Raw genomic sequence first — 139,669 nt, 5'->3', positions numbered from 1 at the left:
AATACAAAACTGAGTGTGGCTTGTATTGAGGTTTCGGCGTGCGGTTGTTTTTTGTGGTTGAAGGGTGCACAGTGCCCTGGCTATTTCAAAACAATGTCAGGAGAGGGTTGGTTTTGTTTTCCAGCACCCCAGTGGGTGCCCGGGACACAGGCAGCCTTGAGAACAAATGTGTCCTTTTCAGAAATAGGAAGTCCACTATTTACTTATGCAAGTAATGCTATAAAAGGACTTTATACGTGGGGTTGCATCTCCTGAGCTTTGGACCGGCCCCTGGATTTGCCTGAAAACCTCCTTCCGGAGGAAGGAAAGTCCTGAAGCTCTCAGGTCGAGCACTGGCTCAAACAACAATTTAGATCAAGTAGCACCTCCTCTATCTAAAGGCTGCACGAGCCCAGGCAAAACACCCTTAGGGCAGCTACTGAACAAAGATGAACGGGCATCACAGCCAGGTTTCAAAATTCATTTTGCAAAGTTAAAGAAAAGTTTTGAAAATAAAATTCACTTAAAATTTTTTTTAATGTTTATTTATTGTGAGAGAGAGAGAGAGAGAGACAGAGACAGAGAGAGAGTGTGAGCGGAGGAGGGGCAGGGAGAGAGGGAGACACCGAATGGGAAGCAGGCTCCAGGCTCTGAGCTGTCCGCACAGAGCCTGATTCAGAGCTCGAACCCACCAACCATGAGATCATGACCTAAGCTGAAGTCAGACACTTAACCAACTGAGCCACCCAGGCACCTCTAAAATTCACTTTTAAATCCTCTGATTACTTGTTAATCCCTTCCTCGAGTGCCCTCAGCTCTCTCTCTCTGAGCCCTTCACCTCATCACCCTCCTTTGGCAAAGCCATAACCTTGGTTAGATCTGACTCAGCTCACTTAGTGCCTGACTGCATGTAGTCCAACAAGGTTCGAGAAAAATACGCAATCATGCTGGTGGCTCACAGTTTAAATTCACAACCTCAAGTCTCATGTGGCTCCTTAGCACTGCCAGGCAGTGATTCTATGGATCCCTGGTCAATATATATTGGCATATCCTATTCAATCAGTATTTGTTGAATGAATATATTGAATAAATGAATTTTACCTAGAGTTCTACTGGCACTATATAGTTCTGCTTGTCCGAGTTTACAAGTGAATTTTATTTTCAAAACTGTTTTTTTTTTTAATGAGTACTGGTCTTGGACCCAGAAGGGTCATATCCTAGTCTTACCACTGCTGCTCACTAGCTGGGTGATCTAAAGCGAGATACGATTCCTTCCTGGGACTCAGCCTTTGCTACAAAATTAGGTGGTTGGAACAGGAAATGGAGCGTCTCTTTAGATGTAGGTCACACAAGTGATATAAGGTCCCTATCTTCTGCTGAAGCTCACAGATCTGTGACTCTTGAGCCAAGCAAACCCATGGCTGGGAGTCATTCCAGAGAGAGAGGAGTGAGCTCACTGGCATTTAAGGGACCCAAAGAGAAATGCTTGCAGGAAGACTTCTTCTCTTCTTTATTGGTCTCTGATTTTAACTTCTGATCCTGAAGGTAGAGATTCCAGAGCAGACTAAACCTCTCGCACTAAACACCAACAGCGACTTTGGCTCTGAGCCAACTTCACATGGAGTATGGTGGAAAGGTAGTATTGGGCTGGGATGTGGGAGCCTGGATTCTATCCCAACTCTGTCGCTGATCTTCAGTCCCTTCCTCCTGTCGGGCCTCTGTTTCCTGGTCTGTATAATGAGCGAATTTACGTTCACTAAGCTTTTATCTGGCCTCCACCACTTTCTGGTACTGGTGGCATCTTTTTACCCTTTTTAACTTGCCTGGCCTGTTTCAGATTGGAACCGGCACTACATCAGCAAGTTTATGGCCTTACAAACCTTGGAACATGCTTTGCAAATAAATGATGAAGGCATTAGGAATATTGCTTGGAAACACCAAGGTCTTGAACAAGAGCAGGACTTTGGAATGTCGGGAGCAAAGGAGAGGCATTGATGGTAGAAACACCTGCTCTTGAGTGGAAAACCAGCTGGGCGCGTGCCCACAGACGGCGGGAGACCCTCTGGTACTTGGAATATGTACAGCACGTGCCCCCAGTTTGTGGCATACAAGGCAGTTTGGACGCTACACAGGCAAATCATCAAGCACAAATCAAACCCTCTAGTCCTAAAATCATGTTCAGTTATCTTTCAATCTTTCTGACGTCTTTAAGGGGTCTGTTGTTGGGCTAGGGGGTTTTTGTAACATTCAAACATTTGCTAATCTGTCCCTTCCTCCTTGGTGACATTCTCCTTCTGGCCCCCACTTTTTATTCAACAGAGAGAAAACAGGGCTCTGGCTCAGAAGCCTTGCCAGTGTAGAATTTGGTAATATTGTGTTGCTGCATTGCATTTATTTTTGTGGATAATTAATGGAAGGTGATACTATGTTCCCATTTAGAGTAGTGAAAAATTCATCTTAAAAAATACATACAGGGGCGCCTGGGTGGCTCAGTCGGTTGGGTGTCCGACTTCGGCTCAGGTCATGATTTCGCAGTTTGTGAGTTTGAACCCCGCGTCGGGCTCTGTGCTGACAGCTCAGAGCCTGGAGCCTGCCTCGGATTCTGTGTCTCGCTCTCTCTCTGCCCCTCCCCTGCTCACGCTCTGTCTCTCTCTATCTCAAAAATAAATAAAACATTAAAAAAATGAAAAAAAAACATGCACTTAAACTTTAAAAAATTGAGTTGATTTCTATAAAAATATTAAGTAATAATATATAAAGTAATCCCCTATGTGACAACATAGAGCAGATGCTTCCTGGGGTTTGAAAAACACTGGCAGGTGGCATTCCCCCAACACAAATAGGGGAGGTTTCTCTGGACACCACAATGGTGCTTCATTTAGATCTAGTAGGTAACTCAGCTTCAGGTCTCTATTTTCTTTAAAACAATTTTTTAAATGTGTCTTTATTTTTGAGAGATACACACAGATTGTGAGCAGGGAGGGGCAGAGAGAGAGGGAGACACAGAATCCGAAGCAGGTTCCAGACTCTGAGCTGCCAACACAGATAGAGCCTGACGCTGGGCTCGAGCTCACAGACCGTGAGATCATGACCTGAGCTGAAGTCCAGCACTTAACAGAGTCAACCACCAAGTCGCCCTTCTTTTTTTCTTTCTAAATAAATGTTTACCTTTTCCTGTTCACTGTTGTATAAAACTTGGAAATACAGAAAAACACACGGACTGAAAGGAGAAAATATAGAAAAATCCCTCTACAGAAGAGAGTGAAGAGGTACCTGGGTGGCTCAGTCGGTTAAGTGTCTGACTTTGGCTCAGATCATGATCTCGCGGTTCTTGGGTTTAAGCCCCACGTCAGGCCCTGTGCTGACAGCTCAGAGCCTGGAGCCTGCTTCGGATTCTGTGTCTCCCTGTCTCTTGCCCCTCCCATGCTTATGCTCTCTCTCAGTCTCTCAATAATAAATAAGTGTTAAAAAAAAATTAAAAAAAAAAAAAGAGAGTGACTCATGCATTGTCTCTCTACTCAGAAACAACCACTCCAAGTACGTTGGTAAATTTTTCTTCCTCAGTACACCAATACAGCTGTTATGATGATATATGTATTTTATTTTTGTAGCCAAATTTATTTCCCTAATATTATAGTATAAGCATGTCCCAATATCATTCAAAACTCTTCATACACATTATTTTAACATAGAAAAGCCCTGTAGTGGCCCCAACCATTCTCCAAGTAGTGGGCACTTGGGTTGTTTCCAGTTTTGTCCACTAAAATGCTGTGATGAGTGTCTTTTTATTTTTTTAAATTTTTTTAATGCTTACTTTTATTTTTGAGAGACAAAGAGAGACAGAGCATGAGTGGGGGAGGGGCAGAGAGAGAGGGAGACAGAATCTGAAGCAGGCTCCAGGCCCTGGGCTGTCAGCACAGAGACTGATACGGGGCTTGAACTCACAAACCCTGAGATCACGACCTGAGCTGAAGTTGGACGCTTAGCCTACTGAGCCACCCAGGCGCCTTCCCACCTTTTTTAAGTTTATTTATTTTGAGAGAGAGAGAGTGCACATGCAAGCAGGAGAGGGGCAGAGAGAGAATCCCAAGCAGACTTTGCCTGATGAGGGTCTCGAACTCACAAACTGAGATCATGACCAGACCAGGAGTCAGACGTTTAACCCACTAAGCCACTCAGGAGCCTCTGTGATGAGTATCTTTATGCATATCACCTTGTATGCATTTTGTTTTTGTCTGCATTTTGCATTTGTCTGCACCTTACAGTAATTCCAGAAGGGGCATTCCCAGGCAGGAAGATCTTTAAGGCTTTTGAGATACAGACTTTTTCCAAAAAGATGGGGCCTGAAGGCACTTAGATCTGGACCAGTGTGATGGGACGCACGCTGGTTTGTGTGTGCAAGGTTGTTACTGGAAAGAGCTCAGCCTCTGCCACTTTGGGCAAGTTACCCAACTTCACCACCTCCTGCTGGTGCAGGTGGGACCCATCACCCGCCTGGAATCCAAGAGCAGCGTTCTTCACATCTAGGCTTGTGAGTGCCCGTATTTCAGCTTCAAAAGTTACACACGTCATTAACTTATGTGATTCTCCCTTTGTGTAAAGGGATCAACAACAGTTTTCTGGAAAATTACTTATCGCAACAGCCTAAAAAATGCTCATTTGTGGCCAAGCTAGGAAAGGTTTGAATGAACACTGGTGACTTTAGGGGAAGAAGTGTAGAGGGCGCTCATACTCGCTCAGGGTCCTCTATGCATGGGCCGCAGCTTGCTGATAGCCATGTGTCTAGCATCTCACTGAATCGTCCACAACAGCTTTTCCCAAAGTGCATTACAGAGATCCTTAGCTCTGCAGATGCTAACATGTGTTCCTTGCAAAAATGATTCTGTTGCTTGGCAAAGGCCGTGTTGATCGAGGTTAAATGGATTATTTTACAGGTTTCTCAGAGCTTGCTTAATCAGGAATTATTATTAGTCAGGAATCCCCAAGATGGGGATGTGATATTCAACATTTGCCAGACTCACCTAACAGCAAAACCCTCTCTCACACACCTCATCTGATTGATATTCCAAAGCACACGTTTTGAGACTCACTGCTGACAACACTTTGCAAGATAATGTTGATCCTTGTCGTTTACAAATGAATAAACTGAGGCTCAGATAAGTTGACCAGGGCATCACAGCTGGTAATTTCTAGACTCGGTATTTGAACCTAAGGCCACCTGACCTTAAGCCCTCATTCTACTCCACTGTCCCCTGCGGAGCAAGGAATGGGGATCAGAGAGCAAGGTGCCTCTTACCCAAACGTTGGGTGCATGAAACTAGAGGGGTAACATGAAATCAAGATCAGAGCTTGGAAAGAGGATCCCATACTGAGGACATCGGTCATGGGGCCAGAGTCAATCAAAACTGATGCAGCTTAAGAAACCAAGGAAGTGAGATGCCCAGAAAGCCCAGATGGAGCAGTGGATGCCAGAGGCAATGGATTCTGGGGGCCCTCGTAGTAACACTTCATGGATCGCTTTCTTATGGACTCAGTTGGTTTTTAAGGGAGGAGGTTTCATCCTCTCTTGTGCCTGGGGTAAGCCAGAGATCGAGAAAGGAACATTATCTGTTGTGTGGTGGTGTGGGAGAGCCCAGAAGACTCTTGCCTTATTACCCAGCAGCTTTTTTTTTTTAATGTTTTTATTTTTGAAAGAGAGAGAGAGACAGAGAGAGAATGAGCAACTAGGGGAGGGGCAGAGAGAGAGGGAGACACAGAATCCCAAGCAGGCTCCAGGCTCTGAGCCGTCAACACAGAGCCCGATGTGGGGCTCAAACCCACGGATCGTGAGATCATGACCTGGGCCAAAGTCAGAAATAACCGACTGAACCATCCAGGCTGCCCTGACCCGGAAGTCTTGACTGCGTTTAATGGCTCCCTGCCTACCACTGTAGGCTCTTCCTTGTTCCCCATCTCCCCTGTGGTCTCTGCTCAAACTGCTTCCTGCTGGGGCTCTGCTGTCTAACAGCTGCATGCCTACTACAGGTGCGTTACACTGACTTCCGAGGTGTGGAAGAAATGAAACCTGATAACACAACAGCATAATAGCCGAAGAAACTTCCATGCATTCAACAAAAATTCGCATCCTGGTATTGTTCTAGGCTTCAGGCAGGTATTAGTAAACCATCCAGATACAAATACCCTACCTGGAGTCATAGTCGTTCTAGGGAGGGATGGAGACAATAAACCAGATAAGTAACATGTTAGATAGTGATAAACAATGAGGAAGAAAAGGGGACATGAACAAGGTTGGGGTGGACAGTGGGGGCTCACATTTGCATCAGGATGGCCAGGGAGGCCTTACCGAGAAGGGGCTTTTTTTTTTTTTTTAACGTTTTATTTATTTTTGTGAGAGTGCAAGCAGGGGAGGGACAGAGAGAGAGGGGAACAGAAGATCTGAAGCGGGCTCCGCACTGACCACAGCAAGCCCGATATGGGGCTGGAACTCACAAACTGCGAGATCATGACCGGAGCCAATGTTGGACGTTCAACCAACTGAGCCACCCAGGTGCCCCCCTGAGAAGGGGCTCTTTAATCCCCACACACCCTTTGAGCAGGGAAGGGATCCCACATTTGTTGCACCTCTAGTACGTGCCAGGCATTGCACATTTATATATTCCATATATATTTTTTTCCTTTTCAATTGACAGATGACTATGTGTGAAGCTCAGAGAATCCAAGTCATTTTTCCTAGGCCACACAGCCAGTGTATGGAAGAGCCCCATTAGAAAATGGTTCTGACACTGGAAAGCCCATGCTTTCTCTGCAAACTCACACTTCCTTCCTGAAAGAGTTAGCCAAGCCAGGCACCATTCACTCACTTTGTAGGGAAGGGCAACAGAGCCCAGAGAGGCATTGGCGGAGGTCAGAGATGCTGCTGCATGGTCAGGGGTCCCGCATGCTGAGAGTAGGCTCCAGAACAAGGGATTATCCTGCCCCAGGGGTCGATAGTGTTGAGGCGGAGAAACCAGAAGTAGAGGGAGTCTTACACAAGGTAAGTGAGCTCATGGCACTGCTCCGCTCATGACCTCCCAAGGCTGCTGTCTTCTCAGAGCAAGCCCAGTATCTGCAGGGGGAGGGGAGGGGGAGGGCAGGGCCCTCACGGTTCTGCCCCTGTTCTCTGCTCTTCCTCGGAGCCTCGCCCCTACATTCCTCAAATGTCTCCTTTGCTGGACGGCTTCTCCACTGCCTCATCTAAAGCTGCAGCCCTGGCCCAGTGTTCCCCGTCCTCCTGGGTTATAGGGCCACCTGCCTCACTGATGGCCTGACACACTAAGTTAGTTATTGTATTATTTTCTCTTCCCCCCCTAGAGGGTAAGATCCACAGGGAAGGCATATTTGATTTGTTCACTGCTGTACCCCACTGCCTGGTGCTCAGAATCCATTTGCTGAATGAGGGAATACATCAACATCATGTTGTCCCGGACTTGCTCCTCTTCCCACGTCTGCTGCCTGATTCATGAGGCCACCATCTAGCTGACATCGGCATCAGCAAACCGGGGGTCGTGCTTGAAACTTCTCTTTCTCCCTCTAACAGCGTAATTGAGGTACAACCCACATCCGCTTAAAGTGTGCAATTCAGTGGCTTTTACTAATCAGGTGGGTATCCATCACGTGATTTGAGACCATTTTCATTACCCCTCTGCCCCGAAAACCCCATAGCCCTTAGCCATCTGCTCCTAATCTGCCCAGCACCCCAGCCCTAGGCAGCCAATAATCTACCTTCTGTCTGATACATGGGCCTATTCTGGGCATTTCATATAAGTGGAATCATACAATATGTGGTCTCTTGTGACTTTTTCCAGTTAGTGTAACGATTTCGAGGTTCATTCATGTTGTAGCAGGTATCAGGACTGCATTCCTCTTTTTTATTGAATAACACTTCATTGCATGAATTTCCACCTCGATTCATCAGTTGATGGACATTTGGATCGAGTTTTTGTATGAATGTATATTTTTGTTGCTCTGGGGTATGTACCTAAGTTGCTGGAACACATGGTAACTCAATGTTTAACCTTTTGAAGAACTTCCAGACTGTTTTCTCTCCCTTTTCTCCAAGAAGCCACATCCAACCACCCACCGTGGGCTGTCGTTCTCTCTCCTGAACGTGTGCCCTCCTGCATCTCCAGAAACTGCCTGGTCACTTCTTACCTAGATGGCCACAGTGCCTCCTACTGGGATTTCTCTCCAGTGGGTCACCCTCTGCTGTACATTGGACTCGGCAGGGAGGAGGAGTTCAACATCCCAGTGTCCAGGCCACACCCCAGACCCACTACAGCAGCCTCTCTGGAGGGGGAACCCAGGTATCAGTCTTTCTACAGCTCCTAGGCAATTACAAGTACAGCCAAGTATGGGAGCCACAGCACCTCTAACCCAAGCTTCATGCTGCCATCTCAGTGCAAATCTGAGTGTGTCACCCGCATTCTTCTTAAAACCCCTTATGGCTCCCTGTGGCCCTCGAAAAATCTGAGCTCCCCAGGATGGACGCATGGTCTCTGTGACCTCCATGCACCTACCTCCCTATCCTGCCTCCTTCCTCTTCCTGACTCGTATGGCCCCTTGCCACCCTTCCATGCCTTTGGACAGACTGGTCCCTCTGCTGTCTGCTCTCACAGGGGGGCTGGCTCCACACTGACTGTCACGTTGTGTTTACTGGCCTCTCTGTGAGCTCCTTAAGGCCAGGGCGAGTGTATTATCCGTCTTTATATCCTCAACCTGCAGCTGCCTGACAGCAGGCAGATTTGTGTGGTGGGTGGGGGAGGGTGATGGGTGAAGGACAGGATGCCTACTGGTCTCTGGAAGGACTGGAGCCAGGTAGGTAATCCTACCAGTTGCCTGACCAGCCTCTTCCAAGTCCCAGCACTAATCCTGGGGCAATCAGCTGGCCCCGCCCACCACCACTACCCGGACTGTGGAGTTTCAGCCTCACTTCCACACCTGGGCCACCTCCAACCGCATTTCCCTACCTAGGCAAATGTGCTTCGTCTCTCTAGCTGCGGCCCTGGTGCCAGCAGGTGTTGGCAGAAAAGCGGGGACTGCAAGTGACAATCCTTCTGCAGCTAAAGGCAAAGTGCCCCAACCCAGAGATAATCCTATAAGTCCACTTTCAAAGGGCCTGAATGGAGTGGAGTGTCCCTTGTCCCTTCTTTAGCCATAAATCTTCAGGCTGGGGAAGGTAATCGTCTTCCTCTTGAGGAAGCTATGAAGAGCATGGCCCATCAACAGTTGGCAGAGTGTGGACTATACCCGTCCCTCTGGGTGGGGCCCAGACCATGCACTCTCTGCCTGCTGAACTGTCCTCTCCCTGCCCCCTGGCACGGCCTGTGCCATCTCTGGAGGGCCTGTTGGAGGATGCAGCGCTCTGCGGCTTGTGCTGGAGGCTTCCATGGAACATTTGCCCTGTAAATAACTGAACTCCCTTCAGCTGCTCAGCCATGCTGACACCACTTTACTTCTCACGGATAAGAGGAGCACTGTAAAGGGAGTTCAGCTCTGCTGTGTGGCTGTGGGTGACAGACTTCCCTCTCAGAGTCTTGATTTGCCTTGAGGTGAAGGGGTAAAGAGGGTGGACTGGATGACCCAGAAGGCTGCTGTCAGCTCTAATGTCACAGCTCGCCCTCCTGAGAGCAAGGCTGTATGAAGGTCTTCCCTTGAGCTCCTGAATTATCAGGAAAACCAAAGCTGGCAAGACCAGAGTAAAACACAGCAGAAAAATAATAGGCTTGAAAATCACTCCTTTTTGTATTTTCATTCCTTCTATATTTGGCCTCAAGGTAATAGCAGTATAGAGAGAACAGCATTGGACATAGGAGTCTCCAAGGCCTGAATTCATTTCCTGTTCTGTCCCTTACTGGCAGCATCATTAGGGGTGAGTCATTTTTCCCTCTGTGGGACTCAGTTTGCTCATCTGTGAAACAGGGATATTTCACATTGCATTCAGCAGGCACTTGCTGAGCACCTGCTCTGTGCTTGGCCCAGTGCTTGGTGGGGGAGATAAAAAGGTGAGAAGACACAATGTTAACTCTCAAGTTGCCCACAGTCTGGTAGGAAGACAGCCAGGTAAAAGGGTGATTGTAATACAGGGTGGTGAGCAATATGGTAAGGAGCATAATAGACACAGTGATAATAGCTAGCATTCACTTGCGTCTTATTAGTGCTTGGCTCTCTGCTAGGGGCTTGATCATTTCATTTAATCCTATAACAACCCTATGAGCTGAGCACCACAATACCCCATGTCAGGGGTGCTCACGGAAGGCGGCCCAGAGGACATGGTGCCCGAAGGGCTGGGAGCCTCTGGACTGACCAAAGGCCTGCACAGGCATGGAGCCCACCGGTGGCTGGGGTGGGGGAGGGGGCTGGTAGGCAGTGACGCCATGTGAAGGGCTCAGGGAGCAGTGAGAAAGGGGAGGAGACCTATGGACCTGTTAGTGGCAGATCACCCACTTGGAGGCTGTTGTCATAGTTTCAGGAAGAAGGAAGGGCCCGGGCTTAGGGACTGGTGGCCATGTGGGTACAAGGTGATGAAAGCTAATGAGATCGTGTATCCAGACAGCCTCCTGGGAAGGTAGAGCCTGCAGATTCTCCCCTGTCCTACCATCAGTCTCACTCCCAAGGTGACCACGGACTCACCCGCCATCTCAGTTGTCAATACACTGGGCACTAGCACCAGGATAGAGGGGCAGAGGGCTGAATACACTGGGAAGCCTACCACAGCCCTGTGGGAGTATAAGCAGGTAGCATCTGAGCAACAAAGCACGTCAAATCCAGGAAGGATGGTGTGATTATTAAATCAGTGGTACAGAGATGATCGGAGAGGCATATAGTTACATCTCTGCCTCATATCACACATCCAAATAAAACTCTAATGTCTGTGAAAGAGCTGCATGTAAGTCAACAAACAATTGGAAAACACCGTCCAGCAATGGAGAACTGGTTAAAATCACGACGTATTGACTGTTGACTACTCTCAAGTCATTAAAATCATGTTTTAGGAAAATATTTAAGGCTATCATAGGTTATTAAATAAAATAGCAGACTATCCAAAACTACATAGGTTATTATCACAATTTTGTAGACTAACTTCCCACCCTATATATCGAAGAGTGATCATATGAGTCCACATGGATGGCATACACTCATACTCACACATGCACGTATCATCAAAAGTCTACAATGAACTTAAAAAATTTTTTTAAACAAAAAAAGAAAAAAAGAAAGAAAAGGAAAAAGGGATGCCTGGGTGGCTCAGTTGGTTAAGCATCTGACTCTTGGTTTTGGCTCAAGTCATGATCTCACGGTTTGGTGAGTTCGACAGCACAGAGCCTGCTTGGGATTCTCTGTCTCCCTCTCTCTCTGCCCCACCCCCACTCGCCCTGTCTCTGTCTCTCTAAAAATAAATAAAAAAAAATTTTAAGTCTAAAATGAAACATACCAAAATGGTAATAGCAATCATCACAAGTCATTTTTACTTACACATACTTATTGGTTTTTTTTTTTTTTGAAAAAATTCTATAGTGAAGATAGATTCATTACTTTTATAATATGGAAAAGAGGGGCACTTGGGTGGCTCAGTCGATTGAGCATCCGACTTCGGCTCAGGTCATGATCTCACGGTTCAGTTCGTGGGTTCGAGCCCCGCGTCGGGCTCTGCACTGACAGTTCAGAGCCTAGAGCCTGCTTTGAGTTGTGTCTCCCTCTCTCTCTCTGCCCCTCCCCCCCTCGCACTCTGTCTCTTTCTCTCTCTTAAAAATAAATATTAAATTTTTTTTATAATATGGAAAAGACATAAATGTTATTTAGAAAATTAACTATATAGGCTCTAATATTAAATAATTTAAATACTTTGGTGAAAGAAAGTGAAAACAAATCTGGGGAACATACTTCATGAAGGCTGGTAATCCAGTTGCCTAAGGACCTCAACTTTTTCCTAATCCCCTGCTGCAAAGTGGCCAAATATTAACACTCTTGGAACCTGACAGCAGCTTGTGCTTCTCTGGAGAGGGAATTGGCTCCTGTGTTCTACAAGATAGCCCAGCTGACCCAAGGGAAAGTTCATGGTTAGCGTTGTTTTCAATTAAAATTTATCTGCTATAAGATTTTCTTAAACATTTGATGCCTGAAGTTACTGGTATATTAGAATCCAGTATAAGATGATATCAGATTTAGTCCCGTCTATATATTTAACTATAGCAATATATCACCCTTTCGGTATGCACTGGTTCTCAAAAGAATGAAGACTCCAACAGCCCGAGTTTCTGTTTTTCACAAGTTCTCCAGGTGATTCTGAAACTCGCCAGCTTGAGACCCACTGCTTTTGCTCCTTCTTAGGTAGTGGGTCTCAAACTTTGCTGTGATTAGAATCGCTGGTACAGATTTTAAACCTGCTAATGGCAAGACTGCACCCCAGGCTGATAAACTCAGAATCTGTAGTTTTTAAACTTCTCCAGGTTCGAGATTCAGCGCTCTACTTACTGAGAGCGACGCGAAATCTAGGTTCCCCGGGCTCCCGAGCCTGAGAAACAAGCCCCGGGTCGAAACGACTTTATGTTCTCTGTCTCCATCTGCTGGCCATTCTGCTGCATTGCCACAATTTACCTGAGCAAGAGGTGATGCTTTATAGTTTTAAGAACGTCTGCCTCAAGAAACAAAGAACAAAAAAAGAGTTGAAATTTTTAAGTAATAAAAATAGCTACAGAATATATTCTTGTATGTAATAGGATGGTTTAAGTTATACCTGCGGTAGGATAATACATCCAGGATCTTTTCTGTGCTTGGTAAATTAAAAGCAGCCAAAAGATGTTAGTTAGCTCTTATCATTATTATTAGGAATATTGGCCCCCATATTTTGAGTACAGTGAGTGATGTCTTTCTTTTGTAAGTTTATTTATTTTGAGAGAGAGAGAAAGAGAGCGTGAGCAGGGGAGGGGCAGAGAGATAGAGGGAGAGAGAGAATCCCAAGCAGCCTCCATGCTGCCAGTGCAGGGCCTCACACTGGGCTCGGGGCTCCGAACTGGATCTCATGAATTGTGACATCACTGCCTGAGCTGAAATCAAGAGTCAGAGGTTTAACCAACTGAGCCACCCAGGCGCCCTGAGTACAGTGAGTCATGTTGGAATGAATGCTTTTCATCCATTTAAAAGATACGTTTAGTGCTACCTGGCACACTGTCCACTATGGGTACCTAAAGGTGAACACTCTGTACACTGACTGAGACATTGAGAGAGAGAGAGAGAGAGAGAGAGAGAGAGAGAGATAAAGATGTTTTAAATTATCATTATTGGGGCACCTGGTGGCTCAGTCGGTTAAGCTTGATTTTCGGCTCAGGTCATGAATCACTCACAGTTGGTGAGATCGTGTGGAACCTGCTTCAGGTTCTCTCCCTCGCTCTCCTTCTGCCTCTCCCCCACTTATCATTGTTATAGACTTTTGAGGGAGTATATGTTCCGGAGTCTCTGAATAGATTTATGTAACTACCACCACCACAAGGATTCCATCAACCCCAAAACACTCCTTCAGGCTTCCCTGCAGTTGGATGCTTCCTCCCATCCTAATCCTTAGCAAACCACAGATTTGTTTTTCCTGCCTATGTTTTGCCTTTTCCATAATGCCATGTACATAGCGTCATCTGGTATGTAACATTTTGAGAGTGGCTTCCTTCACTCAGCATAATTTTCTTCCTTCTGCTTGCTTTAGGTTTCTCTTATTTTTCTACAGCTTGCATTTGAAATGGAGATTATTGATTTGAGACTGTTCTTCCTAATTTTTCTAATGCTACAGATTTCTATCAAAGCCCTGTTTTAGCTGCACCTATGCATTTTGATGTGTTGTATTTTTTGTTTTTGTCCAGTTTAAATGATTTTCTGACTTTCTAATGTCCTCGGAGACTTTCCCTTGGACCAGGGGTTACTTAGAAGTATGTCCATTTCCAAGGATTTAGAGATTTTTCCAGTTATTGATTTCTGGTTTAATTCCTTTGTGGTCAGAGCTCATATTGTGTGATTTTAACTCCTCGAAATTTGTTGAGGTTCATTTTATGATCCAGACTATGGTCTATTCATTCTATTATTGGTTACTGAAGAAGGAGTAAGTGTTGAAGTCTCCACCTCTAATAGTATGTGGATTCAACATCTCTCTTTTCGGTTCTAGCAGTGTTTGCTTCACAGTTTAAATATTTGTTGTTAGGTACATGGCCATTTAGGATTACTATGTCTTCGTCGCGTGTTGACCTTCTATAATGTCCTCCTTTATCGCTGGTAAATGTCCTTGCTCTGATGTTGATTTTGTCTGATGTTAATGTAGCTATTCCAGCTCTTTTGATCAGTATCTGCATGCTATAGTTTTCTTTTTTGTCCTTTTATTTTTAACCTACACTATTTACTTAAAATGGGTTTCTAATAAATAATAAATAGGTCTTGAGGTTTTTTTTTTTTTAACATCCTGACAATCTCTTTTAACTAGCATAACTTAGATCTTTTGAATTTAATTGTTGACATGTTTAGATTTAGGGCTACTCTTTTATTACTTGTTTTCTATTTGTTCCCTATGTTTTTCATTCCTGTTTTTCTTGTCTTCTTCCAGATTATCTGAAATGTTGTTTGCATCCCGTTTTTTAAAAATTGCATCCCATTTTTAAAAATGTGTCTATTGAGCTTTTTACTGTATCTTTATGTGTGATTTTTTTAATTTAGAGAGAGAGCACAGGAGCGCTTGAGAGAGCAGTGGGGGAGGGGCAGAGGGCATGAGGGGGTCTTAAGCAGGTTCTCAGCGTGGGATGTGGGGTGGTGCCCAGTGAGGGGCTCAATCTCACAACCAACCAGGAAGGAGATCATGAGCTGAGCCGAAATCAAGAGTCGGGTGCTCAACTGACTAAACCACCCAGGTGCCCCATTTTTGTGTAATTTTTAAATGTGGTTTCTCTAGGGATTTCAAAAAACACTTAACTTTTCATAGTCTATTTAGGATTAATATTTTGTCACTTCAAGTGAAGTGTAGGAATCTTACTACCATATAGATATACATTTACTAAAAGTCCCACCAGACCATGTTATGTAAATTTTGCTTTCGCTAATTATACACATTATGAAGGGCTCAAGATGAAAAAAATAGTTGGTTACATTTACCCAAATAATTCCTATTTCTGTTGCTCTTCTTCCATTCCCAAAGTTTCAAATTTCCCTTTGGTGTCAGAGTTCTATTAAGAAAATGCCATCGGAGCACCTGCGTGTCTCTGTCGGTTGAGTGTCTGACTTCAGCTTAGGTCATGATCCCACGTCTCTTGAGTTCTAGCCCTGCATCGGGCTCTGTGCTGACAGCTTGGAGCCTGGAGCCTGCTTCCAATTCTGTGTCTCTGTTTCTCTCTGCTCCTCTGCTGCTCGTGCTCTCCCTCTCTCTCTCTCTCTCGAAAATGAATAAGCAAGCAAGCAAGCAAGCAAGCAAGAAGAAAATGTCATCACAGTAAGAGGTCCAATAAGAAAACCCAGAGGGAGAGAGGGAGAGAGAAAGCAATGGTCATCACTCACAATGGTCATCACTCCCTTGCAGCAGGGGACTGCGGTTCCACTGGACAGAGAGGAGTTCCTTCCCTGCACTTTTAGGCACCTGCCGCGGTGGGCTGCGGTGGGCTTGCCAAGGGGCTGGTGTCAGGGAGAAGCAACAACAAACAAACAGGACTCCCCCCACCCCACCCCAGGGTCCTCCTTCCCTGTCCTAGAATAGGAGATAGCTTCTCTCCGTCTGCATCTCGTCTGCAGGGCCAGGTCTCTGTCTGCTTGCAGTCCAGGCCAGGGGAGGCCAGAGGGGGAAAACAGCAAACCTCATGCCGGTTTGGTGGGGCTCTGACTTTCTGGTCCCTCCCTGAGGTTCCTGTTTTTTCCTTCTGTTCATGATAGCTGCTCCATGCATTTAGTCCAGGCTCCATAGCCACATCTGGTGGGAGAAACAGCATGGAGTAGGACTGGAATGAAAGATGGATTTTTATGTAGCAGGGCGTGTAGATTTACAGAGCCTGGAAAGTGCTTCCATGGGGCACACTAATTGAGGGAGAAATTCTCTTTTCTCTCACGGGGTGGTAGCCAAAAGCCTGATTCCTTGGTTTGAATTTTTGCATTTACTTTTCTAGATGAAATTTAGAATCATTTTGCCATTTTAAAAAATCTTATTTTGACTTTGATGGGAATGCGGTTAAGTTTATAGATTTAAAGAGAAGTGGTCTTTATAATATTGAGTCCTTCTATCTAGAACATCGTATACCTTCTCTTTTTCAAATGTCTCTGGTGACCTTTGAAAAATTTTTATTTTCGCACAAATTCCTTGGACTGGCTTTATTTCTAGGTATTTTATTACTTTTGTGACTTTTGTGAACGGAATCTTTTTTGACAAAAAAATATCGCACCCATTATTGCTGACATACGGAAGAGCTAGCGATTTGGGCATATTTGTAAACAGCTACCTTACAGAACTTTCATTAGTTCTATTATTTGCCGAGTTGATTTATCTCGACTTTCTGCAAATAGTGCTTTGTGGATTCAGTCTCTCAGACTGGTGTTCTACAAATAATCATAATTTGGAAACTCTTTGAAAAAACTTTCTGGAAAATTAATTGCATTGTTGGTTTAATCACCTTGATCATTAAATCTTGTATGTTAGGTAATAGTTGTGATGACAGGGTTCCTTGTCTTGATTCTGACGTTTTAAGGAAAGTCACTGATAAGATAGGTATACTTTATGATGTTAACAATGTATTTTTAGTTTTTTTAAAATAACTTTCATCAAAAAGGACATTGAGCTTTGTCAAATGCTCTTTCAGCATTCATAAAAATGACCATTTGGGTTTTATTTGATATGTGATAAATTTTGTTAATAGAACTTCTCATTCAAGAAATGCCCCTATTCCTACAGTAAACACCAGCTGGTCATGGAATCAATGGCAGAGCAGTGATTTCCTTTCTTTCTTTAATTTTTAAAAATGTTTTATTTTTGAGAGAGAGAGCACAAGTGGGAGAGGGGCAGAGGGGGACAGCGGATCCAAAGCGGGCTCTGCACTGATGTGGGGCTCAAACTCAAACCACAAGAACGTGACCTGAGCAGAAGTCAGATGCTCAACCGACCGAGCCACCCAGGCGCCCCAACAGGGCAGTAATTTTCAAGGAAAGGTTTTTGCAAATGGCATATGCTGCCGCTGCTTTGAATTAAACCCGCAGGCCGCATTCCTGTGGGCTGCTGTTACTGGTGGCAGTGCTTTAGTCCTCTGACCCCAACCCTAATACAATATCCTTGTCCACTGGAGCTGAGGATCCCTTCAGTTGTGACCCGAGGCCTCCAGGTGTGTACCAAAAGCAGGTCCCACTCCAATGACCTTTCTCCAGTGAAGAGACAGACATTCAAACCCAGGAAGGACATCAGAGAGGTGTGACAAGGGCACCGTTTATTGCTGAGTGCTTGCTCTGTGCCAGCTCCGAGCCAGATATCATGCGACCTACTCCTGAAACCCTAGGAGGTACTATTATCCCCATTTTACAGATGAGAGGTCAAGTAACTTGCCCAGGGATGTGGTTATTAAGTTGCAGAGTTGACCTGCAAAACCCAGGTGTAATTTCAAAGCTTGTGGAAACTGGATGTTAATTCCTGACTGGCCCTCGGGGATGCGTCCTGAGGCAGAACTAGGAAAGGGGTCACTACTGCCCCGTTAAGTATGTGGCCTCCCACACATCCAGGCATTTCCCTTGTCCACGGGGTCCTGTAGGGGCAAGACGGAGGGCTGTATCTGGCAGGCTACCGAGGTCCTGGGGTGGTGCCTCTCCCATACTGCTGGATTCAGCTTCCCGAGGCATCCCAGGTAACACCTCACCTGAGGGTGCAGTCAGGAGACTCCAGCTATTTACCAACATGAAAGGTCATGGTATATCAATCGTATTTCTGTCTAGTGCTCTGAAAGTTCAAGGAAAATAAGTATCTGACATTTATTGGGTGCCAGAAGCTGTCTGAAGAACTCTCCGCATACTAACTCATTTACTCCTTATAATATCCTTATGAGGTAGGCACTATTATGCTTCTTTTGCAGATGGGAAAACTGAGGCACAAGATGTTCACAGATAGAAAGCAGCAGAGCCAGGGTTCAACCCTGGGCTCTGAAGCACTGCACTGTATTCACAAAGTGAAGGCCAAATGAAGCCGAGTAGCTAGAATTCACAGAACTCTTAGGCTGGAAAGACGGTGATGTTCAGCTCAGGGTCTGTGTTCACGCACAGATGTCAAAATCAAGGAAGCTCTTGCCCTGGTGTTCCACGGTGGGGGGGGGTTTCTGCTGCCCTGTAATCACCATAGGACCCCTGCTTTACCATGAACTACTACCATACAACAGGTTATAGCGTGTGCCTTCCTCAAGTTCCAAGTGGGTCGGAATTAGTGGCTTTTAGTGGTCACAGACAACTTCAAAAGTAAGCAAGGTGTCATCATGCTGTCAGTTTATTAAACAGAGGCTCTAGCCATCTGTACCTGGATGGCCCCTTCTCCTGTTTTTTTTCCTTCTAATTTTTTTAAATGTTTATTTTTGAGAGACCGAGAGAGAGAGAGAGAGAGAGAGAGAGAGAGAGAGAGAGTCACAGAGTGTGAAGTTGGGGGGCAGGGGCAGAGAAAGAGGGAGACACAGAATCCGAAGCAGGCCCCAGGCTCTGAGCTGTAAGCACAGAGCCCGATGCGGGGCTTGAACTCATGAACTCATGACCTAAGCTGAAGTTGGACGCTCAACCAACTGAGCCACCTAGACGCCCCTGGTTTTTTCTCTTTTAAACATCAACAGAAAGTTCAGAGTTTGGTGTTCTGAATTAGAATTCTGCATCAGAGCCAGACTTTCTACTGTTTCTGCATCAGAATCAGTTATAACCCTTTACTGTTTGTGAGGCTTCCTTTCACGATGGCAGCTTTCCTGAGGCACCAGTGCAGGGCGTGTGGGAACCCCTGCCCTTGGGGTACACCCACAGTGCTACGGCAAGGAGAGAGCCAGCATCCCATCCAGACAGAAGCTGTACCCCGGGCTCCTGGAGTTTCTAGAAGTGCTTACCCTTCGGCTTTCCCTGCATATGAGCACACTAACATCTGTTTTCAGAGACAAGGAAACCTGTACAGAAGTGAAAGTTTCTTCAAAAAATGAAGTTTTATTCAAGATAAACAAAGGATAAGAGCAAATCATCAAATCAGACCACTCAAAGTCATTTCACAAATATTTTTATCAAGAAGGTCACCAGTGAAAGCCCCCCAAACAGTGGGTATCCATCCATGCCACATTTTTACCTTTAGGACAGGGACAAGTAAACAAGCTGCTGCTAAGAACATATTCCTTAAAGAGAAGGAAGTTCCAAGATTCATCATTAGGATCAGTACAGGTTCAACTCAGTCCCTAGAGTCCCTAGGCCTCTGTAATAATTCGTGTCCAGAGTCATCTCCAAAGAAAAGCAACTTTAAAGAATGTTCTACATGGGTGTTTTTACTGTACCATAGTCTAATTGTTCGGAAACTGGTTGGCATTCTACCAATGGAAAAGTGGGCCTTCAGTTACCGGACTAATCCGTTCCCCTGTCTGCTTGGATAGTATTTCCTGAACAATCAACAACATAGTAGAGGGAAAAGAGCAACTCAGGGGCAAATGAGAAATGCTGAGGACATATGTATGCCCTAAAATATGAATTTTAAGCTAAATAACAACAGTTAAATAATGTATTGCCAAAATCCATTCTATGTATCTTGATTTTTATTTATCTGAGATCAAATATAAGTATGGAGTAATTTTAGTTGGTTCTTTTGTGGATTGAAGTTCCTACCTGAAATCAATTCTCATAAAGTGTTGGTGGTTAATAGAAGAATGCAAAATTTAAATGTAAATAATTCTTCAGGGAGAAATCACTTTTATAACGGCTTAGACATTATCAAAATATAGTTTAAAAAGCTTTATAACCATCTAAATTAAATTAGAGAACTCTTTTTCTAAGGCACAGATGCAAAGGTGGTGAAACAACCATACCTTTAGTGTACGGACCACGCTCTCCTCGGGGACTTTAGAAGCTGAGATGGAAGCGGGTGGTGCGGCTACGGTGAACTGGACGCGGGCCCAGGGTGGCAGCCAGGTGCCAGGAGGCAGCTCTTTAGCTAGCAGCTCGTGGGGAGGCACACGGAGGGCTTCCAGGGTGCGTACCTGGGAAGCTCAGTGCAATAGCTGTTTAGCAGCCTGTGAGGAACTTCTCAGTATTTTAGCAACTGAAGCAGCTACACCAGTGCAGACTGGCCGAACATCAGCTCTGCCTGAGGCTTTCTATAAACGCAACTTGATCTAAAAACAGAGAAGGTTATCGGCACGCTAGTTTTCATTAGTTTATTACAAAAAGAAAAACAATTCCCAGACACAATATATAACATAACGATTCCTAAATTCATTCGTTTTTTTGTCTTTATCTTGGTGTCTGAGACCAAACACCCTTCGCAACCGTCCAGTCTGCTCAGCCCACCCTACGACCGTATTTCCCGGCTCCCGGCTGCACAGGTCAGAGGTTCCAACAACCTGGACCGTGGCCAATGCAGCAGAACCACTCCTTAAAGTGGTTGAGCCCTTTGGGAAAAATTTAAATAGATGTGAGCCCATTCTGAATAAAATTGAATGGGTTGTTTCTGCCCCTAAAATTGAATCCTGCATATCTGATACTCAAGCTTGGGTCTTTCCATTACCACGACACCTGGAAGGTATGGCAGACCATTCACCGATCTGTCAGTCCCAGGAGTGCTACCTGTGATCCAGAGGAGTCAAAACAAATGGTGAGGGTATCTTCTAGAAAGTCCATGATGGCCCTTTTGGCTGAGTCGCCAGCCAGTGCCTGGATGCTGCCTATGTGCTCCAGGGCCGTTCTGACCATCTGGTCTCTTTCGTGCAAGCTGTGGGGTGCTCCAGTATCATCTCCCTCTGCTCCTGATTTTAAAAACTGTAGGATAAAGGACTGCACCATGTCCCCATTCGATTCAAGGGTTTCTCTGATGCAGGGCAGGTCTGAGGCACTGGCCAAACTCAAGAGGTGGATCAGTGCCTGGCAGATTTGGGTCCGTAGGCTGGCACAGTACTTGAACTCCAAAAAGTCTGTGGTGTCTTCGCTCTTTTGTAAGGCAGTGACCAATGCATTCCAGATCTGAACGTACTGCTCAGCTGACCCATACTGCTCTCTCTTGCTCGGGATGGAAAGGGCAGTGGCAGATCTGATGCGCACTTTGAAGTTCTTGCATGATGTCACAACCGACGTCAGGGCGTTGTAGGCCTGGGAGGTCCACGGGGCTGTTCCTAGAAAGAACCCACCGGCATTACAACAGATGAAGGCTTAGAAACAAGCAGGGGAGTGGAGAGGGTGGAGGAAATACACACTTATGCTCCAGCTGACACTAGGTTTTCATTCAATTCTCACGCTAACCCTATAGGATCCGGGTGACCGGTACTCACTGTGGGATTCTAGAGAAGGGGCTGAGGACGGATTCCCAAACTTCCCATTTCCTTAAACAGTCTGCCGCACACATGGGGGCCTCTGCTACTCTAAATGGGGACTTTGGCGACAGTGAAAGAGGCTTCTTCTCTGGGAAGAGGCTGTCCTACGGGGGTAAGGCTTGAGGAGCTCGGACTAAACTGTAGTGCCACTTGTGCTCAGTTGCCTGCTTCTGAGCAGTGCACACACTGCACAACCGTATGCCCAGCCTTGTTCATGATGACAAAAAAATATCTCATCACCCAGATTAGCATCCAGACACTGCTCTGGACATAGCAAGTCATGTGTTTTATTGCAAAGAAAAAGAAGGTACTATCTAGGCAGTGACTAAGGAACAGAGTACTCAGATTAACCAAAGGTGCAATTCTCTAATTTTGAGAAGATGATGTCCCAGTTTCTGTCTTCTTTCCCTTCCTGTTGGTCAGTCCCAGGAAATCAGCCTGCTTTCTTCCTCATCAGAACTACCACTCCTCACTCAATTTTGGGGTGGCTCTTATTCCTCAAGATGGACAGTAGAATAGAATTCAGCTTCCCTGGGGTGCCTGGGTGGCTCAATCTGTTTAAACATCTGACTTCAGCTCGCTCATGATCTCACAATTCATGAGTATGAACCCCGCTTCGGGCTCTGTGCTGACAATGCAGAGCCTGTGTGGAATTCTCTCTCTTTCTCTTTCTCTGCCCCTCACTCACTCATGCCCTCTCTCAAAAATAAATTAATTAAAAAAAAATTTTTTTAGGAGCACCTTGATGGCTCAGTTGGTTAGGTGTCTGACTTCAGCTCAGGTCTTACCATGGTTTGTGGGTTTGAGCCCCGCATCAGGCTCTGTGCTAACAACTCAGAGCCTGGAGCCTGCTTTAGATTGTGTCCTGCTCTCTCTCTGCCCCACCCCGACTCCTGCTCTGTCTCTCTTTTTCTCTCTCAAAAATGAATAAACATTAAAAAAAAATTTTTTTTTTTTTTTTTTACAAGAATTCAGCTTCCCTCTTTCAGCCCTTCCGAACTTCTTTGCTGTCTTTGAAGGCAGGCAGGCAGACATCCACCTTAATGAGCTCCAACTCCAAAGGTCACTTTGGGTTACTTCCTCTGTAGAAAACACCATGAAGCTACTTCTCCATTAGCCCTCGGTTGGGAGCATTTTTTTTTTAAATTGAATTTATTTATTTAAGCAATCTCTACCCCCAGTGTGGGACTCAAACTCATGACCCTGAGATTAAGAGTCACGTGCTCTTCCAACTGAGCCAGCAGGCACCCCCTGGCTGGAAGATCGTGGCAATAAAGGGGAGCAGAGCCAAATCTCCCTAACCTGATGCATGCTCTGCTGGCCCAGAATGGTTTTACCTCTCCAGGAACATAACTTGTTTCAAATCTTGTCACAGAGACAAATGTATAAGGCAAATGCTGGTAAGGAGAGGGAATGGGAATTGGGAGGCTTTGACCTATATGCCTAAGCAGCTATAAGCCACTGATGCTCTATCAAGGTGCAGAGCACGTCATTACTGAGATGCCCTCCTACACAGCAGCCCACTTCAGTACCAAGGGCTCATTTGGGATTTCCAATCTGTACCTCTTCTTCCATGCCAGCTTTTCTCCTTCATTGCCCTCCCCCCTCCCCCCGGTTGTTAGAACAACATTTTCTTATAGAAAACGAAAGCAGACAAAAGTCCTACTCATCATCCCCTCCAGAGGCAACCACCGTTAATGATTAGGCTAATTTCCTTTCACTCTTTTTCCACCCATTTATTGAGATCATGTCGTAGAAACAACTGCATATCCTGTTTTAATTTGCTTAACATCAGAAGTACTTTCCCAGATTATCAAAAACTTTTTGTACACATAATTCTAAAGGATCCCTTTGAATATATATACTATGATATATACTATGATTCCCCTAAAGTTGGGCATTCGAAACATTTCCATTTTTTCTAATATGTGATAAGTAAAACTACGAGGAACATCTTGAATACTACTGTAGGCTGGAGTGTGCTGTCCTGAGGCCCTGCACCAGAGAGACACCTTCTTACCTAATGGAAGAGCAGGATTTTTAAATACATTCCCCACTGCGTAGCAAGCATTCCATCGGACTTTCATGGCAGCCTCATTCAGCACAGTAGAGATGAGGGCCTGGATAGACTCCTCAATGATTTCAGCAAACCTGGGCTTTTCTATATGAGACGGTTGCAAAAAATGAAGCAAATTTCCAAGGGCCCGCACTGCGTTGCTTTTTACCTATAATAAAATGTAAAAAAAAAGCATTCGAAATCTGCTTTGCCAAAGACATGTTACAGAAAGTATCATTTCAGCTTTAAAAAACCCAGGAGGTCTTGGACAGCTTAAAGTCAGAAAGCCAATGAAAACAGCAGCCTGTAAAAGTGTGGCTTCTTGAAACTCTGCAAGGTCTTATGTGCTGAACAGCCTATGCCATCAGAGAGGTGAGGTCTTCCACAGCTCCTCACTGGTATTTTTGGATTAGACTCCAGAGAGGTCTGTCTTCCTCGTTTTACAGAGACCGTGTGGAAGACCCAGAGGCTAAAGGGCAAAGCTGGTTTGCAGCAAGGTGACGAGGAGAGGCGAGGTTTCAAAATTCTAGCCCAGTACTTTTCCATTAGAAAGTCTCTCTCAACCTTCGCAGCACACTAGAATCATCCGAGGAGCTTTCTTTCTCCAAAACCAATTCCCAGGCCCTAGTCCCAGAAATTCTGAACAGATTAGTCCACATAGGGCTTCCCAGGTTTTCAGAGTCACTGTACTAAATTAAGCACTCGGTATGGGTCAGGTATCATGCTAGGTACTTTAACACAAGGCATCTCCGAGGCCACTGAGGTAGATGTAATGACTTCCAGGTTCCAGATGAGGAAACAGACATTCAGAGAAGTTAATGATATACCAAACGTCACCCGGCTACTAAAGGGCAAGCCAGGATTTGAACCATGTCTACCTGACCCTAAAACCCATTTCTATGCTTTTAACTTATTAGTCTAATGGGAGCTATATAAAGCCAAGGGCTGTTCATTTTTCTGACTTGTCACTTCTACTGAAAGATTTTTTAGAAAAAAACAAAAACAAAAACCAAAAGCAGACTAATATTAAAACAAACACGGACAGATCATGGAGCAGTATTACAAAGAGCATTGATATTTTTCATGAGACAGGAGACAGGAAGGAAACTGTACAAGTGTGGAGTAGGCCACATTATACCTGAGTACTCTCTTGATCTCCTTTCAACAGGGATACATTTGGAGGATACAACTATAATACACTAAGTATCTAATGGAGAAATACCAGGCTTTGCTTGGGTCTACCTTGTCTTTATCCCTGGACGCTTCTATAGCTGATCGCAACATCTTCAAGAGCAGGAGACCAGAGAACTCTTCCTGGAAACTTGGGTCTGGGGTTTCCCTGTTCCATCCAAAGCAGACAAAACACGTTAAAAGTTAAAACTCAGTTAAATATATACATATACAGAAGCATTCACTTAGTAGAACTATAAAAATGTGGGAAAACAGCTCAACAAAACTGTTCCGATTATATCAAGAACTTAAAAGTTTATACCTTTTGACCCAGTAGGTCCACATCTAGGAATGGGACCAAAAGGTGTATCTTGAAATAAAGATTTTATGTACAAAAATGTTCATTGCTTAGAAAAGCCTAAGATAATGCACATGTTCAGTAACGGAGTGGTTAAATAATCACTTCACAGTGGTAATTATGTAATAGTAATGAACAATTTATAAAAAGCCAGCAGAAGTTGGGAGGATGCTTAGACATGCTGTATGGGAGAACTAAGCAATGGTAAGCAGGGCACTAGTACATGAGGGACAACAGCTGCCTTAGGGAGGAAGGCTTTATACTGATGACCCCTTTTGTATTGTTTCAATTTTTTTTTTATTACTCTGAAAACTTACAAATTTGATAAAGAGTAGTGCGACCTATATTATGGTTTTGAATTTCTACTTTAGTATTTTCCACATTTTCTATAATGTGGATACATTACTTACATCAGCATACAGTATTAAATACACACACACAAACACATACATGTATATATAAAGAACGACTTACTAATCTCATTACTTGAAGGAGAATAAAACACAACAAAGCAGGAAGACTGACTACACGATATGGGATAATTACTGTTCTTTTATAGTAGAGATCAAAGATACCCTCCTGGGACCTCAACCTCAGAAGTCACCCAGGGGAAATGAGCTGAGTCACCTACATGTTGACAATCAGAGTGTCTGTCAAGTTGCCCAGGGACCAGGCTGCTTTGGCCCGGACATTCAGAGATTTGTCTTGAAGTGACATCAATATTGCATTCGCTGTGTCTGCAACAAATATGACATCCTGTAAGAGAAAATAAAACACTGTAGTTACTTTGGGAGCTCACACAGCTGCCTTAGAAATTCTGAAATTTATTTTCAGACAATGATATAAGCCTTTACCACAATTTCTATTTGAAAATCAAAATTTATTTACTCAATTTACTATTCTACTTATTATAATGTGGACACTCATTAAAACCCCAGGGGAAGGTCTTCTGGGATTTTGGTATGTGCCATGCACACCCGAGGGGCCTATGGATTTTGCTCTTGTTGAACATCTTATAACCTGGTCTGTGACAGTGATCCATGAATTCTGTGCTTAGACTGATTTCCACCTTGGGAAATGACACTAACAATGAAATGCATTTCTAAAACACATCCTATTCATTACACACTTCACAGTGAGATGTCACAACTAAGAGTGAAAAAGAAATTTATTCGCTTCTTAGCCAAAACTCTACATCAGCTTTCTAAATTATTATTATCCCATGGCAATATCCCACTTCCTTTTTTTTTCAATTATTCATTAATGTAAATCTAGGGTCCTGGGCAGTGTGCTAAATAATTAGAAATAAATGAACTTACAGGCATTACCGTATTTTAGTAGCAATTAAAGAAACTAAGAGCAATTTGGTGTCCCTTACTGTCCAACTCAGAAGCTCTGTATGCACCCAAATCAACACTGCCCTGGCCTATCACAGAGGCAGAGAAGGGCTGTGCAGGCTTGCTCTGACCTGTCTGAGACAGGGGAAAAGCACATAGACTCCAAGGGCCCGCGAGGTCGCCGCTTTCACTAGACGGTTCTTGCTGTCGTTCAGCCCAAGCAGCATGGTGATGCACAGGATCTGCCTGTCGCTCTGTAGTGAGAAAGGTGGGTGGAGGGAAAGTGAGAAAGAAAGAACCACGAGCCACTGTCCTCAACACGCGACTGGGACGTGTCTGCATCTGAACACAAGGGAGACCTTGAGGCTACTTTAGCAGAGAGCAGAAGGGCAACGCGGATCCAGGTATTGGGTGAGTGCCTGCTTGGTGCTGGGCACACACAGCACCTGTGACCATTAACCTTTCCCACTGTGAGTTAGGTCACCGTGTTCTCCTACTTCCTGAAAGCAGCCTCTTTATAAAAGCTAATTCATGCAAATGCCACTGAGGACTAAAGAAGGGGAGCAGCCTGAATATACATGTGGTGGGCACTGGCCAAGTACTGCTCACACTTCGTGTTATTACTCACATTGTGCCCATTTTATAGATGAGAACACTCAGGGTTAGAGATGTTAAGAAAATCAGGGAGTGGAGTGGAAGAGATAAACCCAGGTCCTCCTAACTCTTGGTTTTGAAGTCTTTCTGAAACGTCTCTTCCAAGCCTCCTTCCTCACCTGCCCTCCGAGGACAGGGAAGAAAGGCTCCCCTGAGACATTAAGATTTGAAGTTTCCACCGCCCTCACCCCACACTCAAGCCAGGGATGATGCTGAATACCGGCTCAAGATGACAACGAATCTGAATCAAACTCAAGCTATGCTGCTCGGGGGCACCACGTAAGGTGAGAAAACACTCCTGGAGTTACCGGCAGGCTGCTGAAGGCTTCGGGCAGGATGGAAGACAGGGCGTCACAGGTGCTCGCCTGCAGGGTTGGGTGCTCTGAGTTCTGCAGGGCTCTGGGCAGAGGGCCGTTTAGCATCATCATCCAGAACATCACCACCTGGATCAGGGGCACAGTTACAGCTGTGGCCCCAGACACTATAGCAGAACCAACTTGCCGCTAAGACTACCTCAGGTGGCCCTAGTAATGCAACATTCTTTAAAGCGGTAGCCTTCGGGGTGCCTGGGTGGCTCAGTTGGTTAAGCGTCTGACTTCAACTCAGGTCACGATCTCGTGGTCTGTGAGTTCGAGCCCCGCGTCGGGCTCTGGGCTGATGGCTCAGAGCCTGGAGCCGGCTTTGGATTCTGTGTCTCCCTCTCTCTCTGCCCCTCCCCCGTTCATGCTCTGTCTCTGTCTCAAAAATAAATAAACATTAAAAAAAAAATTTAAAGCAGTAGCCTTTTGTCAATGCTTCCGCTAGTCCTTGCACAGCAGGGGAAGGAGCTTTAGAAAACAACTGCAGGGGCGCCTGGGTGGCTCAGTCGGTTAAGCCGCCAACTTTGCCTCAGGTCACGATCTTGTCTTTCCCGAGTTCAAGCCCCACATCGGGCTCTGTGCTGACAGCTCAGAGCCTGGAGGCTGCTTTGGATTTTGTGTCTCCCTCTCTCTCTGCCCCTCCCCTGCTTGTGCTCTGTCTCTCTCCTTCTCTCAAAAATAAGTAAACATTAAAAAAATTAAAAGAAAAAAAAAAGAAAACAATGACTGCATCCTTCCACTTTATGAACTAGGAAACAGCTGGCTACAGCTAGGTGGCCGGAGTGATGGGAGTGATGATCATGAGGAGGGGCAGGGGGTGATGGTGGTAACGGCGGCCATGGCTTGTGTTTTCCAGAAAGCCTCTCACACGCCAGGCACTGCTCTAAGCTTTACACATATCTACCCATTTCAATCCTCAGTACAACTAAATGAAGTATGTGTCATTATCTCCATTTTCACACAAGGAAACTGAGGCACAAACATATGGTGTAACTTGCTAGTGGGCATTAGGGCCCTGCACAGCCCAGAGGCCATGTGCCAGAGTCTAAAGAGCACCGGATCCAGAGGCAGAGCTGGGGCTGAGTCCTTCAGTGGCTGTTTCCCATCTCTGCAACCTTGGGCAAGTCCCTGAACCTAAGTGTTGATTCCTCTTCAATAACACAGGGTGAAGATGTCTACCTGGCAGAGTCTTGGTGACAGTAAAATGTAACACTGTGTGTCAAGTTCCTTGCACAGTGTCAGGTGCACAGTGGAGACTCTTAAATTGAGCACTGGGCTCTCTTGTGGGTACTATGAAGATTTACCTTTTTTTTTTTTTAATCTTTATTTATTTTTGAGAGAGAGACAGAGTGTGAGCAGGGAGGAGCAGAGAGAGAGGGAGACACAGAATCCGAGGCAGGCTCCAGGCTCTGAGCTGTCAGCACAGAACCTGATGTGGGGCTCGAACTCACAAACTGTGAGATCATGACCTGAGCTGAAGTCGGACGCTCAACCGACTGGCCAGCCAGGCGTCCATACCTCACTTTTATTAAAGCTCTCAAGGCAGGCATCTGAAGAGTACCTTGAACCGTTTCCTTCCCATGCTTTCTAAAAATCCTAGGATTTCAGGTGCATTTGCAACTGTCTGTGGTTTTGGAGTCTCTACTTTCTGCCCCACGAATTTAGTCCCAAGTTTTGCCATGTGTCCCACACATCAATTCTGTCCTCCCCTAAATCCTAGTTTCTAGAAACCCAATCTGGGCCTTCCCCACCCCAAACCAGAAGACTTTAGACAGGTATGCTTGCCAGCCTCCAAGATGGCCCATACAGATTCTTGCCTCCTAATGTTAAGGAGGTGGCCCCCCACCTAGCCCCTGTACAGGCCGACCTGTGTAACCAGTAGGGTGCTGTGGAAATGACAGTGTGAAACTTCCAAAGCGAGGGTGGGATGCCTGGGTGGCTCAGTTGGTCAAGTGTTCAATTCTTCATTTCAGTTCAGGTCATGATCTCACAGTTCATGAGTTCACACCCCAAGTCAGGCTCCGCATTGATAATGCGGAGCTTGCCTGAGATTCTCTCTCCCCCTCTCTCTGCCCCTCCCCTGCTTATGTGTTCTCTCTCTCAAAATAAATAAATAAACTTAAAAAAAAACAAACCCAAAACGAGGTTATAAGAATACAGGGGTGCCTGGGTGGCTCAGTCGGTTAAGCGTCTGATTTCAGCTCAGGTCATGATCTCCCGGTTTGTGGGTTTGAGCCCCATGTCAGGTTCTATGCTGACAGCTCAGAGCCAGGAGCCTGCTTCGGATTCTGTGTCTCCCTCTCTCTTGGCCCCTCCCCTCCCTCACACTGTGTCTCTCTCTCTCTCAAAAATAAATAAACATTAAAAAAAAAAAAAAAAAGAACACCACAGCTTCTGTCTTGCTCTGTCTTGATTCTCTTGCTATGGGGGAAGCCAGCTGCCATATCCACAGGACACTCAAGCAGCCCTCTGGAGAGTTCCTTGTGGGAAGGAAGTAAGAGAGGCCTGCTGCCAAAAGCCAGCACTAACTTGCTAGGTATGTGAGTGAGCCGTGTTGGAAGAAGATCCTCAAACCCCTGTCAAGTTCAGTTGACTGCAGCCCCTGCCAGCATCTTGACTGCAGCCTCAGAAGGACAAAGCTAAGCTACTCCCAATTCCTGAGCCACAGAAACTATGTGAGAGAATATATATTGTTGTAAGCTGCTAAGTGTTTTGGCTAATTTACTACTCAGCAACTGACAAGTAATATAGAAAGTATATCTCTTTTTTACAAATGAAAAAACCTGAACGTGATGCCTACAGTCATTTGACCAGCAGGGGGAGAAGTCCAGGTGCAAACCCAGGTCTGTCTGAGCAAAGCTCAACTCCTCTCCCTGTGAATGGTGACGTTTCAGCTTGAGTGGCAGTCTCAGGAAAGCACTAGGGCTAGATATTCTTAATTGCTTGCAGGGATGATGGAAATTGCAAAGGGAAAAGAATGGGCAGGATGAAGAGGGCAGAAGGTAAAAAACACCACTAATGTTGAGTTGACTTTGCTTTTGGCACCAAGTAGAAGCCCTTTTTGGTAGGGTCACGTGTTCCTCCTCCAAAAAACTGGCGCAGTATGGAGACAACAGAAACAACCTAAGGTCACAGGAATTTACTAGGAATCCTGGAGCGGGGTGGTGAGGGAGTTAAGGGAATCAACATCTATCAAGCACCTACTATTTGCCAGCAGCCTTACATTTTATTCAATCTAGTTACAGATTATTATTCCTCTTTATGAGGAAACTGTGCTCACACATCCATTAATGTGCTCCCTACATTTGCTCTCATGTCTTCGGATTCCAAATCCTTGGCTCTTCCCACCATTCTAGACTACCTCTTGGGCAGGATGAGGTTTTATGCGAAAGAAATACTGGTTTTTCAATTGCTGGCTGTACATTACACATAATCTGACCACATACTGAACTGCAAATAAACAGAAATGCAAATAAATCTTATTCATGCTAGTCTCCTGTCATCACATATCATTAGCTGTAGTTTTTGACACTGGAAGAAACTACACAGTTTACTTCACTTCATCACTGAGCCTCACAACTGACTGCAGCACTAGGAAAGCACTGAACAACGTGTACTTACCACGGTGACTGGCACTCTCTGGTCAGGAGCTATGGTAGAATCTGGTTTATACTGTTGTATTAAGCCTGTCCCCAGTTCTTCCAGAAGCTGCCAAGGCAAAAGAAATATAGATTATCAAAGCAGATTTGATAATCCGAATTACAGAGGCAGAAAACCTCACTTGTTTGGAGACGACCTCAAATCAAAGGGAAAAATAGTTTCCAACCGAATTTTCTTTCTTCTTTCAGTAACTCTGACATCAGAGGCATTCTTTCAGGAGCAAAACCACCAGAAACATATTGTTTATTTATTACCAAATGAATTCTTTGGGTTTCTCTGGTGAGCTGAAAATGAAGGAATGTATGACTTTCCCTACCTGATACCCCTTTAAGAAACCTCAGAACTGACATAGAACAGAGGGAAGAACATAAAGGAAGAGAAGAAAATAGCAGGTGGCTTTTCATCAAAGTTACCTTTGCTCCATGAAGCTGAATAGACGGATCTGCTTCCCCCATGCACTTGCAAATCACCTCTCCAAGCTCCATTAAGTACACTTGAGCCATTGAAAAGTAGCCCTTGGCCAGATGAGCTAACACCTGCAAAGAGAACAGAGGAATCACCTCAAGACCTAAATGCAGGGCTGCAATATCCAGAAAAGTGTTTTCATATTTCAGAAACCACTCACATTTAACAAGGGGTAGGCAGGAATCTGATGTTGAATGAAATGAACAACCATAATCTTTATTTTATGACTGAAATCAGTTAACTCTATCATGTAACTTCACGGTGCTTTATAATTTTTGAAATGTGTTTCATTAAGGTTGTCAATACTATTCAAGCCTGGGAACAATTTTCTGAGGCAGGTACTAACTGAATATTTCAGCTAAAGAAGCTAAGGCTAAAAAAGTTAAAGGTTAAAGGACATGTTTAATATCAACCACACAATCAGCAGCAGAGCCCAGGACCAAACCCATGTCTCAGATCACAGCTGAGTACCAAAGAAGTGAATAAATTAATCTGGGGTTGTTTTCTTCCTGTTGTCTCTAAGCAGACAGAAGATGGAAGAGAAGTTATGGAGAATTAAATATTGAAAGTCTCAGAAATCAAAGCTTAACTGTACAACGTCTTTCAGAATTACTGTATAATCCAGCATACCCAACTTGTCACATAAAAACTATGGTCACTAAAGTGACTTGCAACAAAAAGGAATAAATGTGACATTTACAACCAAGTCTTCTCCTAACTGCCGCCAAAACCAAAACAACAAAGCACTCACACCTAAAACACAGGTCTCTAACACCACTGACCTGCGGCTCAGTTATATGTTATTTTCATAGACTCACTCCTCACAATCAATGCTTTGAAAGAAGAGTGATTACTTCCATTCTAGAAATGAGGAAACGAAACCTCCTACCTGTAAGGCCTCCAGTCGCATGGGGGATGGTTCATAGATGCTCCCCGCTGCACAGCCAGCATCGCTACTGGAACAGGACTCCTCCTTGGGCAGTACAACAGTGGAAATGCAAAGTCGGATGAGCCAGCAAGGCTCTGAAGACCCCTTAGGGGAGCTAACTGAAGCCTCTTCCAAAAAGGGTCCCGAGGGGGTTTTCTTCCACCAATCAGGAGCGCTGAGGTGAGGAGTTGCTGAATTGCTATTGCTGAGTCCGGAAGAGCAGGGCTGTTGTAAAAGGAGCTGGACTTCAGGTAGAGGCGCGTGAGTGGACACTATGGCTCCCAAGAGAGTGAGGCTTGACACTCGAACATTCACATCTGTCAAAGTTGATGGGAATCACTATCACTGTGGGAACAGCTATCGCAAGGATCACAATTATTCCCGCAGACAATGAAGAATGATGGCGTCCTTGTGTAACCTGAATCCAATGAAACCTCCAGACCCAACTTCCAGTTTATAGAAATACATGGGACAGAAACAGAATTTAAACAACACTGTAGGGGCGCCTGGGTGGCTCAGTCGGTTAAGCGGCTGACTTCGGCTCAGGTCATGATCTCGCGGTCCGTGAGTTCGAGCCCCGCGTGGGGCTCTGTGCTGACAGCTCAGAGCCTGGAGCCTGTTTCAGATTCTGTGTCTCCCTCTCTCTGACCCTCCCCCGTTCATGCTTTGTCTCTCTCTGTCTCAAAAATAAACGTTAAAAAAAATTAAAAAAAAAATAAAATAAACAACACTGTAAAGAATGTATCTGGCAAACTGAGAAGGTAAAACAGGCTTTAAGACAACGGTCTTGGACTCTTCCCCAAATCAGCGTGGTGAAAGAACAAAAGGGTGATGGGACTACTCTAGATTAGAAGAGACTAAACTGACATAATAATGACACGAAATGCATGAACCAGGAATGAACCCAAGTCCTCACAAAAAGGGAGGGAAGACTTTTTGAGACATATGGTGAAATGTGAATGTGGAGTAGATACGAAACAATATTATGGAATTGATGTGGATTTCTTAGGTGTGAGAATGGGAATGTGTTTTTTAGGAAATTGTCTTTGTTCTTGTAAGATGCATGCTGAGGTATTCAGGATGAAATATCATGTCTGGAGTTTACTTTCTTTTTTTAAATTTTTTTATGAAAACAAAAAAAATTTCTTTAACATTTATTTATTTTTGAGAGACAGAGACAGAGCACAAGCAGGAGAGGGGCAGAGAGAGAGGGAGACAGAGAATCCGAAGCAGGCTCCAGGCTCTGAGCTGTCAGCCTGGAGCCCGACGTGGGGCTCAAATTCACAAACAGCGAGATTGTGACCTGAGCCGAAGTCTGACACTTAACCGACTGAGCCACCCAGGTGCCCCAGAAGTTTACTTTCAAATGGTTCAAAAATATACCTATTTATACACACATATGTATACACATGTACACAGATACATACATGCAGAGACAGAGCAAATATGACAAATGTTAATAACTGTTAAGTCTAGGTAGAGATATGCACATGTTCACTGTACTATGCTTTCAAGTTTCTGAGGGTTTGACCATTTTATTCATGAAAATGCTGAAAGACAAAGCCAGACACTTGGGAGGGACGTGAGACATGGTCCACTCCTCTCAGTTTACAGATGAAGAAAAGCTGGTGCAGCGGAATGAGCAGGGGACTGAGCCCAAAGACTTAAGTTGTTTCAATCTTACTTCTGCCACTGACATGAGAGACGTCAAAGGCAAGATTTCTCTTTCCCATTTTACACATTGGTGAAACAAGTGAACTGGACCGTGATGTCCAGTGATACATGTGTATACATCATCATCTCCTTTAAGCCTTATAAAAATCTTCCGAGGTAGGTCAACGTCTTCCTGTTAGGAGGAAACGACGGTTCTGACAGAGCCACAGTTATGAGATGGAGGAAATGGGAATGGGCTGCAGACCCTCAGCCTGACTCCAGGTCTAGTACCCCTCCCATGACATCACAGAAACATCACTGCCTCCTTCAAGAACTCTGACTGAAAAACTTATCAGAATGTGGTCTGGATAACAGACCACATAGTACTTTCATTGCCTGCTTGCTAGCAAAAGAAAAACAAATGTTCTCTAGGCAAATGTTTATAGCACAGATATATCACGTGTGGGAGTAAGTCAGGAAATAACAAGAAATAAGACTCTGCAGTAAGTGGGGGAGTTGAGGTTCTGGAATTTTATCTAAACTGCAGAGGAGATAATCTTACAGCAGTTATGTTTTATATTCCAGTTTTTCTTTCCAAAGAGAGGATGATGTCTATGTGATTGTCCACACATCCTTACTTCTGCCTTAAGGATAGAAACTACGTATTGTGTACCAGAGCACTGCCCCCCCACCCCCTCCGCCCCCCCAGCGCCGGCCCCCTGCACTTGGCTCAACCAGAATTCTAAAGTCACTACACTGCAGCAGCAAAGAACCACTAATCTTTACAATTAATTCTCCAGCTCACTTCTTCCAGGTGTCCACTGGGGCTTCTGGGGTCAAAAGCAGGCTTCTAGCAATAGCTGCTTTCCCCGAAAACTTGAGAATGAGTAGAGATATCTTAGAGCTGTAAAAATGCTCTCAATATTTTTAAAACTAATAATCTAGATTTGACTGATACAAAAGAGCAATCGATTTTAAACTACCACCAACCTTTGTGGCGGATATAAGGCTTTATCTGGTTCCAGACTTTGGTCAACAGGCTGAGTTTCAGACGGTTGTAAGGTGAATTTGATACTAAATTTGCAAGGCACTGCAAAAGACAAGAATAGCCCATCAATAGGCCTGATTAAGCCACAGCACAGACACAAAACGTTATAGCATTTAATTAAAAAAGAAAAGTCTATGAAGACTCATTTGAAAATCAGTTTTTTTCTTTTTTGTCCTTTTTTTAGGGGACTTGCACTTGTGTTCTCACTGGTACAACTTAATACTAAAAATATGGGAGTATTTTTAGTAAATCATTTATTTGGATATACAAAGAGTGTAGGTAAGATCAAGCGAGAAGGCACAATAGGATAGCTTTTTTTTTTTTTTTAATAGAATAGCTTTAAATAAAACAAATAGGATAACTTTAAATAAAACTGTTACTTCTATTCTTAAGTCAAATTACTTTTGGACAATGTAAAACATTATACAATCGAAACAGAGAAAACCCATCCAGAACCCGTTGATAACTTGGCATGCTTACCTTAATTATCTGAGTGAGGGTCTGTGAGGATGACTCCGCCACCAAAGCTAACAAAAGACATCTGTGTAACTCTCTAATGCTGGATGCGATCATCACGGAGAAGGGAGTAAAAGCCCTTCTGTGGTCACTGGTGTCTTCAGCAACAGAAAGAAACTGCTTTGAGCCTTCCAAGATGGCGGATAAAACTTGCAGAGCACATGCACGTGTCTGAAATTTCAGAATGATTCACCTTGATTAGTTAATAATCAGGAGTCAAATCCCCTTCTTCCTATTTTTGTTTTTAATTTTTGAAGTGTTTAGGATCATTTTAATTAGAAAATTAGAGGCAATAAGATTATCTATCAGGTCATAAAAGTAGCCATGAACTAGGCCATTTACACCCTCACTTTAAAAAAACTTGTATCACATTGCTGTTAGGTTTTCTTACAGGAAGGAGTAAGTCTAAGCTACATGATAATATAAAACCCTGAAATCATGAACATGAGGATAACTTAAAAGATTAGAAGTCTAGTTTATTCAAGCATAAGACCAATTAAAAAGAGAGAACTAAATAGCTCGTGGGGTAGGAAAAAAAATACCCAAGTCTAGAGTCTGTTTCACACTAAACATGCGACACTGAAGCATCCATGAGTGCTCGAAGTTAATTAAACAGTATATCAGGAACTTTGTGCACATTCAAGTTGGCAGGCATCATTAGTGATCCAACTTTTCAGAAACAGTCTTAGGTACAGAAAATAATACTGCCTGTAGTGAGAGTCTTTGATAATCAAAGAAAGGAAAACTATTAACTATAACCTATGGAAGGAAAGGAAAATATGTGCACCTTTGTCAATGGTCTGCTGTACTTGTCAGGAAAAGTGTCAACGAAGCAAAATTTTGTTTATAAGATTAAAGCATTACTTTCAATTGGTACTCTGATGATTCTGTGGTATTAAAAATCAGGAAAGAGGGGAGCCTGGGTGGCTCAGTCAGTTAAGCATCCGAATCTTGGTTTCGGCTCAGGTCATGATTTCGCCGTTGTGGGACTGAGTCCCACATCTCTCTCCCTTTCTCTCTGCCCCTGTCCTGCTTGCACACACACACTCTCTCAAAATGATTAAATAAACATTAAAAGCAAGCAAACAAAAAATCAGGTAAGAAAAAAATAAAAAGAAAGCCAATTTAACCATAATGGAATGCAGGTGATAAATGTAGGACCAGTTATATAATACTGTACCCTCTTTGGCCAGCCCCCCAAAATACCAACTAAATACTTCCAGATATTTTAAAAGTGGGGAATCAACATTATAATTCTAATCTAAATATTTGCTCACCATGAAGCATATCTGAGTTTGGTGTGAAAAAGGTTCTCCAGAAAATCTTCAACTATATCATTTCCAAGTAACTAAGGAATAAATCATTTCTGCGCACCTTTTGTAGAGTGGGCTCACAAACAAAAAACTAAAGATTTACCGCTCTGAGAATAAATTTGTAGTATGACAATATAAGTCTTCAGAATCAAGCATAATCATTTAAGTTAGGAAGCTGACAATGTATTAGGAAATTGTGTGTGTGTGTGTGTGTGTGTGTGTGTGTGTGTGTATGTATGGGTGAGAGGGTGAGAGAGAGAGAGAGTGAGAGAGACAGCAAGTGAGAAAGAACTCAAGTCACAAGTCAGCTGACCCAACAAAAACTTAGATAAGGGGCTGCCAAACTTTTTCTGCAAAGGACCAGTAGCACCTACTTTATATTTTAGACTTTGTAGGCCACAGCCTCTGTTGCAACCACTCAGCCATGACAAGACAGATGCTAAATAAAGAATAAATATGATTATATTCCAATAAAATTTTACTTATGGACAATGAAATCTGAATTTCATATAATTTTCACATGGCATGAAATACCATTTTAAAAAGTTTTTTTTTTAACAACAATTTAAAAGTATAAAAGTATTCTTAGCTCATGGGTCATACAGAAACATAGTTTGCCAACCCCTGATTAGATGGCGGGTCTGAATAAAGGTATGCTATGCTGAACCTCCATTTCTTTATAAGGCAGTTAAAAAAATCATGATTCCCACAGGTGACAAAGCAATTACAATTTAAAACCAACTTGTGGAAAGAAATGAACTGATACTCAAAAGCCAAAAGTTTTTAGCCTCATTAACTTTGGTACGCTAAGAGGTAAAAGTATCCATGACCATCACAAATGAAAACAAAAGGAAAGTCACTGAAATATATCACCGAAGTAGGAAATCTATGAAAAATATAATACTATATCACATGATATTTCTCATAGGTCTGATTTAATTTCCTTTAAACCTTGTTTAATAGATCTCTGTTGCTAAAAAAAAAAAAAGCTACTTATGACACTGAATCATTCAAGTTCTGCTTCACTGATTCTTACATCAATATTTAATATACTGTTTACCAGTTCTGATCAGCACTTTCAGCAGAAATTACTGATGTGCAAGCAAATCTTAAGAGGGGCAGCTCTCCAGAGAACTCATTTTGTTAAGTTTTTATTGTCTGAATATTTACAATGATGGATGAAGACTTTTCAATCTGATAAACATCAGTGTGCTCTGTTTCACCAGGGGGTAGTTTCACTTCCTTGGACATGAAGACTTGTTCAAAGGTAATGAAACAGGAAAACACTTTCCCCTTTTTGCTACTTATGGATGTGGCAGAAATGTTTGCAGAGGTAGCTCAGTTAGTCCTTAGTTTTTCCTTTTTTTATGTTTGGTCTCAATCTTCCTGGGAGGATGATAAAGAAGTCATGGCTGGGAGTGGGTAGCAGTGAGGTTTCAATGTACTTGGTTGTTCCCTTCTTTAGCTTTGTCCCAGGACTGATTATTCTGCACACATGTTCAAGGTTAACTTGATTTGATCACACTCCTAAAGTTGGTTGCCTTTAGGGTGGGGGCATTTGAACACTGTGTCGGGGTCTCTAGATTTGGAGATATCCAAGCCAAGGCCATCTGTTCTTGGTCGGCCATATAAGGGAAAACCCGACTACCTACCAGTCCATGATAGTTACAAACCTGCTTTATTCTCTTTCCTTATAGGGCTATTACTCTAGATTTTGATTTGTTTCCACATTTCATAGCTCTCCAAAAGAGAAATAAAAAATCATGAAATTTGAAAATTGGGATAGTTCTCAAGGTACCAAGAAAGTTTGTCCCATAGTTTGTTCCCTAGATCAAGTCTTGCTATAGCCACATAATCTACCCTTTTAACACCCAAAGAAATCCTATAGAAGAAATTCATAAATTAGTCATGGTATTTTTATTGATAATTTCCTCTGTGCCATCTGGAAACATACAGGATGTGCTTTCTGAAGCACATTTCCAACATGTAAAAATATGACCATTTCCCAAGTACTGCCCACTGCCAAATCCTAAAGGAAATTTCTAAGTTTTCTCCTTTGGAATTAATCACTCTAACATTTCATACTGCAACTTCCTGAAAGTAATCTATTGCCAGTGTTCTGAATGAAGAGTCCAGTCCCCTTCCTTCTGTCCGTTTTTCTTTGGAAAGTTTCTCAGCATATCAGTAAAAACTGTGCTTCCAGTTGAATCTACCCTAGGTCATACCAGAGCTGCCATGAACTTGAAACTGTCATCACTGTGCACTTCAGCAAGATGCACTACTGTCATGTTTCATCCTAAGAGAAACTTCAGGCATCCAACTCTATACTTACAACGAGCCTTTGAGCAGATGACCACTCAGCTTTTACACATGACTATACCTTTTAATCTAGCTCTGATCAACGAATGCTGCTCCATTGCATTTATGTGAACTTTTAAGTTTTGCACACAACTTTCTAGGAGTCTTTGTAAAAAGTCTCTCTCACTGACATCACCGACCACAACACTTGCTTCTAGCACGTGTCTTGGTGCACAGGGACAGTTTGCAGAGGTGTGTACTAAGGCTCACTGTGGACCATGATCACACTTCTTTACACCTTTCTAACCTAAAATCTGTGACAAAGCTTCGGCTACAATCATTTCACTTGCCATTACATGGAACTGACAAGTTCTACTCATTACTTTGATCTTTCTAAATCCTACAAATGATGACTGCTTTTCCATTTCTCCAGGACCTTCATGTCCTGGAGCTAGGACATCTCCAGAAGGAAGTTCTATACGTTTCCTTTTCATCACATTTCTTGCATTGCATTCATCAAAGTTAAAGAGCAAGACCATATCTAAAAGGTACCCAAGGCTCCATAGCTCAGGGGTTAGAGCACTGGTCTCGTAAAAGGTACCCAAATCAAGGAGGACCACTTTGCAGCATGTAAAATTTCTCATGGCACTCTAAGGCAAATGTAAACATTAAAAACTATAAAGACATAAACACCATGACACAGATTTCAATCCACTTTCATGAAATCCGACTCCATAACCTCTCTGTACTCATATCCCAAACCCATACGTTCGCTGTCCCCTTGGCTGGGCAGCTGCAGTGCGGGTGGTTTACCTAGCCTGCCACTTGCTCCACAGGACGATCTCCTCAGCTCCTGCCGGCAGCTTCCTGCAGCCGGAGGCTTTTCTTTTCTTTTTTTATTTTTTATTTATTTATTTATTTTTGGGGGAGGCTTTTCAAATATATGTATTTTTTAACCTTTATAGTATTTTTCCTTTCACTTACAAGAATGGCTTCAGTACTGACTTATTTGTCACCCCTTATTTTCCATTTTTCTTGCAGGTTCTCATTTGCTACTGATTCAGTTAATCTGAAAATTTCCTGCTGGTATAACTACTCAGGATATTGGATGTTTGAAATTTTTGTGCTTAACTGAGGCCTGTTTATTTTTTTTACCCTGTAAGAGCTTTTGAAGGGTCACCCACAAGTTTTCTTATGTGTTCTTATCATAGACATTTTTCTAAGCTTTACGTATTCTTCGTAACCATTATGGACCAAGATATTCCACTGAGTGTTTAAACTGCTTTTGATTTTTTCCTATTATAAATCCCATGGCAATCAACATTCCCATAAAAGGGAAAGAACCACGGCTGTCTCAGTGCAGCTCCAAAGGGATACAGAGGCTACAAGTCAGTGAGCTCAGGCTCCAAGCAAGCCCTAGGCAGCAGGGCCCCTAGTGTGAGCGTTCTAGCCTGCTACTCACATACGCCTGTGTTCTGTCCTCCTGCCTGTCCTGTGATTCTCGAGTCAGGAGTTGGATTGTTAGTAATGAGAGCTGTGTTCAGATGAGACCAGATAAGGCAGGGAAAACAACAAAGACTTTCCTGGTATTATGCTCAGAATTTAAGTGCTTTTACCTTTGCAGAAGGATCTTTTAACGTAAGAGTCATCAGGGACACTGACTGAGGGCTTCCAAGCTCGGGTGTATCAGGAACAAAGGCTGACCAGTAGCCATAAAGAACTTTTTTTTCTATTGATTTTATAGTAGAAAGAAAACAAGCTAATGCTCCTTGGCGAACTTTGGCTTGGTAAGACCTATCCAAGAGAAGGAAGAAAAAAAGTCTTTAAAAAATATAAACATGAAATTCTATTTATTCCAGCCAATTCACATGATGCACTAAGAAACTCAACTTTCTGAATAAACCCAAAAGTAAATATGCCAACGTGATAGCTGAAAAAATAGTTTTCAAAATGCAATCAAAACATGCTAAAGCAATTTGTTTACATAACAAGTTAATACAGTAAACAATATAAAACACAACTAGACAGAAAATAAGAGGGCAACAGCTTGGCATCAGGAGTAGTGAGTATGTGCCAGGCACTGTGCTGAGGCTGGCAGACATAAAACCCGCCCTGCCCCCAAGGAGCCTGCGAGGGGCAGAGACAGAAGGACAGTTAAAGAGATAACTGCAGGGCATTTTGATCGATGCTAAGGTGGAGATACATCAAAGGGTCACAAAGAAGGCACCAAAGCCAGAATTGGGGAGCAGGGGTGCTAGTAAGAAAAGGCTTCTCAGAGGACATGATTGCTGAGCTCGTACCAAAGTGGAGTAGTGGTTAATAAGAAGGCACACAAAGTGGAAGAAAATTCCAGGCAGAGGAACAACATGTACAAAGGCAGATGAAGGGGACAAGGCAGATGTAGAGTGACACAAAGCCCAGCATAAATGAATCTTCAAATTAAATCTTGTGTAGCAGTCAGGTTTTTAAGCAAAGCTATTAACTTGTGTGCACCTGAGATTAGAAGGCGTAACAATATAACAAAATACTACTACCTCATTTTACTCTGCATGCCTCCTTCAGCATCCGAATAGTCAGACTCACTACTGCTGACCTTTTTCCAACTGGCAGAACGGAAGGGGGTGGAGACTCGGTCTCTTCCTGCCATGCTGCTTCCCTCTACAGGCAAACTTGGGACTCCCAGGGAGGAGGAGCAGGGAGTGCTCCCCTCACGCAGGTTCTCTTTGCCTGAGCCAGTGATGGGGGCTGCTTCTCTTTCACCACTGGATTCTTCCTCTTCCTCTTCTTGCTGGATTTTCCTTGATTTTACTTTTGATTTCTTCTTTTTATTCTGATTTTAGGAGCAAATGAAAACATACATATGAGAGCTATTGGTACTTTCTCATTTGATAATTACTAAATATGTCCCCAACACGTAGTCTGAAGAAAGAAGAAAAGAGGAGAGGAGAAAAAAATGGCACTTACTTAATACTCTGTGTGTCAGGTGCTGTGCTAAGTGCTTACACACACCCTACTGGACTACAGGAAACAAGGCATGACGTATGTACAACAGAGCCATACTGGTAGCCTGGGTTTAAATTCTACCTCTGTGACTGTGGGCAAATCATTTCACCTTCCACTTAGCTTGAAGTTCCTGATCTGTGAGTATAAGGCTAATGCCACTTTCCTTGCACAGTTGTGAAAGCATTCAGCAGCAACAGATTTCAAGTCTATAGAAAATGACTAGAGTGACAATTTTCTCAGTTCTTCCAGATAAGACCCATAGCTAGCACCACTCTAGATGTAGAAGAGAGACGTTAATCCACTATATACAATGCACGGTTTAGGTCACTGAGGCTTTGTAGATAGTAAGTAAGAGCCAGTTTCTTTCTTTTCTCCTGCTTCCTTTCTGACATCCAAATATCTTTGGAATCTAGGCCTCCCTCTGCATTCTCAAGGTCCCCTGAATTTAAGAAAGGAAGGTCCTCATCACTTCTATTTTGTATTATTAACATGGCCCCAGACTCACACCTTTTACTTGCTACCACAGTGATGTTTCCCAGATGTGTATCTGATCATATCACTCCCCTATATAAGAGTCTTCATCTCTGCCACCTGTAAGATAAAAACTAACTCCTTAGCATACTATAAAAGACCCTTATGATTTGGCCTCTGCTACCTACTTGTCCCAGCCTTCTCCTGCACGCACCTGACACTCTAGACTACTGGTTAACAAATAGGCTGCACACATGCTCATCCTCTATGCCTAGGCCCCTTCTGTTTCCTCTGGCGGAAAAAAATAACCAACACTTTCCTTCCTTTTTGTACTCTACTCATTCTTTAAAAAAAAGAAAAAAAGTTTATTTATTTATTTTGAGAGCGAGAGAGAGACAGCAAGCAGGGGAGGGACAGAGACAGAGGGAGAGAGAAAATCCCAAGTAGGCTCTGAGTTTCTCCCCTAAACTCCTAAAAACAGAATCTATATCCTTAATGTTTAGCACAATGTCTGGGATGTAGCAAGTATTCAGTAAATGTTGAGTAACTCAATGAGTAGAAGAATTTCAAATTATAAACATTTTATAAGTAATACCGGATACACGTCCAGATATAATACAGTGGCCCATATATCTGTATGCTCTAGGTTCTCCAATGGAAACATGAGGGAGATGGCAACTATATGAACAGGCTGGGAAACCTGGCAGTTGTAACAGAGACCTACAATATTTACCAATTAGCCTTTTGTAGAAAAAGTGGGTTGACCTGTGGTCTCGAGCATTTGGGGAACGAGGACGTGCAGCTTCAGGCGTAAAGTGAATGTCCGCTGCTATAGCTCTTACACTGCCTAGACCTCTTAGAAATAAAAGATGCTCTAACCAGTGTTTTCAGCAGTCTGATGAATTTACATTTACTATGCTAAAAACCCAAAACTGAAATCAAATTTAAGGTCAGCCTTTGGCGCAAGTAGGGATGCAAATCACAGAAAATATATATTAAAAACAATCCACAACTTCGTGCTAAGTAAACACAAGCATACCACAGTTGGTCGAGAAGTGTTGGATTCGGATTGCTGCGGTTTGACAGGTGGCCGCCCGTCATACTGAGGAAGCGGAGTGGGGTATAACACCGTGGGCAGCTCTATGTTTAGTCCCGGGAGTCCGTGAAACATAGATTTCTGATGATGATGATGAAGGAAGCGCACATACAAAAACAAATCATAAAACAGAATGATTTGCCATGTTCCGAATCACATCGATGAACCGATTAATGTCTAGAATCTTATTGAAGAAATTCAAAGGGACAGAAAATTGGTATCTTGAAGGTTTAGGGCTTACAGAAGAGTTTAATCCCATCTGGGTGGATCTGGTCTGGTCAGATGAGTTTAAGTTTGATTTTACTTTATTTACTTACCATTTTTATTAAGTTTAAAAATTTATCCAACCTGTTTTATCCGATTATTTTATCTATGATTTTTTAAACAATCTATCATTTTTATTTCACTTATCCATGTCCACATCTAGCTGTCTATATGGGAGATGGGACAGGGAAAGATTTAAAGTTTTAGTCACGATCAAGGTAAGTTAAAAATGGCTTTGACCCGAGGCCGCTTCCTGGCTGACCTGAAAGGTGGGTCCCCAGAGAGGTACCTTCCCACCGACCAGCAGGCTCAGAAACGAAAGGAGGCAGTCTACTAATTGCCATCTGACTGGCCTGTCTACTTATGTGGGCCAAGAGCCAAAGAGAAGCCCTGGTTCCTCTTTCAAGTACAAACAGGTTTAAGAGGATCTACAATTAAATTGTCTACAGATCATAAGCTATTCCCTTCCTAAGTGAAGATTCATACGTAAAGTTTTAGAATTTTGATGAATTTACTTAAAGCACAGCTTACTGTTTTCAGGTCTTAATTTGACATATGCCTACATATGAACATTTGAACGATCTCCTAATATATACTGCCCAAAAGCTAGCTTTAGAGAAATGACATAAAGTGGTCCCTATGCCTGGGGTCTGAGCAGGAAAGACACTCATCGCGATGAGCACTTACCTTTAGCACAGCCAGAAGAGCTCCAAGTTCCTCGGTCTGTGTCAGTTTCATCTTACCCCCATTGAGAAGAGACTGTATACCTTTCAATGCATTTTGTAACAACTGGGGGAGAAAAGAGGCCAAGTTAAAAGGTACAGAAAATTTGGTTATCCAGGGGTCAGCTTCCTAGCACCACCTAGGATGAAGAAGTCTTTCAATGATGAAAAAAATCATGCAACAGGGGAAAAGAAAGAAGATCTAGAGGAGAGATGTGATGAACTACTAATTATTTTCCAGAAGAACAGAGTGTTCTCACTGAAAAGAGTGGTCTTACTGTACATGTTTATAAGCTAGCACGTACAAATGGTGAGCAAGGAGGAAAAAAAAAACCAGGAGGTGTGTAGTGGGAAGGAGGTGACAGGGATGGAAAAGTGGCAGCAGAGATTGGAAGCGGGGAATCTCTATGATACAACAGTCTCACTAGTTCTTAAAGTCAAAGGGATGTATGTGGGAACAGGTTTCTAGAGGGCAATTCTGATCGAGATTGATCTTTTGACTCAGCATTCTCATTAAGAAATAGTCCTTGGGTGCCTAGCTGGCTTAGTCGGTAGAGCATCCAACCCTTGATCTCAGGATTGTGAGTTCAGGCCTCATGTTGTGTGTAGAGATCACGTAAATAAATAAAACTTAAAAAAAAAAAGATACTGTCCTTAAAAAACACTCCCCACACAGAGAGGATGTGGAACATAGCCTTTTTCTGAAATAGTGGAAACACTGAAGAAACTTCAATGTCCATCTGTTATGACAATCATTATGTAAGAAGCTAGCCCTCTACTACATGGGAAACTCAATCATGATAACAGGAAGCGTCTGCCAAGCACTTTAAATGATGTATTTCATATACCGCTCATGTAACTGTATCATTCGTCTCATTTGAGAGAAAAAGTATATGGAGACTCAAGAAGTTAAGTAACTTGCCCAACGTCTCCCAGCTACAGCAGTTAGAAATGCATGAGGTACATTAATAGGTACTGAAAAGATGCCCAAGAAATATTAACTTTAAAAAAGAGATACAGTGGTAAAAAACAGCATATTTAATATGATCCCACTGAAAAAGTATAAAATATAGTCATTTATATACAGAAAAAAATGTCTAGGGGCATGTAGAACAAATTGTTCCAGGTGGTTATATCTGAGCAGGGAACTATAGGGAACTTTCACTACCTCAGATCTGTAAGTTTTGAAATGTGTCACTCTGAATTTAAAGCATGTTAACAAATTGCCATATCTGCATCAGAGTTTTTAAAAAGAAGTAATACTGCAGATATTGTTGAAATCTCCTTTCCCTTCCATCTAAAAGACTGTTACTAGTCTGAAACTGTATTGCTTTTATAGTCAGGAGGCGAAAAAATACTTTTCTTCAAAAATCTAGAACCACAAAACAAACAGAAACTGTTTTGTAATTTAAACCTGAAAGATACGATTTCCATCTTTGCAGGTTATAAATATCTCACTTATGCCTTTATCTCCAGACAAAACTGATTCAATAACCAAATTATATTCTTTAGTCATAGCTTCTGTTCGACTACTGCTTCTAGACACATCTGTAACATTCACAAGATTAGTGGTAGCCCCACCTACCATGCAAAACGTGATATCATCCATATCAGATGATTTTGGAGACTGTAAAGTGGTCAAGAAAGCCTGGAAGCAGATATTTGGGTAGGGTTCCTCCAAGTATGGCTGTCCTGGTACACTAAAACACATACAGAGAAAGTAACTCAAACTCAGTCTCCTTTGAAATGGGGCTTGCAAAAGAATAAGAATTAAAAATAGCAGTAATACAGACTAGTGGAGTTGGAATGTACCTTCAGATGAAACTATATTAAGGAAGACTGTGCACTTCGGGTAAGTAACTACGGCTGTGGAATAGCACATGGCTGGAATGAATACCAAGAAGGAAGAGGGGTTTCCACAGGGAAAAGTTACAGAAGTTTGTAGTGGAAGAAGTATGGAGAAAGAAATCTTTTTTTAGCTCTACTTTTCAATGTGTAGAGGGAAACAATGCACACAGGTCTTGTCTGGCTAGAATCACACAGCTGAGCCCGACTCCTCCCCACTAGACAACACCGCAATGGGGAGTCAAGATACATCGGTTCAAGTCTGTGCTCCTCAGTTTCCACTGCACGAATCTACAATTTGGTGGATGGGATTGGTTCCATTGTCTTAGAAGAAATTGGCTTTGATAGAGGCCTCAACAAAGCTTAAATTCATGACTATATCCTTCTAGAAGACTTAATATGGTTAGAATTTGTATCAACAGAAAACAAAACCTTGACATATTGCATATGTACTGCTCTTTCCCTATTTTAGGGATAAGATCCCAGTCTATTTTTTCCTTTACTTTACCTTTTTAAACAAATACTACTAAAATAAACAATATACGATGATCTTATTAGCAAGGAACATGGGAAACACAAAGTGGGTTATTTTTCTAAGTTGGCTCTGGCTTCAGACATGAGAGGCCCTGTCTCCTCACAGCCAGGAGATGTGGCCGGACTCACATACCTGAGACACAAGTTTGCCATGCAGTGCACTGCAGCTCTCCTAGCTTCAGGGTCGGGCTGAGCCGAGTCACTCAACTTCATCAAAATCCCGCTCCTGCCGAGCAAGTCTGGGAGGTACTAGAACAAAATAACAGCTAACGTGCGTCAGAAAAGGCTTCTTGGAAAATTATTACTCTTTAGGTGGGTGTCATTTTTTTTAACTAATGGGCGGTTAAGTCCCAAAAGACTAGCTGCTAGCTGAATCTTTCAAATGGGCATGCAAAGATGTGCCCTGAAACACCAGTAGCGATCATCACTCTCAGCTCAGGTAGCTGCTGAAGCTCTTCAGTCTTGGGTGCACACTGAAGGATGACGATAACAACAGCGGTTCATGTTTAGCGAGTGCCAAGCACTTTACAAGGACTGTCTCACCTCATCCTCAAAGGATCTACCGTATACATGAAGAAATGAGATTCAGGGTGGTTGAGTAAGGGTTGACCAAGGTCACACATCTCATTAATGACAGGATGGAAACCTGAGCACGAGTCTATTGGTTCAGAGCCTGTGTTCCTAACCTTTGGAAGGAAAGGCAGAACACAGTTTAAACTACCTTTTGACATTTTGAGCCATTGCAGTAAACCAGAGCTGCCAGGGCTTGGAGAATCTCCATGTGTGTCCAGGAACTACACTGCTGAATAGCAGAAATAGTATATGCCAACAGGAAATCCAGGTTTTGTTCATCAACAATCACCTATCAATACAGGAAAAAATATGCATCATCTAACTTGTAAAAAAAAATACTTTTATCTTTTTCAGACATGTATGCTCATCTGAACCAAGCTATGAAAGAAAGGGCACATGTGTCCATCTTTTTGGTGTCAGAAAGATCAGCTTTAAAGGCTTTGAACGTCTGATCAAGACAGGGCCTTCTCCTTGTCCCAGGGCCTTGCTCACTTCCTCCCCTTTACTCCCTCCACTCAAAATAGAGCCTAGCAAAGTCCCTGCAGCTTTTCCTGGAGCCAACCAGATACTGGTAGCTGTAAATACACAGATATGTAAGACTCAAGCCACTGAAATGGGCTTCTCTACATCACAAATGCTCAACAAACAAACTATGAATATAAATGCCTGCTAAATAGCTACTATGTCTCACTATGATGTGGAGCATACAATGGGAAGAGACTGCATATCCTTGTCATCAAGTTTATAATCGTGTTGGGACAAAGGAGGCTAATCGAAGTAACAATTCATGAATAACTGAGATAAACTGTCATCAAAAGCTAGAAAGTTGATTAAGGGCTGTACGTACCATCTGTGATCAGGAACTTTTCCAATTGCCAGTGCTACAAAGGTAATACATCTGAGAACAGTAAACCTTCAGAAGCTATGGTATCAGTGTGAAAAATTCTGAACTTGAAAACAGTCTCATTTCATTTAGGACGTCACAGGTAGCAGACACTGCTTACCTATCAGCACTCATCTCCTCTCTCCTGCTGGCAGAGTATTGATTTTATTTGGGTACTCACCTCTTGCACATGGGACCTGAGGGTAAATCCTAATTAGCTAACATACTGGTTCTCTACCAGGGGAAATCTTATTTCCCAAGGAAATGGGAATGTCTGTAGACAGTTTTGACTGTCACAATCAGAGGGATGCTATTGCCTTCTAAGGTAGAAGCCAAGGATGCTGCTAAAATCCTACAATGCACAGGAGAGCCGCCCTACAACTAAGAATTACCCAATCCAAAATATCAGTAAGTGTCGAGATTGGGAAACCCTGATATAAAAGCTGAGCTGCACAGTGTAATCATCTAGGGAGCGTAAGCCCTGCAGTTGATTCTAATGTGCAGTCAAGGTTAACCCCTGGTTTCAGTCACCCATGGTAATACTATTCCCTTGATCAGACCTAGGTCTCCCCAGCCAGATATGAGGGGAGGTCTGATGGAGAGTGAGGGGACAACATGCTTCATTCTTTTTTTTTACATTTTTTTTTTAATGTTTATTTATTTTTGACAGAGAGAGAGACAGAGCATGAAGGCGGAGGGGCAGAGAGAGAGGGAGACACAGAATCTGAAGCAGGCTCCAGGCTACGAGCTGCCAGCACAAAGCCTGACGTGGGGCTCGAACTCACGGACCATGAGATCATGACCTGAGCTGAAGTTGGACACTCAACCGACTGAGCCACCCAGGCACCCCAACATGCCTCATTCTTTTTAAAAAAAAATTTTTTTTAATGTTTATTTATTTTTGAGACAGAGAGAGACAGAGCATGAATGGGGGAGGGTCAGAGAGAGAGGGAGACACAGAATCTGAAGCAGGCCCCGGGCTCTGAGCTGTCAGCACAGAGCCTGACGCGGGGCTCGAACTCACAGACTGTGAGATCACGACCCGAGCTGAAATCGGACGTTCAACCGACTGAGCCACCCAGGTGCCCCAACAACATGCCTCATTCTTACAGAGACACAAAATAAATCATTTTTTTGCTTCTGCTGGGGGTTATTTATTTATTTCGCATGGAATGCCTGGAACTGAGGCCATCTTGACTAGGAGAGATACTAGCTGAGGACAGCCCATACACCGATAGCAGAATGGAAAAATGTCAGGAACTTTCTCATAAAGTGCCCCTGGAGTGCCTCTCTTGGGGGTTGTAGTATGATATAATTAAAAAAAAAATTGTTTTTAAGCTGTTGTAGGTTGACTTTTCTGTTTCTTGCAGCCAAAAGCAGCCAAAAGGTTACATGGTGCTAATTGTAAATTTTGTGCTAACTACATTCACATCCTCATGTGGCATCTTATGGTAACAGCCTCAATGTCTGAACTGTTCCTAAAAAGATATGAGATTTATTTAGCAAACTGAAAACATTCTGGAGAAAGGAGAGTTACAGCACGGACCTTGTTATAAATAACAAGGGTCTTTCTATCTTTTTAAAAAAAAAATTTTTTTTTAATGTTCATTTATTTTTGAGACAGGGAGAGACAGAGCATGAACAGGGGAGGGGCAGAGAGAGAGGGAGACACAGAATCTGAAACAGGCTCCAGGCTCTTAGCTGTCAGCACAGAGCCCGACGCGGGGCTTGAACTCACGGACTACGAGATTATGACCTGAGCCGAAGCCGGATGCCTAACCGACTGAGCCACCCAGGCGCCCCAAGGGTCTTTCTATCTAGTGTCCTCTTGCTCCCAAGCTACTTATGTTTATGAAAATCAAAAGTGGACCACAAAAATGGGAAAGGGGAAAACATATTGGTAGGAAAGGACTAGTAGATTGTTTCAACTTATTCTTAGATATATCTTGGTCAAATACATCTTCCATGAAAAATTCTAAGACCTGGGGGACTCAATGATATTGCTTTCTTGAACCAAACAGAAAGGGGTAATTCTAATGGACAAACTTCTAGAATTGTGCAGAATAATTTTTTTGGTCAGAATTATATTTAATATCATCCCTAGTAAGGAAGTGCTTCTTCTAATTTCTCAAAAGATCAGCCTATCACACATAGCACAGATGTAGCATTTCAAAGGTACTTATTTAGTTCATGATAAATTCTAAAGTTATGCACATGATTACCTGTAATCTGTTAAGTAAATGGTGAATAAGTTGAGACACTTTGCTGACAAGATGATTCTGATTAAGAGGCACCAGTCGGCAAGCTTGGACAAGAAGAGCACTGACATCCTACCAAAAAAAACAAAAAACCAAAAAACAATGAAAGGTGATATGCTTATTTATTAGTCAAGTAAAGAAGCAACCCCTGCCCCCCAAACACAGCCAAACAGAAAAATGAAAGGCAATGTTCACACTCAAAATGAGGAAAGATGAAATGTGAGGCAGGAAGTAGGAAGAAAATTAAATGATAGCACAGAAATGGGATGTGCTAAAAAGAAGGAAAAGACACAATATGGTTTTTGTCAGTCTAAAAACTCCAGAGTCTCTACATATGTAGAGAGTGCAATTAAATAGCCAAAGAGAGGCTTCCAGAATATAAAAACACACACCGAAGTTAAAAATACCAAAAAGTAAGCAAACAGACACATGAAAAGATGCTCAACAACACTTACCATCAGGGAAATGCAAACCAAAACTACAATGAGATATCACGTCACACCTGTCAGAATGGTTAAAATAAAAAACACCAGAAACAACAGGTGTTGGCAAGGATATGAAGGAAAAGGAACCCTCGTGCACTGTTGGTGGGGATGCAAACTGGTGCAGCCACTGTGGAAAACAGTATGGAGGCTCTTCAGAAAGTTAAAAATAGAACTACCCTAAGATCCAGCAACTGCACTACTGGGTATTTACCCAAAGGATACAAAAACACTAATTCAAAGGGATACATGCACCCCTATGTTTACAGCAGCGTTATTTACAATAGCCAAAGTATGAAAGCAGCCCATGTCCATCAACATATGAATGGATAAAGAAGATGTGGTGTGTATACACACACACACACACACACACACACACACACACACACACACAGTGGAATATTACTCAGCCATAAAAAAGAATGAAAACTTGCCATTTGCAATGACCTGGATGGATGGAGCTACAGAGTACAATGCTAAGCAAAATAAGAGAAAGACAAATATCATATGATTTCACTCATCTGTGGAATTGAAGAAACAAAACAAACAAGCAAAGGGGGAAAAAAAGAGAGAGACAAACCAAGAAACAGATTCTTAACTATAGAGAACAGACTAATGGTTACCAGAAGGGAGGTGGGTAGGGAGGGATGGGTGAAATAGGTGATGGGGATTAAGGAGTGCACTTGTTATGATGAGCACTGGGTGATGTATGGAATTGTTGAATCACTATATTGTACACCTGAAACTAATACAACACTGTATATTAACATACTGGAATTAATTTTTTTAATTAAAAAATAAAATTCATTCCCATCTTGAAAAAGAAAACAGAAAGCAAGCAAACCATATTTTCGAGGCCACTGGGAAAATCAGGAGTGACACGTGTATAAGTTTAATGTAAAATTAGGTAATTCTAAAAAAAAAAAGCGGGGAATCTATTTGCAAATCACACCATTCATTCCTCTATAGACGTTTACTGAATTAAAAGTCTGGAGCACCTATTATGTGTTAGATCTTTGGGATCCAAAGGTGAACAAACATATTCCTGAACTTCAAAGAGCTCATTATCTAGAAACACTCACAAAACATTAAAGTGAATTAAATGTTGAAAGAATTAAGTACAAACTCTATGGGGAAATGGTAATTAAGGAGGTCTTACAGAGGTGATTTTTAAGCATAACCTGGAATGATCTGAAGGATGACTTAAAAATCTGCCAGACATACAAAGCAACAAAAGACGCCGCAAGCAAAGGGAATGGAGTGTGCAAAACCTGGAACACCAGTAGGTGTGAAACACTAGTAGAAGCTTGAGGAAGAGCAGGTTTTAAATGACTGCACACAGGGCACAAAAGAAGTGATGGGAGACTGGAAAAGCACATTATTTTTGACATAAAAATATCAAATTGTACCAATAGAGCAAAAGTTCCCGAGTACTCCCCGAATTCCGCTCCACTCCCTAGTGATACACACTATTTTGTTGTTGTCAACTCTTCCATTTGTTGTTGTGAACGCTTTACATCTATAAATATACACAGTCTGTTAAACACGCTCCTCACCCTACACTGGTGTCACACTGCATGCACGAACTGTTCTGTAACTTGCTCTGATCACTTACAGTATGTAGTGAAGATCATCCCAAATCAGAGCTTTGCTTTCTAGTCAGATTTTTTTCCCACAAAAGAAAAGAGCACTCTAGCAGCAAAGCAAAGAATGGTATGGAGAAGGGCGGGACTGGAGGCAGAAGTTTAAGGAGAGTTCAGGAAAAAGTCATCTTGCCTGAAGGCTTAAGGCACTGGCAAGGGAACACAGAAAACGAGATGAGAAACATTTATGAAATAGAGTCTGAAGAATCCAGAGTGGATAGATCCAGGAGGAGGGAAAGGGAAAGCACCAGTGTTTGTGCCAGTGCGATTTGGCAGACTGTTCCTGTTTCCCTGAGTGGGGGGAGGGGACGTGTTGGGGATACAGTGGTCTCTGCCGAGATAATGTAACTCATTTTTAGGAACTGTCACGCTTGAGGTGCCTCTGAGCACCGTAGGCAGTGGCATGACTGGGTCAAGAGTTCTAGGAGTTCATTAAGTAGTCTCCAAGGCCCGATGTGTGTGAATATTATTATTCAGAGTCAAAGTACTTCTAAAGAGGAGGCAAAGAGGGAAAAGCTAGCACGGAGGAACAGAAAATGGCAGGGACCATGTGACAGACTTAGGCTCCAATTCTAGCGCTGCCGTTCGCCAGCAATATGACACTGGACCTTTATGTGCCTCTGTATTTTTAACAGTAAAACAGACCTAATATTACCGACGTTGTAAGATTCCTAGAACCGTGCGCGGTATATAGTACGTGACGGTCCGAGTTCCATTACTTAGTAAATGGTAACAGTGAATTCTATATACAAAGTGTTTTTGTATGCAGAGAGTGGAGCGGAGGCTAGGGGCGGACCAAATGACACCTGCGGTGTTACCAGAGCAGAAGTCATCAGTGGCGTTTTGAAAGATGCCGAGTTTGCCAAGCATTGCGGGGTCTTCCAGACAGAGGAGGGCAGAGACTGCCACAGTCAGAGGGAGCAAGCATGCCTGGAACTAAGTAATGCGAAGCGGTACTGAGAGAAGCCAGGAGAGGCCAGGAGAGGCCGGCGGGAGCTGCCAGCCCGGGTCTCTGAGGGTGGGGCCGGGGCGAGCAGGCGTGGCCCGAGTCCTCCCTACCCAGCAGGCCGCCTACCTCCGGGGCCACGCCGCCGACCTCGTCGTAGTTCTCAGAGATGAGCTGGTCGAAGAGCAGGTGGATCTCGGTGCGGGCGGAGCTGCTGTCGTCAGGATGGAGGGCGCAGAGCCTGGCCGACAAGCAGCGGAACCCACTGCCCTGCTCGGGCGGTGGCTCTCGTGGAACGTCTCGCGCCTGCCCGCCCGGCAGCGACTCGGCCACTTGCATCGCCGCCATCTTTCCCACGTAGGACCACAGGGAAATACTTCCGGGGCATTCCCGGCTCCGGGCGCCAGCTCCGGAAATAACTTCTTTAGACCAGAGCTGGCGTTCCTAGACGTTGGGATCTGCTTGCACTGCTGTGCGAATAGGTTTCAGAAACGGCTTGGAGGCTTTAGTTGCCGCCCACTTCGCTTTGAGCCCTGACTGAAATTGAGACTTTATTTGTCCTCCTAGAAAGTTTGTTCCTGGGCAGGGCTGACATGCCTATTTAGTACTAGCGTTTCAAAATCGGACTGGAATTGGGGAGGGGCCGTTGTAGATGGCAATGGCAGAAACTGCTAGGTCTGCGACATCTTGGGCTCTTACCTTTTTTCCCAGGCACAAAACCACCCTGCATAAAGGATATAGTAACCAGTATTCCTTGCAGCTAGCTGTGCATCCTTTTGTGAATCTTGAGGCACTTCACCACACGAGAAAAGTAATTTGGAAGTTCAAACTCAAGCCATGTGAAATATAACCTGCCCGAAGGTGACCTAGTTGAGATTGGACACCCCAAGATTTCCTGTAACCTTAAAAGCAAGAAACTGGAAAAGAAAATAGCCATTTTAAATGCTATAAACAGTTTTTAGCCACCCAAGAAGTGAAGGCATGAAATTTACATTTTGTCATCTCAAGCCTTTTGAGTTATGCAAATGTAAAACAAATTATCATCAATGGTTCTTAGGGAAAACCTTGAAGGCACCTGAATATACATGTTTTATCTTGAGACGAACACTTCTGTTTAGCAATGGCAATTGGGGGCATGCTTTAGAAGAGCTAGTTTTCTAAAGACTTTGGGCTTTTGGGGGAGGAATATTTTTTGTTTGACTTTAGATTTCATTATGCTTGTATATTATTGCTTATTCTTGAGATGTGTGTATGTGTATGTTATGTATGTGTATTTGTGATGTTCAAGCACTTGCTCAGAGAAGATCAGGAGCTGAGGCCGAGTCACAGATGTCTTAGTCTGAGTTCTTCCAAAGCAGAGCCTTAGATGAGGTTGTTATATGAGTGATTTATTCAGGAATGAACAGGGAAGAAAGGGGAATCAATAATATGGGCTATTGAATTAACCATTGCAAGGGGTGGTATTTGCTCAATCCTCAAGATTTTCTGAGAAGCTTTATGGAATGCTGTCAGAACCCCCTTCCTGAGGAATGGAAGATGGAAGCATATATCTGCCAGCCTTTGAATTCTGTTGTCAAGCATTGCCCCACCAAGCATCAGTTCTCCAGTGCTTTTCATTTGAGCATGCATCAGTGGGTGGTCGCTCTTGTGGGAGTTTCTAGATGCACAGAGAAGCCCTGAGGCAAAAGTGAGAGGTGGAGGGTACTGGGGTACAGTCCAAGACAAGGCTCTGATAAAAGCCTTACCTTGTGCTAAGCTAGTAGATGCCTGATCGAAGCTGGTTGCTGTAGCAATGATTAGACTAAGAATAAGAGTGTAAGGCCAAGAGTATTCAAAGCAGTGCACAAGAGATATCCAATACACTGGGCTAGAAGGATGTGAGACCTGATAATCATCACAGTGGAGGTGGTGTGATAGAGACTGTGGAAAGGATCAGGGTTTGGTGTGGCTCATCTTAGGTTGCAACCTGAGTGGCCCACGCGTACTGTTATTCAAGACTGAATGACCCAGATATTGTAAAGTATACTGATACCAGTCTGTTGAGTTCTGATGGAATGTACCCTAGCAGATGGCAATGTGGTTTCTCCAAGGAAATGAACATTCCTACCCTGTGCTGATCACCAACTGAAGAAACATATATCAAGCTTTCAGGGAGGACTTGAAGGCCCACTTCATTGGCTTGTGTTTAGATGATAACCCCCAAACTGTGGAATTCATAGCTTGGCAAAAATCTCTCCCAAGAAAATCTCCTCACATATCCTTATTCCTACTCACTCTCAATCTTTTTTAATCCTACAGTGGCATTGGGACTTTAAGGGATGCCTAGCATATTCATAGCTATTTCCTTTTGTAAGTTCTGCATAAAGTGGTCTGGAGCCTTACTCTGGAATATCACCTCTTTCATATTTTGGAACTCTGTCAAGACTTCATTTTTATTACCTCATTAGAGTGTGGATCATCCTAACTAAATTAGGCTTTACCTTGCCCCCTTCTCCTTGTAATTCACATCCTTGTTTATTTCCTTCAAAACCTTTACCATAATGTGTAGTTATTTGTTTACTTGGTTTTATCGGTTTCCTCTTCTAGAATGTGAGCTTTGTGAAAGCACACATCCCATCTGTCTGGTTCACTGTTGTTCAATGTCTGCATCATCTATCGCTGTTCATCAATGCTAGCACAGCAACTGCATCATGGAAGACACTCACCAATACTTGCTGACAGAATTAATGGATTCACTGTTTATTCGGAGCCCCCAATTTGCCATTTGTTACTTGTTGTGAAAATCAAATGGGATCTTTGTGAAAATACTTTGTAAACTATAAAGTTCTGTAAATCTTAGCATCCAAATGAGGGAGACACTGTTACTTCCCCCTTTTTACAGATAAGAAAAGTTTAAATGGCTTAAAAAAAGAAAGTATAAAGAGTTTAAACGATTTGTCAAGGGCCACACAGGCAGTAAGTTGGCCAAAATCAGACTACAACCCAGGCCAGTTGTGATTGTGAAGACCAGAGACAAGAAACTATAAGCCTGTTTTTACCCATGTTTTGTAATGGGGAAAACCAGAAGAGAGAGGCTGGTCCTAAGAATTGAGATCAACTAGGATAGGCTAGGAAGGAGGATTGGCCTTGGCTTCTCTTCTAGAATCTTAGAAAATTAGGACTAAGGGCCATCAGCCCATCTATTTGGTAATAATCATAACAATCATAGTCAACATTTATTGAATGTTTTCTGTGTCAGGCACTATGCCAAGCATGCCAAGCACTTTACATGAACTAACTTCTTTTATCCTTGTAGCTCTAGGAAGTATATATTGATAATCAGATCAGAAAACTAAAGCACAGAAAGGTTAGGACACTTGCTGAAGGTCACACAGTTGTGTGGTGGAACTGGGTTTGGAATTCAGAATCAGAGCTCCTAACTACAATGCTATAATGCTTAGGCCCTGGAGCTTGACATGAGATTAGCGATAAGGTCCTGACACTTATCTGCTATATGAGTTTGAGTAAGTTACTTAATCTCTCCAAACCTCAGCCCCCTTATATGTAAAATGGTAGTGGTAATAAGCAGTCACAAGGTGGTTGTAAGGATAAATTAGATGATTCTTGTGGAGACTATAACACAGTGGCATACCAAGTCCTGAGCAAATGTTTCCCCCACCTCATCATCACCCCTAACCAAATAACTCAAGCAGTGTGGGTACTTTTAACAATGATGATTTATTGAAAGAAGTGACTCTTTCTCCTTGCCCACCACATGTAATCTCCATCCACAGGTCCCCATTTTCATCTGTCTTCCAGGGCAAGGAGTTCCAGTCACATCTTTGAAGATAGGAAGTGATGAGAAATTATTAGAGAAGGATGACCCTTAAGATAAATCTTCATCTGAAAAATGGACAAAAAAAATCGTGCATGAGACCTGCTGTTTTTGTGACCTAGGGTCGCAGACTGCAATTGAGAGGTGACAGTTCCCAGTTCTGGGAATCAATAAGCATCTGAAAAGAGCGAGCAAGGCTAAAAGCATCCCAAGGATTGTGGGTGGATTGGACAAATAGTAACTTCTGAACACAAATGGCTTACTTCTGAAGTTTATGTTGATTCTGTTGTGTTAGTTATTACGTTAATTAATAAATACAACCTAATTTATAATCAAGACTGAATCATGGTAGCTTTCCATTATGCATTTTTTTTTCATTTGATGGCTACTAAAAATATCACATGAGGACCCTGAAATTTTTCTACAGGAAAGGGGTTCTCATGGGCTAATCTGGCAATGTGCATCAGAGGTTTAAAATGAACATACTCTCAGTCAGCGTGGCCAAAATGAACAAATCAGGAGACTATAGATGCTGGTGAGGATGTGGAGAAACGGGAACCCTCTTGCACTGTTGGTGGGAATGCAAATTGGTGCAGCCACTCTGGAAAACAGTGTGGAGGTTCCTCAAAAAATTAAAAATAGACCTACCCTATGACCCAGCAATAGCACTGCTAGGAATTTACCCAAGGGATACAGGAGTGCTGATGCATAGGGGCACTTGTACCCCAATGTTTATAGCAGCACTCTCAACAATAGCCAAATTATGGAAAGAGCCTAAATGTCCTTCAACTGATGAATGGATAAAGAAATTGTGGTTTATATACACAATGGAGTACTACGTGGCAATGAGAAAGAATGAAATATGGCCGTTTGTAGCAACATGGATGGAACTGGAGAGTGTGATGCTAAGTGAAATAAGCCATACAGAGAAAGACAGATATCATATGGTTTCACTCTTATGTGGATCCCAAGAAACTTAACAGAAACCCATGGGGGAGGGGAAGGAAAAAAAAAAAAAGAGGTTAGAGTGGAAGAGAGCCAAAGCACAAGAGACTCTTAAAAACTGAGAACAAACTGAGGGTTGATGGGGGGTGGGAGGGAGGGGAGGGTGGGTGATGGGTATTGAGGAGGGCACCTTTTGGGATGAGCACTGGGTATTGTATGGAAACCAATTTGACAATAAACTTCATATATTGAAAAATAAATAAATAAAATGAACATACTCTTGGGCCATAAATTATAATTCTTAGAATTTATTCCAAGGAAGTTAATAAGGGCATGTATACCAATTTAGTATTCATTACAACTGTATTAATAAAATAAATAATAAACATATCAAGTGTGTATTAATGGGGGTTACTAAGTATATGAACATATATGATGAACTTTTTTATAAGGCTGTTAAAGGTATAACAGCCTTATGCCTGTTGACGAGGTATAGAAACGTTGGTATTGTTAAAAGTTGTATTAGAAAATAGCTATTTTCTAAGTGAAATAATTAAGAAATAAAAATAGACACAAATTATCTCATTTCAATATATATATAATATATACATATATTAATATATATAACATGTACATATATATATAATATATATGTATGTATATTATGTATTTGCATGTGTGTGTTTAAAATATGCACCAAAGTATTAAGCAGATATCATTTAGGGATGGGGCATAATGTGACTGATTTTAATGTTCTTTTTGTTCAAATAAATAGTCTGATTTCTCTTCTGGATATATTGGGTAATGAAATTATTTTAAAGGTTTGGAAGCTACCATCCTGTGATGGATGCTTCTTTTTCTTGAGAAGGGTGTAAAGAGGGAAAGGCCACAGAATGATAGGCTTCTGTTCCACCCAGCTCTGGAAAGTCCCACCAGAGCCAGCCTCCTTAGGTTGGACAAGGTTTGAGGAAGCAGGGAAGGGCCTGATGTTTTCACCTGTCCTTAGGCTGGAACACAGACGTGGCCACACCCATTGCTGACACAGCGTTCATCTGGATCACAATCCCAGTCACCACTGCATTCCTCAATGCAGCTACCTATGTTAGAACAGACCACCTTGTTTTAAGCCCAGGTATCAGAGAGGACAGCCCTTGACTGAAGCGGCTAGTTCCACTTTCTTCTTTCAATTCAATAAATATGGAATTTTTAAATAATTACAGAATAATACTCTTTAACATCTTATATATTTCAGTTAAAGACAATACATTCACATAATCACAATAAAGTAAGGCCTACTTTAAATAAGAGAATCATTGTATTTGCAGAAGAGAAGTGCAAAGAAGCCCACTCAAATGTCCTCACTTCCCTACTTTGCAGGGAAAAGGGCAGAAAAGAGGAGACTCACACTAAGCAAATGCCATCCAGGGTGCCTTGCTGTCACCCTGCGCAGTGAATCTGATTAACCTCATTTAATAAGTGTGGTGACTGGTGTGCACAGAGGTGAATTGCCCACCTCTGTAGGTACAGAAATGGAATTGAACCCAGACCAGCCTGGTCCCTAGGCCAAGCTCCCTCTGCCGTCCCACATGGTGAAACAGACTCTGAGATGAAGTGCACATTGCCAAATGTCAAGGAGTCACTCCTGACCTGAGTGGAGGCCCCCTAGGTTCCCAGAGCCTCACAGTTAGTCTTTGAGAACCAATGAAATAGGTCCAAGAAGCCGGTTAAGACCCCACAGGAACTTCTAGCTAAATGTATGCCGAGCTATGGATGAATGTGTGCTGTGCTTTTGCTTCTACTCAGGGGTTTCTCTACCTGATTCTGTGTCTGGACTTCTCTGGGCTCTTGTTTCCTCATATGTAAAATGGAGCTGTTAGATCTAGCAGGGGAAATGAAGTTCATTCTCCAGTGTCAAGTCTGATCAACAGAGATGATTACTTAATGCTGCGTTGAGAAGGCTGGGGCATCTTGTCCAGGCTCAACAGGAAAAGAATCCTGTGATGACTAGCAATGTTTAAGAGTATAAGAAGGGAGCCTGGTGGGATGTCTATAATATACTTGCAGACCTCAGAGAAAGTCAGTACGATCCCTCCCTGCTTCTGTTTGCTGTTGTTGATATATGGTGAGATGGTTGAAGACTTTGCCCCACTCCTTAAATCTGTTGATCTTTGCTATGTATGAAGCATAGAGCTAAGTTATTCAGAAAATATAAAGATTTAAGGGGTGCTTGGGTGGCTCAGTGGGTTGAGCATCCAACTTTGGCTCAGGTCATGATCTCGTGGTTTGTGAGTTTGGGCCCTGCGTTGGGCTCTGTGCTGACAGCTCAGAGCCTGGAACCTGTTTCAGATTCTGTGTCTCCCTCTCGCTCTGCTTCTCCCCACCTCATGCTCCCTCTCTTTCTCTCTCTCTCTCTGTCTCTCTCTCAAAAATAAATAAACATTAAAAAAAAAAAACAGTTAAAAGATGTCAGGTAGAGTCACTATCTTAAAGCAGCTTAGAATCTAACAACAGAGATAAGACTTGTGTTTAAAGTACTAACAACAAGGTGCCTGGGTGGCTCAGTCAGTTAAGTGTCCAAATTTGGTTCATGGGTTCGAGTCCCACATTGGGCTGTGCTGTCAGCACAGAGCCTACTTTGGATCTCCTGTCCCTCTCTCTCTCTGCCCCTCCCCACTCTCTTTCTCTCAAAAATAAGCAAACATTAAAATATTTTTAAAAAATGAAGTACTAAAAACAAAGCAGTATGTGACAGGTGTCCTGAGAGAGGTATATCCAAAGGAAAAGGGGCTCAGAGGAGGGAGGACATTATTTCCAGTTAGATTAGCCACAAAAGGTGAGTCTTGAAGTACAGGAATGTTGTTAAGACAGACTTGACAGGGCGGGGGCATGGGGGGGGGCGGTGGTGGTGGTAGAGTCTTGTGAGAAGAAAAAAGAATTACTAGCAAAAGTTCACAAGGGGAAATGCAGGCATGTGAGGCATCCAGGGCACAAAGTTTAAGGAGCCACTTGCACAACCTGAGAGTGAACGTCTCCTTCAATATTGCACTCTAGGCGTCTCCTCTCCTCACTGCTCGGCCTGGAATGCAAGGAATACAGGAGGACTGGCAAATGTGAGGCTGGAGAAGTATACGAGAGCAGCTGGAAGTCAAGCAGGACAAACAGGTAGGGGACAAAGTTACTGGGGTCAGATCTTGAGGACCTGATGAGTTTGGATTCCATTTGGTAGGCCAAGGGAGGGATATGACTGCAGTTTGCTTACAAAGATTATTCTGGTGTGAGGGCATAAAATGGACCAGGATTCAGTGAGCAAGCAAACCTCAGAAGGGAAAGAGGGTCAGGGGGTGCGGTCAGGAAACTTGGGCACTGGCCCAAGCATGGGGTAGTCAGGGCTGGAAGTGCTGTGTGGCAATGGGGAGGGGAAAGGAAGGAACACATGCAAGAAACAATTTCAAAGAATGGACGGTATTTGGCAACTGGTTTAATGGAGGGGGGAGGAGGACAGCAAAGAAGAGAGGGGAGTAAGTGAGAACCCAGGAATATTTAGGGAGAAGCAGGAGCTACAGTGAAGAGAATCCAAGAGAGAAGAAAGTTTGAGGATTGACAGGGCAGCAAACCATGTCAGATGCAGAGGTTACAGGCTTTCACTGCCGAGGAGCGTCAAGAGATTTGCCAGCAGATCCTGGGAGCAAAGTTTCTGGAGACTGATGAGGACAGAAAGGGCGACAGTCAGTCTTCAGGGTGTGAAGGAATGAGTTGTGGGGAAGTAGGGGCAGAGAGTTAAGATGGCTCCTTTGAGAATGTTGGTGGTAAAGGGAAAAGCGGAGATCGAGATGATTTGTGTGTAATGTGACTAAGACAATGTGTTCTCTAGTGATCTGATTTATTTGTTGCAAAAGGCCAAGAAACCCATGGGGAGAGAGATGCTGGGGGAGATGGAAGAGATGATGGGGCAGCAAAAAGGGAAGAGTGGAGAGTCCGGATGAAGGGATGACCCGAGGAAAGGAGGGGGAAGAGTGGAAGCAGAGGGAGAGAGATTTATGCGGTCAAGATGGCTCCTTGACTAGAACACCTTTCCTTTTCTCCTTTCTTCCCTCCTCCCCCTGCACACACCGGTCCCTGCTGGCCCACTTTCCAGCTCCCTCATTCAGAGAACAAGGCTGTCTTCTGCCTGGACTCACCCAACAATTTCAGTGGCCTCACCGAAGCCTGGAGCTCCTGCACCTCCAAGCTGAGGGTGATGAGCATCACCAGGAGGAGGAAGCCCCCCACCTTCATGTTGCTGTAGAAAGTCTGGCAGAAAGGCAGCAAGGCAGAGAATGGCTGAAATTTATACTCTTCCACCCCCACCCCCGAATTAGAATGCAAGGGCAGGGGTGGGACTAGGGAGGTGAGAGCCTTAAGCCCTGCCCAGAAACTACTTCTGAAGAACTCACACCAGTAGGTATCCTGGGTAACTCCTCCTTGTTGCCTAGGCAAGTCTCTGACCCAAAGGAACACCCTCCTCTGGCAGACAAGAGTCTCCTGAAGCAGGTAAGCTATGAGTGACAGAGAAAGGGGTGGAGTGGGGTGGGGGGTGGGCCCTGGCCTTTATTATGTACTTTATCTACTCATTCCTTTTTTTTTTTTTTAAACACAAAGAAACATCTCCTCTGGGCCAGACACATGCCAGGCATGGAATACATCCCTGTAGAAATCACAATCTAGGAACTGGGTGTTAGCAAGGGCGCAGCCCCTTCTTTGACATCTCCCCTGTCTGCTCTGGGTCTAGGGCCTTTGGTATTGAGGACAGGGAGAGTCAGAAGAACCAGCAGGGGTGCTCCTAGGTCACCTGCTGGTGGGAAGGAGGCCACCTTAGTCTCCTGGCTTGGTCTGATTTAGGCACTTGTGGTGGTCTTTGCCGACACGATATATGTCGTTCTCTTGGTGTAGAGTTTCACTTCATCTTGTCCACCTTCTTTTCCGAGAACCCTAACTCTCAATATATGTGTTAGGCTCTTCCAGGATGTCTCTCATCAGACAGCACTGCGGTGGGATTGGGGGATGCCGGGTGGCTGCAGTAACCAACCAGGTGGGGAGTGAGAGTTCATTTCCCCCTTCTTGTAAGCACTCCTCAGCTAGATAAGTGATTTTCTGAAATCTGTACTCCCCTCGGCTTTTTGGAGGAATATGTCCTCCTTCCCTCCCCAGTGGCAGTAGGCGAAGGCAGAGGTGTGTGTTCATTCTGGCCATGAACATCGTGTCCCATAAGATGTCTTACTTAACATGGGATAAGGATGACTCAGCTGCTTGGGCATGGCAGGACCAGTTTGCAGATTCTTATGGCTTTAGCAATATGGTTGACTTCTCTTTAGAGAGTAGTAGAGTCCTTGTCATTTCGCCAGGGGCCTGGGTTCTAATTCTAGGGCTACAGGAAGAAACCCTCCCTACCTTGCTTCATTTCTCACAGTTTCTGAAATGCCACCAGGAGAGGTCCTTTGGACAAACTGACCTCATAAATTGCTAGTACTCCTGGGTAGGTTAGGGGGTGCATGAATAACTATAGGTTATTCATGAAGCAATTCTGCAAAACTGCCTCAACACAACCCTGCCTATCCCAAAGCTGAGGCTGGTTGGTGTCCAATTTCTGAAACAGAGCCAGAGCCAGAAAGAAACCTTAAAGAGGCCCTAAACACTGAACAAATGATAGAGATGTTCTCTATATGTAACCGCAAATTTTAAGAAAGTGCTTAACCATGAAATAAAAACATATTTTGAAATAATTTTGAAATTTCAACAAACCTCAAAGGTGTGTTGAAATTAAACTTGTTTCTTTTTAGATGTCCTCTTTTCTGATTTTATTTTGGGTGCCCTGTTTTGCTGGTGCCCCAAGAACCTGCTTTGTTTGTCCTTTGGGCTACTCCAAACTGAGTGGGGCCTTCAGAGCCTTGGCAGTGGGGCCCTAGCCTGCCTCCCTGCCTCCTGTCTTCCTCCTCACCCTCAGGCACTCTGGGATGCTCTGGCTGCTGCTCCTTGCCAGGTACTTCATGCTCAGTTCAAGCTGTTCCTTGAACTTGGAACACCATTTCCCTTTCTTTCTCTACCACATCTCACAAGGCTTAGCACAAATGTCACCGCCAAAACTTTCCTCAATCCCCACCCTTGGGAGAGGTAACGTTGTTTGTATACTTGTCTGGTCATAGCACTTAGCACACTGTGTTGCAATTATTATTATTTTTACATTTCTCTCCTGTGAATATCATGATGGCTAGGGTGGGGGAGTGGTCTTCTTTATCTCTTGTCTTCTGTGCTTCAATGATAAGTATTTATTGTGCTCAATAACTATTAAGTGAACCCACAGTAGAGACAGTGATAAATGAATGGGAGTTTTGGCTAATGGGTGGGGACAGAGAGAAGGGCAGGAGAGAGGGGACATGGGGTTGAGATTGGGTGTGAACAGGACCCATAGGGTGTCCTTTATTTGCCAAATTGGAAGCCCATAAGGGCACTAATGACAGGAAGGACACGGCTTTGGAGCTGGATAAACTTCTGTTTGAATCCTTCCGTGTGGTCACTTCCTGGGGATGTGAGTGGGCCAGTACTAACATTAGTATATTAAAAAATCGCATTCAGGTTTTAGGAAAATCCTTATTGATCTCTGACTATGTACCACGCCCTGTGCTAAATGCTGGGGATGTGGCATGAACAAGGTGGGCTTGCCCTTACAAAGGAGGAAGTAAACATTCTATGGCACCCCTGCTGGTCTGAGACAAAGAAAATATTCTGTTCATACAAACAAACTTTAAGCAAATGTCATCTGCCACCCCCCCCCATCACCCTGGGCCTACCAAAGGGAGTTCCATTTGCATTTAAACTTGATTGTACTCCTAATCTGCCCCCCCCCCAAATCGGCTACCTTCAAAGTGTTCCCAATTGTAGATCTTGCTGTTTCTCAAACCACATGTTGGAAGGAATGTGACCATTCTGGAACCCTAAATTTAAGTTCAATCCAGAAAGTATTAGATTTTCTCAATCTCAAATTTGGAATGCTGCAGGAGAGAATTTGATTGTCAAATGCTCCCTGCCCCCCACCCTGTAATACAAAGCTGCTGAGGGGTGTGTGTGTGTGTGTGTGTGTGTGTGTGTGTCAGAGAGAGAGAGAGAGAGAGAGAGAGAGGTAGGGGTGGTATTCAGGGAGCCATTGTAATTAGGAAGACATCCCATATGGTTTCCAATACAGACAGGCATTATTATTGCCATTTTACAGACGAGAAAACAAAATCACAGAGAGGTTTAGTAACAAACCCAAAATAATATGGCAGAACTAGGATCAAACCTCAAAGGCTGCTCTTAACTGGTGCACATTCCTCTCAGGCTAGGTCCAAGTTCTTGACTTCTCTCTGAGACACAGGTAAATGGGCTTTTAAGGACACAGCAACGGGCATGGTGTTACCATTTCATCAGCAGAACACAATTGTTTTGTGCTAAGCTGCTTGCTATGGAGGACTCTGATGCCCAACCAGGCTAAAGGTAGGGCTCATCCACCTAAAACTGTAACTTTGGCTTTAAAAGAGCTGAGGAAGAGCAATATGGCCCTTATTTCTGGCTGTTCACAAAGGCCGACGCGAGTATAGCCCAGTGCATGAGAGTGAGGACTCTGGGGTGCAACAGATCTGGTTTGTATCTGGCTCCACTACTTGGTAGCTGTGTAAACTTGGGGAAATTAATTTCCCTTTCTGAGCCTCACTTCCTCATCTGCAAAGCAGGCATTATAATTCCTACCTCAATGGCCTGTTGGGCAGATTAAATGAACATATATGTACACACATCTATTCCTGGCAGAGTCCTCAAAACTGGCAGCTACTATCATTATTAATTTCTATGAAAGGGAATGTATGCCTTTCTATTCCCTAGAACAGGGCACTTATACACAGTCCATGCAAAAATGTATCAGTTCATTAAGGAAATATCACAAAAGAAAGGGAAATCAGAATCTGCCCATATTCTACTCTGCTGCAAAATATAAGCTGAACCATGAAGAGACTTCTAGGGCTTATGTAGGTATTACTGTTGGCTCAACAACTGTATGTGGGTTCATGATGCCCATCTAGAGGTCAGGAAACTTAGCATGTGACCAAGTTTTGCCTAAACAGACATTTGCCAGAGGAGGATCAACAAAGTCACAATCTTACATCATTTCTCTACAAGGTAGTAAAGAGGATAGCCATTGTCTACAAGGGGCTATCCCCATCCTAAGAGTCCCCCCTCCAAATGAGAGCCTTTGCTTACAAAGAGCCCATGGTCAGCAATGAAGAGTGAACACTCAGCTGCTCCAAATACCAACTCTGCTGCTCCCTATGCTCTGAAATTAGAGCGTGGGACCAAGGTTGAGGATAACATCTGGTCTCCAGGAGAATGTTAAGCATGTCCCTTCCCACATAGACCTCTCTGTGCTGTGCCAAATCTAGATCGTGCAACAGGCAAGAGTCTGAGTTCAGGAGCCGGATCACCTGGGTCAGATCCTGACTCCCACTCAGTAGCGGTGTGACCATGGACAAGTTACCAAACCCCTGTGAGGCTCGGTTTCTTCCCCTGTAAAATGAGCATGAGAATAGTACCTGCCCCCATGGTGTCGGGTGAGAATTTGGTGAGATAATTATGTCCATAATTCAGCACAATGTCTGGAAGACAGCAAGCACCCAATAAAGGTTGCTGTTTTCAGGATCAGTGATGGTATTAGTTAAAAAGGAATTCTTGGGACGTCTGGGTGGTTCAGTCAGTCGAGTGTTCGACTTGGGCTCAGGTCATGATCTCATGGTTCGTGGGTTCCAGCCCCTCATCGGTCTCTGTGCTGACAGCTCAGAGCCTGGAGCCTGCTTGGGATTCTGTGTCTCCCTCTCTCTCTGCTCCTCCCCCACTCATAAGCTCTCTCTCTCTCTCTCTCTCTCTCTCAAAAAAAAATAAACATTAAAAAAATGTTTTAAAGGAATTCTTGGAGCGCCTGGGTGGCTCAGTTGGTTAAGTGTCAGACTCTTGGTTTCAGCTCCAGTCATTGTCTCATGTTTTTGTAACTTTGAGCGCCACTTTGGACTCCATGCTGTCAGTACAGAGCCTGCATGGGATCTTCTGTTTCCCTCTCTCTCTGCCCCTCTCCTGCTCACTGCTGTTTCTGTCTCAAAATATATAAATAAATGTAAAAGAAAATAAAAAGGAATTATTGCTCACAACTAAGTGCACCCAAGTTTAAGCCTCAGAGTCATGACTGTGTGACGTTGGATAAGTCATGCTGTCTTTACAGGACACTGGTTTCCTCATCTCTAATGATTGCTGCTAGGGTGGGAAGCCCACAAGTCCCCCCTCCTCCACCTTTTTTGAAACCCCACGGATGTGAGCACTTCTCCTTTACACAGACATGGGCTCATGCTTCTCCTTTACATGAAGTGAATTCTGTATCACTGAGCGCCAGTGATACAGCAGTGAATGCAGGAATAGAGGAGGACCATGGGAAGGGAGGGGAGTGCAGGTGGAGGGCTGAGCACAGGCAGAGATGGCATGAGATGCCACCCTATGCTTCCTCTTCAGATGCAACGTCTTATGCCCCTGCCTTCCCCATTCTCTCTCCTTCCTCCTCATCTTTGCACACACATCCTTCTACCTAGTTCCTTACACTGACTCTAGCAAGCAACAGCTGACTGGGCTTGCCAATCTCCTTGAGAGTCTGAGAGTGAGAGTCTGCACTCTGTGCTGAGAGTGGGGGGGGGGCAGCAAGGAGGAGGACACCCCCATGCCACGCTGCTGTGTGGAGTCTCCTGTGATGACCAGGCAGATGGGCAGAGATGGGCCAAGGTTTACACCCTTCCTCCCACTGAGCTGGGCTGGGGTGTGGAACCTGGTCAAGTCACAAGTATTTGGAAGCTTAAGCCCTGATGGGCAGTTGACCTTTCTGGATTAGAGAGATCCGTGTTTGATATTGAGTAATGGTGTATCTTCACATAAGCTCTCCAAGCCCAAGTGAAATAGTTTCTTCCGTCTAATAATCAAGAGTGGCTAAAGAACAGAGGGCACTTTGAATGGCAGAGGGAAATGGGGTGGGGCGAAAGGGAATCAGCATTTATTAAGCACCTCTACTACCAGATTTTACCTCTTCTACATAGAAAAATTGGATATTATATATATATATATATATATATATATATACACTTTAAATAGTATATATAATTGAGCTTTTTTTAATTAAAAAATTTAATTAATATTTTTTTACAGAAAGAAAGAGTGTGAGGGAGGAGGGTCAGAGAGAGAGAGAGAGAGAGAGAAAGAGAGAGAGAGAATCCACTGGAAAGCAGACTCCATTTCCAGTGCAGAGCCCAGCATGGGTCTCGATCCCATGAACGGTGAGATCATGACCTGAGCTGAAATCAAGGATTGGACACTTAGCGGACTGAGCCACCCAGGTGTCCCATAAATTGATCTTTAAAATAACATATATATATATATATATGTGTGTGTGTGTGTGTGTGTGTGTGTGTGTATATATACACACTATCTCCACCCCCTTTAAAAATAAAAAGTACTCTCAAACGTTATCTCCATTACACACATGAAAAGAAATTACTCCCCAGTAACTTCCTACTCAGGTTCTTCTGATCCAAATCCCAAGCTCTCTACTCTGCACACACAGTCTATGCCTTTTCCTTACATACTCCCATTCACCAGATTTTATATCCAAGTTACAGGGCTCAGGGCCTGGTCTAGAAATGGGGACTGGCATCTTCTCGACTTCTCCCCCCAGTCTCCACAGAACTACCTAGAATTCCTCATCCAGTCACATTACCTGAAATACTAACAGGTAGAGATTTCCTTGGGTAAATAAGCCTCTTGCCATGTTCGGACACAGGAAAAAAACAAAAAACCCATATTTGAGCATTACAACTTTTTTCCTCCTTCCACCTAATCCTCCAGCCTTCTTTTATTATAGGTTCTCAGAAATGTTGATCCAGTTTTTATGTATAAGTTTTAATGTTTCCTTTTGCAAAGCTGTTTGGAAGAACATGCATCTTGCAAGCATGGCTCTGTGGAATGTCTGACTGCTGGTATGGACCTATGTAACCTTGGCCACAATCGAGAAGGCCAGCCTTCATGTGAGCAGCAGGTGGACTTCTTGAGAACAGTACATTGCAGTTTCTAGCCTCTCCTGCAGTTACCTATGGCCATGTGACGGAGTTCTAGGCAATGGAATGTGAACAGAAGTGATATGCTCCACTTCTGGGGTGAGGCCCCTAATCACCCCCTCCCCACCTCGTACAACCCTCCAATTGCTAGCCTAAAGCACATAGATAAATGATCCTGGAAGCCAAGTATTGAAAATGGTGACTCAAGATGGGAGGCGCCTGGTCCCCAAATTACTACTTGGAGGAAAGCTGTCTGTTGTTCAAGAATACCCATTTTAGGAGGGCGGGGGTACCTGAGTGTCTCAGTTGGTTGAGCGTCCAACTTCAGTTCAGGTCATGATCTCATCGTTCGTGAGTTCAAGCCCCACATCAGGCTTATTGCTTTCAGCACAGAGCCAGCTTTGGATCCTCCATCCCCCCCCTTCTCTGCCCTTCCCCCTGCTTTCTCTCACTCTCCCCCACCTCTCAAAAATAAATAAACATTGAAAAAAAAGAATACCAATTTTGGATTTCACACTGGATTGGAATAGACCTCAAGTGAGTTAAGCCAGTAAGATCTGGGGATTTATTTGTTGCAGCAGCTAATTAATTGCAGGCTGGTGGGACTTGAGGACTTTGGGGCTATAATATTGTGCATTGCATTGGTGTAACAGAGGGAATATTTGTGAGCCCTGGGATTTCATGAGACTAAGAAAGTGAAGCTCAGTGAAGAAGAGAGGAAGGGTAGGGTGACAAATATTTTGGAGTTGGACCAGCTTGAAATACGCACGGATTTCTGGGCCATCAGTGATTTTCTATAGCACAGATCCCAGTGTACCAGTCAGGAATAGCTGCTTCCCTGGACAGCATCATGTGGCATTTAGACCTCAGGGACATTGCAAGCTGCTGTCAGGTGAGATGGTACTATTCTCACAACCCAAACTTAGAGTCCCCTTTTCATCTCTCAAAGTGTCAGGAGGACCCAAGACCCATAGCCTTTCTTTTAGGGACTGTTTAATCAACTTGGCACAGAAAGAGACTGCATAATTGATCCATGTCTTTCAAGCTCTTGGCCTCCCAAATGTTAATCAAGATCCTGTAACAAGTCACTAACCAAGTGTTAGGAAATCCGCCAGGGTTTGTTCCCAAGGCTCCGATTCTGTAAGTGCTTCCCTCTGTGGGAGCGTGGATGGCACACCTGATTTCAAAGTGGTTGACTGGAATTAAATTGCCAGATAATACACATGCTAATTTTTATTTTTGGAGGGAGTATAGTAGAGGGCAAAAAAGGGGGTTTTAAAGCCACAAAGATCTGGCTCTAAAAGCAGGCTCTACCAAGGTACTGTGACCTTGACAGTTTAAGCTGAGTAGGTTTCTTCATCAAGAATTAGAGGCTCAGAACACTCCACTCATGAGGCTATTGTAAGGATAAGGAAATAATGTAGAGAAAATATCGAACATCTAATAATATATTATAGAAAATGTTTTCCTTCTCTTCTAAATGTATTTCTTATCCTCAGTTGGGTTTTAAACTCCCAAAGCTAGGAGGCTATTCTTTTTTTTTTAATTTTTAATGTTTATTTACTTATTTTGAGAGAGACAGAGACAGTGCAAGTGGGGGAGGGGCAGAGAGAGAGGGAGAGAGAGAGAATCCCAAGCAGGCTCTGGGCATCCAGAGCAGAGCCCAACGCGGGGCTTGGATTCATGAAACTGTGAGATTATGACCTGAGCCAAAACCAAGAGTCAAACACTTAACTGACTGGGCCATCCAGGTGCCCCACTAAGAGGCTATTCTTTACAGTCTCTGTGGAGCTCCAGTATGGTGAATAGAACCACAATCCATTTGTCAGTACCTCGGGCATTATCCTCCAGACTACTACTCCCTCAGCCTCTCTACTAGCTCCTGAGATCATTTGTACTGGGGTGTGCTAGCTTTTTTTCCCTGTGACCTGCTCAGAGGTCTCCAGGGTGAGGCAATGTTCAGGCCACACACATGGCCTGAAGGTTCTGTGGTAAAATTGCAACTTTCAGCCACTGCTGGCAAGAATCAGGTGGGCAGGTGTAAAGATTGGTGGAGGGGCACCTGGGTGGCTCAATTGGTTAAGCATCCGACTTAGTTTTGGCTCAGGTCACGATCGCATGTTTCGTGAGATCAAGCCCTGTGTCGTTGGGATTCTCTACCTTCCCCTCAAATTAAAGATCAATTTTTTTTAACATTTATTCATTTTTGAGAGTCAGAGAGAGACAGAGCACAAGTGGGGGTGGGGCAGAGAGAGAAGGAGACACAGAATCCAAAACAGGCTCCAGGCTCTGAGCTGTTAGCATAGAGCCCCACGTGGGGCTCGAACTTTCTGACCGTGAGATCATGAGCTGAGCCAAAGTCAGACCTTAACTGACTGAACCACCCAGGTGCCCCACAAATTAAAAATTAAAAAAAAAAAAGGTTTTGTGGAGTGAATGAACAGACCTGTGTGTTTCACACCAGTGTGCACATGTGTTTGGGTGTGAGATATAGGCTAACTCATTCATACTTATGTTCTTTCCAGCCCTTGCTGAGGAATAATTTGGTAGCTTAAGGATTTTTAATTTTTATTTTAAGACTGTTTTCAGCTTTTTATTTTTTTTTAAGTTTTTAATTTATTTTGAAAGAGAGGGTGTGAGCAGGGGAGGGGCAGAGAGACAGGGAGAGAGATAATACCAAGCAGGTTCTGTCCATGAGATCCAGTCCCATGTTGGGCTCTGCACTGACAGCACAGAGCCTGCTTGGTATTAAATTAAATTGATCCATACAGACGCCTGACGTTAGAAAAGACCCAGTGAACACAAAGAAGGCTCATGTAAGGATATCTGGAAGCTTCTACATGGTAGATAATACATAATGTGAATATGAAACAGGACATAATGTGAAAATAAGTTTAAATTGGCACATTCATAGAAGAAACTGAAATAATGTTTACCCAACTAGTAATGGTGATTATTTCAAGAGGGTAGGACTGTAGGCAAATTTACCCCTTTTTGTTTAGTTCTATGACATTTTAGCTTCTGCAAGAAAAGTGTAACTTTAATAAAGAAAAACACAAAAATTTAAAAATGAAGAAAATTCAGAGAAATAAGCTTTAGCTTTTTGGCCGATGCTGTTGACCAGCAGAAAAACAGGAGAAGAAGGATTTCATGCTCACCAAGCCATTCCTGTGTGTGCCAGTTGCACAAAAACAGAGGTGTTGAGAGGCATAAAATTCTCACTTAATAAACAAGGACACAGGGACCCGGAGAACATAAATTGACTTGCCCACAGTCAGGGCTTGTGAGTAGTGGTGCTGGGGTTGGAACCCAGATGGCCCTGGCCCTGAAGTCCATATCAAATACATTCTCTGTGATTCCCCAACACACACACATACCCATGTGGATTTAAGTACACTCTTGGACTGGTTCTGCTGGGGCCTTATATGTCTGAGGGTCCAGTGTGTCTTCTGGGAGGCACAATGAGAGGGACTTTTTGCAGGAAGGCTAAGAGTGAGACTTCAGGGCAGAAACTCATAAGCATGTGAGGAATCATTCCATCCTTGATCTCCCAGGCATCTGTTGCATTTCATGATTCCCACCACTGCACCTCCAAAGATGGCTTCCTCCCTCCTGGGTGCATAGGGTGGCTTTCTACCTGGTGTGGTTCCCAGTTAGGGACTCTATCACCAGGAAAACAGTGTTGCTGCTCAGCCTTCTGAGCCCTGGTGCCTCCTGAGATCTCTTGCTGACAGCATCCCAGATGTATTGGCATCAGCCAACACCAGAGTTTTCCAGGGGCTGAAGTCCAACACATGGTGAACTTCATTGTCTCTTCCTCCATTCCTTGAGGTCGATGGGAAATGTGCCACCTACTTAGAATGGCAGAGGAGTACTTGCTCAAAGGCTAATTTGAGAAAAACCACTCTTTTTGTTGTTTTGAAAAAGTGCTTTTCAAATTTACTGTACAGTTTTTAACAGTTTGTTTCTATGTTGGCTTCTGCATGCTCTTACATCTGTGTAAAACATTTATACATATTCTTTACAATTTGTACATATATTAAATGGCTGTATCATAAACATTGTTCTGTGAGACTTTATGAAAGAAAAATCAAATGGGGAAAATTACTTATAAAACATTACCAAAACTCATGATATTAGAGAACAAGAAATTCTTGAAGCTGTAAAATCAAGTACTGTGACAGAGCTGTTAAAATCACCAGACATAGGATGAGGTCTCTCTCTGATCCTAGCTGCAGCAGAAGCACAGCCTCGTCCCTTCCCTAACAGTGAGGCCAAGGGTATGCTCGAGAGGCCCGAGTGGCCACTGTAACCAGAGTCCTTTGGGTTCAGGGGAATGTCTCCTCCTGTTTAAGTGACTTGGCTGAGTTGGCTATTTGTGCTTTTAGAGTCACATATCAGGATCAAGACCTTAATTATTACCAGCTTACAGATTAACAACCAAATTGAACAGGAAAGAAAATCATTCAGAGGAAGCAAAGTTTTGGTCTTGGAGCACTGGTGGAGGGCAAAGTTGGGGGACAGCATGGGGTGGAGCTTGTCAAGGGACTTCTCAAGTGTTGTGCAGATCATGGTGCGGAAAGGTGGCTAGGGAAATGGGGTAGAGTACCCCCCAAAGAGCAAGCCAAACCAAAGAGAATGTGCAACCAAAGGGTAGTGGGGCCACCCTGCTTTGCACCCCAATAGAAAAGTTCTAGAGAGGGAAGCTGCATCAAACCCGGCATCCTGCAGGGGGAGCCAACACCCCCGACCCTGTCCACCAGTTGTGAGACGGGCATCCAGAGGCTTTGGAAAATGGGGCTAATGTGGGTACAAGCTTACCCCCAGTGAGCCTGGATGTAAGGCCTCGGGCTGGGGTCAGAACAAACGGGAGGGGCATTCAGGCCCTAGGTTTTCTGCTTCAGGCTCATGGCTAGAGGATGGTATAATGCTGCACGACTTATTCTCTGGTCTGTGAGAATGTTCCGTGAATGAACTCATCTCCTGTACGATTTCCAGAGAGAAAGAATCTTCCCGACAATTCTGCCAGCTGAGCCGGTAGACAAACACTGGCTTCTGGAAGTGTCTGTTTCTGCTCCAGGGTAGTTTCCTTGTTTGACATGTGGAGTTTCTTACACAAATAAGGTACAGTAATTTGAGAGTCAAGGCTGAGCCATATCAAACAAACACCATGTCACCTGAGAGTCTGATCAGCTCCTTTCCAATTTTTGTTCCATTTAATTCTCTTGGGTGATGTGAATTAAATGTGCCTTGTTTGGGAGGAAAAGAGGGGGAGGAGGAGAGGACCCTAAGACCCTTCCCTCTCACCCCAGGCCCTCTGAGTTCCACCACAGGGCAGCCCATGCCATGTCAGTCACTGGTTTCCTGAGTATTTACACATTGCTAGATGCTTCTTCCATACACATTCATACATTTAATTTAATCCTCATAAAATTCAGTCACAGAGGGATCATTTTCTGGGTTTCACTGATGAGGAAACAAAGGATTCAGAAGTCAGAACAACATTTTGAAATCAAGTCAAAATCCCCCTGTGATGTTACAAGCATTTCCTGCCACCTCATTCTTTTTCCTATTGTTCATTTTCCTTCCAAATTTTGTGCTGGGGTCAGGGCCAAACACATTACTACATTAGGTCATGTAGTCATCCCCACACCCCTGTGAGATAGGTATGACCCCATTTTGCAGATGAGGGACCCGAGGTGAAGTGACTTGCCTTCAACCCCACATCAGGGAGCTGCGGGGGAGGGACTGGAAGACCCTGGAGCCCTGTACCTCCCACCCTGTGAAGCGCAGACCTGGGATAGAGCCTGACTCAGCCACGAGCAATTCGTGTGACCCTTAAATCTGAGGAGCCACAGTTTCTTCATGTGGGAGTAATAAGGAAGTCTACAAAATTTAGCAAGAATTACCATTGAGGCTTTGCTTAATATAGCAGCAATTAACGAGATAAGAGAATACCACACCTGGAATGTCCACCAGAAGGTGATTTGTTGAGGTGATGTGGTGTATTCTGTATTATTAAATTAAGTCAATTAAATAAACCAGTGTATTCACTTTAATAATTAAATATATTAAATTAAATGTATTAAATAAGTGTTGACAGCAGAGATGCTCACAACAAACTGAAGTTACAAAAAACTACTTACTGGATGGTTTTTAGGTTAAATATAATACTAAATATTATTAATACTTATGTAGATATAAATAATACATATACTTCTGTGGAAATGTTCATTTCTGGGCAGCCAAAATGTGGGGCAATCTGAAAATATAAATCAAAACAACTCAAGGTGTGCAGGGCTGTGGGTTTGAATGGAGGCTTGTCAAAGGGTCTTCAAACAGAGACCATGGTAATAACGGGAGAGAGCCATGGCTGGACAGGGACTCAGATTGAGATTTGTAGGACTCCAGACATTCTGGTTTCCCACCATCTCATGAGGGTGATGTTTCCTCTTCATGAAGGGTGTCTTCATAAATGGGGCATATCTGGCTCCCAAGCTCCCAGGGATTTTTTTCCTATCATTTAGTGAGGACTTGTCATTGTGCCTGTGATCTCATTTATGTGTCACAAGATTCCTAGGAGGTAGGTATTCTTAATCCCAATTTACATTACACGAAGCTCTAGGAGCTTGAGCAATTGTCATGAGACCACAGAGCTAGGAAGAGGTAGACACAGAATCCGAACTAAGTCTGATTCCCAAAGAAAGACTTGCAAAGAAGCCTCTTCGCTACTGCTACCAAGTCTCTGTGGAGCTAACAATCATGTTCACCCACAAGCCAGAATGATGTAGGCATCCCCAGGAAGAGATGCCCCCCTAGTCAGAGCCCCCATGGCCTTCTCAGGATGGGGTTGTGTGTGTCCTGACAAAGGGAGGGAAGGGAGTTGTGGAGGAAGTCTGGCCAGCCAGCCAGAGGGGAAATCTCATGGGTTCGCAGTTTGCTTACTGTAGTTGGGCTTTTCAGAAAAAAGAACAGAACACACCATATGCAAAGATGATGTGTTGTTTGTTCTTGCACTTCCTGTGTCTTGAGAAAATGAAGGAAGGAAGATGCAGAAGTGGGCAAATGGTGGCTTTTTAAAGGTTTCATGCAAAGAGGTGGTATACTGTGGTAGAAAGTGATCTGTTTTTCAAGTTAAAGAGATGAGCCTTGCTGTTTTTTAACAGATAACGTTACGTTTCTGAGCCCCAATTCTTATGTTTATGATGAGCATGACACTATGACTCCAAAAAGAGGTAATGAGGAATGAAGGCACCCGTACTTCCATCTCATCCACTCTAACCAAGGCTGCCATGTATGGTTTTAAAGGTTGTGCACTGCACAATCACATCTGATAACAAGATGAATGGGTCTGTAACCCATCCATGACTTCATTCCTGAGGTCCTACACCCAGGCACCCTCCACCATGGAAAGAGGGATACTCTTTCCATATAGGATAAAGATGTTTGTTTGCCAAATTAAGTACCCACTGGATGTGCTGGAAGGGGCCTTTTTCTGATTCTCACAAAAGTGTCACTTGAGCTAGTTGTGGTCTCCATCCAGCCTGTCATGATTTTTTGAATTCCAACACAGGCTAGGCTGTTCCCACATAAATTTCTCACCCTCTATAGATTTGATACTGTGGTTTTCCTGTCTGGAACCAAGTTATCCCTTTGTACAAACTGGGGGACAATTGTAGGCCTGAGAGTCTAATGAGACCCTGTTTATTCTGGGAATAGGGTAGACATAAACCCTGGCAAGAACAAGATAAAGGAAAAAAGCCTTTGATTCATCCCTTTAAGAGAAGGGCCTTTGACAACCTGGGGTCTTGGTCTTTTCTGAGTTCCTGGCTATAACTGAGATTTTAAAGTACAACAGAATTTGGGAGGTCCAAGACCCAGACTGACTGTCAAACTCCAGCTCCATCACAAGCACCCAGGAAATCCAGAGTTGGGACCCAGAGCCAGGGAGAGAGATGACAGCCCAAGCTCTTGGGGGCCAGTTTCCTAAGCTTTGTATATGTCATGCAGAACCAGGCAATGGGGGAATGCGTGGGATTGGCAAACCCAAAAGAAACCCATATCTTGTCCATAAAGTGAATAAATATTATGCTCCTCTGTTCAAATAGAAGTATAGACTGCTGTAAATATTAACATAAGCTTGCATTTAGTGACATTCCTGAATCTATTAGTCATGATTGTCATTAGGCATGTTGGATACTAAAAGTTCAGCAATCTTATGAGTGTCTTAACATTTCTGGCATTTTAAAAGGCTCCTTATGTGCAATTTGGAAATATGTGCCTAAAGCCTTAAAAATAGGCATGGCCCTGAGCTTTATTTAATAAAGATTGTCTATGGGCTGAGAGGAGACACAAGGTCACCACATTTGGTGACCCATAGCCAATAAGTGACAGAACCTAAAGCTGAAAGGATGTCTGTCTGACTCCAGACTTCTGGATCTTTACCTCCACATGATGCTAATGCTCTCTATTGACCAAGAGAGCCTCAGGGAAGGCGCATATTTAGTACCAACTCCCAATCTGTTTCTTACTGAGAACTTGCACGTGCCAGCCACTGGGCTATTTAGTAGCACAATTTTGTTTAATCCTTAGAACAATTCTGTGGGTTATGAACTATTATTCCCATTTTAGGATGAGTAACTTACAGAAAACCACAGAGCTAGGAAAAGGAGGGGCCCAGGTTAGAATAGGGTCCATGTGACCTCAAACTTCATTACGCTATACTGCTGCCAAGTCTCTGTAGAGCTAGCAGCTGTGTTCTCCCATGAACCAGAATGACGATGGCAGTCCCAGTAAATAGCTGGTCCCCATCTGAAGCTTCCATGCCCTCCTATCTCAGCTCCTTACGATGGGTCTGGATGGGTCTTGTCTAGGGGAAGGGAGAAGATTAGGGGAGGAAGCAGGCAGAGATGGGATACCCCACCAGACAGAGATTGCTTGCTCTTGTTGGGCTTTGCACAGAACAGGAAAAGATGGGTCTGAGCAGGAAGGAGTGGAACTAAGTGGGAGCTTGGCCATGAGAGTGAGTCAGAGTGTGGCCAGCCACTGCAACACCACAACACACACTTGTGGCTACTCTATGCAAAGACACTGGGTACTTTTCCTTATAGTTTTAATGGTTTGGGGGGAAATGCAGAACCATTAGGGTAGTCTCTTCTCATTATTAATCCATTTGGGAGGCAGCATCATGTGTTTTAGATGTGAAGAGACCAGTTTGTCATCTATTAACTGCCTGATATGAGGTAAAGACATGATCTGAGACCCAGTCTCTGAGCACTTGAAATACAGGGAGTAAGATTGACTTTGGAAAGGTGTTATAAAGATTAAATGCAAAAGTGTGAGATTTACAGATATTTCCACTTCATCGGCTCCAGCCAGTCCTGCCATATATGATTGGGTAGGTCATGCACCAGACAATGAGAGCCGGCAGATGGCACAATGGGGACTGATACCATCCCAGGCTTTGCTCTTGAGCCAGGCACTCAGGCTCTGTCCTCCCTGGAGGGTTCGAAGGACATCAATCATTAGTGCAAATTTGGGATGCTGTGAGGTATGATTGCCTCCTGGTGTCACTGTTTGTAGTGTGATCCAAGTGACTTAAGGAAGAGGGTAGAGAGAAATCATGGCAAGGTAAGCCAAAGAAAAAAGCATTTGGCTCATTGCTCAGTCTCCTCATCTGTGAAGTGGAGGTGAGATGAGTACTTACATCACTCGTACCTAAAGCTTTCAGGATTAAACAAAGTCATGTATTAAAAAGACCTGCCACAAAGAGATTTCCAAACATGTGTTTTTCACTCTTTACCCATGCCAGGGATGTCAATTCATTGCAAAGGATTATTGAAGCATTCCCTAAAAACAAGTCAATATTTCACAAACATAATTGAAATTGTTTTTAAATTGCATTTGACTTAAAATAATAAATTCCTATGAAATAATTATTGTCAAGTAGAGAAAATTTAAAATATATCTAGCATTTGGAAGTTTATTGAACTTAAAAAAATTTGTATTTTACTTTTGAGAGAGAGCACAAGCTGGGGAGGGGCAGAGAAGGGGAGACAAACATATTGAACTTTTTGAAAAAGATAGTACATTCTCACAAAAATCAAATTGGCAATGTATCTATGGATAAAAAAAATATATGGGGCACCTGGGTGGCTCAGATGGTTGAGTGTTCAACTGTTGATTTAATCTCAAGTCATGAACCCAGGGTCATGGGATCGAGCCTCATGTTGGGCTCCACACTGAGTGTGGAGCCTGCTTAAGATTCTCTCTCTCTCTCTCTCTCTCTCTCTCTCTCTCTCTCTCTCTCCCTCTGCCCCCCCTCCCACTCATGCTCTCTCAAAAAAAAAATGTATACCCTTTGAGCTTACAATAATACTTTAGGAACATTTCCTGAGCCTACAATAATACTTTGGGAACATTCACATATACACAGAAAGGTTTAGTTCCAAGGGAATCCTTTGATAGCAAAATTCAAGCTTACATGTCCATTGGTCAAGAATTAGTAAGCAAAGTGTGCTATATTCACAATGAAAATGCTGTGAAGTCTTTGGGGAAAAAAGAGTTGTGCAAATACTTCCACAGTCATGAGAAAATGTTCACTACATGTTATTGAGTGTAAAAACAAAAAAACAGAAAATTTAAAAATGTTTGTGGAGTGTGATGCCATGATCATTGGGCACCACACCCCATGAATGAATATATATATCTCTATATATGAATATATCTCTCTATTTATCTCTATATATGAATATATAGGTATATATGGAAGTATATGAACAAACATGTAATTATGATTATCTCATTATAATGAGATAATGACTCTCTATATATCTATATATAGAAATTTTTTGAGAAAAATAAAATGAAAAAATTTTCTAGATTCTCATATTTGAAAATGTTGGAATGAAGGGCCTCATGACCAACCTTTCCCTCTGAAGGGCAAGAACGCAAGGAGACATCAGCATTCAGGTGTATTTCTCCCACATTTCTGGGTGACCACACAGCAGTGAAAGTTCAGATAGCACCAAATTTCTAGCTCTCCTGGGACAGGCGGGGTGGAGGAAGTTGGGACTTACCTATTTGAATGATGGGGGAGCAGATGTGACCGTGGCCTTCCTGATGCACTGTTTTCCCCTCCCATGGTCCCTGACTTCTCTGCACTAATGCTCACAGATGCCTGATGAGAGGAGAGACTCCGTTAAAAACTTTGAAGTCTAGGGGCTCCTGGGTGGCTCAATCAGCTGAGTGTCCAACTCTTGATTTCTGCTCAGATCATGATCCCAGGGTCGTGGGATCAAGCCCTGTGTCCATCTCCACACTGAGTGTAGAACCTGCATAAGATTCTGTCTCTCTTTTTCTCTGCTCCTCTCTCCCACTCATGCTCTCTCTCTCTCTAAAATAAAATAATAATAATAAATAAAATAAAAATATTTGAAATCTTACAATTCCAAAATAATTATTTTAATTGCCTTTACAATATCATGCAAAAACTATCAATCGCCTAGGAATAAATCTAACCAATTATGTGCAGAAAACTACATATTACTAAGAAAAAAGTTTAAATATGTTACTAAATGGATGGATATGTCATGTTTATGGGTTAGAAGACTCAGTATGGTAAAGATGTCCATTTCCCTCAAACTGAAATTTAATACAATCCCAGTCAAAATCTTAGAAGGATTTTTCATAAAAATGCATGAAAAGCTGATTCATGATAAACTGATTCTAAAATCCATATGTACATTCCAAAAATCAAGAGTAATGAAGACAATCCTAAACAGAGCTGTAGGACTTGAACTGCCATTTATCAAGACTTCCTATTATGTGTGGCAGTAAATGAGACAGTGTGGCATTGGTGCAAGAGAGAAAAACAGACCAATGTGAAAATGTATACACACAGTCTCCTAATTTATGACAAAGGAGCCACTGTAATACAAAGCAGGGGAAAAAAAGTCTTTTCAGTAAATGTAGCTGGATTAACTGGATTATTCACATGGAAAAAAAAGGAACCTTGTCTCCTACCTCATGCCACCCACAAATGTCTGTTTCAGTTGGATCATGAGCCTAAGTAAAAGGTTAAGCAATAAATCTTCTTGAAGATAACTGTAGTAAATAGCTTCATGATCTTGAGAGAGGCAAATATTTCTTAGATATTATAGAAACATTATTAACCATAAGAATAGATAGATAAATGGGATCTTATTAAAATTAGGCACTTTTCTTCATTGAGCGACTCCATTAAGAGAGTGAGAAGGAAAGTCATATTGGGAGAAAATGTTTATAATACATATATACAACAAAAAACTTGTATCTAGAATGTCTTACAAATCAATAGAAGAAAAAAAAATAACCTAATAGAAAAATGGGCAAAAGGATGGAAGAGATACTTCACAAAAGACAAAGTTGGAAGTTGTTTAAAATAATGTCAAATTCTTGTGGTTTTAATTGTGTAGATTGACATAATTTCTGAATCCTCTAAAATCTCCCCATAAAAACACACAGAACAAAATAGCAAAATTCAAAACACAAAGACAATAAAACTGGGAAACAAGGTATCCCCTCAAACTCCAAAATATGAGTAGACAGAAGGGAATAAACCACTACCATCTGCCAGATCAGCAAAGAGTCTACATCTGTGTGGAAATCCACAGGAAGCAATGAGGTAAGTGATGAGGTGGATACTGTGCCCCTGAGACTTCCTGAGGAATCTACTAAAGATTGATCTTCAATGGACCAAAGTGACAGGAGAGATACCAAAATGGGGAGTAGTAAAACCAGTGAATATGTATTTACAATAGAATTATGCTGAATAATGATCCATGGACAAAGTCTATGAAATACCTATACGTCTGAAAATGTAAACATAATATACCTATCAAAAATTGGGAAGGGGATTGGAAAGAATATATAATAAGTAGAGAAACTATGATGAGTACCGTGAAGTGATTAAATGGGAATGAAAAGGTAATTCTTTAAATCAGTGGCTGGGGGTAGGCGAATGGGGAAGACAGAAGAAGGGAGATTTCATTATTATTATTATTCATAGTAAGACACCTATAGATAACAATCCAAAAAAAGTAGGGGCTTAAGGTAGTATTTAGAAGTCTTGGTTCAACAAAAATATAAAATCTTCTAAATACAAGACACATAATAAAAGAAACAGAAAGGGATAGAGGGAGAGATTATACAAGAAAAAATAGTGAAATAAAATAGTAAAAAAAATGAGGGTAAAATAGTGAAATAGTAAAAAAAAAAAAAAGGAGGGAGTGGGTGGGGGATGGGCTAGATGCATGATGGGTATTAGAAGGGCACTTGTTGTGATGAGCACTGGGTGTTGTATGTCAGTGATGAATCACTAAATTCTACTCCTGAAACCAACATTACACTGTATGTTAACTAACTGGAATTTCAATAAAAACTTGGAACAAAATAGTAAAAGACCATATATCTAATAAAGAGGAAATAAAACTATAGCAGTAAGTAAAATAATAACAAAAAGGTAGAATAAACCATACATTTAATAGGAGTTCTGTCTTTTAGAGATACATACAGAAATAATATCTAATGAAATAATGTCTGGAATTTGCTTCAAAATAACATGGGGTGAAGGGAAGCAGGTAGGATTAGAGATAAGAGAATGATCACATGTTGATAATGGTTGAAGCTGGGTGATGGGTATGTGGTCTATTGTTATACTCTGTCTGCTTTGTATGTGTTTAATATGTCCCATGATAAAGAGTTTAAAAAAATGTTGAGGGATGTACAAAACATTTTAATGAGTAAACAAAGTGAAATTACTCCCATGTTTGTACTCACAGACACAGTAAGCATAGAAAGATATACACTGAAAAATGAACAATAATGTTTCTCTGGGCAATGATATTGTGGGTGCCATTTATGTGTTTGTTTATGTAGTTTTGGCTGTAGAGTCTTGTTTTTCAACCATAAATATGTATTTGGGGTGATTAAAGTTACACTTAAAAAAAGTTCCCATACTGAAAAAAGTTGAAAATGACAGAATGCCATATGAATTGGTAGAGGGGTCCAAAGAACCCCATTTTGTTTATATTTTATGATGAAAACTTTCAAATCCATACTCAAGAGTTCATTATTATTTAACTCATTTTTGGAAAGGCTGAGAAGGACCAAGCACATGTTCCTGCTGGGGCTGAGGAAATCAGGAGGTTCACAATGGTAGGTATAGAAAGGATGTAAAGGAAATCTTGAAAGAAGAGTTGACAAAGTCTGGTAATTGCATGGTTGAGGTGGAGTGTGGCAAGACAGCCAGAAAAATCATCTTTGGCTGTGAGCCCATAAGTTTCAGGGAGTAGAAGGAAAAAGAAGAGAAAGCAGAAGGAAGAGAAGAGGAAAAGCAGAGAGAGAGAGAAAGAAGCCACAGGACAGTTTCAGGAATGAAAAGATCTTGAACAATGTTGGATCCTGCAGAGATATCAAGGAAGGTGACAATTGTAGAAAACTATTAGACTGTCAACCAGAAAGTTACTGGTGCTACCAGAGGGTGGGAGTGTGTGTGTGTTGTGGGGAGATAATTGGTGGTGATTATAATGGTGCTGGTGGTAGTGGCCGAAGTTATCCTGTAAGGGCTCAGGGGTGATCAGTGGTTCGGAAGGAAGAGATGGAAGACAGACAAAAGTGGAGTTCAGAAAAATGATCTCTCAAGAATGAGGAAATGTATCTGTTTGTAGGTAGAAGTGAATGGAGAGACCATGGAGAGACACAGAGCTGATGGAGCAGGGTCAGAGCAGGAGGTGAGGCCTAGAGAGTGCAGTTGGAGAGACTGGCCCTGGCAACAAGGGAGGGAGGAGGCAAGCAGGCACAGAGATACCAGCATGATGATGGGTGTTGACAACTAAAATGTGCCCGGGTATTTCCTGATGTAGACTGTTCTCCACGTTTAACCATCTTCAATTCTGTTTCTGTCCCTTCTTTTATGCTGCAGAAGCCTAGTACTAGATTTCCCACTTTGTGACTTTCTTGTTGCGAGACAGGAGGGGCTGGTCTTTGCCTGGACTTACTGACTGCCTGGAGCTCTGTGCTGAGGATGAGGGGGACCACAAGGGGGAGACACCCGTTTCATGCAGCTAGTTGAAGACATTGTTTTGTGACAATGCAGCAAGGCCAAAGGAGCTGAAATTTATACCTTCCTGGACAGTGAGCCAGACCAGAGTTCAAGGCCACCATCAGCATGTAGAAACCTCGAACTTTGGGCTCTGCCAAGGAGCTGACTTTCCTGGGGAAAAAAAAAAAACCACACCTCAACAACACAGACCAAGGGGAGTATCTCCTTAGGGTAACAAAGAAATCTATCACAGAGAGAAAGAGAGGTGGGAAAGGAGGCGGAGGGAGAGAAGATGATGCAGATAGGGAGGAGGAGAGGTAACAGAAACATCTGTGTGCAACCTGCTTTTCTTATTAAGAGCTACTAAATGAGGTTCAAACTCAGATATTTTTGGCTTTGTATTTCATGACTTTTTTCTGACAATGCTTTGTCTCTGCATCAGGACCTAGGTCTGAGCATCATATTGCATTTCTGACACTGAGGACTGCCAGGAAATCTCTTCACCAGAAGGTGTGTCAGCAGGGGCTCTTTGCTACAAAGCCCTGCCCAAGAAGGGTGTCAAGAAAAGACTTTTGGCTGCTGGGTGCTACTGGTTGCTAAACACTGCAAGAGCTGAGCACTGGAGGAACCACCCACACGGTGGGGGTTGGAGGCACTCTGCTACAAAACTCTGGTGTGGGTGCAGAAGCTGCAGCCCATTGGGTGCTTCTGTCTCCATTGCACACAGTAACTGAGCATTGCAAAAGCTCCAGGTGCTGCAGGAGGCAAAACTCTTGGTCCTGCAATGTCTCTCCAGTGCTCTCTTCTGATATAGCTTCCGTTCTGTCTGGCAAAGGAAAAAATATTTAAAGGGCCCAGATCCATTCTCACAGAATAGTCTAAAAGGGTGAATTTGGAACCAAGAGGCAATAAATCAGTAACTGGCACAGATAGTTTGTGTCTTTCAGGGAATTTGGCCATTTCATTGAAGTTGTCAAAGGTACTGCAAAGATCATGCAGAGAATTCCTATATACCTCTCACCTGGACTTCTATTGCTAAACCTACATAACCATGGTAGTTTTGTCAAAACTAAAATAAATCAGTATTACTCTTAACCAAAAGCACAAAATTACAACTACCAAGTGCCATTAACCAAAGTGCAGAATTTATTTGACTTTCACTAGTTTTTCCATGAATGTCCTAATTTTTATGTTCCAGGATCCAATCCTGGAGACCACATTGTATTTTATTTATTACTGCTCCTTACTCTGCTATATGACATCCCCTTAGTCTCCTCTGGTTCAATATGTAGTAGAAAATCTGTCAATTTGTATCTGTCTGATGTTTTCTCATGATTGGACTGGGATTATAGGTTCTGAGGAAGAATATTGCAATCAGGAGACAGTGCTCTGGGGGCCAGGAGTGGCTGGTGAGTTCCACACTCAAGTGGCCTTGCAAGGGTCAGATCAGGACTGAGAAGTCAGAAGAGTAGAACATGAGAGGCTTATTCACGTTCAAAAGAGGGACATCCCTGGAAATACCTAGGAAGATGGGGAGGCACAGGAGGCATGGAGGAACCTGCAGAAGGATGATCAGCAAGCAAAGCACAGAGCTTATGCAGTGCCATGGAGCTGGCACAGGGCACAGCACCAGGGGCCACTATTTCCATGGACTATGATATGCCTGGCTGACCCCAGAGTTAGGCAACGCGGCAGCCCTGACAATGTGGGCATACATGCGAATGTACCTTCATCTTTCCACCCAGACTGTGGGGCCTGGGACGCTGACGTTGTACAGCTGTTCTATTCATTGTGGTAGAAAAAGGAAGGAGAACTAACCCAAGATCCGAGGGCACTAGGCTCCCAAACTCAGGCTGCCAAATCCAGGGAAAAGAAGAGAGATGGCATATACTTGATCTTGCACAGCTTAACAAACCACCAATTAGTCCTGGGATAGTCTGTTCCAATCACTAGCTGGAGATAACCTCTACCCCAGGGGCCCTCTGTGGCTTATACTTCTGAGATATCCTGGCCACTCTGAAACCAGCGTCTGAAAGGCCACAAGAACCAAATTCTTATAGAACTTGCTTAAAGTTCCTTGAAAACTTCTCAAGTTTTCAGAAAGTCACAAATGTAAATGACTGTCAGTGAGCTGATGCAGGCCATTCACTGCCTGGCCTCTGTTGCTTTCCTGACATAACTTCATAAAAGGTTCAACCTTAGAACAAGGGACGATTCATGACCTACAGTTTAGGTGTCACTCTCTAAGCCTCTGGCATTCTTGGGGTTTACCTGGTGGAAGAGTAGTAAACAGAACTGCCTCCCAAGCATTGACTCAGAGACAATTCCGTGTCCTGCAGTGGGACTCTGGAACCAAGGCAGAGTAGTAGAGAGCTCTGATTTCAGATCTTAGCCAAGGCACGTAATGGCTGTGTATCCATTCAAAGTTATACCTTATAAGTCCCTGGCTAGGTTGATATTGTTTCCTTTTTTCTCTAAATGAAATTGTATTCTCAAAGTACTCTTAACTATCTCTGCTCTGTCTATTTACTTCCTTATTCTCCAGAGCATTGACCCTACAGAACTCCAACTAATTATATCACCTACTGATCTGTAGACCCTGAAGTCATCCATGCTGGAGTTGAGAGGCTCTCATCTTCCTAGGTCCAAGATGAAAGATTCTGTTGTAAAGGAGAAGTGATGTTATAGCTTGAGTCCAAAGGCAGTCTGAAGGCAGAATTCCTTGTTTCTCAGGGGACCCCTGTCTTTTTCTTCTAAGGCCTTAAACTGCTTGGGTAAGGCCCACTCATATTATTATATCTACTTTATTCATTCTACTGATTTACTCTGGCCAGACAAGTTACATAAGGCATGAACACAGCCTACAGTCTCACAACCTAGGAGTAGCTGCACTGATAATACCTGTGTAGAGAGTAGGGTTCTCTTTGCCCTTGGCCAAGTGCAATGAGTGCAGGTAGCCTGGCTTAGAAGATATTAGCAAGAAGGGACTGGAAGGTAAGACATCTTCTTTGCCCTGTTGACATCTCTATCACCTGCAGGAATGCCCTGCCCATGTAATACTCAGTTAAAAGGTCTTTGCTGAGATGTTGGTGATTATAGGAACTCCTGCACCCACCTTAATTAGTTACAATGACCCAAGATGGATAAGGTTAAACAAGAGTGTATTCAGAATAAAGGTTCTAAAAAGGAACCACTAGGCAATGCTGCCTGAAATCCTCATAAGTCAAACATTCATTGTATATTCCCATCCAGGGCTGTGGATGAGTCTCCCTTTATCCTGGACACATAGACTCCAGAAGTGTTTTTTGGGACAAGTCACAGTGCAAGGAAGACAGGATCTCCCCAATCACTCACTGCCACCAGCAATGATGTTCTAAAATACAAATCAGTCATCATACTTTGCTGGCTTGACTATGCTCAGTGGATATGCATTCGCCTTGCTTGGCATGGCAATGAAGGCCTTCCAGAATTGGCCTGGAGCTCCTGTTAAATCCTCCTCCAGTCCCACTATCCCAGGAAACTGCTTCCCCTGGTGCTCCAACCCCCAGCCCTCCCCACTCCCAAGACCATGTGCAGGCAGATCCTGCTGCCTGGATGGTTCACCTGGCTCCCCCTCCACCTGGCGACCTCAGCCTCATCTCTCAGCTTCCAGCTCACATGCTTCATACCACCTAAACCTTTTCCCAACTTCCTGGGCAAGAGCTAATAATTCCCCTTTCTGCTCCTGCAGAACTTCTCACAAATCCCTTCCACAGCATCAGGCAGGTTATATTATAATTATTTATATGGGTCTGTCCTGCTGAACTTGCCTATGTGTGTTCTTATTCCAACACCAAGCACAGTACCTTGGTGTCCAACAGCAATCAATAAATGCTTACTTACTCTTTTTTTTTTTTTTTTTTACTCTCCATGGCTTCACCCTACCCTGGCAGAAGGGACCTATCTCAAGGATTTTTAATCAGTGTCCTGGGAATCCAGGAGCATGGTAGTGTGTCTGTTGAGCAGCTGGAAGTGGTTTCCTCCCTCTCTAGGAGGAGGGTTCTTTAGTCCTTCCTGTGGCTTGTGTTAGGTAGGACAATTCCAATTCTCCTGCCATTTGCAACCAGCTGCTCTTCCCTGGGGCTTATGCAGTCTTCTGTGTGTAGACAGGTGGGTGTTCCTTTTGCTGGAGATGATGACAGGGGGCCTGTCATATACCCACAAGCAGATCTCTAGTTTCCTTACAATCATTTCTCAGACAGAAGCCCTGTAGGTCAGTTCACATGTTTACCGCATCTTACCCTTTTTGATGGTGGTGTCCCTACAGTATATGATGACTGTTCCAGAGTCAAAGCTCAGAAGAAACCCACAGCTCCTCACAGGAGGAGATCCACATTCTGTCCCCGACTACTACAGTTGCAACAAAATTCACTCAACCTACACAGAGACTTGGAAAGAAAACCTTCATATGGATACAATGAACAGAAACTTGAAAAGTTTCTGCTGTAGAGATAGTGCCTAATTCTATGGGATTCATACAGAGAAACCAGTCTTAGGCCAAAGGTTGAGTTACCTTTCTCCTCCTCCTCCTTCTTTTTCTTCTTTTTTATATGTTTATTTATTTTTGAGAGAGAGAGAAATAGAGTGTGAGCAGGGGAGGGGCAGAGAGAGAGACACACATAGGATGAAGGCCAGAGTAAGGGGAACAGCCCAAGGAAGCCCAAAGCAACCCCTTTCCAGAACTTGAGCATGTGGTATAGACAGGAAAGTTCTGCCTTGAATGTGCTTGGGAACTTGACATTTCAAACAGGCAAATTGAAAAATCATACAATAAGGTGCACTTGAAAAAAATCTTTCCCAGCATGGATTTTTTAGATGACTCTCTTTTCTTTAATGTTTATTTTTATTTTTGAGAAACAGAGAGAGACAGAGCATAAGCAGGGGAGGGGCAGAGAGAGAGGGAGACACAGAATCTTAAGCAGGCTCCAGGCCCTGAGCTGTCAGCACAAAACCTGAAGTGGAGCTCGAAACAATGAACAGTGAGATCATGATCTGAGCCAAAGTCGGATGCTCAGCTGAATGAGCCACCCAGGTGCCCCTGGATGACTTTCTTTTCTAAAGGATGCATGGGCAGAAGGTGAGGGTAGAGGCTCACAGCTATGGGGCCAGGCTCGAATCAGAGTCTCAGAATCCTATGAGACTGTAACACACACAAGCACGTTTCTGCTCCGTTAGGTGGAGCCAATCATACTTCATACACAGAATTCGAGAGTTGAGAGTGCAAGCTAGTGCAGCCACTCTGGAAAACAGTATGGAGGTTCTTCAAAAAATTAAAAATAGAACTACCCTGTGACCCAGCAATTGCACTACTAGATATTTATCCAAGGGATACAGGTGTGCTGTTTCGAAGGGACACATGCACCCCAATGTTTATGGCAGCACTATCAACAATAGCCAAAGTATTGAAAGAGCCTAAATGTCCATCCATGAATGAATGGATAAAGAAGATGTGGTATATATACACAATGGAGTATTACTCGGCAAAGAGAATGAAATCTTGCCATTTGCAACTACATGGATGGAACTGGAGGGTATTATGTTAAGTGAAATTAGTCAGTCAGACAAAGGCAAATATCATATGACTTCACTCATATGAGGACTTTAAGAGACAAAACAGATGAACATAAGGGAAGGGAAACAAAAATAATATAAAAACAGGGAGGGGGATAAAGCATAAATATGGAGAACAAACAGAGGGTTACTGGAGGGGGTGTGGGAGGGGGGATGGGCTAAATGGGTAAGGGGCATTAAGGAATCTACTCCTGAAATCATTGTTGCACTATATGCTAATTAATTTGGATGTAAATTAAAAAATAAAATTAATTTTTAAAAAAGAATTAGAGAATTATGGGTGGTCAGGAGGCTACACGTATAGGCTGTGCATGGGAGAGGCAGCCTCCCCAAAGGTGGTGAAGAGATTTGACCAATTAAAAAGTGCTGGAGGTATCACAATCCCAGATTTCAAGATATACTACAAAGCTGTAGTAACCAAAATAGTATGGTACTGGCACAATAATGGACACATAGATCAATGGAATAGAATAGAGTCCACAAATAAACCCATGATTACATGGTCAATTAATCTATGACAAAAAAGGCAAGAATATACAATGGAAAAAGACAATCTCTTCAACAAATGGAATTGGGAAAACTGGTTGACTATGTGCAAAAGAATGAAACCAGACCACTTCCTTACACCATACACAAAAATAAATTCAAAATGGATTAAAGACCTAACTGTGAAACCTGAAATCATAAAATTCCTAGAAGAAAACATAGGCAGTAATTTATTTGACGTTGGCCATAGAAACATTTTTCTGGGTATGTCTCATCTGGCAAGGGGAGAAAAGGCAAAATTGGACTATTGGGACTACATCAAAATAGAAAGCTTCTGCACAGCGACTTAAACCATCAGAAAACAAAAGGACAATCTACTGAATGGGAGAAGATAAAACACCATCATTAACACCACAATGAGATTATTATCCCACACCTGTCAGAATGGCTAAAGTCAAAAACACAAGAAGTAAGTTGTTAGAAGCTGGAGGCGGTAAAGTGTTCACCACACTGAGAGGGCATTTTGAAACCAAAAAATGAAGCAAGCCACTCTATACCATTTACACAAAGCTTTATTCAGGGTGACTTACTGATGGGAGTGGGGATGGGGTGGAAAGACGAGGGGTAGTCGGGCAGGCAGCAATACAGGTGGTATGCTGCTATTCTCCGCCCAGTCTGGACCTCACTCCACAGCTGTTATAGAGCAAGGGGCATGGTGGTAACGCCGAAGAGTTGTTATCTAAAGTGTCCATCTATGGGCTAGAGGATCTCTATTAGTGATCTAAAGTGGTGCCTTCTGTGCACCATGTCAGGGAAGATCAGAACAAGCCTTCCTACATTCCAGTCAGGGCATACGTTAACCTCCAAGGGGCTTGGAACACAGAGCTGTGAGGGAGGTCACTGTGCCGGCATGAACAAGATAGAGGGTCAAAGATGGAATCAGTGTTGTCAGCACTCCTACACTGGTGTGGGTGAGGATGTGGAGGAGAAGGGACCCTCGTGCACTGTTGGTGGGAGTGCAGACTGGTGTAGCCACTGTGGAAAACAGTATGGAGTATCCTCAAAAAACTAAAAATAAAATTACCATAGAATCCAGTAATTCCACTATTGGGTACTTACCCACCTAAAACCCCCCCAAAACCCAAAAACATTAATTATAAAAGATACATGCACCCCTGTTTTAATTTGTTTATTGCAGTATTATTTATAAGAGCCAAGATACGGAAGCAACACAAGTGTCCATCAATACACGAGTGGATAAAGAAGATGTGAGATGTGAGATACACACACACACACACACACACACACACACACACACACTATGGAATATTACTCACCCTGGAAAAGGAATGAAATCTTGCCATTTGCAACAACATGGATGGATCTAGAGGGTATAATGCCAAGTGAAATAAGTCAGTCAGAGAAAGACATACCATATGATTTCACTCATATGCGGAATTTAACAATTTAAAAAGAGACAAAAAAAAACCACTCCTAAATACAGAGAACAAATTGGTGGTTGCCAGAGGAAAGGTGGGTGGGAGGATGAGTGAAGGGGATTAAAAGTACTCATCATGATGAGCACTAAAAAATGTATAGTATTATTGAACCATTATATTGTATACCTGAAACTAGTGTAACACTGTATGTTAGTTATACTTAATTTTTTTAAAAAGCAAACAACAAAAAATACAATCCTTTCTTTTTAAAATTATAAATGAAGGGGATGTTCCTTGGTGGCTCAGTCGGTTAAGCCTCAGACTCTTGGTTTCAGCTCAGATCATGATTCCATGGTTCATGTGTTCGAGCCCTGAGGCTCTATGCTGACAGTGTGGAGCCTGCTTGGGATTCTCTCTCACCCCCTGTCTCCACCCTCCCCCAGCTCACATGCATGTTTTTTTTCTCTCTCTTTCAAAATAAATAAATAAACTTAAAAATTATAAATGTAGGTGAGCAGGTGGGCATCCCAAGGGACTTTGAGCAAACTTTGCTTTTTAAGCTTATAAAGTTCATTGTTAATGACAGTGTGGAAAGAGCAAAGATTCAGGCAATGCCCCTCCACTCCACCTTCCCTTGTGTCCTTGCATTAAATACAAAACATACATAATCCATACATAGCTTTATATTGAGACTTTAACACCTGTTCAGGAGAATAGTGCCAGTGAAATGAACATCTTCCCTCTTTGGGATAGAGCATCAGCATGGTACAGGGCATGGAGCATTTACCAAAAAGCCAAGATTTCTTCTGTACGAGAAGATTGGCTGTTCCACTCACTAACAGTGTAGCATTGGGCAACTCATCAACCTTCTTGGCCCCTGAGTCTGTTCCTCTGTAAAATTGTGATAGTAAGATCTATAAAGATATCGTAAAGTTTATAAAGATATTATAAAGTTGACAGTGAGTGTAAAGTGAGACAGTACATGTGCATGGGCCTGAGCATGGTGTGTTAATTATCTTCCCCTAATTAATTTGGCTCCCAAAATCTGGGTGACCACAGAGTCTGTAGGCTATGCAGAGTATGCATAGCCTTGTCTATAGAGTGAATAAGTAAAAGGTATTTTAACTTTGTGAAATTCTTCAAGGATGCTGCCATGAATGTGTTTCCAACCTCATTGAGGTCCAGTCTCTGTGTCTCTTCATTCCATATTTCAAATTCCCAGGAGGGGAAAAAAACAGATTAATCAAAAGTCTCTATCTGGATCATTCAGCTAATGTCAAGGAGGCAGAGTCACTTTGTCAAAATATGGCCATTGGGGTTTTTCCCAGAATAGGGAGAATTACTGTGAATCTTATAACCAGATCCAGAGGGCTTTCCCGAATTCCACCCTTGTGCTGCCAGCACATTCATGTACACATTTTTCTATGCTCTAACACCAACACATGCAAACCTCATTGGTAGAAGAACCTAAAGACATATCCAGCCCCTCTGTCTAGTGGGGTGTCCTGTGGCCACTTTTCTCTGAATCCAGGATCTCTGAAAATTTCCTACCACTCTTCCATTTCCATCCTGATTCCATCTTGATATTCTATCCACAACCTTTAGTGGGAATATGTTCCATGATCAACAAATCCTACACAAACAGAGCTTTAGTAAATCCCAGATTTAAATGGGAAGTGTTGACTTTTTTTTATAGAGTTAAAGAAAGAGAAAATAAATATATATTATTGAAAATAAAGATTCTACTTAAAAATGAAAAAAATGTGTGATATTTATTATAGTTTCACACTATGAAGGAAAATGCAGGGAGACAATGCTGTGTTTATTTTGCACATAGTTAGGAGGTTTCCTCCACCATCCAATCTGAGCCCTCCAGGAGTTAAGCAAACATCTCAGTGCAAACACCTCAGAAGTTTTGCCAGGTGAGGTGAACTCGTGCTTCAGTTAAGGAGTCCCAGCACCAGAAGACTGCTTGTGGGGAGTTGCTGTGGTCCTCCATTAACTTCTACCTCGACTTGTGGTGATCTGAAAAGGAGTATGGTTCCATCCATAACTGCCTCCAGTCCCTATATTGACCAGCCATGTTTCTTCTAAAGGGTCTCTCTTTTCCTCTCCTACTCCTAATGGGTCACATATCTTCAACCTCAAGGTTCCAAGGCTTACCCATCCTAGAGACAGGAAAGAGGCCATATCCTATTTATACCCACATCTGGCTGCCTGACTGCCCCTATTTCACACCCATTTACTACCACCCTATCTCCCCAGTCTTGCCCATATATTCCCAGGAATCCTCGAGGTGTCCACATGTGCTCACAAACAAGTCCCACTCATGCCCTTCTCATATGGCCTCTGTGGTGTGGTCTGATCTCTACAAAGCCACTTAAGCCTGGAGACCCATCACTGCCCCCACTGTCAGTGTCCTTGTGGGCATGACACCCTGTACAACAGGGCACTCTCTCCGGTAATCCCAAAGCTGAGAATCCATCCAGGTGCCAAATGGTGCCTTGTTGGGGCATCTGGGTGGTTCAGTCAGTTAAGCATCCGACTTGGGCTCAGGTCATGATCTCACAGTTTGTGAGTTCAAACCCCACATCAGGCTTCGTGCTGACATTGCGGACCTTGCTCGAGATTCTCTCTCTCCCTCTCTCTCTGCCCACCATCCCCCCACTCTCTATGTCAAAATAAGTAAAACTTTTTAAAAAAATGGTGCCTTGTTTCCATTAGTCCTTACATGGTCACTCCATGTTCTGGACAACAGGAAGACGCTTCTCACTTCACAGAGCTCAGAAGTCCTGTGAGGTACTGAGTAGAGAAGACAGAAAGCCAGTTCCTCCACCTCTCCTGCCTGCCTCTGACATGGCCACCGCAGACTTCCTAGCAGGCTATCCTCACCTGGTTCATGTGAACTAACTCACAGGAAAGCACGGCCCAGGCTTGTCAGACCAGGCAGTCAGGGGGCTGCACCAAGTGTTATGTAGCCTTGAAAGAGTGAGGAGTGGCCTAGGACAGGCTCATGTCAATGGAGAAAAGGGACTGGAGTAGAATTCAGCCCAGTAAGAATAGGCTGTGGTTGCCAGAGGGGATGGCGATCCGTATGGCTTGGGGACTGTAATCTAGATTTGTCCCCAGTCCTTATAAATTATGCCTGAGCCTGTGGGGCCATGGGGCAGAGAGGAAAAACAACATGAAACACTAAGGCACTGGTTTCTCAGTTCTCACTTTTATCCTCCTGAGATTAATGGGCAGCTGTTACCTGTGATCTCTCAGGCCTCACGGAGGCTCAAGCTCCATGCTTAGAGAAGCAGGCCACAACAAGACACCTAGTCCACAATGTTGTTTGAACTCTTGGTTCTGTGAAGGTACTCCCTGACACCTACCAGCTGGCCAAAGATAACACACACCTGTGTGTGCCATCTTCCCAAATGAGGTCTTTGCACCAATAACAAGGGCCTTCCCCATTCAGCAGACAAAACCACTAAAGATTAAGGACTACTATGTGAGTAAACAAAAGAATGTGGAGCAGGACGAGCAGAACTAACATCCAGTGACACCTTATCCACGCCCAGAGCTTCATGGCTTCACCTCATTGTGCTTACCCAACAGTGCCATCATACTGCGCATCTCCAATTCACAAACGAGGAATTGGACACTGTTCAACTTGTTCATAATTATTGAGGAACTTAGTTGTAGGGGTGGGTAGGAGATAAATTAGTTCTTTCTAACTTCTCAGCTCATGCTCTTTTCTCCATACCATCTGCTTTGCCTTTTCCTCTACACTCATTCCCCCCAGGGCTCAGGTGCACCTCTCATGTCACAGGGGGCAGGGTATGGAGGAACTAGCATTCTCTACCACTGCCTCCCAAATTCCTTAACTCCACTCACCTGCTTTCACTTGGCTATGCCACCTGAGAGACAACTGGTCAACACTTCTTTCAGGTGAATCAGTCTTTTGCTATACTATCTGGTGGGGCAAAGGGAACCATACCTGGGTAGGATAATTTTCTTTCCTTATTGCCAGCTTTTAGGAAACATACATAAAATGAATTAAAAATCCATATTTCACAATTATATTATGGTCTTTATGGTCTTGTTCAGTCAGCTCCTACCTATGGACTTGCATTGTCTCCTACATAGCTGTTGGTGGGAACACTCATATCTAGGGAGGCCGACTTTGTGGACCATGAAGTTTAGGACACTTCAACCCTGACCATGGCTGAAGAGAGGAGAGGCTGGATCTGGGATGTGCAAGGGAGGAAATATTCTCCTCTGTCCTCTTTGGATCTCAGGCTGGGCCTAAGAATTAAACTGGCATATGACAGATTCATAGAAGAAAAGCATACAAACTTTCCTAAGGTATTTACATATAAATGGGAGCCTTCACAAGAAAGTGAAGATCCTAAGTGGCCAGAGCAGGAAAATTTTACACCATTTAGACAAAGTAACAATAAATTTATCAAGAATTGATAGGACAAAGGGGCGTGAGTTGGGATAGTAAATGGTGAGGAGGCAACTAGGATGATAAGGGTGAGTTAATGAGGTTTGTTTGAACAGATTTCCCAGATTTTGCAATCTCTGATGATAATGTCTTCTTTCTTCCTAGTATAGGGAGGGCACCTTCCATAGGGGAGGTTTATCTCCTACTTTCAGGAAGAAAAAGGAAGGTAAGAGTACACATTCTGTCTTATAATCTCCTTTCTGATGTAAGTGGAATCAGACCTCTATAGGTTATATTTGTGGTTTAAGAAAGGATATAAATGCATGAATTTAAATATAAACAAAAAGTTTACAATGAAAAGTTTCCTCCCCATCCCTGACTTTCAAGCCCTTCTACCCTGTTCTCTCTCTAGAAGGAACCACTATTATAATTTCTTGGGTTTCCTTCTAGAGATAGTCTCTGTCTCTCTGTGTCTATCTCTATCTCTCTGTATTCAATAACATTCTGAAAATGTTTTAACTTAATGCTTGGATTCATGTAAAGATCATTTGGAATGTATATTTGGGCTGATAGGTATTTGTTTAAATTCAAGATACATATCTGAGGTGTTTTCTGATCTTCTGATTACACAACTTTTTTCTATCTGCTTTATTTCTGTTCCTTTTTACCATACAGCATCTAATTTTATACTAATTGAAGAGATGGGCAATTAAAAGTTTGCACTTCTTAACATCAGGAGTCTTATTTATTTATTTATTTATTTATGTATTTATTTAAAGTAGGCTCCACACCCAACATGGGGCTCGAACTCACGACCCAGAGATTAAGAGTTGTATACTCTACCAACTGAGCCAGCCAGGGGCCTCAGGAGTCCCTTTTGAAGGGCACACATAGTTGCATGAATACACACATCTGTTCATCAGTAATTTACCATTGATCACAGTCATCTGCATGTCCTTCTGCTACACTGTCAGTAGAACACAATTTAGCAGTGAGAAAGCAACGGTTGTGGATTTTGCATTCTCTATTAGAGGGATTTCTATGTTGTACTTGCATTTGAAATTTCTCCGTGTTTACTCTGAATATTTATTTCCCATCAGCTTGTGGTAACACTGATTGATGCGAGTCATGTATTATTCATATAATCTGATTTCATTCCATTAGTGCTATCAACATTACTATTTAGTCTAAAGAGATACAATTATGTCAGGAGCTCTCTGGTCTTGTTTTGCCTTTGGTATTCATGAAGGAGACTTCTTTTGTATAGCAGATCTTTTTATTTTGTTGGTGTTAACTGGAATGAAATAAGAAAATATGAGGCTGATATAAATGTAACCTTTTAGGGGCACCTGGGTGCCTCAGTAGGTAAAGCGCCACTTTTTTTTTTTTGAGAGAGAGAGAAAGCGAGCATGAGAGGGGGAGGGTAAGAGAGTCAGAGAGAGAGGTTGAGATAGAGAATTCTAAGCAGGTTTCATGCTGTCAGCGCAGAGCTCAATGCAAGACTTGATCCCATGAACTGTGAAATAATGACCTGAGCCAAAGTCAAGAGTTGGACAGCTCAACTCACTGAGCCACCAAGGGGTCCACCTCTGACTCTTCATTTTGGCTCAGGTCATTATCTCATGGCTGTAAAATTGAGCCCTGAGTTGGGCTCTGCGCTGACACTGTGGGCATGCTTGGGATTCTCTCTCTCCCTCTCTGCCCCTCCCTCGCTCATATGTGCACACACTCTCTTTCTCAACATAAATAAGTAAACAATAAATAAATAAATTAATTAATTAATTAAAAAATCTTCAAGGGTGAATTCCAGAAGAATAAAAATAGAAGGATGGCTTTTAAATCAGCACGTTAGAATCTAATCCAGCTAATGGAAATGGTAAAGAAAAGCAAAAAGGCAACAAGAAAATATGATAAATAAGAAGCAAGAAATGTGACAGAAATAGATCTTAATTTAACAGTGAGGATCATAAATATAAATGGGTTAAACTTATTGATAAAAAAACTTCTCTGATTGGATAAAAATGAGAACAACAATCAATATATTGCTTTAAGAAACAAAAAAAAATTTAAATAGTAAGTTTAAATTTTTTTTGTTAATATTTATTTTTGAGAGAGAGAGAGACAGTGTGAGCAGGGGAGGGGCAGAAGGAGAGGGAGACACAGAATGTGAAGCAGGCTCCATGCTCTGAGCTGTCAGCATGGATCTGATGCGAGGCTTGAACTCACGAGCTGTGTGATCACAACCTGAGCCGAAGCCAGCCACCCAACTGACTGAGCCACCCAGGCGTCCTTTAAACAGTAAGTTTTAAAATAAAGAGATGGGAAATTTTTACTGGGCAAATATGAACTAAAGGAATGCTGAATTATCAATTTTGATATTTGGCAAATAGATTTTAGTGTTGACTATGCGAAGGAAAAGATATTATTTAGTGTTAAAAGGAAAAATAAATTAAGAAGATAACTATGATCAAGGATAAAATATGCTCCTAAAATTTTTACTTGAATATAAAAAGCAACAATTGATAGACAAGCATAAGAAATACATGAATAAAGAATTTTAGTTGGAAATTCTATTATTTTTTCTCAGAAACTGGGGATAATACAGACAAAATTAATGAAAAATAGAGACAATTTAAATTATACAGATTAACAAAATCAAACTAGCAGATGATAGACAACTTACATGTGACAACACAGAACACACTTTTTTAAAGTGTATATAGAACATTTATAGAAACCATACATGTGCTAGTCCATAAAGAAATTCAAAATCTATTCCCAAAGATTCAGCATCATACAGATTATGCTATCTAACCATAATGCAAAAAAATTTTTTTAATCAATTAATTCTCAAACTCTTCCAGGAAATAAAAGACAAAACATGTCCTAGGTCATTTTCTGAGGCCAACATTATCCTGATATAAAAGCCAGATAAAAACATCACAAAAATTATAGACCAATATCCCTTATAAAAAAACGGATGCAGGGCCACCTGGGTGGCTCAGTTAGTTAAGTGTCTGACTTTGGCTCAAGTCATGATCTCATGGTTCATGAGTTCCAGTCCCACATTGGGCTCTGTGCTGTTGGCTCAGAGCCTCTGGAGCCTGCTTCGGTTCCTGTGTCTCCTTCTCTCTCTGCCCCTTCCCCGCTCGCACTCTGTCTCTTACTCTCTCTCAAAAATGAATAAACACTAAAAAAATCTGATACAAAATTCCTCAACAAAACACTAGCAAATGGAATCCAACAGCATATTAAAAGGATTATATATCTAGTATAATATGATTACATGTAATAAGATTATAATAGGATTATATACCTAGTATTATAACTCTAGATTTTGATCTGGTAGGAGTTATCCCAAGGAGGCAAGCATGGTCCAACATAAGAAAACCAATCAAGGCAATACATCACATTAATAGAACAAAGGAAGAAAAACACAGAATCGCCTAAACTGATACAGAAAAGCATTTGACAAAATCCAACACCAATCAATGATAAAAACACTCAGAAAACTAAGACTAAAAGAGAATTTACTCAATATGAAAAAGGATGCTTATGAAAAATCCACAGCTAACATCATACTCAATATTGAAAAACTAAAAGCTTTCCCCTGAAGACAAGGAAGAAGACAAGGCTCCCTGCTTTCACCATTGCTATTCAGCATTCTACTGGAGCTTTTAGCCAGAGCAATTAGGCCAGAAAAAGAAATAAAAGGCATACGAACTAGAAAGAAAGAAATAAAACTATATCTATTTGCAGATAACATGCTTCTATACAGAGAAAATCCCAAAGAATCCGTTAAAAAAATCTACAAAAGCTAATAAATGAATTCAGTAATGTTGGAGAACACAAGATCAATACACTAGTGATGAACAATCAATAAAAGAAATTAAGAAAATAGTTTCATTTTTGTAGCTTCCAAAAGAATAAAACACCAGAATCAATTAACCAAGATGGTTGTTAACTGCCTGCCAGGTTTCCATGCGAGGATACTAATGATTTTAGTTGCCTTTTAGCTTCTAACCAGACCAGTTCATGAAATCCAGACTGTTACAGCTATTTCCCTGAATGTGTTTGGCCTGGGCCTACTCCTGACACCAATTTCCACACAAATTAATGCTCATGAATGCAAACCAAAGAAACCAATTCCGACCAGCTTGAGAGAGCAGGAATTTTGGAAAGATGTTATTATACAGCTCACAGAAACCACAGGAAAGACTGGTAAACCAGGCTCAGGAAAGTATCAAGTGCCAAAACAAGGCAAGTAACAACAACAGGGCCAACTGTAGCTCACAGCAACAGTCTGGTTAAGGCTACTGTTGCTTGGAGGCACCTGGGTAGATCACTAAGTTAATATTCTGACTCTTGATTTTGGCTTAGGTCACGATCTCAGGGTTCGGGAGCTCGAGGCCCACATCAGGCTCCATGCTGATAGTACAGAGCCTGCTTGGGATTTTCTCTCTCTCTGTCTCTCAAAAATAAATAAATAAACTAAAATAAAATTAAAAAGAAGGATACTGTTGTTGGCATCTCTGCTGTTGTGAATTGTTTTCCACTATCCCTAGCTCCTAATATCACTCCTTAAAGATCTACATGGTCAGAAAGAAGCATGATAATTCTGAGCGCCACCTTCCAGGAAGTAGGGAATGTCTGACTCCCATCAATTTTGGCAGGGAGAAAATGAAGTTTTCCACTAAATATAAAAGGGGGTTGAATGCAGGTGAGAAAAATGAGATGTTCACAAAAGAACACAAACAACTTTCTAGGGTCTTCAGAACTATCTGGAAAAATAAGTGGAAGTTGTAGGATGTTATCCTCAAGTATCTTTTCAGGGAAAAGTCAACCCTTGGCATTCAGAATGACAGATAAGAGGGGAAATTGCTTGAAAACATTTTAAGGGTATGCTCATGAACCCCCATACATTTCTAAATGAGACTGGAGCATGGAGGAGTTTTGGAAGGGGATGACCAGCCAGTAAAAGACATATGGTGGCACCCGGGTGCCTCAGTCTGTTAAGTGTCTGACTTTGGCTTGGGTCATGATCTCATGGTTCATGGGTTCAAGCCCCACGTGGGGCTCTGTGCTGATAGCTCAGAGCCTGGAGCCCGCTTTGGATTCTATGTCTCCCTCTCTCTCTGCCCATCCCCTGCTCACACTCTGTCTGTCTGTCTGTTTCTCTCAAAATAAATAAACAACAACAACAAAAAAAGAAGAAGAATATATCAATGCTACCATGCCCTCATTCCAATGCACAGGCTAATCAGGCCATTAGATATTGGGGTTATAAGATGTACTATATGAGAAGCAAGAGCAGGGGAGAGAAGAACAAACAGATATAGGAGACAAAACTCAGCAGTCTTAAGTTGGGGAATCTAGGTGGAGAGAAGTGAACTCTGGGGATTGGGGCGGGGAATGGGGCTTGCAACAGTCAGCTCAAAACATCATTTTTGTTGGGGCTTCTCTGGGAGACCTAGGTTTATCTTCTGCTTCAAGTAACGTCTGAATCAAAGTCTCCACCCCCAAACCTACCTCCTAACTCTATCCTTTCTCTTCATCACTCCAGGTGGGAGCTGGCACTTCCCAACTCCTGCCACTCAAAGCCTCACATCTCAAGGGTCGCGGTCACTCTTCTGGGTTTAGGTATTCAGTCCTGCTAGATATCAGTGTGTTGCCTTAGAATGTAGTATTTCCACACTTGCTCCTGTCCTCATAGCTGAGGACTTGCCCTAATAAGGGCCACTCCAATAGACCTGCCATGTGCTACATGGTCATTAATTTTTCTTTTTTTGCTTCCAAAATCATATCCACAGGATGCTAGAGAAAATATTCTCATGCCATTTGCTCTGTCTGGAGTCATAGACATAGAAGGAGGAAAGGAACTAGCTGGGAGGACTTTGCCCCTGATCAATCGGTATTCTGAGTGCCTCATATTCATGGATTCACTGCCTGTGCACACTTAGGGCCCTGCCAACCCACAGAGAGTCCACCAGAATACCTAAGTAGGAAGGATAATGCAGCCTGAATAATGCCACAGATACAGTTTATTTTGGACACAGCTCTTCAGAAAGCAGTCACTCCACCACTTTAGATATTCCTCTTCTAGGGCTGCAATTCTAGGGATAGGTAGTAGCCAGAAATGGATTGTGGAAGAGTCTTGTTGTGCCAAGCATTGGACTCAGGGATTCATGAGAAATCTTCTGGGGCAGGTATCCAGGCATGCTTAATAAATGTCCTGTCCACCTTTCACATGGCCACTGGAGATAGCCTTTCAAAATACAAATTTGATCATAACATTCCCTCTGCTTAACAACCACCACCAGTTTTCCAAACTCTTTGGCAGGCAGCTCATTCCTCTTTAGACTCTGGCTTGGATGACCCTCCACCATCCTCCTGAGATGCTGCAACTTCTGCCTACCACAATCGCCTTCCCATCCCCAACAGGGTGCCCACAGTTTTCCCATAATCTGAACTGCCTTTCCTTCCTCTGGAAAACTTTATGCATCCTTTAAGTTCTCCCATAGATGTTCTCCACTCTCTGATAACTTGTCCAACTCCCCAGGTACAGCCAATAACTCCTCCCTTCACTCCCACGGAACTTAGGAGAAATCTGTACAAAGCCCTAGTCACATTGGGTTATAATCGTTTATATAGGTCTGTCTCCTTGACCTGGTTATGCTTACCTTTTTATCTCAACTCCGGCACAATGCCTGCCTGACACAGGTAGGGTAAATTGGGGTTCCCGCTCCTTTCCCTCCTCCTCCCAAGATCACCATTTTCCAAGAAGAGTTAAGCCTCTTTGGTGGGGAAGGGGAAGGAGGGTGAGAAACCCTTTGTTAATAATGACCTGTGAATGGAGAGTCAAGGCCACTTGTCCCACTTGAGCCCCCCAGGGCTGTCCTGGGATAACACTTCCTTTCTAAGAGAGAGCCTTAGATAACGCAGCCAGGTGTTCTGCCATTGGCTGTCATCCCCCTTCTCTTGGAGTGATCCAGATGTCTGTGAGCATCTGTCTACCCCAGCAAAGTCCCCTGGGGAGTTATCCATCCACTTGGACAGTTCTTAACTGATTCATACTCACTTGGGGGACACCATACATGCAGATATGACCACATCCATTGCTGCAGCATTTCATTCTTTGGGGACATGATTCATCTCCTGAGCACATTTCCACACAACTTCCAAAGACTCCTTGGGGTACCTTTGGACAGATTCCAGGTCTTTCTTACCCTGCAACATACAATGGTTTCTGTGTGGTCTGGTATGGTTACTAAGGCAGGGAACTCATGCTGAAGGTCTGAAGTCTTCATGGCTGGTGGGGCTCCCACCTCTTCCGGTTTTTCCTTCATGCTCCTGATGCCCACTTCAACCTCGGTGGCTACAAACTCACTTGTAGGCCCCCATTTTACCATCTGGCCATTGGTAGAATGTTTTCCCTGCTCCAAAGCCTGCACAGTCCCATCAGGCAAGAAACTTGCACCATAACCCTCTTTTTTTTCTACCTCATTAGAAAATCTCCTGATCACAGGCAGCCATCTCCCCACCTCATGCATACCCTACCTTCATCCAGGAGCTACTCTCCATTGGAATCCCACATCCAGGGCACATCTCCTAACTAGAGGGAGCCCCAACTTCTAATCAGACCCAAACCCGATTTGATAAGAAGAATAAGAAATGCAGGGTGATTGTCTCTGTAGGCCAAAGGAAACGAGTCTGATCAATGCCAAATCTCCATTCTCTAGCAGACACACTGCCTGCTTCTGTGCCAACCTATTCCCAGGTCAGAAGCTGGGCTCTGAGTCCTCTCTGCTCTCAGGTAGGATCCCCTCAGCACCCTCACCTCTAACGCAGGCCATCTCCATCCCCACAGCGACAAAAGCCACCAGAACATAGACAGAGCCTGTCTTCATGTTGCCTTTGATGTGATGCACACACAGAGCCCAGCCCCAATTTATACTGTGAGTGTCAGCAGAAAGGAGGACAGGGTGGGAGGCAGTAGAGGAAAGCGAGTCTATAAGAAAGTAAGCTCTCTAGGGAGCACCCCCAGATGATCTAGTTCCTTCATTCAGTTTCACAACTGGTTTCCCTCTGGTTAGGGAGTGGTATCATAGAGATGCAAATACCAAACAGGAAAGTCTGGGGACACTTTTTAGCCCTTTGTTCCTTGTTATATCACAACTTGGCACTGGTTTTCCTGGTGCCTTTAGGAACTGTGTCCAAAGAAAACAATTTTCTGCATCATTTAGAATGTCAGAGTAAGAGCTTAAACTATGAGGGCAGGTATTGTTTGTCAGGCCCACCCAGGGCCTCTGGAGATCCGGTTGTGTGTTTCTGGGAAAGATGGTGAATGTGTGCTTTGGAGCCCAGGCAACCTGGAAAGGACAAGGCACCTCCATACAGGGCATAGATCAATGGACACAGGCAGCCCAGAGCACTGAAAGGGCAAACCCAAATCCAAACCCAAGGCGGCCAGCCAGATCCCATGTTGCTGAGTAGCATGATCTGGATGAGTGCACAAGGCCAGGCCAGATAGCTCCAAAGAAGATGCCGGAGAACCCTCCAGTACACTGCTGGCAAGGGAAAGACCCCTTTCCCCTCTCAAAAAGGGACCTGGATATGACTATTATCATCTGCTAAAATAATCTCTTAAAAGTTCATTTTTACTAATTAACTCTTGTGATAAATAATTCAAACAATACAGATGTATTCAGAGTAACCTTCCAGGAGGTACTCAAATGTTTGCAGCTTGCTGTGTATTTTTCTAAGGTCCTTTTCTATGTTTTTACCCATACACATATGTGTATATACAGATATATCCTTTTTTTTGCAGAAATAAAGTTATATTATATGTATTATTTTGCTTTATCCATTTAACATTATGTCTGAGGGAGCCTTCCAGGTATCTTTCCCCCTTTTCTAAAATAACTACTATCTAAAATTCCATTAATGAATGGTTCATAATTTATTTAACCAAGATTCAATTGTTGGACATTTAGATGGTTTTTGGTGGGGTGGTTTTTTGTTTTTTGTGGGTTTTTTTTTTTTTGGTTATTATAAGCAACTTGTTGTGTATATGCAGCATATATTTTGTATATCCTTTGTTTATATATGTCAGTATTTCTCCCCCAAATAGATGCCTAAACATGGAAATACAAAAGGCTGCATCTACTATAGCATTGGAAAATATTGCCAGATTGTCCTCCAAAAAGACTATAAAGCTTCCTCCCACAGGGAAAGAGACATGGATTCCTCACAAACTGACCTAATGCATTTAATTTGTAGTTTTGCTTCCTTGAGTTAAATTTTCAATGGAATATTTCAACCTGTGTATTCCCATAAGCCCCATTGAATATATCCCAAATAGGAATGTGGGGCAGAGAGCGCTCACCATGGCTGTGTAAGGAAATTTAATTAGCAGAAATTACATAAGACAATATAATCTGGTGTTTAATACTCTAGCACTCTGAGTTTCCAATAAGAAACCAAGGATAATTGTGGGCTGTGATAGTTCTGCGTATGCATGTGTATCAATAATGGCAGCTGCAAGTTTGACAAAGGGCCTATCCTCAATCCAAATGGCAGTATTTGACCTTTGTTAAGCACAGCTGTATGCCCCATGCTTGTACTTCACAGCCCACCTCACCAAAGCCTCACAAGCCTGAGGGGTTACTTCCACTGGCATCCCCATGTCACAAATGAAGAAACTGAGCTCAAAGAAAGTCCATGCCTTGTAAACAATCCACCCACATGCCTCAGATGAACTCCTGTGGAATCTCCAATGGTGGGGTCCAGAAAAGCTCCCAGATGCCTTTATTTCTTTGTGAAAAACAAAACAATGTCCCTATAAAAAGCTGATTTCCACTGCTCTAGTGACAATCACAAATTTGGGAATTTGGCAAGTCCTCCTGACAGGCTACCACTTGAAAAGGCTAGATGTCTGCAGCAGCTGTCAGACATACATTAAAAAGGAAAGGAGAAGACTGCTAGACATTGGGAATTCTCAGACATCCTCAGTCCGCAAAACCCATCTTTTATACCTGTAGCCATCAAAGATCTCTTCCTTAATTATTTTCGTTTGTTTGTTTTTCTTTTTTCAGGATGGCATGTGAGACCTTGGGGTGCAGCAGCTTCTCTGTCTGGACTCCTAAATTGACTGGAACCCTTTTTTTCCTGGAATTCCATATCCGAAAGAGTCATTTCTCAGCCCTGCCAAATCCTTCAAACACATAACTGCACGCTCAACCCATCTTCCTCAAGCTGTATCTTTGTCCTGTTGCATGACAAGCTAAGGGTAAACACCAGCACACTTTGTTACAGAGCATGAGACCTGGCTAGTTAGAGACGATGACATTTAAAGTCAGGTGGCATAGATCTAGCCAAGTAAGTCTCCTTAACACAGGGGGGTCTGGGTTGCCTGGGTGGCCCAGTCAGTTGAGTGTCGTACTCTTGATCTCAGCTCAGATCATGATATCACGGTTCATGGGCTTGAGTCCCATACATGGCTCTGTGCTGACAGAGCAGAGCCTTCTTGGGATTCTGTCTCTCCTTCTCCCTGCCCCTCCTCAGCTTGTGTGTGTGTTCTTTCTCTCTCTTTCAAAATAAATAAACATATTTTTTTAAAAAAAAAAAGACACGGGGGGGGGGGGAGCTGTTCACCTTTCCACATTACTTTCAGTGTAGAACACAGAATATTTTGAGGAATTTACAAGGTGTCTTCCCTCCCTTCCCCACTTCCTTACACCCTCTACCATTCTTCTGTGTGGCAAGCAGTCAATTAACCTAGACTCACCTCCCTCATGGGAGGGTGAATACGGCTCAGAGAAACAAGCCTATTGAGTTCCTCAGTGGGTTTTTCTTAACTCTAATTGACATAAGAGTTTTGAAAGCACAGGATTTCCATTTCAAGATCTGGGCTTTCTGAGACAAAAGGATTTCAGCTGGGGTGGGGGGAGGTGTTTGTAAGGCCAAGCCCCAAAGGAAACTGGGGATAGGGTTAACATCATAAATGATAGATGTATTTTTAAAACCCATTATTTAAGAGCTAGTTGCCCACATACTGGGAGAAAAAACAAAAATGGACACCACTAGCAGAATAAAGTGAACAATGTGAGCCTAAAAGTTAACCATCTGACGCCTGGGCGGCTCAGTAGTTAAGTATCTGGCTTTGGCTCAGGTCATGATCTCACAGTTCATGAGTTCGAGTCCTGCATTGGGTGAGCTTGAACCCTGCTTTGGTGGAGCTCTGCTTCTCTCTCTCCCTCTCTCCCTCCCCACCCCCCCGTTTCACTCTCTCTCTCTTTCTCTCTCACTTGTGAGAGAGATATAGACAGAGGTGTCTATCTCTCTCTCTCTCAAAAACAAGTTAGCCATTTGAGAATAATCCTAATAAGGCCCCAGCCCTGCCCAAGAAGAGGCTGGACTGTAGGAGTAGGGGAACAGGAGGGAGGCACAGTCCAAGAAGTATGCCAGCCTTTCCAAGAAGTCCCAAGCTCGGTGGGTTCAGAGGAGCTCGGGGTAAGACAAAAAAGAGTCATGGACTTGACCCCAGAGGTCCTGGCAGGACAAATTACACAGGACAAGGAGCTGATGCCCAGGGTCCAGAAGGCCAAGATGCACTTCTGTAGATGCTAGCAGAGGCCAAGGGACAAACAAGGAGCAAGATGCCCATGCCGCCTTGTGTGACTAGCCTAATCACACACTAGCCTTCCTGAATGAGGATGGACCCTGGGAAGAAAGGGAGATGAGAATGGGAAGAAGTATGGCTCATGAAAGATCTTCAATAGGAATAAAAAATCAAGTAGTAATTATGATTACCTTGCCACCAGATTAAATTTTCTACCCACCAAACGAAAAGGGCACTGGGGGGTTGGGTTCAATTCTGGGGAAAATACAGTTATGTTTTTGCACCTCAAAGTCAGTGACTTTGCAATTTACAAGCATCACAGTCACCAGGCAGGCTTATGAAATTTACCAAGGATGTTTTTAGCAGCACTTTGTATAGAGAATTGAGTAAACGGGGGAGAAGGTAGCATTTTTAAAGCTCAAGGAAGTGTTTTATGTTGAAATTAAATTTGTACAGCTGGCAAGAACTTTATAAATCCAGATGGGTAGAAGGAGATGTTTAAAGCACCTTCAGGACAAAGGCTAGAAAGCTAAGCCCTGGATGGTTCAGGCATTCTTTATTACTATTTTTGTTGTTTTGTCTCCTGACACTTTTAAAAGGTTGTTGAATCTGTTTATGAATTCATAAAAGAGTGGTAGCAGTCATTGATGGCTTCTAGGGGAGGGCATTGTGTATTTGGGTGATAGGGCTAGGAAGGAGATTTTTGTTGTTGTTGGATATCCTTCTGGATTTTATACAATATCTGTTGTTACTTGGTCAAAAAATATTAAAATTAAGGTAATTGAGGGGCACCTTGGTGGCTCAGTTGGTTAAGCAACTGACTCTTGGTTTCAGCTCAGGTCATGAGCTCATGGTTCACGTGATCAAGCCCCACATCGGCCTCTGTGCTGACAGTGCAGAGCCTGCTTGGGATTCTCTCTCTCCCTCCCTGCTCTTTCCCTGCTCATTCACTCTGTCTCCCCCCCCCCCCGTCTCTCTGTCTCTCAAAATAAATAAATAAACATTTTTTTGAAAATGTGATTGAGCTCATGATATCAACCTACTAAGTGGGGGCTCATCTGTCAAAAATTCCAACAACTGGTTGGGGGCTTGAATCCCCAGACTTCACGTTGAGTCATGGATACAGCAGTCTCCTCCATGGTCAGGCTGGAAGATTCAAGGATTTGCTATTCCAAAGACTAAAAGGGGAGAAGAAGGTAAGCTCTTCAACCTCTCAAATAGAGGAGATATGGAAAGGCGAGATGGAAGGAAGAGGTTTAATGATTCCAAGCTAAGTAGGCATGTGCAGGAAGGTTCTAGAAAAGAAGAGCTAACAGAAATCCAGTTGGCCTGCAGAGATTACAAATGAGAAGAATAAGATCAAACCAGTGCCCTCACACAGAGTCTCAGTCTTCTCATCTTTAACATTGGGGATAATATCTATTTGAATTTTTGCAAGGATTAAAGAAGACTGTGTGAAACCCATGCAGTAGAGTGCCTGAGAGGATGAGGAGCTTGGTAAGCACTGGTGCCCCTCACCTTCCAGCCTCTAGGAGGGAAGAGAGGACTCCCTGAGGAGATGAATCAAGAGTCACTGTAAATAACTAAGATCTCCTTGAGGAGCCAAGGGGCACATGTGCTGAGGTTCTGAGGAAGCTAATCGAACCCAGAGAAAAGATTTCCCTGCAACTGTGCCATTCTTCACATTGGAAGTGTTTTGATAGAAGAGGGGAGTCCCCAGACAATCCTGTTGGGATCATGCCTATCTTTCCCTGAAAAAAAAAAGTGAGCTTCTCTTTTATTCTGAATGTATCTATTTCACACAATTATCATATATCTAAAAGTGAAACTATTTAGAATGTAGAAAAATGCATTCACAAATTTGTCTCTCAATCCCTACATCTTTTTCCATTTTCCTGTCTGCCTAGACTTAGTGTGAACCCAAGAGGAGAGGCGTTTAGAAGGGAGAATAGGTGGAAGCAAGTAGAAAAGAGAGAGAAGATCAGTCCCTCTGGTCTGTGAAGGGTGTGTGTGGAAAGCAGCCCCAAACCACCATGTAGTCACTGGTCTCAGCCATCAGGAAGAACTGTGGTTTCTTCCACTATTTGTGGCTCACCTTGTATCCTCATCTTGGCTTCTACTGGGTCAGCTCCTGCCCTCCTAGGAGGAAAATGTCTACCTCATGGGAGCCTTATAGAAGACTGTGGGTTGGAATAAGATGGGGAGAGAACAGAAAATTTGCATGAGCCAGAACATGAAGAAACAGACTTTGCCACTCCCCAATCTGGAGAGGGAAATGGGGGACACAGACACTACAAGACAGTAGAAAAACACAGGGCTGTGTTTTTTTTTTCAGAGGTTTCTCCACAAACAGTAGCTCTCATCTCCTGTCCTGTTTCATCTGTTCTGGTCCTGGCCACCACCCAGAAACCTGGAGAAACAAGTGGAAACTCAGGCAAGCAGATACCAACTCCCTGGCCTCAGGCTAAGAAAAGGAAGTTTTCTGAAGAAAGGAGAAAGGAAAAAACAAGTCTCTTATTGTGCAACAGGTGAAGTCCCACATTGCCCCACTGAGAGGATTCTGTGCTGTGTTTGTAATTCCTGGGTGAAGCATTTCTTCAGGGTATCCAGGTCTCCTGCAGCCTTCCCTGGTGCTGGGGTTTCTGTGGAGCTGAGTTCCTCCCTTCCAATTTGCTCAGGGGCAGGGAGGTGTTGGGGAAAAGGCTCCATTGTGAGGAAGGAGACCCAGATTGTGGCCCTAACCCTACCCTCTCTAATGGTGAGACCAGAGTTAAGTTGTGGCTCTACCGTGGGCTTCCTTTGACAAATGAGAGGATGGACTCTTCCAGATAAGAATCCAAGACCACCCCTCCCCACTCAGAGGGCCGTAGTGTCACAAGAAGAATCAAGCTTCCTCTTAACCTGGCTGGTGGGTTTATACCCTTGGTGAAGCTTCAACCTTCATACTTAGCTGTGGGATCAGACACTCTCTTGAGATGCCTCGCCTCATTATAGCCCATCACTTTGGAATATGTCCACTTCACCCTGGGTTTCTCCTGCAAGGAAATTTGTCTCACCTTTCAGAATGTTCCGTTCCCTTCCACAGTCAGCTGGAGGGGCTGTCACTGTTGGTGACTCTTCAGTTGGTGATTGTATTAGTTTTCTATTGCTGCTATAACACGTTAATGCAAACTCGGTGCCCTAAAACAATACACATTTATTCTCTTAAAGTTCTGGAGTTCAGGGGTGCCTGGGTGGCTCAGTTGGTTAAGTGTCTGACTCTTGGTTTCAGCTCAGGTCATGATCTCATGATTTGTAAGTTCAAGCCTAGAACTGCCAATGCAGAGCCTGCTTGGGATTCTCTCTCTCTCCCTCTCTCTCTGCCTCTCCCCTGATTGCACACCCATGTGTGCTCTCTCTCTCTTTCTCTCTCTCAAAATAAAGAAATAAACTTTGAAAAAAAGTTCTGGAGTTCAGAAATCCAAATCTGTTTCATTGAGCTGAAATCAAGGTTCTAAACAGGGCTGCCCTTGGTCTTGGGGTTCTAGGGGAAAAACCATTTCCTTGTTTTTTCCAGGTTCTAGAACTGCACTCTTGTGTTCCTTGGCTTGTGGGCTCTTCCTCCTTCTTCAAAGCCAGCAGCATAGCAGTGGTCATCACATTGCCTTCATCTCTTTAGTCAAATCTCTCTCTGCCCTCTCTTACAAAGATACTTATGACTACATTTAGGGTCTAGCCAGATAATCCAGGTAAATCTCTCCACCTCAGCATCCTTTACTTGATCACATCTGCAAAGTCTTTTTCTCTGTATAAGGCAATCTTCACGGGTTCTGGGGATTATGATGTGGATACCTTGGGGGCCATTATTCAGCCTACCATGACGATCTGTACCTTGTCTCAGGCCTGGGGATTATCCATTTTCTCTCCCAAGCCCTTACCTCAGAATAGAGTTGTGTATCTTTCACCAAAGACCACATCCTACCTTCTGGCCTACTTCCAACTCCCTCTCCCTTTACTAATTTAGGCACTATGCCTTTAGGACAGTGTCGTCCAATGGAAATTTCTATCATGATGGAAATGCTTTATATCTACACTGTCCAACATGGCAGCCATGAAACACACATAGCTAGTGAGCACTTGAAATGTGATTAGTGCAACTGAGGAAATGAATTTTAAATTGTATTTAATTTTAGGGGCACCTGGGTGGCTCAGTCAGTTGAGAGTCAGACTCTTTGATTTCAACTCAGGTCATGATCCCAGATCAAGTCCCACATTGGGCCCCACACTGAGCATGCAGCCTGCTTAAGATTCTCTCTCTTTCTCTGTCTCTCTCCTCTGCCCCTCTCTCCTGCTCATGTGCTTTCTCTCTAAAATAAAAAAAATCATATTTAATTTTAATTAAATTTGATTGAAATTTAAATAACCACTTGGGGCGTCTGGCTAATATGTTGGACAGCTCAGATGTAGCAGATGAAAAGCAGAAGCCAAGACCAGTCAGGCTCTGGGATGATGGGAATGGCTAACTGCAGGGCAAGGAAGGGAGCTGTCTGTTGGCCTGAGAGAGACATATCGTCCAAGTTCTGCTTTTGCATTGGACATAGAACATTCAACTGATTTTCAAGGTAGCCACCTCTTCATTCTACTTACAGAATGGGTCATACTTTTGGGGACCACAAAGGCATGTCACAAGAAGCAAGGTAGGTAAAGGGACTAACCTTGGATTTGGCATTGACTGGAGTCCTGCTCTGTCATACATTTGCTGAGTGGTCTTCAGCAAGTCACTTCTCAGTCCCTTGCTCTCAGTTCCCATAAAATGAGTTGGACCAGATAGTCTGAGAGGCTCCCCCAAACATTAATAGACTAAAATCAAGGTTTTAGATAATAGACTAAGATAAAGGTTTGATTGTGCATGTAATTCTATTTCAGGGTCATGTTTTCTCTGACCCATGTAAGAGGAAGTTCTGATTGAAGAATTCAGGAGACAGTATGTGACTCTAGGTTATTACCACAACCCTCCAGAATGATTCTCCTGTCCACACAATAACACTTCACTTTGCTTTGGGCTTTAGAGAACTGAGTGACTAACCTAATCCACATGATGACCCTAGGAGGATAGACAGTATGCCCATTTTAAGTGAAAACACCGAGATTCAGAGGAGGAAAGAATCTCTCAGATGTCAGGCCCCGTGATGGGTAACGTCACTTCAGAACAGCCTTTGAAGCTTACACTTTAAGGGTGTGAAAATTGAGGTCCAATAAGTAAGATGACTTTCCTAATATTATGTATATAAGTTACACAGGCCCACTTTTCTGACTCTGAACTGCTTCCTCCCTCTATGTTGTGCTGCTATTTACAACTTCCCTACAAAATTCTGGAATGATAACCTGTAGCGTCACAGCTATCTTTTCTGATCATCCTTTCATAATGCTCCCCAAGCAGACCTATGAGCCTCAGCAAGTCATGTCACCCTGGTGCCTCCATTTCCTCATCTATAAAATTGGAGATAATCAGTCCCTACTTGATAAGAGTGTTAAATCCCATTGAAAGCTAGGGGTCAAGATAGCAGAACAGCATGGAAGTTTTTTGCTTGTCTCCTGCCTGAAATGCAGCTAGATCAACACCAAACCATCTTGCACATCTAGAAAATTATCTGAGGATTAACACAACAATCTGCATAACCTGAACCACAGAATTCAACAGGTACAATACAGAGAGGTGAAGTGGGAGAGAGAGAAGCTATGGAAGGTAGGGAGCTGTTTTTGCTTGCGGAAAGAGGATGTAGACAGGGGGGAGAGTACAGGAAAAGCACTCCCCCAAAAAACAGCTGGAGAGAAAAAGAGTGGAAACACCCATAAGGGACTTAACAAGAAAGGAAGAAAGGGAAAAGAGAAAGGAGAGGGTGTAAATACCATTAAGACTCTATAAACAGGGGAGTGCAGAGTCTGAAACTCTGCAGCTTGATACCTGGTGGAGCTTGGGTGGGAAGAGTGAATCCCCAGGAGCAGATAGCAAGGTCCAAGGGGTCCACAGGCCACATGGGGAGAGGCAGTTCCCTTGCTGAGAGGACATTTGGTAGAGGCTGTATGGCCCCCTCCCACAAGCAAAGGTCCCAGTGGACTCTAGAGAACAGCCACGTTTGCTGGTGTTGGAACAAGGATGTTAAGAGTGGTGAAGCCTGGCCCCAGATGTGTGTTGTGATTTGCATAATCCCTGAAACGCTGCTGCTACACGATTGCATGAACTTTTTCTGGGGCGGGCTGGCACCTGGCCACAGTCTCTGGGCATCTGCAGCAGCACGGTCACATGAACGTTCTTGGGGGTGGGCCAGCACCCAGCCATTGCTTAGGCCTTCCCCCAGAGGGTCTGAGCGGGTCAAAGCTGCAGGGCCCTCAGAAGTGAGGGGTTTGGAAACATAGTCCCATTTGAGATAAATCTCAGGAGGTAGGTGCCTCCTGGCAGGCTGATGGCTTGGTCACAGACAATGTAGAAGTGAGGAGTGGATGGAAGTCAGAGATAAAGGAGGGGTGCTTGATTGCTGGTGTGCAAGAGCACAGAGTATGATCCAAGAGACTGGGTAGCTGGGTGACTCCATTTTCACCTCTCCCATGCATGAGATACACACGTACACGCACCAAAACGATCCACCCCAGTAAGCTGAGCAGCGCCATTTAGTGGAGAATGGAGTCGTTACTCCAAACTCCATCAGCTACGCTCTAAGGAACACCACAAGTCTCTCCATCTGCTTACTTTACAGACTATAAAGTGCCCCATAATTTGACTTCTAGGGTAAACTGGGTATAATTTCAATCATATTTCATTCTGTTCACTGGTCCATTTATTCAATTATTTTCTTTTTCTTTTCTTATTCTAAAATACAGAAAGAGAAATTTTTATCTTTATTTTCTGTTTTTATTAAAAAGATTTTTCTTCAATTTTTCTACTATACTTTTTACTTTTGTAAATTTTTAATTCATTTTACTTTCATCATTTCATTCTATTTCATTGTATTCATTTTTTCAAACGTTTTCCCTTTTTATTCTTTTTTTTTCCTTCTCTTTTCTTTCTATTTTCTCTCTATTCCATAAAGCTTCTTTCAACAACCGGACCAAAACATATCTAGGATCTAGCATCCTTTATCTGATTTTTTGTGTTGTTTTTAATTTGTTAATTTTTATTTTTTATCTTATTAATTCTTCTTCTTCCTCCAAAATGATGAAATGAAGGAATTCATCCCAAAAGAAAGAACAGAAACAAATGACAGCCAGGGACTTAATCCACACATATACAAGCAAGATGTCTGAACCAGAATTTAGAATCATGATAATAAGAATACTAGCTGGGGTTGAAAAAAGCAGAGTTCCCTTCTGCAGAGACAAAAGAAGTAATACCTAGTCAGGACGAAATTTAAAATACTATAATTGAGATGCAATCTTGAATGCCTACCACAGTGGCAAGGATGGGTGAAGTAACGCAGCAAATCAGTGATATAGAGAACAAACTTATGGAGAATAATGAAGTAGAAAGAGAGGGAGACTAAGGCAAAAGAGCACGATGTAAGAGAGAAAATTCAACAACTCATTAAAAAGTTGAATCATAGGGGTCCCAGGAGATGAAGAGAGAGAAAAAGGGGTAGAAGGTTTATGTGAGCAAATCACGGCAGAAAACTTTCCTAACCTGGGGGAAGACACAGACATCAAAATCCAGGAAGCACAGAGAACTCCCATTAGATTTGACAAAAACTTACCATCAACAAGGCATATTATAGTCAGATTCACAAAATACACAGACAAGGAATAATCATGAGGGTATCAAGGGAAAAAAGTCCTTAACCTACAAAGGAAGATGGATCAGTTTCACAGCAGACCTATCCCCAGAAACTTGTCAGGCCAGGAAGGAGTGGCAGGATATATTCAGTGTGCTGAATTGGAAAAATATGTAGCCAAGAATTCTTTATCCAGCAAGGGCTGTCATTCAAATAGAAGGGGTGATAAAAATTTTCCCAGACAAACAAAAACTAAAGGTGTTTGTGACCACTAAACCAGCCCTGTAAGAAATTTTAAGGGGGACTCTCTGAGGAGAGAAAAGGTGAAACAAAATAAAAAAGACCAAAAGCAACAAAAGCAAAAAAGACCAGAAAGGATGAGAGAACAACCACAAGAAACTCCAACTCTACAGGCAACACAATGGCAATAAATTAATATCTTTCCGTACTTACTCTATATTTCAATGGATTAAATGCTCCAATCAAAAGATATAGGGTAACAGAATGGAAAGAAAACAAGATCCATCTATATGCTTGTTACAAAAGACCCATTTTATTTTTTTTATTTTTATTTTTTTAATTTTTTTTAATATATGAAATTTATTGTCAAATTGGTTTGCATACAACACCCAGTGCTCATCCCAAAAGATGCCCTCTTCAATACCCATCACCTACCTTCCCCTCCCTCCCACCCCCCATCAACCCTCAGTTTGTTCTCAGTTTTTAAGAGTCTCTTATGCTTTGGCTCTCTCCCACTCTAACCTTGTTTTTTTTTTTCTTTCCCCTCCCCCATTGGTTTCTGTTAAGTTTCTCAGGATCCACATAAGAGTGAAAACATATGGTATCTGTCTTTCTCTGTATGGTTTATTTCACTTAGCATCACACTCTCCAGTTCCATCCACATTGCTACAAAGGGCCATATTTCTTTCTTTCTCATTGCCACGTAGTACTCCATTGTGTATATAAACCACAATTTCTTTATCCATTCATCAGTTGATGGACATTTAGGCTCTTTCCATAATTTGGCTATTGTTGAGAGTGCTGCTATAAACATTGGGGTACAAGTGCCCCTGTGCATCAGTACTCCTGTATCCCTTGGGTAAATTCCTAGCAGTGCTACTGCTAGGTCATAGGGTAGGTCTATTTTTAATTTTTTGAGGAACCTCCACACTGTTTTCCAGAGTGGCTGCACCAGTTTGCATTCCCAAAAACAGTGAAAGAGGGTTCCCATTTCTCCACATCCTCTCCAGCGTCTATAGTCTCCTGATTTGTTCATTTTGGCCACTCTGACTGGCGTGAAGTGATATCTGAGTGTGGTTTTTATTTGTATTTCCCTGATGAGGAGCGACGTTGAACATCTTTTCATGTACCTGTTGGCCATCTGGATGTCTTCTTTAGAGAAGTGTCTATTCATGTTTTCTGCCCATTTCTTCACTGGATTATTTGTTTTTCGGGTGTGGAGTTTGGTGAGCTCTTTATAGATTTTGGATACTAGCCCTTTGTCCAATATGTCATTTGCAAATACCTTTTCCCATTCCGTTGGTTGCCTTTTAGTTTTGTTGGTTGTTTCCTTTGCTGTGCAGAAGCTTTTTATCTTCATGAGGTCCCAATAGTTCATTTTTGCTTTAATTCCCTTGCCTTTGGGGATGTGTCAAGTAAGAAATTGCTGCGGCTGAGGTCAGAGAGGTCTTTTCCTGCTTTCTCCTCTAGTATTTTGATGGTTTCCTGTCTCACATTCAGGTCCTTTATCCATTTTGAGTTTGTTTTTGTGAATGGTGTAAGAAAGTGGTCTAGTTTCATTCTTCTCATGTTGCTGTCCAGTTCTCCCAGCACCATTTGTTAAAGAGACTGTCTTTTTTCCATTGGATATTCTTTCCTGCTTTGTCAAAGATTAGTTGGCCATACGTTTGTGGGACTAGTTCTGGGGTTTCTATTCTATTCCATTGGTCTATGTGTCTGTTTTTGTACCAATACTGTACTGTGCTGTCTTGATGATTACAGCTTTGTAGTAGAGGCTAAAGTCTGGGATTGTGATGCCTCCTGCTTTGGTCTTCTTCTTCAAAATTACTTTGGCTATTTGGGGCCTTTTGTGGTTCCATATGAATTTTAGGATTGCTTGTTCTAGCTTCGAGAAGAATGCTGGTGCAATTTTGATTGGGATTGCATTGAATGTGTAGATGGCTCTGGGTAGTATTGACATTTTGACAATATTTATTCTTCCAATCCATGAGCATGGAATGTTTTTCCATTTCTTTATATCTTCTTCAATTTCCTTTATAAGCTTTCTATAGTTTTCAGCATACAGATCTTTTACATCTTTGGTTAGATTTATTCCTAGGTATTTTATGCTTCTTGGTGCAATTGTGAATGGGATCAGTTTCTTTATTTGTCTTTCTGTTGCTTCATTATTAGTGTATAAGAATACAACTGATTTCTGTACATTGATTTTGTATCCTGCGACTTTGCTGAATTCATGTATCAGTTCTAGCAGACTTTTGGTGGAGTCCATCGGATTTTCCATGTATAATATCATGTCATCTGCAAAAAGTGAAAGCTTGACTTCATCTTTGCCAATTTTGATGCCTTTGATCTCCTTTTGTTGTCTGATTGCCGATGCTAGCACTTCCAACACTATGTTAAACAACAGCAGTGAGAGTGGACATCCCTGTCGTGTTCCTGATCTCAGGGGGAAAGCTCTCAGTTTTTCCCCATTGAGGATGATATTAGCTGTGGGCTTTTCATAAATGGCTTTTATGATGTTTAAGTATGTTCCTTCTCTCCCGACTTTCTCGAGGGTTTTTATTAAGAAAGGATGCTGAATTTTGTCAAATGCTTTTTCTGCATCGATTGACAGGATCATATGGTTCTTTTCTTTTATTAATGTGATGTATCACGTTGATTGATTTGCGAATGTTGAACCAGCCCTGCATCCCAGGAATGAATCCACTTGATCATGGTGAATAATTCTTTTTATAAGCTGTTGAATTCAATTTGCTAGTATCTTATTGAGAATTTTTGCATCCATATTCATCAGGGATATTGGCCTGTAGTTCTCTTTTTTACTGGGTCTCTGTCTGGTTTAGGAATCAAAGTAATACTAGCTTCATAGAATGAGTCTGGAAGTTTTCCTTCCATTTCTATTTTTTGAAATAGCTTGAGAAGGATAGGTATTATCTCTGCTTTAAATGTCTGGTAGAATTCCACAGAGAAGCCATCTGGTCCTGGACTCTAATTTGTTGGGAGATTTTTGATGACTGATTCAATTTCTTCACTGGTTATGGGTCTGTTCAAGCTTTCTATTTCCTCCAGTTTGAGTTTTGGAAGTGTGTGGGTGTTTAGGAATTTATCCATTTCTTCCAGGTTGTCCAGTTTGTTGGCATATAATTTTTCATAGAATTCCCTGATAATTGCTTGTATTTCTGAGGGATTGGTTGTAATAATTCCATTTTCATTCATGATTTTATCTATTTGGTTCATCTCCCTTTTCTTTTTGAGAAGCCTGGCTAGAGGTTTATCAAGTTTGTTTATTTTTTCAAAAAAACAACTCTTGGTTTCATTGATCTCCTCCACAGTTTTTTTTTATTCTATATTGTTTATTTCTGCTCTGATCTTTATTATTTCTCTTCTTCTGCTGGGTTTGGGGTGTGTTTGCTGTTCTGCTTCTATTTCCTTTAGGTGTGCTGTTAGATTTTGTATTTGAGATTTTTCTTGTTTCTTGAGATAGGCCTGGATTGCAATGTATTTTCCTCTCAGGACTGCCTTTGCTGCATCCCAAAGTGTTTGGATTGTTGTATTTTCATTTTCGTTTGTTTCCATATATTTTTTTAATTTCTTCTCTAATTGCCTGGTTGACCCATTCATTCTTTAGTAGGACAAAAGACCCATTTTAAATCTAAAGTCACCTTCAGATTGAAAGTAAGGGGATGGAGAACCATCTATCATGCTAATGGTTGCCAAAAGAAAGCTGGAGTAGCCATCCTTATATCAGGCAATCTGGATTTTAAAATAAAGATTGTAACAAGAAATGAAGAAGGGAATTATATCATAATTAAGGGACCTATCCACCAAAAAGATTTAAAAATTGTAAACGTTTATGCCCCCAATGTGGAACACCCAAATATATAAACCAGTTAATCACGAACATAAAGAAACTCTTTGATAATAGTACCATAATAGTAGGAGACTTCAACACCCCACTAAACAGCAATGGACACATCATCTAAACAGAAAATCAACAAGGAAACAATGGCTTTGAATGACACACTGGACCAGATGGACTTAACAGATATAGTCAGAACATTTCATCCTAAAGCAGCAGAATACACATTCTTCTCGAGTGTACATGGAACATTCTCTAGAATAGATCACATACTAGGACACAAATCAATCCTCAACAAGTACAAAAAGATTGATCATACCATGCATATTTTCAGACTATAATGCTATGAAACTCAAAATCAACCACAAGAAAAAATTTGGAAAGACAACAAATACTTGGAGACTAAAGAACATCCTACTAAAGAATGAATGGTCCAACCAAGAAGTTAAAGAAGAAATTAAGAAGTACATGGAAGCCAATGAAAATGATAACACCCCAGCCCAAAACCTCTAGGACGCAGCAAAGGTGATCATAAGAGGGAATCCAGGCCTTTCTAAAGAAGGAAGAAAGGTCTCAAATACACAACCTAACCTTATACCTTAAAGAGCTGGAAAAAGAACAGCAAGTAAAACCCCAAACCAGCAGAAGATGGGAAATAATAAAGATTAGAGCAGAAATCAATGCTATCAATACCAAAACAAAACAAAAACAAAAACAAAAAGAGAAAAAACCACACACACACACACACACACACACACACACACACACTAGAACAGATCAATGAAACCAGGAGCTGGTTCCTTGAAAGAACTAACAAAATTGATAAACCCCTAGCCAGCTTGCTCGAAAAGAAAAAGGACCCAAATAAATAAAATCAAGAATTAAAGAGGAGAGATCACAACCAACACTGCAGAAATACAAACAATAATAAGAGACAATTATGAGCAATTATATGCCAATAAACTGGGCAATCTGAAAGAAATGGACAAATTCCTAGAAACGTATAAACTACCAAAACTGAAATAAGAAGAAATAAAAAATTTGAACAGACCCATAACCAGTAAAGGAATCGAATTAGTAATAAAATTCTCTCAAAAAACAAGAGTCCAGGACCAGATGGCTGCATAGGGGAATTCCACCAAACACTTAAAGAAGAGTTAACACCTATTCTTTTGAAGGTGTTCAAACAATAGAAATGGAAGGAAAGCTTCCAAACTCATTCTATGAAGCCAGCATTACCTTGATTCCAAAACCAGACAAAGACCCCACTAAAAAAGTCTATAGACCAATTTCCCTGATGAACATGGATGCAAAAATCCTCAGCAAGATACTAGCCAACCAAATCCAACAATACATTAAGAGGATTATTCTTTTAACTATGACCAAGTGGGATTTATTCCTGGGATGCAGAACTGGTTCGATATCCACAAAACAATCAATGCGATACATCACATCAATAAAAGAAAGGACAAGAAACACATGATCTTCTCAACAGATTCAGAGAAAACATTTGACAAAATACAAATCGTTTCTTGATAACAATCCTTAAGAAAGTAGGGATAGAAGGGTCATACCTCAAGATCATAAAAGTTGTATATGAAACACCCACCACTAATATCACCCTCAAAGGGGAAAAACTGAGAGCTATCCCCTTAAGGTCAGGAACACAACAGGTATGTTTACTCTCACCGCTGTTATTCAACATAGTATTGGAAGTCCTAGCCTCAGCAATCAGACAACACAAAGGAATAAAAGGCATCCAAATCAGCAAGGAGGAAGTCAAACTTTCACTCTTTGCAGATGACATGATACTCTGTATGGAATACCCAAAAGATTCCACCAAAAAACTGCTAGAAGTGATCCATGAATTCAGCAAAGTCACGGGATATAAAATCAATGCACAGAAATCGGTTGCATTTCTGTACACCAATAATGAAGCAACAGAAAGAGAAATCAAAGAATTGATCCCATTTACAGTTGCAACAAAACCCATAAAATAGCTAGGAATAAACCTAACCAAAGAGGTGAAAAATCTATACACTGAAAACTGTAGAAAGCTTATGAAAGAAATTAAAGAAGACACACACACAATAAGGAAAAATATTCCATGCTCATGGATTGGAAGAATGATTATTGTTAAATTGTCAATACTACCCAAAGAAATCTACATATTCAATGTAATCCCTATGCAAATAACACCAGAATTCTTCACAGAGCTAGAACACACAATCCTAAAATTTGTATGGAACCAGAAAAGACAAGCCAAAGCAATCCTGAAAAAGAAAACCAAAGCTGGAGGCATCACAATTCCAGACTTCAAAATGTATTACAAAGCTGTAATCATCAAGACAGTATGGTACTGGCACAAAAACAGACACACAGATCTATGAAACAGAATAGAGAACCCAGAAATGGACCCACAAATGTATGGCCAACTAATCTTTGACAAAGCAGGGAAGAATATCCAATGGAATAAAGACAGTCTTTTCAGCAACTGGTGTTGGGAAAACTGGACACCAACATGCAGAAAAATGAACCTGGACCACTTTCTTACACCATACACAAAAATAAAATAAAAATTGATGAAAGACCTGAATGTAAGACAGGAAGCCATCAAAATCCTCAAGGAGAAAGCCGGCAAAAACCTCTTAGAGCTCAGCCACAGCAACTTCTTACTCAACACATCTCCAGAGGCAAGGGAAACAAAAGCAAAAATGAACTACTGGGACCTCATCAAAATAAGAACCTTCTGCACAGTGAAGGAAACAATCAGCAAAACTAAAATGCAACCAATGGAAGGGGAGAAGATATTTGCAAATGACATATCAGATAAAGGGTTAGTATCCAAAATCTATAAAGAACTGATCAAATTCAACACCCAAAAAATAAATAATCCAGTGAAGAAATGGGCAAAAGACATCAATAGACACTTCTCCGAAGAAGACATCCAGATGCCAACCAACACATGAACAAATGCTCAACATCACTCATCATCAAGGAAATACAAATCAAAACCATAATGAGATACCACCTGACACCTGTCAGAATGGCTAACATTAACAACTCAGGCAGCAACAGATGTTGGCAAGGATGTGGAGAAAGAGGATCTCTTTTGCACTACTGGTGAGAATGCAAGCTGGTGCAGCCACTCTGGAAAACAGTATGGAGGTTCCTCAAAAAATTAAAAATAGAACTACCCTATGACCCAGCAATTGCACTACTAGGTATTTATCCAAGGGATACAGGTATGCTGTTTCGAAGGGGCACATGCACCCCAATGTTTATAGCACTACCAACAATAGCCAAAGTACAGAAAGAGCCCAAATGACCATCAATGGATGAATGGATAAAGAAGATGTGGTACACACACACACACACACACACACACAATGGAGTATTACTCGGCAATCAAAAAGAATGAAATCTTGCCATTTGCAACTCCGTGGATGAAACTAGAGGGTATTATGCTAAGCGAAATTAGTCAGTAAGAGAAAGACAGATATCATATGACTTTACCATATGTGGAATTTAAGATACAAAACAGATGAACATAAGGGAAGAGAAGCAAAAATAATATAAAAACAGGGAGAGGGACAAACATAGCATAAGAGACTCTTAAATACAAAGAACAAACTCAGGGTTGATGGAGGGGTTGTGGGTGGGGGGATGGGCTAAATGGGTAAGGGGCACTAAAGAGGACACTTATTGGGATGAACACTGGGTGTTGTTATACATAGGGGATGAATTACTGGAATCATTATTGCACTGTATGCCAACTAACTTGGATGTAAATTAAAAAGTAAATAAGTAAATAAATAAATAAATAAATAGGGGCGCCTGGGTGGCTCAGTCGGTTAAGCATATGACTTCAGCCAGGCCATGATCTCACTGTTCATGAGTTTGAGTCCCCTGTCAGGCTCTGTGCTGACACCTCAGAGCCTGGAGCCTGCTTCAGATTCTTTGTCTCCTTCTTTGTCTGCCCCTCCCCCACTTGCGCGCGCTCTCTTTCTCTCTCTCTCTCTCTCTCTCTCTCAAAAATGAACATTTAAATAAATAAATAAATAAATAAATAAATAAAAGAGAGTGTTGAATGAGGTCATGTCTTTAGACATTTTAGCCCAATTAAGCATTCAGTACTTGCTCATTCTTACTGTGTTTGGAAACTAGTTTGTCCCTATTCATAATACCAGCAATATCCTTCACCCCAAATCAAAGTAAAATGCAAAGAAATTGTCTACATTTTTAAAGAAATTTTATTTTGAAAACACATGGAATCAGCTGCATTATCCATATGTCTACAATACCAGAGAAAGAGTGATGGTGGACCATCCCCATAGGGGACAAGTATCCTTTGGCAAAACAAATAATAGAAACGACTCCAAATACAATAATACAGCACGTGATAAGATTAAATTAAGAGAAGGAACGGACTACTGAGAAGAGCATGAGCGTGGAGAAGATGTGTCTCACTGAGAAACGTCCGACTCAGGTGACCTTCCCTGGATACCTCTTGCACCTGGACTGGAGCGCTCAGTTCAGTTCCAGGTCATCCATGTATTCCTGGACCCAGGAGTCACTGGGGTTAGCACAGACTTGTCTGCCCCTTTTGGTTTGGAATCTATGGAACAAAGAATGGACAGATTAGAATCCCATGGGACCTTGCCTGTAGTAGACAACTTCCTTTGCTTGACCATGGTTCATGTTGGACAGCTCTAATAGATGGGAAACCCTTCCTAGAGTGGTGCTAGAACTAGACTCCTTTTACTTCTACTCTGGATTTAGCTCCATTTTCTGGGTTGCCCAGATTAGGAACAAATGAGTTTTGCAATTAATATGGATACATCTCCCCATTCATTCTCTATTGCCCTTAACGGGACTTTTCCACATGTTTTTCTAAGCATGGTTTAAAAAATCAGCCCACATTTCCTGCCATCTTTTTTACTTTTCCTAGTTTCCTGGCCTTCCTCCTCCAGAAACTCCCTTCCTCTCCCTTGGCTCCCACCGAGCCCCCTCCACAACTCAACAGGTGACTTCATGACTGGATCCTCACTGACTTCTGGGAGAGCTTCATTCAGCCCTGAGAACTGCCTCCTCCCCCAACAAGCTCCCTTTCTAATCCTGCCTTCACCCTTGCTTCTCAGAGCAGCCCCAGGGTTGATACTCACACCACAGCTGGCTGGGAGCAGAGGCTGCTGGTCTCAAAGTAATCCACTACAAAGTTTCGAGGGAGCTTCCGCAGGGCGTAAGAGAAGCAGCAGGCGGTGGGAGGGTCTGAGCCCACTAGAAAGAAAGGCAGGGGTAAGATAGAAGTTCTACAAGGACCTGTTAATTTTGGCTTCTAATCATAGATATTCGGTGGCCATCTCTGTAGAGCTACCAGATCCCAAAATATGGTACCTTGTATCCAATCCCACCCACCGTAAGTAGGAGTCTTATTCTAAATAGAAGATTGTAAGAGAATGTCATGAAAGAATTCTAGAAGATTGGAGCTGGATTGAGTCTTGGGGCATGTGTATAACTTCCTTCATTTTACAGATGGGGAAACCGAGGCACAGAAAGAGACAGGAACTTACTTAAATTAGTCTACTGGTTACTATTTCTTAAGAAAACAGGAAATTGACTATTACTGACTGTTTACTAGATTCTACATTTAATAGCAGGCTACTTGGAAACCTTCCCAGCTCCCTTTTGTCCAATCTCTAGATGCCACTGTTAGATCAGCCCTAACTAGAAAAGTCAGCACTACCTACATCATGACTCTAGAAGTAATGGCTGGAAGAGTAGACTTACTTGGTGCTGAGAGCGTCGGGGAGCAGAAGGCAGCCACTAGCACAAGGAGAGAAAGGACAGTCACACAGAGTTTCATGGTCTTGGCAGAGGAGAGGCTTTCCTGGAGCTGAGACTGCAGAGCCCAGAAGCTTCAGAACCCAACTGCGCTCTGTGCTGATACTGAGTTGGGAACCCCTCTTTATAGGAACTCTGAGGCCTGGGACAGAGTGGTAGGCACAGGCAGGCAATGGAATTTCCAGGGTAGAGATGATGTCATGGTGCCAATAAGGAAACTGAAGCTAGCTGAGAGTGAGGAGCTCTTCACAACTTCTCTTCCCCAGTGTTATGTTATCACGGAGGAGTAGGGGGAGGAAGGGAGAAGAAGTGGGCTGTACCATAGAGGGAAGTGGTACACCAAAGACAGCAATCAAGACTGTGGAGAGAATTGCAAACCCAAGAGGAAGGATGAAACATTCACACCTACCAGAAGAGGCTTGTAGATGAGAACCATGCTGCTCTTGGTGGTTGGCACCTTCAGAAACTGGAGGCTTCATGGCAGTCTTTCCAGGGCTTCTGCAAGCCTGGCCTTAAGAATGAAAGGGCAGCCAGGACTCCATGTACTATTCCTGGGCCTCCTTCTGCTGAGCTGAGTGACTTTAGTGTCCTGTATGTTTCCCTGAGCATAAATAAAGAGTCCAGCATTGGGTGCGCAGAAAGACCCAGCAGGGCAACTCAGAAGCATTTATAGGTTCTACTTTTTGGAGATTTATTATGGGCCAGGCACTGGCCAAGCTGTCACATACACATGACACTAACCCTACAATAACCCTGAGCAGGAATGTAATTATTCACCTGGGGCAATGAGGATCACAGAGCAGAATTCACTATCTCCAGGCTTCATAGCTGTTAAGTGGCAGTACCAAGATGTGAACTGTGATTCATCTGATTCTAAAATCCATTTTATTTCCACTGTTTTGCCTCCAGGACAAATATAAAATGTGACCACAATGAGAGAAAATGTTGACCACTAGGGGCCATGCCGCACACAAAGACCCATCTTATTAGGCTGAAATCAGAAAAGGGGTTTGGGTCAGTCTGTCCTAGAACAAGAAGGAAACAGAAAAGAAATAAATATTTCAGTATGTTTGCCTGGACTGACAATAGAAAAGGAAAAAAGTTCAGGAAGAATCAAGTTTGGAAGACCCAGATAAAGAATGTTCCTCTAGTGTAAAAATGAGATTGGATATACCTAGCAATGAGCTTATCCATGTTAAGGATAAAATGTGTAATGTAAGCACATGGGTGTTCCCCAAGCATCCATAGGGAATTTCTTGCATCCATGTAAATCCTTGCCTTGTTGGGAAGCTGCTGTTGACCTGCAGGTGACCACCTGAAGTTTACAAAGACCAGGAATACAGTAATGCATTGAGGGAGATAAGTAGGGACAATTAGGGTGGTTGAATCAAGATCTTTATCCACGGTCAGCTCAACCATGCTGACCCATCTGCTCACCCCCAGCCCCACCTGGCTACCTGCCTCTGCCCTGAGAAAGAAGAATGAAGAGTAAAAGGAGAGAGCCAGGTCTCCTGCATGTTGTAGAAGTGTTGGATAGGAGGGGTCAGAGCAACATCTTGGAGTACTTCAGAGTCACTAAATAAAGTACAATGTCATCCTGCCTCATCACCCCACCACCACCACCACCTACACACACACAAACTGTACTTCTCTCTTCCATCCCTTCTGTCCTCTTCCTAGTGCAAATCTTTCTTCAAATGTTCTGATCTCCATCAAGACCTCCATCCCCAACTCTAAGGTTCTGTGATCCCCACATATGCTAGTATCTCTCGCGATCTCTCCTTGTTGATGGAGTTTTATGTCCATGCATCAAGCACCTTTCTTTAAGGGAAGGAGGATGTGCCTTATGTTCCCCAGAAACTAAAGATTTTGTTACTCATGGAATTTCCATTCAACTAAATTGACTAGTCATCTGCTATGTGTCAGGGCAGACAGAGCTGAATGAATCCCTAGATCTTCCCTCAAAGAGTTCTTAGTCTAGTGATGATGTTGACAGTGACAGAAATGACTATGCCATGAGATGAAATAAGCTAAGTGTCACATCAGAGGTAGAAACAAAATGTCAGAGAGTCCAAAGGATGGATAAGGCCATCCCTTGGCTGTAAATGAATGGTTTCCAATCAAGTCTAAACCCCACTGTGCACTGGGGCACCCGGGTGACTCAGTTGTTAAGAGTCCAACTTTGGCTCAGGTCACAATCTCAAGGTTTGTGGGTTTGAGCCCACATCAGGCTCACTGCTGTCAGCCTGTCAGTGCAGAGCCGGAACCTGCTTCAGATTCTGTGTCTCCCTCTGGCTCTGCCCTCCACTACTCATGCTCTGTCTCTCTCTGTCTCTCAGAATTAAATAAACACCAGAAAAATTTTAAACCCCACTGTGCACTAAGAAGGAGCACCTGACATGGAGTCCTCTGTCTAAATGAGTGGGGCGTGCTGATCTTCAAGCTGTGGAAGGATTATGAAGGTGTCTTCTCTGGAACAGCAGGAGAATGGTAATAGATAAGGAGGGGTAATTAGTCTGCATTGAGCCACACAATGAATTTGACTGTTGACTTTTGCTTCTTAGCCTTGGTTTGATATTTGGCTCCTGAAAGTAAAATGTTTTGTTCATGAAGGTCTCAACAATAATGCTGTGTTCATACCCAGCAAAATTCCACACCAAAAGTGCAAAGGCTTGTGTCAATATGTTTAGCTGAATCAATGGCCTCTGGGGCTTATACATTGAGGCTATTTCTAAGTAATAGTCAATAGGGAATGAGAACAAATCCCTCTTGAATACACAACAAAGAAAAGTGCTCATCTTCTTTCGATAACCTTTCCTGACCTCTCTTACAACTGAATCCCGTATTTCCTTCAGTGTTCCTTCAGAACTATCTCCATCATGTCACCTATAACATGTCTAATTTGGTTGTCTCCCTCACTAAAAAGGGAGCTCCTTGATGCAGAAACCATGTTATGCTTATCTCTGTGTACACAGTAGGTGTTCAATAAACACTTGCTTAATAAATGTTCAGAGGCAGCCCAAACTACCAGTTTTAGTGCGAGGGGATGTGACAAGTAACATGGACTCAGCATGTGAACTGCATTTAGCTAAATGAAGTAAGAAGGAACTGGGAATTCTGAAAAACTGTATCCAAAATGTGATTCCCCATTCTTGATGGGGTGTAATTCTCTTCTTTCTTCTGTGCTCAACCCACATACGCAGTAGTTTTACCATAAAGGATACTACTCTAGGACTCAACTCTTTCCAACTCAGGGTTGTGAGAAGGGGCAGCAGGAGTTAACCATGGTTCCAGGAGCTCCATATACATTCTGTGGGCTACCCCCTTGCTCCTAAATGGGGAAGCCCTACACTTCCTCTCACTCATGGTAACCTAGTGGTTTCTCCTTCTATACCCTTGAATGGCACTGTGCTAATAATTCCATTTGGGGCACTTTCACATCTGTTTTGTCATTTTGTCCTCCCAGCCTCCGCAGGCCACAAGCAAGACCACTAGCCACAGCAGTAATATGACTTTGCAAAGGTCTTGATGCTTTTGATTTTCCCCAGCATATCCACATCCATGGTTTTATTTGATCCCAGTCTGTTTTGTCATTGTACAGATTAGGAATACAAACCCAGAAAAATTAAAAGATTTAATCAAGGTCATACACGATGTGTGTCAAGATCCAAAGTTTTCCAATTCTTGATCCAGAGATAACCAAACTTCCTTTGCAGGTGTGACCCTCTGAGATCACACTTGTAGGAAGTCTCAGAAGGTACCAGACTCTCAGAAGAGATTACAAAGCTGCTGATGAGCAGGAAACAGAAGAAGCAATCCCAACATTCTGTGCCCCTCTAGAAGGAAAGTACTGAGATGCATGAGCACTGGAGATACCATTGGGTGTCAGGGCCAAGAGCACAAGCCACGAGGATGTGGAATGTCTGAAACTCGAGAAGTTCTTGTGAGTGAATATTGAGACTGGAAAGCCAAGGTGAGCTGGATGGTCACTTTGCCAAGATAATAATAACCCAATACGGGTAAATCCTTCAGTATTGCCAATATGGTAGCCAAGTCACTTGGGGGAAATGGAGCAGAAACTGTATTGTAGATTGAAGAAACAAGTACAAAGTTATCCAGGGTGCAGGGTTCAGTATGGAATCTGTAGGACAGGAAGCTGGTTGAAGCAGTTCATCAAGGACAGTCACACTCCACACTATAACCCAGCAGCCTCACTCCTCTTAAAGAGGAAATGGGCCTTCATCACCCACCATAGCCTGCTCTTTGCTGTCAAGGGTGAAGGTCAGTGACTTTAGGGGATGTTAAATTCCTGAGAAAAAGTTAAAACCTCACCAGTGTCTGGAAAACTTTTAGTATTCCTTAGAAAGCATCTTTCTTCCTTCAAATAGTGCTTATATACCTGTTTCAAGCTCTTTCTAGTTTGGTCACAAAGAATATCCAACAAGAGAAGAAAATAATTCAGTAAAACTGTATTGAATACCAACTATATTATGGACACTGTTTCAGGCATTGGGAATACATGCTTTGGACAGTGGTGGTAAAATGTCAAAAAAAGCAATGCCTGAGTTTTGTTTTGTTTTTAATTTAAATTGGTTTGCTCTTTTTTTAATAGGAAATATACATAGTCACTAAGAATATAAGAAGGCATAAATAAGAAAATTAAAAGTACCCAGCATTCTGAACATGATTTTGTATTTTACTATTATTACTTAATATTCTTTCTTGAACTAATATATCTGATTTTTGTTACTCTATATTCTTTTTTTTTTTAGAAAGAGAGCTGCAGCAGGAGAGGGGGGGAGAGAGAGAGAGAGAGAGAGAGAGAGAGAGAGAGAGAGAATCTTAAGAAGGCCTCATGCCCAGAGTAGAGCCCAATGTGGGGCTTGATCCCATAACCCTGTGATCATGACCTGAGCTGAAATTAGGAGTCAGATGGTCAACCAAGGCCACCCAGGCACCCCACTTTTATTCTTCCATGTTATTAAAAACACAAAAGTTATTCAAAATTAGCATGCATGATATTTCATTGCATGTATACACCAAAATTTTATTAACATTTTTATAATTGACCATTCTGTTACTTAGGTCAGCCCATTCAGGTGGTTCTAACTTTTCTCTATTATAAATCTAGCTGAGATCTGAAGGATGATTACCCAGGCAAAGAGTGTAGGGGGGGGTTCATCAGGCAAAGAACAAGAGACCTGTGCTTTTTTTTTTATTATATGAAATAGATTAACTAAAATATTTCAGAGAATGATAATAGTAACTAACACTTACATAACACTTACATGAGTCAGTCATATTCTAAGTCTTTCAGGGGTCCTCTGAAATAGATACTATTATTATCCCCTTTCATACATGAAGCACAGAGAGGTAAGTAACCTACAGAAGAACACACAGATAATACATGTCAGATTTAGAAATGATACCAAGGAGGTCTGCCTCCAGAGCATAAGGGAAATGTGCTTATTATAAATTTACCTTAAAAGCTTAAAAACCAAAGTTCTGTTATTATGATGTAAAATGTCTTTCAGTTTTACATTCTGCATGTCTATGAACAGTGGAATCCATGGGTTCCTCTTTTCCTTATCAAATCAAGGGAATTAATTAAATAGTGGCTTTCCTTATTTGCTGTAACTGTTAATCTCCACAGCTGTGATGGGATGTACCCATACTTACAGGATTTCACTCTGTCCTGTGACTTCCCAGGACAAGGTGACACCTCATTCATAGAAAGCAGAGGAGAGGCCTGCACTTTTAAGGAATTGCATGCAGTTCAGAGGGTGGAGCCTAAGTTTTCAGGAAATCTGAAGGTGGCAAGAGACAGACCAAAGAGGGAGGCAGGGGTCAGGTCACAGAGGAGAAGCTTCTGTTTCATGCTGGAAATAATGCAGTGTATTTGAAGTACTTTCAACAGAGATAGATAGAGATGATTTGAGCTTTAGGAAAATCACTTCGGATGCCACATGATGGGACAGATTAAAACTGGAAGAAAAAACAGTTGACAGGACACTCTTGCAGCTGTCATGGCAAGAAATGATGAGGGCCTGACCTAAGACAGTGTCAGTAGGAACAGTGAGAAGCAGATATACTTCATTTCCAATATAAGAGTCAGTGATTGAACAGATGCAAATGAGGAGGAGGGAGGAGGCAAAGGTGATTCCCAGGTTTCTGGCTTGGAAGTTCAGGAGGTGAGGATACTTTTTACTGAGTGGACAATATAGAAGGGGGAGTAGAGGGATGGGGATGGATCGAGTCCAATACCAAGAGGTATGCCTTGATCTACTGTACACACAAAATGGCCAGAAAAAAATGACAAGAAGATCTCAAGACCGCAAAGGGTCTGGCTGCAGAAACAAGGGGCTACATCAATGAGATGTTGTCTCTCTAGGATGCTAGAAGGGGTCCCCGGGGATATAGCTTCTGCCTACATGAAAGGTGGGGCTACACCTGAAAAAAGGGAGCCAAGACTGGGTCAAACAATTCATCCTTACCAGTGAACCCACCCATGGAGCCCCTTCTGCCGAAGAGAGCAAGCTGAGACTGATGCCCAGGGAAGCAGAGCCACAGAGCCAGAAACTGGAAGGAAACCAATGCAGCAGGGCCAGGGCATGGGAAGCAGTGAGGAGGTAAGCAGAACAGGACATGGCAGTGATGTTACAGAACATGAATTGTTCAGCCAGGATTCCCTGTACCTGTGGCTGGGAAGCTCTGCTGAACTGGGGTAGGGCCTCCAAGAGACTAGAATGAGCCAGAAATCTAGGACACAAGGTAAGCCCCTCCAGATTAAAGGATCCACCATGCTGACTGCTAGCTACTTTCTGTCCCCACCATCTCAGAAATTTTGGGTGTTCCACCAACGATCAATACCTCCACACCATGACCTTTCCGATTATTTCCTTCCTTTAGTATTTCAACCCCATAGTGGGACTTTGGACATAGCACACACTGTCAGTCAAATCATTCATTCACCAAATTATTCATTTATTCACCAAATATTTATTAAGCTCCAGTATGTGTCAGGCATTGTGGTTATCGTTGGAGATACCTTGCTAAGTAACAGTGAAATATAAAACTGACCAATTCCATCTGTGTGATCTCAGGAAAGTCATTTCACCTGGAGACATCAAATTACCCCCTAGGAAATTTCTAAGACCCTTTCAACAAATTCAACCATCCAAAGGCCCCCTTATATTATTTGTTCAACATATGCGTATTAAGCACATACTTTGTATACAAGTATATTATTTTCCAATCCAGTAAAGGCACATATGACGAATGGTTATTTTCTGATTTGGGGGTTGATATGGAAAATCTTACAAATATATCAACACTAAGAGAAAATTTTGTATTCAGTAAAGTACCTTTATTAAAAAGAACAAAAATATAAGGAATAGACAGATAATTCATCATGTTATAATTATCATGGGCTAACATTTGGTTTAAATTAACCAACAAGATGTGACATGAATTCGGTTTAAAATTAGCAGGACATGGTCTAAATGTTTGGAGAGAAAATTACATAAATAAGTATAATGCAATGGGGTGAGTGCTATAATTATAGAGGTGGATAGTAAGGCCCGTTATCAGGAAAGTGGTTGATTCAGCAGTTTCCATTTCCTTTTTCTGGCCCTCCCAACTCATAGAATCCAATGCTCAGAAACTGAATCACAAGTTTGAAGGGGGTTCCCCAAGAAGTGAATGAAGGAGTGCAATTCAGGGTTTCGACTGAGGACTGGGGTAGATGGGGTGGGGTGAGGCAGAGGCACTGTCTGTGGTCTAGAGTTTCCAATGAGACAAGTGATAGACTCCTTTTTTGGAATTGACAGTAACAAGTGATGGCACTTAGAAGCTGAAGCCCCGGGGAAACCTGCCATTGTCCTTGATCTTGCCTTTGCCTTTCTCAGGACGAGCATTAGCAATAGTAGCGATAGGATAAAAAGAGAGACCATGTGTTTTAAGAACAGGAACTTTACAGACACAGGAAGGACAGAATTCCTATGGTGTGATCTTGCTTTGCTTATATCCTCTTTCCCCCCTGTTCTAGTCCCTTTTGGGGGATTTCAAAGCCCCCCTGGTTTGACCCCAGTTTAGCTTCATTGTCCATATTTGCTCCACCACACAGCAGCTACACTGAACCACTCACTCTTCCCTCTGAACCAGCAAGCCCACACCTGTGACTGCACCAGCTGGCTTCTATTGCCACCTCATTCATATGTTTAAATCCTGTGCACCTTTAAAGACCCAAGCAAAGTTCCATCTCTTCTGTGAAGCCTTCATAACTCCCTCCTCCTGGCGTGCTCTCTCTCTCTCTAAAAAAAAATTATTTTAATTAAAAAAATAACAATATTTCTCATTATAAAATTTGAATTACGTTTATTAATTATATAATAATAAAATAATAAAAGATAGAAAAAATATAGAGATCTGGTTGAGAAAGTCGACCCTTTCACATGACTAACATTATGAATTGGAAAGAATAAGAAAGCTGTTTGAATTTGACATTATTTATGTAAATATCACACAGATTCCTTAAAATAGTTCAGAGATATGGAAATCAAGACTTCACTTTAACAAAGGCCATTGGACAGAAACTTTAGTATATCAAAATTTTCTTTCAAATTAGACGATCGATAACAACTTACTTTCCAAATGGTGATGTGGTAAATGTTTTAAAACAAAATGTGTTCATAAATTGGTAGGCTAACCAGGAAGGTAATACACTCTTTCTTTTTAAAAGAAATGAAAAAAATTCCAGAAAAAGGGGAAAACAAAAAAAAATTAATCACCTATGGACCATAGACACAAATATAACTACTATTGATACTTTGGGGCATTTATTCTCCATCTTTTTATTTTTTCCATGCCTACTGTTTACATATATAACATATATATATATATATATAGTTAAAATATTTGTCATATATGTGTGGATATACATATATACATATATTTGCATAACTCTTCATCTTGTACAATTTTTCTGATGTTATATTTACGTTATTTCACTTCATTCAGCTTAAGGACTTAATAAGAAAACAATCTAGCGTTTACTTTATCATTCCCTAATAGAGGAAAATTTAGGTTTTCTTCTTTTAGAATCATAAATGATGCTTAGCCAGATATCTTTATGTTTCAAAATGCCTCCGTGTTTGGGTTTGTTTTTTTTTAGAACTCTTTCTAGAAATACATTTTCTAGGTTACGGGGTCTAAATTTTTTTAGGCTCCTGACATATTAACACCCACATCTAATACAGCTTTCTGATCCTCTTCTAGTGTTAACCCAGTGCCTCTAGTCACTCAGTGACTGATGACTTTGCAGGCGTTGGAGAAAGACCTCATGCTTCCTAGTTCCCTAGCGAGAATTCCTCAATTCAGTTCCCTGCATCCAAGAGAGGCAGGTGCCGCCCTCTGCCGCACCGTGCAGTTAGAGCAGCTGAGGAAGCACAGAAGTTTCAACTGTGTGGGAAAGATAGGGTTGGAGAGTTCACATATAGATCAGTTCTTATGGGAAGGGACCTGCTAAGAATAGCCTTGGGTCAACACACAGCCTTGTCCTCCTGCTCATGGTTGTTGGGGGGTGAGAGGAACCATTTCCTCACAAGAAACCAGAACAGGTCATGAGTTGCAGGCTGAAACTTATAGCTCAGAGAAGCTATTCTTGGATATCCTGAACCCCTGTGGTCTCCCGGGACCCTGACTTGTGCAACACTCAGCGTGACAACACCACTGTGCTTAAAAATTTCCCTCTCCACCCCCGGATTCCATTTCCCCTTTCAACAGGGCTGCCTATAAAGAACGGGGGAGATGGCTTCACCCTCCAGAAGGACGCAGGCAGCAGTGAGCACCCAGGTCCATCTCTGCAGACAAACAAGCCACACCCCATCCTCTACTAAGCATCATGAAGGTCCCCGGGGCTGCCCTCGCCATCCTCCTCTGCACCATGGCCCTCTGCAGTCAGGTCTTCTCTGCACCATGTAAGTCTGTGTTGCTGCTGCAGCTGTCCCCATTCTCGGTCCTCACAGTGGGACCACATCTATTTCTGTCTTGTGACCTTAAAAGCCCCCAAGAGAAAATAGAGAACTTCTCAAAGGGCTACCAAACATCATGCCTTTCTCTTCAAGACTTTTATTTTCATCTTTATTAAAGGGGTCTTAGCTGTGGGGTAGGGGAGTTCCAGTTCCATTTTACAGATGGCAAAATAGGGACCTAGACAAATAAGTTTGCAAGAGGCGAGATCCAATCTGGTGACCTCCCAGGGTGGGGGTCATTCTTCCCTTCATTCACCCTAGGTCCCCCCGGAGTTCTGTCCCCTGGACGTCATATGAGAGATGTCCAAAGTTTCTCTTTAGCTGGGGGATAACTTCTTGAACCAGGCAAAATTTCTGGAGGGAGATGAGATAAGAGGGCAGTCTGTTTGGATGTCTGGATCACATCGAGAAACAGAGCCCACAACAAAGAGTCAAGGAGAAAGAAGGATACAGACAGAAACCAGGACAGAGGCAGGAGTATTTCTAGGCAAAGATGCCCAGTGCCTTCCAGTGACCCTGTCCCCCAGCCCACACCCTGAGCAAAGCTGTTTTCCTCCGATCTCAAGGGATCCAATCTCAGATCTCACTTTCCCTTCGGAACCGTGATCCAGGCTTGTTCTCTCTCTTCCCCCACAGTTGGTGCTGACACCCCAACTGCCTGCTGCTTCTCCTATGTCTCCAAGCAGATTCCACGCAAGTTCATAGCCGACTATTTTGAGACCAGCAGCCAATGCTCCAAGCCAGGGGTTATGTAAGTGCCAGTCCTTCTGCCCACCTCTGGAGGGACAGGGAGGGTCTGGAGTAGGGGCAGCACCCAAGGGCATAGACTGGCCAGAGGTGCCATCCTGGAATGGCTCAGCCCTCTGCAGCCAATAAGTATGTAGGACCCAGGTCTCAGGAGTGTGACTTGACCCAGCCAGGGGCTTGCAAAGTCAGGGAGGGTTGACCCAGCCCAGAAGGAAGGGAGGGAAAAAGGAGGTGGTCATTGGAATCCCCTGGGGGTGGGGGTGCTGAGTCAGTGAGAGCAGATCTCTGGACTAAGATAGGCAGAGGGTTCCTGAGAAAGTGGTCATGCCCTGAGCTGCCCAGGACAGAGAGTGGGATGAGGGACCACACTGGGCCCAAGATTCTCCTGCTGGATCCCTCAGTATATAATCCTTCTATCCCCCTCCACAGCTTTCAAACCAGAAGAGGCCGGCAGGTCTGTGCTGACCCCAGTGAAGCCTGGGTCCAGGAATATGTGACTGACTTGGAGCTGAGTGCCTGAATGGCCTGGAAGCTTTGAGAACCCAGTGAAACTCAGTTGGCTGACCAGGGAGCAGAGGTCCAAGCCTTGGAAACACTGCTGTAACCTCCACATCTAACTCTCATGTGGGCTGGTTGTTGCCAAACAGCCACACTCTGGAACTCTTTTAACTTAAATTTCAACTTATTTATATTATTTAATTTTTGTTATTTATTTTCAATGTCATACTCTGTTTGGGACTGTTTGCTCTGAGAGATCCCAAGATATCTTCAGCATCCCCCCTTCGGTGACTGTCATAGTTTATTCTAGGCAGAAGTGGCACCAAAGCCACCAGACTGACATATGTGTATTGTTCAGGGATGTGTTTAGCTTGGAGAAATAATAAAGATGGTCTTTGGAAAGAAAACTGACATTGAATTTGGTTTGGTTTATCTGGGAAGTTGGAATCACTGGTCAAAAGACAAAAACTAGGCAGATGTGAAACGAAGGGAAATTGGAAAAGATGGAAGGGGAGTGAGCACAGAGATACTCTGCTTTACACTGGAGCCACATCTCCAGATTGTTAGAATTAAGAATGTTTCCTAAATCAAATCATAATATACATACTACAGAAAAATTCATTATGGCAATAGATATTATGGCAAAAGTATTCATAGTGCATAATGCATAGAAATCAAGGTTTTTAAAAAGTTTTTTAGAATTTATTTATTTATTTTTGAGAGACAGAGAGACAGAGAGAGAGAGAGAGATGGAGAGAGTGAATCCCAAGCAGGTTCTGTGCTATTAGCACAGAGCCCGGTGCAGAGCTCAATGTCACCGTGAGATCATGACATGAGCCAAAATCAAGAGTTGGGTGCTTAACCAACTGAGCCACCCAAGTGCCCCTAAATCAAGGTTTCTTAATAACAATTACTAACATATTTGAGACTATTCTAGGTTGAATGCTTTTATGCAGTGTCCATTTGATCCCCACAATGACACTACGGTTTAAGTACTGTTAATATCCTCGTTTGATACAAGAGTAAACTCCAGCTGGGCTCAGAAAGGTTAAGCAGTTTGGCCAAAATCACACAGCAAAGTAAATGGAACAACTGAGTTCCAAAACTAGACCTTGATATAACTATAGACTCACTCTTAAACACTAGCAAAGTTATGTCCCAAAACACCATCCATCTGTATTTAAATCACAAGCAATGATTGTTTAACATACTCATATCATGGGGCACCTGGGTGGCTCAGTCAGTTAAGTGTCCGACTTTGGCTTAGGTCATGATCTTGTCGTTCATGTGTTTGAGCCCCACATTGGGCTCTGTGCTGACAGCTCAGAGCCTGGAGTCTGTGTCAGATTCTGTGTCTCTCTCCCTCTCTGCCCATACCCCACTCACACTCTGTCTCTCTCTCTCTCTCAAAAAACCTCTTTGATCTTGCCCGCAACAACTTCTTACTAAACATGTCTCTGGAGGCAAGGGAAACAAAACAAAAATAAACTACTGGGACCTCATCAAAATAAAAAGCTTCTGCACAGCAAAGGAAATAATCAGCAAAACTAAAAAGCAATTGACAGAATGGGAGAAGATATTTGCAAATGACATATCAGATAAAGGGTTAGTATCCAAAATCTACAAAGAACTTAGCAAACTCAACACCCAAAAAACAAATAATCCAGGGAAGAAATGGGCAAAAGACATCAATAGACACTTCTCTGAAGAAGACATCCAGGTGGCCAATCGACACATGAAAAAATGCTCAACATCACTCATCATCAGGGAAATCCAAATCAAAACCACAATGAAATTCTCCTGACACCTGACACCTGTCAGAATGGCTCACATTAACAACCCAGGCAACAACAGATGTTGGCAAGGATGTGGAGAAAGAGGATCTCTTTTGTACTACTGGTGAGAATGCAAGCTGGTGCAGCCACTCTGGAAAACAGTATGAGGTTCCTCAAAAAACTAAAAATAGAACTATCCTACCAGCCAGCAATTGCACTACTAGGCATTTATCCAAGGGATACAGGTGTGCTGTTTCGAAGGGACACATGCACCCCCATGTTTATAGCAGCAC

At 42.7% G+C, this 139,669-nt stretch overlaps 3 protein-coding genes and 1 long non-coding RNA gene across 7 annotated transcripts; 1 reads left to right on the top strand and 3 right to left on the bottom strand.

The window, feature by feature from the left end:
* Positions 1-18,586: 18,586 nt before the first annotated feature.
* Positions 18,587-54,448, bottom strand: HEATR6 (HEAT repeat containing 6). Of its 4 annotated transcripts, XM_015078461.3 has the most exons (21): positions 54,195-54,448; positions 50,959-51,066; positions 48,002-48,142; positions 47,414-47,529; positions 46,487-46,601; positions 44,867-44,968; positions 43,859-43,996; positions 41,880-42,175; positions 40,962-41,139; positions 35,699-35,905; positions 35,161-35,260; positions 32,479-32,834; positions 31,538-31,660; positions 31,086-31,172; positions 27,414-27,548; positions 26,583-26,705; positions 25,746-25,870; positions 24,829-24,925; positions 23,551-23,755; positions 20,791-21,332; positions 18,587-20,339 (listed from the first exon to the last, which is right to left on the bottom strand). In XM_015078461.3, the coding sequence occupies exons 1-21, from the start codon at positions 54,411-54,413 to the stop codon at positions 20,322-20,324; spliced, it is 3,531 nt and encodes a 1,176-aa protein (XP_014933947.2). In that variant the 5' UTR covers positions 54,414-54,448; the 3' UTR covers positions 18,587-20,321. The 4 variants fall into 4 exon arrangements, with proteins under 4 accessions (XP_014933947.2, XP_014933946.2, XP_026890155.1 ...); XM_015078460.3 differs by having other exon boundaries at positions 18,587-21,332; positions 54,195-54,447; XM_027034354.2 differs by lacking the exon at positions 54,195-54,448 and adding an exon at positions 53,092-54,156 and having other exon boundaries at positions 18,587-21,332.
* Positions 54,449-57,763: 3,315 nt separating this feature from the next.
* On the bottom strand, positions 57,764-63,158 carry LOC128313375 (uncharacterized). The gene is made up of 3 exons (XR_008294000.1): positions 63,003-63,158; positions 59,821-59,921; positions 57,764-57,947 (listed from the first exon to the last, which is right to left on the bottom strand). It is a non-coding gene; the product is annotated as an uncharacterized LOC128313375 (long non-coding RNA).
* A 61,562-nt stretch (positions 63,159-124,720) lies between these two features.
* On the bottom strand, positions 124,721-126,583 carry LOC106980415 (C-C motif chemokine 4). The gene is made up of 3 exons (XM_027033776.2): positions 126,272-126,583; positions 125,647-125,761; positions 124,721-125,099 (listed from the first exon to the last, which is right to left on the bottom strand). The coding sequence occupies exons 1-3, from the start codon at positions 126,345-126,347 to the stop codon at positions 125,012-125,014; spliced, it is 279 nt and encodes a 92-aa protein (XP_026889577.1). The 5' UTR covers positions 126,348-126,583; the 3' UTR covers positions 124,721-125,011.
* Positions 126,584-136,088: 9,505 nt separating this feature from the next.
* Positions 136,089-138,031, top strand: LOC106980416 (C-C motif chemokine 3). The gene is made up of 3 exons (XM_015078414.3): positions 136,089-136,302; positions 136,993-137,107; positions 137,533-138,031. The coding sequence occupies exons 1-3, from the start codon at positions 136,227-136,229 to the stop codon at positions 137,621-137,623; spliced, it is 282 nt and encodes a 93-aa protein (XP_014933900.1). The 5' UTR covers positions 136,089-136,226; the 3' UTR covers positions 137,624-138,031.
* The last annotated feature ends 1,638 nt before the right edge of the window (positions 138,032-139,669 follow it).

The sequence above is a fragment of the Acinonyx jubatus genome, chromosome E1 (genome assembly GCF_027475565.1).
Source record: "Acinonyx jubatus isolate Ajub_Pintada_27869175 chromosome E1, VMU_Ajub_asm_v1.0, whole genome shotgun sequence".
In the NCBI taxonomy this organism is placed as follows: Eukaryota; Metazoa; Chordata; class Mammalia; order Carnivora; family Felidae; genus Acinonyx; species Acinonyx jubatus.
This window is presented reverse-complemented; position numbering and strand designations above follow the sequence as displayed.

Coding starts and splice junctions, on each gene's coding strand:
- HEATR6 (XM_015078460.3), bottom strand. CDS start 54,413: ATGGCGGCGATGCAAGTGGCCGAGTCGCTGCCGGGCGGGCAGGCGCGA. Junction 46,602..47,413: donor ATGGCAAACTTGTGTCTCAG/GTATGTGAGTCC, acceptor TATGTGTTTTAG/TGTACCAGGACAGCCATACT. Junction 31,661..32,478: donor TGCGACTGGAGGCCTTACAG/GTAGGAGGTTTC, acceptor TTCTCTTTGCAG/GTGTTAGCTCATCTGGCCAA.
- LOC106980415 (XM_027033776.2), bottom strand. CDS start 126,347: ATGAAACTCTGTGTGACTGTCCTTTCTCTCCTTGTGCTAGTGGCTGCC. Junction 125,762..126,271: donor CCCGACGCTCTCAGCACCAA/GTAAGTCTACTC, acceptor CTTTCTTTCTAG/TGGGCTCAGACCCTCCCACC. Junction 125,100..125,646: donor TGCTCCCAGCCAGCTGTGGT/GTGAGTATCAAC, acceptor TTTGTTCCATAG/ATTCCAAACCAAAAGGGGCA.
- LOC106980416 (XM_015078414.3), top strand. CDS start 136,227: ATGAAGGTCCCCGGGGCTGCCCTCGCCATCCTCCTCTGCACCATGGCC. Junction 136,303..136,992: donor TCAGGTCTTCTCTGCACCAT/GTAAGTCTGTGT, acceptor CTTCCCCCACAG/TTGGTGCTGACACCCCAACT. Junction 137,108..137,532: donor TGCTCCAAGCCAGGGGTTAT/GTAAGTGCCAGT, acceptor CCCCCTCCACAG/CTTTCAAACCAGAAGAGGCC.